Genomic DNA, 119,649 nt, shown 5'->3' with positions numbered 1-119,649 from the left:
TGCCACGTTGTTCCTCCTGATCTTGTCCCCATCCACAGCCTCGTCTGTGTCCAGGAGCCCCCGTGGCAGCTCCACTCTCTGCCCATTGAGCCACATTTTGGCTCCTGGCTGCAGCAGCTTCGCCTCCACCTCCCTGCAGGTGGGGGGCTGGAGGCCCTCCTTGGGGAGGGTCCCATCGCCGCCCGCTGTTGCGACCAGCCCCTGATTGTCCTCGGGGCACTCCGGGATGCAGAAGCAGCTGTCCCCTGATGAAATGGAGCCACTCGTCGAGGAGTGTATCCAATGCGGCTGATACAAGCGCTGCCTGGGCGGGTCACAGAAGAAGCTGTCCAAGGAAACGGAGCTGGACATCAAGGGGGGGCTTGAGGAGTACATCCTCCTGGGTAGCCGCTGCCACAGGTCGCCCGTGCTTGGCGCCTTCGCGATGGCACTGCAGAGGAGCAGAGGGGAGTGAACCTGCTGCACCGAGCCGGCCCCTCCGGCGGGACGGGCAGGGCACGGGCTGAGGGGCTGGGGCAGGATCTAGGGGTCTCCCCCGGCACTCACCATGTCTCCAGGGTCGGTGCGGGCTCCTTCATTCCTCTCTCTGTCGGTGGAGAAGCCGCCCAGGAAGGAGATGGAGTTTGCTCAGGCCTGCCGTGGGGTGTCGGCCGTTTGCAGGGTGCTCGGGACCGTGACCGCTCAGCACTTGGCTTCTGCATCTGGGCTTTCGCTCTCCTTCTGCAACGTTTCTCCTTTTTCCTCATCTCCTGCAGGACCCCAAGAGCTGGGTGAGATGGGAGCAGCTCTCAGGCCCACACCACAGCCCCCACCACCACCCAACAGCATCCCACCCCCCCGGCACAGCACGGTGCAGCGTCACCTACACAGAAGCTCTTGGCCCTCGACGTGGCATTGCTCAGGACGAGCAGCACGTTGAGCATCAGTAGCGGGAGCCTCTGGGCCAGGGTGGGCCCGTTGCCACGCGCCATGACTGTGGGCCCAGTGCGGCTGCGGCCTTTTATAGTGGGGCAGGCGGGCGGAGCCCCCTTTGTGACATCACAGGGTGGGCAGAGTGACACCCGGTGACACCCGGCAGCCCCCACTGCCACGCCCTTCCCCCTGCGAGGGGCTCAGGAGGGGCTGGGGTGTCCCCCTCGAAATCAGGGACCCCTGTGTCGGCACGGCACGGCACGGCACGCTTGTAGGCCCAGAGCCAAACCGCTCAGGTCCCCGGGGCCAACGTAGCTGAGAGACCCCGTAGCTGAGGCCAGGCCCCGGCGCGTTGGGACGTGGCGCTTTCTGCCTGCCTGCGTGTAACGCCCGAGATCCACGTAGGAACCTTCACGGGACCATCTTTGTGTCCCGTCCCAATGCGGGGGGAGCGAGTAGCGGGGCGTTGCCCGCCGATCCCTCTGTGCTTCCATACTTGCCATTTACTGATCAGCACTGGCCAAAGGAACGACCGCATCCGCTCCGGCTGAGGGACCTCTGACTCTTGTGCCACAGCGACGGCGGCTCTTTTTCTGCCGCAAACTGAGGTTTGGGTGTTGAGTGCTGAGAGCTTGGATTTGTGAGCCCAAAGTCTCAAGAAAAGGGGGGAGCGCATGCCTGCTAGCCGATGGCTGCCAGCAGTTGGTGCTCATTGCTGTGAGGGGCCTCGGACAGGATTGTGCCCAAGGACGTCGTTTTTGCAGCTCTGATGGGTCTTGATACTGGGACCGGTGTCCCGATACACAGAATGGGGTCCTGATACTGAGGCTGGGGTCTTGATACTGGGGCTGGGGGCCAGATACTCCATGGGGCCTCATCCTGCTGCCTGCCTCGGGGCTCAGCGCCAGGCTGGCCCAGGCTGTGGGAGCAGAGGGGTGCGAGTGAGCGAGGTGAGGCTCTGCCCAGGGGCTGGGGTTGCCCCTGGCCAGGCCAGGAGCTGGTTCCTCGCGGGGAAGCTGCGGGGGGGCTCCAGGGAGGCGTTTTTAACCCTGGTGCGGCACAGGGTTAGTTTTGGCGCAGAGCAGAAGTGCCTGATCCAGACCCCACGGGAGAGGACTCTGCTCAGGGCCCAGGGGGCCAGGTGGGGGAAAACTGGGGTGCTCTTCTGTCCCCCCTTCTCCGCCAGCCAGGCTAGCTACTGGGGTCCCCATGGAATCCCCAGTGCCCCGATCCCCCCACCCCCCCCACCCCGGAGATGGGACCCCAGCTCTGCGGCCTGGGGAGGGGCTGGAAGAAGAGAGCAGCAGGCACCGGCTCGTAAAATAGACTACATGCTTTATTGGATTTAAATTCTTATGAAATGACCAAAAAAAAAAAAAAAAAAAAAAATCAAAGAGTTGGCAGATGCGTCAACAGTTGCCGTTTGGTGGATCCCCAACCCCTTCTCCAGAAGCATCCACAGGTCTCTGCCACCACCAGCAGCACCACCGGGCCCCTGGCTCCAGCCTGGGTGCTCGTGGGGCGCCCACAGCCCACCCCCCCCCCACCCCCCCCCCGGCCACCAGCCCCGTTCCTGGGGTGCCCGCGGCGGCGGGGTGCAGCCCCGACCGTGGGGGCCAAGCGACGCGGCGTGTCCCCCCCCCATCCCCGCGCCTCGGGGAAATGCAGGCACTTAGTCATTTAGAGGCATTTTTCACTTATCTCAAAGCAACAGTGGAATCGTCTAACCACCTACGGAACAAAAAAACCACCTTTTATAGCCCTTCCTGTATTGTCAGTGTACACCTGGATAGATTACTCTGGCATAAAGCAAGGCCCCGGGGGGCTTTCAGCGTCCTGCCCTGCCTCCTTGTCCTCCCCTGCCCTCCTGCCTCCTCCTCTGCCCTCGCAGGCAGCACCCACCCCCGGGGATGGGGGACGGGGCGGGCAGGGACCCCCGGCCTGGCCAGGAGCTCGGGGGTGTGGGGGGGAAGTCGGGTCGTGCCGGCAGCAGCCTCGAGGGATGCGGGAGAACGGCCGGGGGCTCCTCCGCCAGCCCCGGCACTGGGTGCTGCGGGCAGGGGCTGCAGAGCTGAGCCTGGGGGAGCTGGGCTCGGCCCTCGACAGAGCAAAGCTCGGCCCTGGGATGGAGCAAAGCTCGGCCCTGGGACGGGCTTCAGCCTTTGGATAGAGCAGAGCTCAGCCCCGGGATGGAGCAAAGCTTGGCCCTAGGACAGGCTCAGCTCTGGGACAGAACAAAGCTTGGCCCTGGGATGGGCTCAGCTCTGGGACGGAACAAAGCTTGGCCCGGGGATGCTCAGCCCTGGGATGAAGCAAAGCTTGGCCCTGGGGATGGGCTTCAGCCTTGGGATAGAGCAGATCTCAGCCCTGGGATGGAGCAAAGCTCGGCCCTGGGATGGGCTCAGCCCTTGGACAGAGCAAAGCTCAGCTCTGGGACAGGCTCAACCCTGGGACGGAGCAACGCTGAGCCCCCAGTTCCTGCCCTGAACCGGGGAATCCCCACAGCGGCCAAGGCTGCGAGGGGGGGGGAATCGTGCCGAGATGAGGGCTCTGAGCCGCAGGACGGGACCCGCAGCCTGCGAGGGAGGATGGGAGAGCGGCTGAGCCCCGGGCAGCGCCTTGGGCCAGACTCAGCCCCCTCCATCCCCGCGGTCCTCGGGGGGGGGGGGGGGGGCATAGAACCCCCACACCCAGCCTCAGGGGGACGGAGTCAGGGGAGGGCAAGGACACTCTGAGGCTCCTGCGCCCCCACCCGGGAGCCCCCCTCTTTGTGTGGACATGGCGGCTGGACCCGGCCCCTTCCATCACCCTGGGGCCCCCCCGCTCCGCGCTGAGCCCCCCGGGTTTGGAAGGGCTGCTGGGGGCAGATGTACCGGGCTGCAGGCAGAGCCATCCCTGCCCAAGGGCGTTTGTCTTGCTCTTGCTTCTCAAGAGCGCACGAACCAGGGGTTCCCCCCCCCCCCCCCCCCCCCCCCAAACCGTCACAGCAATGGGGGCCCCCGGGGGCATAGAAAAGTGACACAGAAACAAGGAGAGAACTCACCCCAACGAGTGCTCCCCCACGGGGCTCCCATCACCCCGCCCTTCCCTACAGCCTGGGCAAAAGTTGGAAGAGGCAGAAGAATCGGGGGGGGGGGGGAAATTTAAAATTAATAATAATAAAAAATAAAATAAAAAAAACCACATTGAAACCAAACCCAAATGCCGTGTGGCTGAGCAGAGGCAGGAGTAACCGGAAGCCATGCACAGCAAAGCCAGGGACTGCAGCAGGCGAAGGGGAGAAAGGGCGGCTGTTCTCTTTAGGGGGGGGAGCGGTCCTCGTCTTTTTTTTTTTTTCCTTTTTTTCTTTTTTTTTTTTTTTTTCTTCTCAGAGATCAGGAAATAAATAAGTTTAAATAGCTCCTCCTGCTGCCGGTGTTGGGTGAGGTGACTCAGAAAGGGAGGGCGCGGGGGCCGGGCGGTTGCACGGCCGCCCCCCATCCCAGTGGGTCCCGCTCCTGAGGGGGGGGTTCCTCTTCCCCCCCCCTCCCTCTCCTCTCTCTACTTCTTGGGCTTCTTGAAGATCTTTAGGGGGAACTTTTTCTTGCTCTGGCCGAGGTCAACCTCGTCGCCCGTCAAGCTGCTGTCCTCGTCCCCCGGGCTCTTCTTGGCCGCCAGCTGCGGGATGCGGGTGCTCTTGGCGCCGCCGGGCCGGCAGTCAGAGATGGGGGACGGGGTGTCGGGGTCGGTGGAGCTGGGGCTGTGGGAGCGGGAGGAATCCGAGTGGCTGTGCTTGCCGGCTGTCGGGTGGCTGATCTCCCCCAGGCTGGAGGATTTCTCCATGCCGTGGTTCACCATCATCATCTTCTTCATCACCACGGGGCTCTCGGACAGTCGCTCCGGCAAAACCCCCAGGGCGGAGGCTTCGGCCTGGCGGCTGCCGCCGTTGGAGGTGGGCACGCCGATGGCGGGGTGGCCAGGGGCACCCTCCTCGATGGACCTGGTCAGCAGGTTGGGCCGGGCAGCCAGCAGCTTGGGCGCCGAGCTGGGGACGCGCTGGTGGTCGCTCAGGTGCGGGATGGAGGAGTCGGAGTCGCAGCGAGTTAAATCTCTGTGGTGGAGAAGGCGGAGGGGGAGAAGAGGGGTCGTTAGCTCTGGCGGCCCGGGGACGCGCGCCCGAGCCCGCGCGCGCGCGCACACACGGATGCAGCAGCGGGCAGGGCAGGGCAGGGCAGGGCAGGGCAGGGCAGGGCAGAAGCCCCCCCCAGGCAGCCCCATGCCTGGCAGCGAGCCCCCGGCGAGCAGGAGCCAGGCAGACACAACCTCACCCACTGATTCCACTCCTCCGTACGAGTGCCAGCACCACCCGGCCTGCAGCCAGCTGCCCCCCGCTGCAGGCAGGCAGGCAGGCAGGGCTGCCCGCTGCCTGCCCCTGCGAGCGCAGCCCCACAGCACGAGCAAAACGCTGCCGGGTTCGGGGAGGCAGCACCGTACGTGGGGGCAGAACTGGAGGCATCGAGGCCCTGACACTCGAGCGCGGGGGTCCGAAGGCACCGGAGGCCGTCGAGACCCTCGGCCAGGCCTGCCTGCCGCTGGGCTCTGCTTGGAGCTGGCAGCTCCCTCCCATTCCCTGAAAAACGACCCTGCCAGCCCCCCTCTTTTCCCCCGGATCCCAGCAGGAGCCGGGCAGGGAGCTCAGTGCATCGCCCTGGCCCTTGGAGAAGCGGCGCAGCTGTGAGAGCCGATGCCCTTCCCGCTGCAGGACGGGGGTAAGAACTTCATCGGCGGCTCCTCTGCGCCGGCTCAGCTGGCATCTGGGTGTGCGCGCGGGCGCTTCGCCCCCCCTCCCCCTTCTCCCGGGTCAGCCGGAGTGACCCTCTCATCCCCGAGGGAGGAATTCGAGGTTGAGCTTCCCCCCACGCGAAGCCATGCCCGAGCGCCCGCGGCCCCTCTGCTGCACAGCGGTTTGTGCCCCCAGCCTGGCGCCTACTCCGGATCGCAAACGGCATCGGAGCTCCCGGATCCTTCTAAAAAGCGGAGAGTGGGAGGTAGGAGGAAGGGAGAAATGGGAAGTCACAGCTTCCTCCTTCCAGCCGGGATTCTGTGAGCCAGACCAAGAGCTGCTCTCGCTACCACCTACATTGACTCGGACGCCGCACGGGCATCGCTCCTGCCTGAGAGGGTGGGCAGGGCAGGGGGGGGGCCGGGCCCTGCCCCATGCAGGGAGGGGGGACAGGATGGGAAAGGTGAATGGAGAGAAAAGGAGCAAAGAGAAGCGAAAGGGTGTGAGAAGAGACAGGAGGTGCTCACCAGTTCCTCAGCCCCTGACGCCACGTGCTCGTGGCTCCCGGCACAGACCCCCCCCACGCAGCTCAGCCCTGGGACAGGGTCCCTTGTACCCACCCAGCACGTGGAGGGCCCCTGGCTCCTCTTTTATGACACCAGCACAAATAAATCAGAGGTTGGAGTCAGCAAGAGAGGCAAGAGGAGAGAAGACGCCCTCGGCACAGCGCTGGTACGGGAGGTGGCTTCCAGGTGGTACCAGGGGGATGCAACTGGAACAGACCACAGAGTCACCCACAGGCCTGTACTAGTACAAGGGGCTTGTAAGAGGCCGTAGAGATTCTCCCATTGTCACCCTTTGTAATGGTAACGAGGGTATTTTTTAACAAACCCCCCTGAATAAAAACGGGCCCTCCTTTAACAGCTCCACAGGAACACAGGGAGGAAAGTGGTATGAAAGACCCTGGTGTGCGCTTGGGGTACAGCCCAAAATCCACCGTGAGAGCCCAACTGTGGAGGCTGTTTCACCTCTTCTTTGAAGAGGAAAATAGCCCCAGGCATTGCTGGCGTAGTCCTGGCCTCTGAGCCCACGCGACACGTGAGCAGCAGGGCTGGTGTGAAACCCCCGGCTATTCTGAGCCTTGGAGACCGTCCAAGGGAGACAACTGCGGCCAAAGGCACCGCACGCAGCCCCCGGAGCGCCCGATTCCCAGTGCCTCCAGCAGATCCCACGGCTCCGCAGAAGGTCAGTGTCACAGCTCGCGGCCCCCCAGGTCTCACTGGGGTAACTGGGGCTGTGTCAGGGGCAGCAGCATCAATAAAAGTGGATGGGGCTGAACACGGGAGTGTTTCAGAGCCATCTTAGAATCACAGAACCCCAGAATCCTTCAGGTTGGAAAAGCCCCTCGGGATCATCGAGTCCAACCCTCAGCCCGACTCTACAAAGTTCTCCCCTACCCCACATCCCCCCACAGCTCATCCAAACGGCCCTTAAACACACCCAGGGATGGGGACTCCACCCCCTCCCTGGGCAGCCTATTCCACTCTCTGACCACTCTTGCTGGGAAACATTTTTTCCTCATGCCCAGTCTGAACCTCCCCTGTTGCAGTTTAAAGCCGTTCCCTCTTGTTCTGTCACTAATTCCCTGGGAGAAGAGACCAGCACCAACCTCTCTACAACGTCCTTTCAGGGAGCTGTAGAGAGTGATGAGGTCTCCCCTCACCTTCTCCTCCTCACACTGAACAGTCCCAGCTCCTTCCATCGCTCCTCACAGGATTTATTCTCCAGGCCCTTCCCCAGCTCGTTGCCCTCCTCTGCCCTCACTCCAGCCCCTCGAGATCTCTCTCGGATTGAGGTGCCCAAAACTGGACACAACCCTCCAGGTGTGGCCTCACCAGTGCAGAGCACAGGGGGACTATCACCTCCCTGCTTCTGCTGGTCACACTATTGCTGATCCAAGCCAGGATGCCGTTGGCTTTCTTGGCCACCTGGGCACACTGCTGGCTCATGTTCAGCTGCTTGTCAATTAGAACCCCCAGATCCTTTTCTTCTTCTTCTATCACAAAGGTATCTGCGCGAGAATCAGTAAAAAAAAATCCTTTAAAAAAAAAAAAAAAGGGAAAGAGTAGCAAATACAGCAAAAAATAGATTTTCTTTAAACTGAGGCAACTTCAAAAATGCCTCATTCATGAAGAGGGCGAGTTTTCTCCCCACTGAGATCTGTGAACCCCCACCAGCCCCCCCTCCCCCCTCCCCCCAAGGCCCTGTGCAGTTTTTAAATCCCAAAGAGACAAAAGCAAACCCGCGGCTACGGCAGCATGGGGAGAAGATGGTGAGAGCAGATGCAGAAACATCCTGCGGTCCGGGAGGATCTTCCTCCCCCGAGCGCGGCCATGGGGAACCCGATCCCCGGACAGCTGGTCCCGCACCCCGGGGAGCAGCTCGGCGCAGGTTCCCCAGCGCGCGCCGCCACCACCGCGTCTCCTCTCACCGCGACTGGGGGGGGTCCCTGGGCATCGGGGTGGTCGGTTTTGGGGGTCACATCCCCATTGCGGACGTCGCTGTCGCTGCCATTCCCTGGGGACGCCCCGTCCCAGGGCCAATGGCCGACGCCACGATGGGTCCAAGGACCCTCATTTTTTCTCTCCAGGCTCGCCAGCTCACTGTCTGGCGCAGGACTGGAGGGGCTGACTGGGGGAGCAGCCAGCGAGCACACACTTTTCCACCATCCTGGCTGTGCTAAACCGACCCATTTTACTCACGATCTATCCAGCCAGGAGCCCACCCCGCCAGCCGACGGGCCGGGACACTTGGGCACCCACCGAGAGGCACCTCCCAGACTAGTTTTCAGAACCAGACACCAGCAGCCGGAAAGTTTTACTGGGACTTTCTACAGCCCCAAATGCTCCTTTCGAGTGGTTCCCGCAGGACAGTGGAGGCGTGTGTCCACGAGGACACGACTCCACGGGATGCATGTTGGCTTTGGCAGAGACAGCGAGGACAAGGGGACGCTCCCGAGCCCAGCGCCGGGGCAAGAGGGGAGGAAAGAACATTGCCAGGATATGGTCGGTCACCTGGGGCGAGGCTCAGCCCAAAAGGGCTGCTATATCCTGCTAATTTTCACGAGGCTCCTGCTCCTGAGTCGCTACGGCACATCCTCAAGAGGAAACTCTGGCTCAGGGCACAGCCGGCCTTGACAGCATCACGAGAAAGCGCTTCTGCGTGGCAGAGAGACCGACCGAGGGCTCAGCCCTCCCAGAAACCTCTGTGGAGATACCTGGGAGGTAGGGGAGGCCCTAAGCCACGTCCCTCAAGCGCTGCCGCAGCGTTCGCTGCCTTCTCCTCCACACAGCCAGGCACGCTCACGGGCTACGAAGGAGCGAAGGCGACGGTGTTCAGCCACGCGAAGGCGGGACACGCTGGTTTATCCACTTTCACCTGGGCTCCCCCCGTGAATGAGAGAGGGCGAGAAAATGGGAATGGACTGAGTTGGCAAACGAGAGAAGCAGAGAGCAAAGCATGGAGTAAAGAAAGCAGTGGTGGAGAAAGAGGGGAGAGGGCAGGAGGATGATATGGGATAAATACTTATTTTTCCTCAACTCTGCAGCCTGCTGAAGGGTTTCTCCTGGTGGGCTCCTGCTGTCTGCACAGCCCAGGACACTGGGAACACTGAGGGGTGGCTTGGGGGTGTCTGATGCTGGAGCAGAGCTCAGTCTGCCAGGCTCAGGCCGAGCCTCCACCTTTGCCAGCCCTGCCCTTGGCCCAGTGCACCCGCGACTGTCCACTAAATCCCGAGCTGGCGCGTGGCACTGGGGCAAGGGCTTCCCCTCAGGCAGAACCAAATCTGCCACAGGGCTTCGTTATTCTGCTGCGCTTGGCGTGGCACAGGCAGAGGCTTCGAAACAGCTGCTATGATACGAATCCAACAGCAAGTCCTTCCCTTCCACTCTACGAGCTGTGAATTGCTCTTTTTGCTGGATTACTGACTCTCGGCTCTTGCTTCGGCTGCCAAGTCCCTTCCCCGTTGGAAAAGGGTCACCAGGGCGGGGGTTTGGTCCTACGCTCCCATCTCCATTGGGTTTATCCACGGGTACCACCTGAAGCAGGCACTGGCAGCAGAAACCTCTGTGCACACAGCAGCCTCCAACCCCTCTCCCCGCCCAGGGCCAGCCCTTCGTTAACATCCACAAACACACAGCAGCCTTCATAAATCACAACAGCTCTGACCTTATTTGCACCGGATCCTCTGAAGCCAATTGCAAAAGAGAAGCAAACAGTGAGGAGTTCATGAAAGCGATTCACCGGCCACGCGCTGGCCTTGCCTGGAGAGAAGGTCCCTACCAGGTCAACCCCCAGCAGCCTTTACACCGCACGCAGCTCGCCGGGAGGGAAGCGATCCCCGAGCCCTTCTCGGGGCGAGGGGGAACAGCTTGTTTGAGACGATTTCTCTCGCGAGGTCTCGCCAGCATCGGCGTCTGCCGGATACGAGAGAGGCTACAGCGATCCGGCAGCCCAAAGCACTCAAGGTAGCGCTCGCCTCCCACCAAGGGAGCCAGGAATTTTTTGGGTTCCGTTTTCGTCCTTGGCAGTGACTCCCTGGAAGGCCTTTCTCAGCCTCAGCTTCCCCATCTGTTCCGTTTGCCTCTCTCAGAGGCTGTGGAGCACGAGGGATGTGTGTAAAGGCCTCCAAGGCTGGTTATATAAAAGAGAAAGAGCAATCCATTGGTGTGTGCTGCGGCCGTGCTTTTAGAGATGCATCGAAGCAGGATCTGCTCATGATGCAGTTTGACAAAAAAATTAAAAGCAACAGAATCAGAACACAGTTGGGCACCCGATTCTTCATTTCTGTTTTCTGAAATGAACAGAGAATGGATGAGCATGGATTTTGGAGTCGTCTGCTATTGTGTAGCTGAAGCAAATCTTAGGTGAAAAGTTCTTCCTCCACAAAACTCCGACGCTAAATCAATTTATCCTGTGTCAACAGGCAGCCCGTGCTACGGGAACAGAGAGAAAACGGTCCAAGCACCCGCGGGGAATAAGGGGAAGACCCTGGTTATTCTCTCCTAACGCAGCACTGTTGCCTTTCCTAACTGGGAGCCCCAAGTCACACCCCATTTCCCTCTGCCGCTTGTGGGGGTGTCTGCGGGATGGAGACTTAAACCTGGTCAGCAATTAAGTGTATCACAGGCCTCAGCTGAAAAGAAAAAATCACGTTTATACAGCGGTTTTAGAAAGAGTGCTCCAGCCTTCGAGCTCCCAGGACAAGCCCCCCTTTCTGCAGAGACAGGAAGGTCGATGGTGAACAGGGACTGCGCGATGTTACCAGAAGCATTCCCAGCTTTTATCAGTCACAGCGGGACAGCTGCAGCTGAACTCAGACTGGCACTAATTAATCTTAATTTTAATTATGCTGCTTCTCGTAATCCCCAAACAAATATTACTAAATGAACCCAGACGTTGCTCTTTCATTGCCCATTGTGGAGCAGGAGCAGTAACGTCCCCCCGCCCCGATACTCCGGGAGCCCCGACCTGCCCAGGGCTGCTTGGGCTCTACACACGCGGGCTCTCGCCGCCTGGGCACAGGGTGCTTGGGCACAGCAAAGCCCGGCTTTGAGACACAGGACAGAGACTGTGTAAATGCTGTCAGGAGAGAACCTACGCCCAAGGGCAGAGGTACCTGTCAGTAAAGGAGTAACGGTACAACATGCCGGGACCGGTGAAGATGTGGTGACCTAGAATGCTGTCCTGCCTCGGTAAATAAACGTGAAAGGACATTGCCCCTACCGACCTCCTCACTGAGAGACTTCCAGCCTTTTCCCAGAAATCTGTTCCCTAATGCCAAGGATAAGGAGACTGGTTTTAATTTTACCAAGGAGAAAGCGCAGAACAGAGAGATGAAATGACTTGGCTGCGCCAGGTGCAGCTCCCCGGCAGGGCAGGAGGATGGGACTCCCCGACAGTCTGTCACCAGCGCCGACAGCTCCGCACCCAGAGCCTGCAACGCCCCTCAACTACAGCCCACGCGAACCACCGCCCCCCCTCGCCCCTCAGCCGAGGGTTTTACTCGAGCATCATAAGAGGCTCGAGCCATAAGAAGGTCCAACTTCCTCCTCTTCTCATTCAGACGTTCCTTAGCCAAAACACAACCATGCCTCAGCCCCTACCAAAACAGAGGCAGAGTCACTCTGAAACACAAAAGCCCTGAACGCTGCTTTTTGCCACCTCTTAAAACTAGCACAAATCTCAACCCCTCCGGCAGCACCAACTGTCTCACAGCACCTCCTATCCCGTCGTGTTTCCTTTGCAATTCGCTTGTGAAGACCCCAACTAAGTCAAGGCTTCAAATAAGGTCAGTGTTTGTTTGATTAGTTGTTACCTTTGTTCTCACAGGTGCATCACCCAAGCGAAAGACTCTCATTTAGCGATAACCGAGGGCCCCGAACGCCCGTTTGCTTAGCTACAGTTAAACAGCAGCACCTCCATGGTTTATGCACCCACTGAGTTCACAGATATGGGAATGGACCGTGGAGCACTCCTTAGAGGGCCCACTGGCACGGGAGAGCGTTGAAGAAACAAACGTGTGGATAAATCATGAAATAAAGACCCAAAAGGAAAGGGCCCAAGGAATCTAGGAGAAAGAGCACCCCAGCAAGCATCAGCTCTGAGACACAGCAGGCAAGAGGGAGCTAGAAAAGAAACAGCGATATACCCAAAGCTCTCAGTGCGACAGCGAACTCCAGAGGTGACATCAGGAGGGGGTAGATCGGGGATGGAGTCCATCTGAAGGAAATAAGAGGAGGTGGTGTGATGGTAATAGATAGGGTGGACATGGCAAGCAGGAGCAGATGCAGTGGTGGAGGATGAGGAGCAAGAGGTGGAAGAGGCGGTGGTGGCAGCAGATGGTGGGTTGGTGCCGGGAAGGTCGGAACTGAAAGACTGTCCGGAGGAGAGGCTGAGCTTTCGACGGAGAGAGACTCTGCCTGCCCGGAAATGGGCAGCTTGGCCCGACTCATTCTGGCCTTGCACGTAACTCTCTACCAACCTCTGAGATCCGTGGCCGTGCTGGGGGTCCACCAGGCGCTGGCGAACTGTGCTGGGCAAGGCCGGAGCTGCAAGGAGAGAAAGGGGAGAAGGCTGAAGGCGGCACCACCGCACCACCGCCACCGCAGCCCCCCCGCCCGCTGCCAGAAGTTACGCTGGTTTAAATGCGGAAGAAGCGTTAAGCTGGCACTACTGCTTAACATGCTGGATTAAAGCCCAGCCCATGAAAAACTCTGATATAGGTGCTTTCTGAACACCTTATCGGATCATCTTGCTCGAAGCAGAAACGGGCTGCGTGATTCATCCCACCCAACCCTACAGCAGAGCTCCCACCCAGGCTCCCTTCAGAGTAAATGTGAAGAAGTCGGTATTTTCAGGGCATGATTCATTTCATCCTAACGCAGACATCGAATGGTTCAGACGCCTCATGCTGTGGCAGTATTATTTCTAGCCTAAAAAAAGGAGCCTCTGGTGGTCAGCTCAGCTGCGGGCACCTAGAGCCAGCGAGGCGAGCTCCGTGCCGGCGCTCAGCTCTGCCGCCTCTCCCCGTGGCGCCGTGCCGGAACGTACCGCTGTGCTCCGTGTCCGGGCACCGGAGAGCTGCTGTGGAGATGCAGAAACCTCCCAGCCCTGTACCCTCTGCCAGGCAGAAGGGCTGGGATGTGTGGTAGATGTACTGTAACTACGGTATGAATTGGGGCAGCACAGGCTTTTGTCATCAGTTCACTCCTGAATTACATCTCTGGTCCAAAAGGGGTATCACCTGCCCCCAGTCTGTTTGATAATTACCTTACTGATCACAGAGACCCTCAGCTTGAAAAATATTTATCTCTAACTGCAAATTCTCTCTTCTCTCTCACAGAATCACGGGAGGGTTTGGGTTGGGAGGGACCTTAAAGCCCATCCAGTGCCACCCCCCTGCCCCGGGCAGGGCCACCTTCCACCAGCCCAGGTTGCCCAAAGCCCCGTCCAACCTGGCCTTGAACCCTTCCAGGGAGGGGGCAGCCACAGCTTCTCTGGGCAACCTGTGCCAGGGCCTCACCACCCTTACAGGGAACAATTTCTGCCTTAGATCTCATCTAAATCTCCCCTCTGTCAGTTTAAACCTGTTACCCCTCAGTCCTGTTGCTACAATTCGTCTTGGTTTGGAGAAACAAACTCCTCCAGAGCACTGTCACCAGCTAATTAACAGCTTTTAAAGATCATAATGATCCTTCTGGCCACATAGTGGGGCAACAGAGGCCAGAGAGCTCAGCCATTTCCCTCTGTCCCAAGCCTGCACTACCTCTGGGCCAAGCCTAGGCGCTGAGCCCAAGCCAGGGGGTCACCTTCGGAGAGGCAGAGGGAGGCCCCTCTGCCTCCACGGAGGTTTCTGCGCGCGGGCTTCCATCACACAAGGGAAAGGAAGGACCCCCCTGCATCGCCAGCCTGCAGACAACCAGACTGGTTGTGCTTAATCCACTAACTGGAATTTCTGTACAAGATGTTCCTCCTTCTGCAGGAGATAAGGTGTTCAGGATTGTTCAGGATTTCTTATGTGCATAAGAAATAAATGTAAAAATGGGTTAAAAAGGTGAACAGACAGGAAAGCTAAGAAATGGAGAAAGAGCTCCTTCGGGAATCGAAGAACCAGCAAATCACTGCTATAAAAACATACAGCGAGGAAACACGAGTCTTCTGCAGCTCATCTGACAGCAACAGCTCAGGTACCACCACTGGGACATATTTCAAGTGGAAGAAGGAACAAGCGAGAATAACTCAGGCAACTTTGCTGTCTCCACATCCCCGAGGTCAATCACAGCTCCTCGCACAGGCTCCCACCGCTCAGGTTTGCTGTTTCTTGCTTCTCTACACTGCCCATCTACAAACCTTTCGCTGGAGCTCTTCGTACCATCCACTTACTATTTCAAGACTTTTTTTTCTCTTAATAGCTGCAGAGTTGAAATTAAGTGAAATCGAGTCACGCGGAGTCAAGGTGGCAAAACCCAAATCCCTTGCTCCTGTGGGGACTGCAAAACCCTGACGGGAGGAGGTGAGGGGGAGCGTGCGAGCAGGCAGAGCCGGGGGCTGCTCACTGCATCCGCGCCGCTGGCGGGGCCACGGCTCCGGCCTCGCAGCTGGGAGGGCTCACGGGGCTCCACATGCTGCAGAACAAATAACTGGGGGAATTCTGCGTTTCTGCTACAGGTTTCTTTTCCTCCTGGGCCACGCTTTTTACCCTAAGGGGTTTGTTGTTTTTTTTTCCTGGTGTTCCACTCCCCGTTTACCCACTTGACGCCCTACACCCTTGCGCTCTCCTTTTCCACAATTCACCCTGCGATGAGCACAGGCCCAAAGGCTGAGACCTGGCTTTGCGCAGCCACAGCAGCCCCTCGCTCCCCCTAGACCCTGCCCACATTTTATCAACGTTTGCCAAATAACCTGCTCGGCATCTCGAGGAAGACCACCACCGCGCACAGCCTGGCCGGCGTCCCCCTCGGTCCCATGACGGCCGGCGCTGGGCAGCGCTCACGAAGGGAAGGCTTCCAGCCCAAACCAGGAGGCTCAGGGGCTGAGCATGCTGGCCCCCAGCCCCGGTAGCAGGGCACTGGGGATGGATCAGCATCACAGGTGGCGTCGCTCAATTTATTTAGGGACGCCGAGGGAGGAAAGGCACAGCAATCGGCAGCAGCCCCCACCGGGAGGGATCGGGGTCGGCTGCGGCCAGCAGCGGAGGGGCTGTGAGCACCTGGGCGCAGGAGGGAGTGGGATGGGAATGTTACCACCTCCTCCCGGCCTAGCCTGAACCCTCCATTTCCACCTCAGGGGTAAAAGCGAGTAAAAACAACCCTCCAGATTTCATAACTGGATTTTTTTTAAAAAGCAAAATCCAAAGCATGTGAGAACTACAGCAAACCGTGATTCTTCTTCATCCCACCAGACTCTTCCCGGGGGTTAGTAAAGATGCTGATGACTCAGTGAAGAGAGGTACATTCATTAGTTTTCCGTGCCAGAAAGGTGGAAAATTTGTGTATGTATTTTAGTCCAGAAAAAGGGCAGAGGGTAAAACAAAAAAAATTAAATTATAATTGAAGAGAACCAAACCAGGGTATTTCCAGAGGGACTGATCCTCCGAGGACAGAGACGAGCGGTCACTGAACCTGCGCCCAAAAAGCCAGGCTGCGTCTGGGATGGGCCCACCGGGTGTGAACGGGAGAGAGAAAAATGTGATTTACTGGGAGAATCATCACGGGCAGCAACATCCCCAGTGCATCTGGGGAGAAAAACCTCTGTGCTTCTCTCCTGAAGCAGTTTTTGTACACCAAGAAAGGAAAAATCCTCTCGGGCAAGGCAAACGCTCCCTTGTTTTGGGAACTCGGGTGCCCAGCGCTCGCTACACGGAGTTAGCGCCCGCAGGGACGCTGCGGCACGCAGGCAGCAGGCAGCAGGCAGGCAGCAGGCAGGCTCGCTGCTCATCACCCGACTGACGGGAACTGCAAGTGCTCACTGCGGAAAATCTCCCTCGAGGTGTCTCAAGCAAGGCACGAAGAAGCTGAGGCTTAAAATCTCGGCTGAAGGTTCAGCCTTACAGAGCTCACGTCCCCGGAGAGTGTGCTTCAGGTGTTACTTAGGACTCTCCTGAGACACCCCTTGCGTTCATCGCTAGCTCACATCTTTGCAAGTGTTTTATTAGAGCTGCCTAGCTTGGTTTCTCATAGAATCACCAAATCACCAAATCATTCAGGTTGGAAAAGCCCCTCGGGATCATCGAGTCCAACCCTCAGCCCGACTCTACAAAGTTCTCCCCTACCCCACATCCCCCAACAGCTCATCCAAACGGCCCTTAAACACACCCAGGGATGGGGACTCCACCCCCTCCCTGGGCAGCCTATTCCACTCTCTGACCACTCTTGCTGGGAAACATTTTTCCCTCATGCCCAGTCTGAACCTCCCCTGTTGCAGTTTAAAGCCGTTCCCTCTTGTTCTGTCACTAATTCCCTGGGAGAAGAGACCAGCACCAACCTCTCTACAACGTCCTTTCAGGGAGCTGTAGAGAGTGATGAGGTCTGCCCTCACCTTCTCCTCCTCACACTGAACAGTCCCAGCTCCTTCAATCTCTCCTCACAGGATTTATTCTCCAGGCCCTTCCCCAGCCTCGTTGCCCTCCTCTGCCCTCGCTCCAGCCCCTCGAGCTCTCTCTCGTATTGAGGTGCCCAAAACTGGACACAACCCTCCAGGTGTGGCCTCACCAGTGGTGACATGGTAACTGCGAATCACAAAGTCTAGCAGGACACCACAATCTGCTTGAGGCTTTAAACTTTCCCTGGGCACACCCAACCCCACAAACCGCCAGCTCCTACCCCCATGTTCGCTGAGCCCCAGAATCCTGCAGCTCCCCTGTTCCTTAACATCCTGCCGGCCACCCAAATCCTCAGTGCCCTGCCACCCCCATCGCCCTGAGCTCTTGCCTCTGGACCTTCACAGGACCTAACCCCAGCCCGAAACCAGGAGGGGGGGATGGCGATGGCACGTACAGGCACCTCCTGCAGCACACACGGCCAGCACCAAGACTCTTCCGTTCCTCCCCCCACCTTCTACCCAGCTAAACAGATTTTTGGCGAAGTCACAGAATCCCAGAATCGTCTAGGTTGGAAAAGACCTTGAAGATCATCTAGTCCAACCATAAAAGTCCTCACTAGGTGACCCAAAGCAGATGTAACTGAAGACTGCTGCAGCTACCGCTGCCAATATGGGCTCCCTCTCCCAGCTGGAGCTCCGAAAGCTGTGGCAGAGCGGCTGGAACTGCTCCTCAGTCCCCCCATTCTCTCGTGCAACAGCTAGAGGTAGGAAACTGTATTTGGAAAATGTGTTCTTGAGAGAAGCAAGGCTGAATCTGGGTCAGTTTAACATGGGAATAGTAAGGACTGATTCACAAACCTTTTGCAGAGAAGGAGACAGCTTTCCCTTAATGCAAGAGCTCAGCGATTGTGAGTAACAGGTACAGGGTGACCCAAGTTCAGTCCCTTCCTCCCCCCCACAAGACCTGTGCTCACGAGAGCGGGATCATCCACCCTCCCTCTGCAGCAGCCCCGCTCCTCCCTCCAGGAGCTGGTGCACTTCCCACAGGAACAGTTGCCGATAGCGAGGGCGAGAACACCCATCCTGGGAGCTACAACCCTGCACAGGAGATGGGGCAGGAGATGGTTTCAGTTTCTGCTCCAGGAAGTGATGAGTAGGTTGTTACAAGTCCCAGGAAATGCTGAGCAGGTAGTTACAGGTCCCAGGAAATGCTGAATAAGTCATTACAGGCCCCAGGAAATGCTGAGAAGGTCGTTACAGGTCGGCAGCAGCACAGCAGACTGACTGCTCCTCCCCACAGGGAACTGGCAAGAGGTGCAAGTCCAAAGCCCTGCCTGAGGATGGGGTGTCTTCGGGTCCTTTTCTATCCTGAACAAGTGCTTTAGCCAAGGGGAGATCAGGACAATGCACCACATTTTCCTTTATCACTTTTGTGAGTCTAGCCTGTGCCTTTGTGGTTTTTGTAAATGCTTAAATTCAGTGAGTTGAGGAGAACAGCATATATATGGTTAACAGATGACAACTAACATCTACGAATTACTCGTTCTGCTGGAATTAACACGCTCCAAGCAGCCCCAGCAGCCGTGGTCTGGCACTTGGGGACATTCCCAACCCTTAATGACTAACAATTTGTCTTTGGTCATTTAAAAACCAGCTGAATTCCTGAATTCCTCCTGACACACCTGAACTACCATCCCAGGCCTGCCCCACGTCGCGGCACGCAGCGGCAAACGCGCGCTCTACCTACATTGTATGGACATGGGAGACACGATCTCTTCGTCCAAATCGTCCACGTCATCAGTCATGATGAAGTGCGAGGGGTTGGGCCGCGGGGTGCCCATCCAGCTGGGGTCGATGTTGAGGGCTGACGCCAGGGTGTGGATGCCCGGGTTGTTGACGATCTGGAAGCCGCAGAGCAGCTCGATCTGCTGCCAGCGATGCAGGCGCTCCCGCAGCGCGGCTGTCACTTCGCTCAGCGCTTGCCTGCAAGCGAGGTTAAACGAGGGAAAATGTAGGGAATGAAGGAAAAACACACCATCAGTTGTGTAAATTTAAATGGTCAGGGAGGCTACTGGTTCAGCTTTGTATCCTAATACTTGAGACATCTTTCTTTCCATTTTCAGGAATACGGGAATTAAAAAAACCCGACTGAAATATCCAGGAATAATCTCTTAAGAACACTGCAGCCTCCTGAATCCTCATTTTGACAGGATATTCAACTGCTCTGCATAACTGCAATTTCTTCTTTCACACAGATAAAATTAAAGTTATTGATTAAAAGGAGCAAGTCCAATCCCAGCTAAATGAAGCCAGCAGAACAAAAGTTCACCAAGGAGAGACCAAGAGCACCTTCAGAGGCTACAGTACTCTTGTGTCCACAACACGAGAAGGGTGAAAGAGGCAGGCAGAAATAAGGGAAGGTATGAAGTAGATACTCACTTTGCAGTTAAGATTTTATGATCAACATCATCTAGAGATGAGCTGTGAGCAACATGAAATGTTCCAAACAGGGTGTTTCGCTTCTTTTTAATTTTTTCAGCCTGGAACATCAACAGAAAAAGGTCACAGGAAGAAGACAACCTTGTGTTTCCTCCAGGACAAGAACATCCTGGATGGGCCGAGACAGAAACAGTCCCTGCAGCTGTTTGCACACGTGTAAATAGTGCGAATGGGGGTTTTGCTGAAGGGTGTTATTCTTCCTAACGCAGCGGGTAAGGAGTTTGCCAGCAGCGAGTAAGCAGGTTGGGGGTTTCATGCTCCTCCTTGGCCCTTCTCCTGATTTCCCAAGAGTGAAAGGGAACTGAACCAGCTACTTCATACAGTGAATGGCTCTTGTAAAGCCTTGTTTTGTCTTTCCCGTGAGTAAACTATCAGAGAAACACTGTTCATGCCTTAGGGTTGGTGGTTTGGGGAGGTTTTTTGTTGCCTTCCCTTTGTGGCACAGCATAGATTCAAAAGTAAAGTCTCCACACACAGCACTCGGGTTCACAGATCTAGTGGCATTCAGGTGGGATGTGGACATGAGAACTGACACAGCAGAAAAACCCACTGAAATGTTAAAATGTTCACAATAAAAACATATTAAGGCAGACAAATTTTTCTGCGCTGCCAGCTCTGACTGCTGTGGATGTCCACAGAGACAAGCACATGTTACAACAGCTTCCCTGCAGCTTTTTGGTTGGCACAGAAGATTTGAAACAACTGGGAATACAGAAATGATTCATCGCTACAGACCGCATGCACACGTTTGAAATTTTGTTGCCTGTGCACGTTCATCACCTAGAGCAGGGATGAGGCTTAGTAGGTGCAAAACCTTCTGCTCCCTGAGTGCCCACAGCGCTGTCACGCCGGCAGCAGTTCACACCCTGCACCTTCCCCGGGCTCCAGCCCAGACACATCCAGGAGGGGATCACTGATTATGATTTTCAGCCCCTACTCACACCTCTGTGAAGGTTTGTGCTGCGTTTTAAAAAAATGCAAATTTAAGGCACTCAAAAGGAAATAAAGAAGGTGCAGAGAAACCAACTCCGCAGGTTTCGCTCCCCAAACCTCTCCCCGCGGCTGCGAGGGGAAGACCCGGGACAAGACGCTGAAAACTCTCACCCCTTCCTTGGCCACCAGCAGCTGCTTCTCCGCGTTCTGCTTCTTGATGTTGTAGTACTGGACCTCCACCTCGTGGGTCAGCTGGAGCCATTTCTGCAGGGCCTCGGGCGCAGCCCAGCTGCAGTGGGACTCCAGCTCCTTCTCGGCGTTCTTGAGTGCCATCCGCACCTGGGGGAGAACCGGCCGGCGCTGCAGCGGCGCTGGGGACAACCCGCCCTCCCGCAAGGCCAGCCCAACTGCTGGCTGCCAACCCCCCCCAAAAATTAAAAAAAAAGGCTCCACGCAACTTAATCTTACTCGTGACAGAAGCGAAAGGCACGAGGAGGAGAGGTGGCACCCTGGTACTGCAGGGAAGTGGGGCAGCCGCCCGCCAGACAAGGCGGCTGCTGGGGTGACCAGAACCCCCCCAGGGCCCCCCCCTTTGCCCTCACACATTGCCAGCCACCGCCACACCATCCTGCCTCAGCACCTCAGCCCTCGGGGAGGAGAGGCAGAGCGTGTGCTCATCGCTGACCCGCTCAACCCTTTCACGTCTGCCCCTCTGCTCCACAACGGCACAAACTGCAGGTAAACCCTCCTGAGCTGGCACGCACAGGTTAGTTAAGAGAGAATTAAACTTCAGGTGAGGATATTCAGGGTGCTTATCGTAGCCTCTAGAAACCTCTGCAGAGCTTTCTGCCTGCCTGCAGGTCTGCAAAGCCCACAGATTCTCCTCCTGAGGCAGAATCGCTGACAGCTCTGAGCAGGCAAATCGCCTTTTCTCACTGCAGCTCCTGAGCCAAACAGAGGGAGCTTGTCAAGAGACAACTTTCACACTGGAGCAAGATGATAAAAATATTTAGACACAAAACATGTGCTGCTTGGTCAGGAAAAAAAATAACACGTCTGGAATCAGCAGTTTCTGTAGCTTTCTGGGGGACTCTCCTTCCATCCCAGCTCAGTCTCCTCCACACACCATCGGTCTGGTCTCCTCCACACACTTATCTTGCTGGAGAAGGGAGCGATTACAAAATTAGAAGAAAGTGGGTGACAAGCAAGTTGAAGATACCAAAACCTTACATAAAAGCACTTCTATGGATCATCAAGAATTAACACTTCTCTTCCATTACACATGACGTGGAGAGACATGAATACCACCTGCAGCCTGCCACAAGCCCTGCCACAAACTGACGTGTCCCACAGCGGAGAAGCCGAAGGACGGTGACTGCAGCCGGGGGGACCCTTCAGCCACAGCACCTCGCCGCTCTGGAGGGGTACACGTGGCTGTAGGCCGTACTACAGGCTTCCTCACTGGTAAAATAAAAGCCAGCCCTAAGCACCTTCAAGAGCTTTCTCTGCCCTAGCCAGCCTCGGCCCACCGACGCAGACCCTGTGCCAGCAGAGGCAGAGCTGGGAGTAAAGGTCCAGCTACAGCACAGCTGCATCTGGATGATGTCTGGCCCATTTTCTCTTTCTTTTTTCTCAAGGGCCCAGGTCTAAGGAAGGCAGAGGCAGTGGGAGCGTGTTCAGCGACCTGCCCGGGCCCTGCACAGACCCTTCCCAACGCCAGCGCACGCTTCCCACAACTGCGTTTACACCCGCCCTTGCCTGGTGCCGGTGCCTCTTCGTTTCCCACAGAGCAGAGCCGCAAGCGGACTCAAGATAAGCATTTTTTTTAAAAGATTGCTCAAACTTGGATCTTTTCCCTTAACGTGTTATTTAAGTCAGTCGTGTCTCACCAAGTCTGGCACAGGCGTTTTCTAGTGAGCCAAAAGCACCAGGTTACAGGCAGATGTTTTGAAATCCCGTATTTTATCCTGCAGGACGTTTGCACAGTCCATCTAGAAGTAGCCAGGAGACACCGCACAGAAGAGGTCAACTACTTTTATCACGTACGTGTCATACAGTCTTGTTGAGCACAGCATTGCCTAAATCATTCAAAAAGTTACAAATTCAGAATCACAGACCCCAGGAAGGTCTATTTTTTCCCCTCTTTCACCAGCAGCACCAGGCGCTGCTCCCACCACAGGCAGAACTTTGAGCACAATCTGCAAGTGTCTGGGATTTAGGAATACGGAGAATAAGCGGGCAGGAAATCTGCCACTAGGTATTTGGGGTAGAGGAGCACTCAACATGTTTACAGGAACAATGTTTTTATGGAATGGTGGAAAAGGGAAGCGGTGCAGAACAACAGCCAAGGACCAGTGGTTGAGATGAGCCATTATACAGCAGCGTCCAAAACACAAACTCTCTCAGGGGAATCAATAAAAACCAGAGTTACTTTGTGTGTCTCTACATTCTCCTGGGAAGATTTCTAAGATCCCATTTTGATCACTAAGAGCAACAATTCCTAAAGTGAGGAACGCCCTGTGGGTCTGCGGCCCCAGCGGGATCCGTGGGCTGGGGGAGGATGACGTAGTGAGGAGGGAGGATCTGTATGAACAGTCCAGTACGGGAGAGTCCCGTTCCCGAAATGTGCTGCTTCTCCATCTCAAAGGCCCAGTAGGAACTTCCAAACCCTCCAGTATTGTTTTAGTGATTAGAATCGACTGGTGCAAAAGGTTTTGTTTTAGTATTCCCTGGGACCCAAGAATATCTTGAAATCGGATGAGTTTTACAGTCAGTGGGAGTGACTGGTTAATGTTATCTGTGCCCTACAGCTCGCTGGGATGGTGATCGTGTTATATCACACAGTGTGGGTCAGGTGGGTAAAACCAATACTCACCCTGCCAACGCGTCCCTCCCGAAGGCCTCTAAGAAACAACAGAGCGGTTAAGTCACCTCTTTCTGGGCTTCTTACCAAGTGTAAAGTGAAGGGAAGTGGAATGGATGAGACTCTGCCTCCTCCAAACGCCAGGAGCAGGTCGGGGACGAGGGCTCGGGGTTACCAGAGGAAGGCTACACATCCTTATTTAATGGCCCACATGACAAAATGCCCCAATTTCCATCTGCGTGAGGACGGAGGCCCCAGCGTGTGTCCTGAAAGGCAGCTCAGTGACTCTGTGGAGAGGCTGCAGGACCCGTTGGGAGGGACGGGTCTGCATGAGGAGAGGGAAGCTCTACAGAGAGATTTGGATAGGTTGGATCGGTGGCCAACGTCAATGGGATGGGCTTCAACAAGGCCAAGTGCCAGGTCCTGCACTTGGGCCACAACAACCCCCTGCATGGCTACAGGCTTGGGGACGGGTGGCTGGAGCTGTCTGGAAGAGAAGGGTCTGGGGGTTCTCATTGACAAGCAGCTGAACAGGAGCCAGCAGTGTGCCCAGGTGGCCAAGAAAGCCAACGGCATCCTGGCTTGTATCAGCACTGGTGTGACCAGCAGAAGCAGGGAGGTGATAGTCCCCCTGTGCTCTGCACTGGTGAGGCCACACCTGGAGGGTTGTGTCCAGTTTTGGGCACCTCAATCCGAGAGAGATCTCGAGGGGCTGGAGCGAGTGCAGAGGAGGGCAACGAGCTGGGGAAGGGCCTGGAGAATAAATCCTGTGAGGAGAGATTGAAGGAGCTGGGACTGTTCAGTGTGAGGAGGAGAAGGTGAGGGGAGACCTCATCACTCTCTACAGCTCCCTGAAAGGACGTTGTGGAGAGGTTGGTGCTGGTCTCTTCTCCCAGGGAATTAGTGACAGAACAAGAGGGAACGGCTTTAAACTGCAACAGGGGAGGTTCAGACTGGGCATGAGGGAAAAATGTTTCCCAGCAAGAGTGGTCAGAGAGTGGAATAGGCTGCCCAGGGAGGGGGTGGAGTCCCCATCCCTGGGTGTGTTTAAGGGCCGTTTGGATGAGCTGTGGGGGGATGTGGGGTAGGGGAGAACTTTGTAGAGTCGGGCTGAGGGTTGGACTCGATGATCCTGAGGGGCTTTTCCAACCCGAAGGATTCGGTGATTCTATGAACGACACTGGCTCACGAGAGCAGAGCCAGCGACGGGCGCCTGTGGGTGCCGGGCTCTTGGTATTCCAAGCAGGAAGGAAATCTGCTCTTTGCTGACTATTTGCACACCAAGGCTGCACTGCCCCGCAGCTCCCTGGTTACCCGATGGCCCAGGACACTTGTTTCTCCCTTGTCAGTGGAAACCCTACGTTCTTGTCTCGTTTTCTTCCCCACCCTCCACAGCGGCATAAAAGATTGGACATGGTCAAGTTGGGAGGAAACGCCAATGGCTTGGAACAGGCATGGTGCTCGCTTGGCTCATGCGATTCTGGCTCACGCAATTTCAGTTTAACCTGATCTATAAATTAAAGTCAGGTAAGAATTGTATCAGTTGAAACGGGAAGCAGCAACTGGAGTCGTGGGTTTGGATCTCTCTTGTAGGTTTGGGCTAAAGGGCAGTTTTGAGGTAAAATTCCCAGATGCTCACTCTCTGCCCTCTGTTACTGCAGGCAGGTGCTGTGAGCAACGTCCCTGATTTCCATTATTTCCCCATAGCTTTTGTTATAGGCTCAGGGTTTTCAGACGTAGGATTGGGAGTGCTTTTTCTGACCTACAACAAATTATTTTACAAATGCTCTGTGTATCCTTCGGGACAAAGCACATCTCATTGTTGCCAGCAGCAGCGTTATACGCAATATTCTGTCTAGGCCTACGTTATGATATGTAACTTAGGGATGTATTTTAGACATATTAAGACATATTTAGACATATTAAGTCTAAAGTTAGAAGTAATGTTTTTGAGAATTGCATACGAAGTCTAACCTTGCTGTGCAGACTCTAATCTAGCGCTCAGTGTACTTGGAAGGCAGTTTCCTTCATACACCCCTCTGGTCCACAAGCAAACATGGCAAGCGCAACCAAACTCATTCCAAATCTCTCCAAAAACCATGAATAGACAGAAACGAGAAAAAAAGGAAAGAGCTTATGGTTTGGAATGGGAGTTAGAAGTCAAGAGAGGGGCGGAGCTACAGGTCAAGTTCATCGAAGGGCGAGCTGGGACGGCGCGTGACAGCAGCACAGTCCCACATAGAGCAGCGTGGAATGTGGAGTGCTGGGAGAAACCCTCGGATCTCTTCCACCAGGAAGAGCATCACAAGCAGAACATCGCTGGATTTCTCTGCCTCGCCCTTCCTGGCACGTCTCGTATGTGAGAGCACCCACCCGGCTGCCCCCTCACCTGCTCCAGCTCCTGCTCGGCATATTTCTGCCGGCTCAGCTCGTTCTCCGTGCCCTCCCGCAGCTCCCGGAGCCGGTGGGCCTCCTGCTTGGCGATGCTGATCTCGTCTTGCAGCTTTTTCTCCAGGTGCACCTTTTCCACCTCCACAGAGCGATGCTCCTCCTGAGCCTTCTGCAGCCTGTAACACAGAGAGAGCGAGCGGCTGGTGCGGTGCGTGCCGGGCCCTCCGCACGCCACCGAGGGAGCCCGCGGGCCCCAGGCGGCACCAACCCCGCTCTTAGCACCACCGCGTCGGTGGCAGCATCACAGATCTGCGTCGGGAAGGTCCAGGAGAGACTTCACCACGCCCGAGAAGGAATTAAATTGTCAACTCCACAGTTTCTTCTTGGGTGTTTATCAATATGGTGATAGGCGCTTTACAAATATAAATATAAATACAAATATAAATACAAATATAAATGCCAAGAAGAAATGAAATCGTCAGCTCCACAGTTTCTTCTCAGGCCTGTTTATCAATATGGTGATAGGTGCTTTACATATATAAATATAAATATAAATATAAATATAAATATAAATATAAATATAAATATAAATATAAATATAAATATAAATAATATAAATATAAATATAAACGCCCAAGAAGAAATGAAATCATCAACTTCACAGTCTCAACTATTTCATTTATTAAATACTCAGTACGTATTTTCTTAATTTTCCAAAGCGCATCAAGATTTCCTTTAATAAGCCTCAAATTAATTTGAATGTTCAGAATTTTTACAAAACTGAAGACCTTTGCCTTTAATTAAAAAAAAAAAAAGAAAGGAGGGGAAGATCTGCCTGAGCAGCAGGTATGACCCCCCAGATGGGATGTCTCCGTGTTCCCCTTGCAAAAGCCTCCAAATTTAGAGACGTCTCGATCTTGCCTGGAAGTTATTATGTTTCCTCAGGACAGAATTAAATCAGTGGGAATTCTGTATGACAACAAAAAGTAGTAACAGGTCCCAAACCCACGTGCTTCTGGAGATGCAGCGATCGCCAAGCAAAAGGGGAAAAAAAAAAAGATTTGGCAAATACTCAGTTGAAATGAAACGAAGAGGTTCACTTCATAATGAGAAATGGTGTTGAACAGCAACTACCAATGAAAGAAATGAGTATTAAAGTGCTTCTTGCAAGAACCAGCCTAATGATTCAAAGGAAAAATACCTTTTTTGTTTGGTTTTTTTTTGAAATGGTGGCAACAATTAAACCCTGGATGGAATTTCAGGGGGCTGTGGTCCATCCACCTTGGGATAACGTCAAATCACGACGCGATGAGTTTCCAGAACACGGTGAAGCGTCGTGGCTTACGCTGTCAGAAACCAGGTGCATCAAACCATCCCACCTTTTACAGATGAGCTTCTCTTTCAAAAGTCTCAGTTATTGCAGTATGAGATAAAGCAATGAAGTTGGACAAACCCGTACTGCAGGAGCAGCAGAGGCAACGCTATTTTTCACCCAGACCAAACTGAGAAAACTCCTGTTGAGCTCGGCTCCCACCCAAACCGGCCCCTTCTCCCTCCAGGTCCCTCCTGCCCTGCCCTGCCAGCTCCTCTATGGATCGGTGGGATCTTAAAGAAGGTGTTAACCCACCCCGAAGCTACCAGCAATGTTTGTGGGATTAGCAAGGCACCAGCTTAACCAGCAGCAGCTTACAGCAGATAGATTTTCACTGACCGAGTAGAACCATCCATAAAATGAAAACACAAAACCCCGCCCTAAACCCCCAAACGGGATCACCTTAGCCAGAGATAAGGATTTCAAGGTCATAAAACCTTCTTGCACTCAACATCCAACCTGGAGAGCAAACCCATACCTGGGCTGCGAATGGCAAAGAGCACGTCTCGGGGGGGCACCCCCGGGCTCCCCGAGCAGCTCCTGCACCACCCGGGCACCAAGACAGGGAAAAACCGACCCGCGCCCAGGCGTCCCTCTCCCAGCCACGCATCGAAAAATAAATTATGTTACAATATCATCTGCATTTTTCATTTACAATCCCAAAAATTAGGTCCACATCCTGCAGACTGTTGTTTATGGAGGGATTTTGTCTAATCATGCAGGTCCACAGATGGTATCTGAATCGCTGCCTTCTTACCTCTGTCTTCTGATACAACCAGCCACCTTCTAGCCACTTAAGGAGTCCCATTTTTCTGGCTTATCCTCCAGTTGCTAAAAGCTACCTGTATCCTTAGTCACCATCTATTTTTTTATAGATTGGTGGGGCCGGGGCAGAGCCCGCGCGTGGCACGGAGCCGGCGCTGCCCCGCGGGTCAGGAGCGAGGCCGCTCGCTGGCCCAGCCACGGGCTCCTCTCGGCGTGCGGATGGCAACGTGAAACGGGTTGGCTGGGCTGGGCTGGGCTCTCCTCTGCCCTGATGCTGGCTCTCTTCTTGGAAAAGGCTCATTTTCAATTTACAGCTCTGCTGAGAGCCTCAAGTGTTTTTCTTCCTAATTTAAAGAGACTCTTGCCAAGACATTCCAAGTTTTTAGATAAACCCACGCTCTCTGCCCTGTGCCTCAGTGCTAAAGCTCTTCCATACTAGGCCTGTAAGAATCCCAAACCACCAAAATATCTCTGTTTAAAGGAGAAATTTCCCTTTATTATGACACATAAGAGGGAAGGAATTTGATCCTTAAGATAATTCTCAAAGGCACTCCAACATTGTATTTTCCCTTACTACTGTTTTTTTTCCTGACAGCAGAGCCTGTATTTTTTTGATGTTTCAAACCCAGCTGATTCCCCGACACTGGTTTCACATGCACTGAGCTCCACGAGGTGACAAAGGGCCTTCAGAGCTACACTTGTAACGAGGGCAAGAAATCAAGGTCCACCAGGGGGCTTCACAGTGGAGGTGCAGATCTTCAAAACAATCAGCAGATCTTCAATACAGATCTTCAAACAATCTCCAGCCGTCCGTGGGATGTGCTATGAACTTTTTTATCTTGATGGGTCATTTAATTGACTGGAAAGTGCCGCTGTTGAAGGATGTTCTCCAAAGGTATTTTGAAGGCGAACAAAAACTGGCTTTTTGTAGCAATCTTCCTTTCTCAACTCCAAGCGTGTACCAGAGCTGTTCATCAGATCACGGTGCCAGCAGTTGGCAGGCAACTGGAGGGGCATCGCTCGCCTTCTGGAGGTGTGTTCAGCACCGAGGTTCAATGAGCCGGGACAGGAGGTTACTTCAAGCTCTAGAAAAGAAGTTTCCAAGCAGAACTTCAGCACAACTTCTACGCAGGTCCACAGGAACTGGTGCCGTTGATAAGTTTTTGCAGTTTCTGCAGTGGCTGAGGACCACAGCTGAACCTCGCTGGGGCGCAAGGATGAAGACGTGAAGGCGCGTTCCCCCTTCAGAGGAGAACTAGATCAATCCTCTGCCGAGAGGCCCCACAAGGTCCAGGAACTCACCTCCCCCTTCGGGAGCCACGGCTCAGTGCCCTCTGCAGAACACAAGCCCTCCCGGCTGCAAACCCTGCAGAAACATCACACGCTGCTCTGGCTTAAGACCCAAGCTATGCTTAGTATATGTGGTTTTGTGTTTCTTCCTCTCCGGCTTTCGAGCATTAGCTGAACTTCCCAGGCACATCATCTTTGTTTACACGGCTCTGCCCTCAGCAGCAGATCCCAAGGTCGTTCCCCACAGCCGGCGTTGGGACCTCTGGGGTGACCCCACTCCTCAGTGACACCCAGCAGACACCTCCCACCCCGGCCACAGCTCTGCTGCTCCAGGAGATGGACACCAAGAAGGAATTCCTGTGTCCTTCTGGCTGTAGAAAAAAAAACATTATCTTTTTCTTTGGGGTGTTTCTAACCTGTAACCTAAAATTACACAAAGCTCTGTGAAACCAGCTGTGGATTAGAGCCGGCTCCACGGTAGGCAGAGGGGAAATGCACTTTATCCTACCTCTATGCCAAAAAGAAAGCAGGTCAGGTATCTGCACCGCTGCCAGGGGACCGTGCCTGGTTTGGCACCAGCACCTGGGTACTCCCTCCAGTGTTTGCTCTCCGCGCAGCCGCCAACTGATGCGATTGCGCTCGAAGAAGAAAACCTTCCGAGCAACACCCACGTGCAGGACAATTCCCTGAAGACTGTCATAAGCACATAGGCAAGAAATCAGGCTGCAGTCTTGTGGGTACGTCGTACAGTTTCCAACGACTGGGCCGTTTGCAAAACACTTTCCACCGGGAATGCAGCTGTCAGCTTACATGGCGCCCAAATTAAGGTTTATCCTCCAAAATGACACTTTAAACTAATGAAAAGTACTTACAGCCCAAGACTATCATGCTATTTGCTAAATCTGCCCTTAAAAAAAAAATCTCATTGCCAAAAAACCCCACTGGTTTGTCATCAACAGTCTTGAATGCTCTTTTCTTTCCTAGAGGACTCCTGCGCCTACAGACGGCCTCTGGTGCAGCTCATTCTCCGGTCAGTCGTTTTACTGGAACCATTAGAAGCTTTTCTGTGAGTAGAGGTCACATTCCTGAGGCTACAGGATTTTGCCCAAGTGCTGAGAGTTCAGATATTCATATTTAACACTCCAAAATTATTACTTTTTCATTCTTCCCAGGCAACACTCCTGGATTTAGCTATCACCGTGCAGGCAGGGAAGCACGGACTTTTACGTACAGCTCAAAGAACTCCAGAGGGGATGTGTCATTCCTCTGATGGCTTCCACCCATAGCATGCTTTCTCCCTGTCAAAAGCCACGGTGAAAAACTTGATCAGCCTGGATGACAAATTCTGAGTGAGCTGGATTACCTTACACTCCTTTAAAAGGCTCTTCTTCCCCTCCAGGTACAGATTTACACTGCCCATTTCAGGGGGGTGGGGAGCCTGGTGTATTTTCAGGATGAGCCAAGCTGGGAGTAGAAACCACTGTACATTTCACTGCTCCTCCGTAATTCAATTTTAATTTAATTTTTCTATTCCCATAGAAAAACTGGCTGCTCATGGCCTGGATGAGCGTACGGTCTGCTGGGTCAAGCACTGGCTGGATGAACGGTCCCAGAGAGTGGTGGTCAGTGGAGCTAAATCCAGCTGGCGGCCGGTCACAAGTGGTGTTCCTCAGGGCTTGGTGCTGGGACCATTTCTGTTCAACATCTTTACTGATGATCTTGATAAGGACATAGAGTGTATCATCAGTAAATTCGCAGGTGACATCCAGTGAAGCGGGAGTGTCGATCTGCATGAGGATAGGGAGGCTCTACAGAGAGACTTGGATAGATTGGATCGGTGGCCAACGTCAATGGGATGAGCTTCAACAAGGCCAAGTGCCAGGTCCTGCACTTGGGACACAACAACCCCCTGCATGGCTACAGGCTTGGGGACGGGTGGCTGGAGCTGTCTGGAAGAGAAGGATCTGGGGGTTCTCATTGACAAGCAGCTGAACAGGAGCCAGCAGTGTGCCCAGGTGGCCAAGAAAGCCAACGGCATCCTGGCTTGGATCAGCAATAGTGTGACCAGCAGAAGCAGGGAGGTGACAGTCCCCCTGTGCTCTGCACTGGTGAGGCCACACCTGGAGGGTTGTGTCCAGTTTTGGGCACCTCAATACGAGAGAGATCTCGAGGGGCTGGAGCGAGGGCAGAGGAGGGCAACGAAGCTGGGGAAGGGCCTGGAGAATAAATCCTGTGAGGAGAGATTGAAGGAGCTGGGACTGTTCAGTGTGAGGAGGAGAAGGTGAGGGCAGACCTCATCACTCTCTACAGCTCCCTGAAAGGACGTTGTAGAGAGGTTGGTGCTGGTCTCTTCTCCCAGGGAATTAGTGACAGAACAAGAGGGAACGGCTTTAAACTGCAACAGGGGAGGTTCAGACTGGGCATGAGGGAAAAATGTTTCCCAGCAAGAGTGGTCAGAGAGTGGAATAGGCTGCCCAGGGAGGGGGTGGAGTCCCCATCCCTGGGTGTGTTTAAGGGCCGTTTGGATGAGCTGTTGGGGGATGTGGGGTAGGGGAGAACTTTGTAGAGTCGGGCTGAGGGTTGGACTCGATGATCCCGAGGGGCTTTTCCAACCTGAATGATTCTGTGATTCTGTAAATGTGGTAAATAAACAGGAAGTACCTATCTGAAATAAGACAACGCACTCAAAACAAAGAGTGACTGCTGTCGAGTACAGGAGCGCTCAGATCCGTTGCGCTCAGCTGGATGTTTTGCTCCTTCAAGCAGCGAAGTTCTGAGGGTAGGGAGGAGAGCTCTCACATGTCAACAGCAGCAAAACTAAACAGCCAAATCTTCCCCAAAATCCAGAAACTATTTTGTTGAACCAGGAATGACAACTAGAGCAGAACAGGAACTAAACAAAGAGACAAAACATGACATAAAAACAACGCGGAGAGGAAACAGAGCGGGAGGTCATATGGCCGCGCTGGACTACACATCAGAGAAAATCTTTCCTGAGATCTAAACGAGTAACAACCTCAGGAAAGCGACAGCTGAATGCCCCAACTGGGCGGACGCATAAAACCCACCTTTCTTGAAGGTCATGGAGAGACTGCTCAGCTCTGTGAAGTCCCTCGAGGTCTTTCATCATCTTCTTCATGTGCTCCTTCGAATAGCGATTCTGGATGTAGGCAAACCAGCAGCCGCCCACTCCGATGACGATGGACACCACCAGCATGAAGTCCTTCAGGTGGTTGTGACGTGTTACTGGAAGAGACCAGAGATGCTACTGAATTCAAAAGAACGTGACGATTAACTCCACAATGCTTCCCCCGCACTGGAGCTGGACACGAGAGCTTGAGACAGCATTAGAAGGAATTGTGACCCAGGATTCCCAAAAGGAAAAGATGAGCTACATCAGTAGTTAAGGGGAAAAAAAGAAGCTTGACAATATTTATTCAATGTGAATGGGGAAGCAGGGAAAAAAAAAAAAAGGAAGATTAAATTCAAAATCTTATAATTTGCCTGTCAGTACATGATGCAGGAGAGCCTCCAGAGCTCCCCAGAACAGCTGTGCTCTTTTAGGACAATGCAGATACCGTTGAGTACGAAGATGTAAGAGCTAAGAAGAAAAGAACTTTGTTGAAAAAAATACAGCTGTGATCACAGAGACAGGCCAGATCAAGTATCGAATTGTCAAGCTGCAAAACTTCCCATCAGAATTAGAGCTCAATGTGGAAACCCCCCTTTTCAGCAGTTAGCAAAACAGCTACTTAAAAAAAAGTGTGGATGCATGTGAGAGAGCGAAAGTAAATAAGTGGGGGTTTTAAGTGCTAAACAAAAACCGAAAACATGTGTCAAGCAGAATTTTTTACTGTTTACTATTTAGCAAAGCCCCCAACAAGTATGTACTGAGAAAGCTAAAAATGAGAAAGAGCAGCTTAGTCAAGCTAGCTGTGACTTCACGTTATCTACCGGTTTTCAACTAAAAGAAGGTAGATTTAGATTAGATCTAAGGAAGAAATTTTTTATGAGGGTGGTGAAACACTGGCACAGGTTGCTCAGAGAGGTGGTTGATGGCCCCTCCCTGGAAGGGTTCAAGGCCAGGTTGGACGGGGCTTTGGGCAACCTGGGCTAGTGGAAGGTGGCCCTGCCTGGGGCAGGGGGTGGAGCTGGATGGGCTTTATGGTCCCTCCCACCCCAAACCCTCCTGTGATTCCACCCCCAAGCACAACCTCCCACCTGCACTTCACACAGTACCGTTTCCTCTCACCACCAGTACCACGGTTTTACCCCAGACACGCCAATTTCCCGTCAAGGCCTACACCCAGCTGGGGGTAACCCGCCGTTCCCAGCAGCACGGGGCGTGCTCGGCCACTCCGCACGGCCGCGACACCACCCCCGACCCAGCCCCGCGTCCCAGCGCGGCTCCTCTAAGACGCACTGAAATCCCAGATGTAAAATCAGTGCAGGAAGAGCAACGTGAGCGTGCAAAGGGACGCTTCTCCGCGAGCAAGCGCTGTGCCAGCTCCAGCAGCCCCCGGCCATCCCCCAGGACTGGCTCCGCGTGATGGTGCTCGGGTGGACAAGACCGACGGGATAATTTAGGTTGGCAGCTGTGGGCGAAGCGAAAGAGCCATTACAGCACAACCAGAAAACCCCTTTGCTTCCCCTGAAGCAGGAGCAGGAGGGGTTTAAACACAGAAATGTATGTCTGCAACCTGCCCCATCCCCTTGCCGCCAGCCCTGAGAGCACAGAGCGGCTTTGGGGGGCTGGGGGCAGCCAGGTCACCTCTGGATTCTGAGAGCTGCCAACAGGCCCAGCCACGGGAGGGCCCTTTCTCAGAGGAATTGCCAACCACGTGCCAATCCCAGTTACTCTAAAAGGAGCCAGCAACGCTCTTTCCCCCAAATTGATGCGACATCCCTTCCTCTGCCCTACACCCGAGCTGGAGGACACCTCAACCCAGCACGCACGAGCTGGGCTGCACCCAAAGCAGCACCCATTTTCACAAGAAAAAACACTTCTGTGAGGCACGTCCTCGCTGCCAGCTCCTCGCAGCAATACCTGCCTGCCCGTGGGGCAAATGGGCTGTGGCGGCCTGGCAAGCAGGAGCAGGGCTCCCCAAAATGAGCTTCTTACATGTCAGGCTCAGGCCAAGCGCGGCACGGAGGGTCCTGGCACGGGGAAGTCACAGCGGTGAGGAGAGTTTGAAACGGATGGGAATCACTCCCTGTTGCTTTCCAGAACGAGCAGATGTGGAAAAGCCATTTTACAGATGAGCAAAGTGAATAGCCTTTTTCATCTAGGAATTTTAAAAAATACTGGATGTGTTTTGCAGTGGGGGTGAGCCGAAGCACAGAAGCAAGCGCTGCTGCGCAGGGTGAGCTGCGCTGGGCCCAGATCTCTCTGGGCTGACCCAGCGCTGAGGGATCTGGTGGAGCTGGGAACGGTCAGTGTGAGGTTCATGGTTGGACTGGAGGAGCTTCAAGGGCTTTTCCAACCGCGATCATTCTGGGATTCTCCGCTCCGCCGCAGGCACCCAGCAGCTTCGGTGCAGGGCTGGAAGCTCAATCACAGAATCATTTATGTTGGAGAAGACTGTTAAGATCGAGTCCAAGCTGCAGGAGAAGCTGTTGCTGACACCACTGTGGCTGTGGTTTCCAGCTCTTTCACACGCTCCTTGATTCACACACACGTTTGGTGGTTGGAGGCGGCAAGACAGAGCCCGGCATGGCTGGGCAACCGCCAGTCCCCACCGCTGGCCCCGCGGGGCAGGACCAGCCCCGGGCCTGGCGGGGCCACGGCGCAGCCGAGCGAGTCCCCAGCTGGGAAGAGCCCCCCTGCCACCTCCGCTCGGGTCCTTCCTCCCTCTGCACCGCAGGGGAGTTTATACAAATGGACTCCACATAAAATCCCACCTGGGCCGCGAGTTTCCCAACACCTTTTGTTTGGGGACTGTCGGGGGGTTTGGGAACATTTACGCAGGGCGCCACTCTGCCACACTTGCTGGAGGATTTCCTTGCCCAGTGATTTCCTTGCTGGATGATTTCTTTGCCAGATTATTTCCTTGCTGGATGATTTGCATCACGTCCCTGAGAAACCAGCTCCTTCACCTTACACAAAATCCCTCAGCTCTTTGTTTCCAGCTACAACGACGACGCACTGACTGCTGTCTCATGAACCAAGGAGCAGCAAGGGGTCTGTGGTGCTCACACTGCAAAGAGTTTCTCCAGAAAGCCTTTCCATCTTATTTGATATTTTAGAGACTTTAAAACCTTGTTGATCACACCAAATTGGAAATGGATCTCTACCAAAAAAATTCTGACATAATTATATTAATTTTAATAAGCACTTCCTTCACAACATTATAATGTAGATAAAAGAGTCCCCCAGGGCTTTAAATCCATCTTACAATTAACAAACATGAGTCCCCCCTCCCTGCCCCCCAAAAACCTTTTCTCAAAACGACACAATCCAAGCAAATGTAGGGCTTTCACTTCCCTTTCCTTGAACTTTTGCAAGTGTTTAAAGGCCTTTCCAACACATAAGTTACACACGTTTTGTAATGCTCAGGTCTGAGCATCAGCTTTGCACGAGACGAGAGAGAATTGCTCAACTGGCCTTTTCAGTCTGAAATCTGCATTTATGGCATCGCAGTGACAAAAAGCTCTGGAAGAGCACGTGGGAGGTCTCTGCCTGGGTGTGCTGAGCGACGGTAAAATCCCCAACAGGCAGTAAAGAGAGAAAGAACTCCACAAAGGCACAGGGCTTCTTTCAAGAGGAAAGGATTAAGATATGATTGGATCGGTGGCCAACGTCAACAGGATGAGCTTCAACAAGGCCAAGTGCCAGGTCCTGCACTTGGGACACAACAACCCCCTGCATGGCTACAGGCTTGGGGAGGGGTGGCTGGAGCTGTCTGGAAGAGAAGGATCTGGGGGTTCTCATTGACAAGCAGCTGGACAGGAGCCAGCAGTGTGCCCAGGGGGCCAAGAAAGCCAACGGCATCCTGGCTTGGATTAGAAATAGTGTGACCAGCAGAAGCAGGGAGGTGATAGTCCCCCTGTGCTCTGCACTGGTGAGGCCACACCTGGAGGGTTGTGTCCAGTTTTGGGCACCTCAATACGAGAGAGATCTCGAGGGGCTGGAGCGAGTGCAGAGGAGGGCAACGAGCTGGGGAAGGGCCTGGAGAATAAATCCTGTGAGGAGAGATTGAAGGAGCTGGGGCTGTTCAGTGTGAGGAGGAGAAGGTGAGGGGAGACCTCATCACTCTCTACAGCTCCCTGAAAGGACGTTGTAGAGAGGTTGGTGCTGGTCTCTTCTCCCAGGGAATTAGTGACAGAACAAGAGGGAACGGCTTTAAACTGCAACAGGGGAGGTTCAGACTGGGCATGAGGAAAAAATGTTTCCCAGCAAGAGTGGTCAGAGAGTGGAATAGGCTGCCCAGGGAGGGGGTGGAGTCCCCATCCCTGGGTGTGTTTAAGGGCCGTTTGGATGAGCTGTGGGGGGATGTGGGGTAGGGGAGAACTTTGTAGAGTTGGGCTGAGGGTTGGACTCGATGATCCCGAGGGGCTTTTCCAACCTGAACGATTCTGTGATTCTATGACCACTCTGTTCCCCAACAACAAATTAATACAGTCACTTCTAACATGGGTACGCACCCTGCTCCACTCAGCACTCATGTTCTCTCAGTTTTGTGAGAAACCCCCAGATGTAGAGCACAAGGGGTGCACAGAGCAGTGTGAGAATCCGATCTCTTTTCCCCAGGAAACTCAAGCACCAGGTAAATTTACAAGCGGAGCAGAGACTTCACCTTGTAAGAGGAGGTCTAAAGACATTTCTCAGGCTGTTGAGAAATAATTGGTGTCAGGTCTCTTGTCAAAACCTCTAATAAAAAGTAAAAAAAAAATTTACTTCCATCATTTAGAGGGATGAAGACTTTCACAGCTGAGGCAGGAACAACATTTATTGTACCCCAAATTTCTTGATGCCCTAATGAAATCAAGCACAGGACACAGGACATTTGCTTCAACTCATCCCCAAACCACCCACCAGGAATCTCTTTTTCAGGCAAGACATAAGACGCAGAAACTAAAGGTTATTGCCAGCATGCAAAATGTGATGAAGTGAAGATGAAAAAGTGGTAAAGGAAGATGCTGATGTGTTTTAAGTAGGAGAACAAGATTGCTGGATTTGGTACAATTCAGTATTCAGGGAAAGGTGAGCTGGAAATGTTTTTACATGCTCGTGCATCTCCAATAAATGATACACTTGGGATTTCCTAGCAAAGGGAGAATGACCGCAGGACTGTAAGAATATCTCCATCGAGCACAGACCATAGGGTAGATCAACATTTTCTTTTTCACACACTGAAGCTGCCACGGAAGCGATACAGGGACTTCTTAACACAAATACAAGCCCCAGACAGAATATTCTGGTACTATCAAGAATACAAATACACACACAAACATGAGGATCTGGCCAAAATGAATCATTCCTAGTCAAAGGCTTTAGAGGAAGCATCATGTAAAGGCGTGTGCAGCCTCAGTCTAAGGAATATATTGCCTCACACAGAGGGACAGACATGAACAGGAGCAGACATGAGCCTGCAAAGCGCGGCAGAGCAAAGCCAAGATCATGCTAAGCTAGACTCAAAATGTACCGATTTAAGAACAGACGTGTTACAACAGCAAGGGCATTAAACCTGTGAGAAGGAAACCGCCTTGTATTGGATCTTGGTTTGCTGATTTATTTCTTTTTAAGCAAAGAACAGCTGACATGTGCTGTAACTGGGAAAAAATGAGGCTTTTAAAGGTTGGTTCCCCCCGGCACAGATGACAGATGCACATGCTCTGACTCCTCTGCCTGCATCCCAAGGGATGCACTGCATGGAGCTCGTTACCAGCGACGCCCACAGCGATCTTGAGCTGTCAAAGTGCCCGAGTCTGACCCCGGTTATGGCACCAGACTCCGTCCTGTGACTCTTTCTGCTCACAGCCCATCTTTGGTTCCTCCCGTAGCTCTCACTCCGCTGGAGCACAGCCCGTCTGGAAGCGCGTTAGTCTAACGGGGCCACCCTCACTAGCAGAAAAATCATTTCTGGAGTGACTCAAGTGGGCTGCTGCCATCTGCGGCTGGCAAGAACTGCTCTTCTTGACTGCGAGCCAGAAACGAGGAATACACATAAGCCAGCCCAAGAAACAGATGTAAAGCAGCCCAGTATCCTGACTTTACGGAAACACTCTGACAACATGTGATGGATATTCTGCATTCAGGAATCTGCGATGTGGAGCAGACAGACTGCCCGGAGAACACAGGGAAAACCCCCAGACGTGGCACACACGTCGCCATGGGGTTGGCTTCCTCCCGTAGCTGTGCTTAGGCATGAGGAGGCCAGCACGGCACCCGGGGTGGTGGCCCCGCAGAGCTCTCGAGGGGCGCAGGCAGGGACCGGAGATGCCTGGTGTGTTCGCATCAGTCGGGGCATAAACCGACTCCTCCACAATGTCTAAGAAATGTTTTCCGGTTGATAAAAGACAAATAAAGTATATTTGTGACAGAACGGGCTTCCCTCTAGGTTTGCCTGTATGATCACACACACGACTCAGAGCTGGGCCCCCACCTCAGCGAATGGCAACTTACACCAGTCCCTGCTCCTCCTTCTGTTGGGATTCTAAACCATCACATCATGCAAAGTCCACCACAGTTTCCCTTGGTGTTTCAATTCTCTATTCTTTCAGTGATCAAAAATGCCCATAAATTTCCATCAGTCAGCAAGTCCTTTCTTGTCTTTGGCTCTGCTCCTGATCACACGGTCTGTTGGGCCGTTTCAGGGCCATCAAGTCATCCAGCTTCAAACAACCCCCTTTTCTTCGTCTGTCTTCCGCAACCTTTTCTCAATGTTCCATTTAACATTTATAATTTCTTGAGAAATTAATCTTAGAACCTTTAAAAACATTAAAACTAGATGCTTTGATTATCACCCATTTCTTATCTTATATCAGTTAAACTATTATGATCAGCTTAAGCATGCCTAAATGAAAGGTTTCAACCCATCTGTCTTTATCCAGGGATTCCCTAGGCTGGGTTTTGGCCAGCCATGCTGAGGGCTGGACATGGGACGAATGAGCAGCACAGCGTGGTTGTATGACTTCAGACCAGCTGAACACCTGCAGCCTCACAACAGTTTACTAATTTCTAGTCTCTTATTCGGAATCACAATGCCCATTGACTTCTTATTTCTACGATTTCATTTATTTATGAGTAATCATTAAAAAAAGAGAGATTTTCATCTATTTCTTTCAGGGTGGGGCTGCTGACTGGAAGCACTCACGTTGCCACCCACAAACCAGCAGCCGTGCTGCTCGTGGCACATAAAAACCTCCTGAATTTCCCGTGGAGGCAATTTCTCACTACTCAATGCTGTCTCTGCAACGGGCTGGGGGGTGAATGCGGCCGGTCGTCCCAGCTCGCTTGGCCCCAGCAGCAATAACTCGGGTCGTCTCTCCCCAGCCTCACGCTGTCTTGCTGCATTTTGTTCCTCCTGACCGATTTTTTAGGCTGCGTTAAACTTCAGACCGACGCCAGCAGCACATCAGCGTGAGGCCAGGCCACGGGCAACTGGGACAAACAGCAGCAGGTAACTGCTGGCCAGGCTACAGGGGCTGCTCCTGCTCTCCAGGCTGCCAGGAAACCCCCCTCAATTTAACCTGCAATTCCTGAAGCCAAGGAATAATCACCTCCCATTTGCCAGGAACAGATGAAGAGGGTTTCAGCAGAAATTTATTAAATAATAATCATAGCATAGCGATACTGCTATGGCAGGAAGTGTGTGATTTTTAGGACAATATTTTGTAAAGCCTGACATTTACCTCTGGAATTTTACAGAGTGAACATAATCTACCGCTGAAAAATAATCAATGCCATCTGTCACTTGAAGAGTTTAATCAATAAGCAGCGATGGATCTCAGCTCCCAGCCCACCAGTACTCGATTGCTGTATTAACAGCAGTTAAATAATAATTATTTAATGCAAACAAACACCGCAAAGGTAAAATCCCAACTCAGGGAGGAAATCCTGCGCTTGTGCCAGGGGTGGAACGGCTCTTTGCACTGCTGAAACACAAGCACTGCAGCAATCTCTGAGATGTACAAACATAAAAGAAGAGGAGAAATAGCGTCCTTGTCCAAGACAAGCTCTCCTGCACGCTCAGACCCCTTGCAGCCGCTGGTGCCAGCGAGCTTCTGCAGGAGCTAATTTTTTTCAGAAGCAGATAGAATAGCTTGGCACCATCTCGAAACCTGACCCTGAGCGCTTCTCCGTGAGGCAAGCTGCTCTGGCTGAAATCCAGGCAGCAGCTCTCCCCTCCATCGGCTGACCGTTCCCATCTCAGCCCTTTCGGGGAACATTTTTGCTGCGATTTGGCCGCGTTTTCCCAGCAGAGACAGGTCCTGCCGCCAGCCCGGACGCACAGCGTCCCCCTCCTGCGGCACCCCGAGCCCAGGGGCGCAAGGGAAACCCAGCCTGAGCCAAACTGGCAAAGCCGGTACTGGGAGGCACCACTGGACAGACAGACAGTACATACAGGTGACCAAAGGGGTGACCTACTGGTGGGAGGCTCACCAGTGGCACCGATCATGATAGGATGGGGGGCAACAGTTTTAAGCTGAAAGAAGGCAGATTTAGGTGAGATCTATGGCAGAAATTCTTCCCTGTGAGGGTGGGGAGGCCCTGGCACAGGTTGCCCAGAGAAGCTGTGGCTACGCCTCCCTGGAAGGGTTCAAGGCCAGGCTGGACGGGGCTTTGGGCAACCTGGGCTAGTGGAAGGTGGCCCTGCCCGGGGCAGGGGGTGGGACTTGATGGGCTTTAAGGTCCCTTCCAGCCCAAACCGTTCCATGATTCGGTGATGACAGCCAAAGCACGAGCCGGGCCAAGGCAGGGGGGCCTGGGGCAGGCTGCTCGCCTGGGAGGTGGGAACCTACAGAGGAAAGGTAAAGCACAAAAGCACACTGTGGGATGGGGGGGCTCGGAGGGGGGCTGCCCACAGCCCTGCACCGGATCTGCACAGGGCAGGGACAGCGACGCTCTTCCCCTGACTGCAACGGAGGGGCTTCCCCTGGCGGGAGGGAGAGGGACAGGACCTTTCTCCAGAGGTCCAGCAGACATCCAAGCCCCGTCTCCCCTTACCCTCACGAACCGCGTGATCCCTCCTCTAATGGGCCACAGAAGAGTTCAAGCGTTCTTTGAAAACATTCACGTGTAAATTCAACACGAAAGAAGTAAACAAGATTACTGGCCCCGTTTCCATTCCGGATGGATTATCACAACATCCTCTTCTAAGGAGCAGATTCTGGCAAGTTGCTGCAGATACGTAATTTTGAATCCCTTTTATTTCACGGTTTGAGAAGGCTGCTCGGCTGACTTGTTCAGATGGTTTGTTTTCCACCCACCCACAGCTCTTACAGCCTTTCCCTCCTCTCCCGTTTCCTCCACCGCTGCCACTGCCCGCTTTGCCCAGCTCGCTGCCAGCACCGCTGCCTCACGCCCTGAGCTAAGGCAAGTTGAGGTGTTGCACGGAAATACCTGCCAGCCCCACCTCGAGCTGAGTCACCTCCTGCCCCACTCCCAGTGCCTCCCAGTGCCAACCATTCTCAGCTCCACCACACAAGCGCTTGACAAACACCCTTCCCCTTCAGCAGCGTGCGCTCATGACAAGCAGGTAACTCATGAAAACTCAGCTTGGGTGCAAATGTTGCCTTTTTGCTCCCAGAACTTTTCTTTGGAAGATACAGGTTGACCAGAATTATTCAAATCTCCCTTCCTGGGATGGAATGTATGGGTAGCAAAAACTAAATTCAGCCAAGGCGGTTTTTCTCTGCAGGGTTTCTCCAAAGAGAAGCGAAGGGCTCCCCAGAGCACAGCGGGGCTCCCACCTCTAACATACCCCTTGGTCACTACCTCTGAGTGATTCAAAGAAGGGTAAATAAAAATCCAGTTAATCTGAAAGCTGTTCTACCCGCTGTCTGCATCCTTTCCTATGCTGTGAGAGGTCTCTGGATATTTCAGATTCGGCACGCAGTGCCAAGCACGTCGCCTCGCAGAGCTGACCGGCTGCAGGATATCTACACTTTCCAAATAGACTTTGGGAAGATAAAGAGGAGGGGGAAAAAAAAGGACAAAAAAAAGCACAGCTGTTACATTTTACACTAAAATTCACAAAAAACAGTACTTGCCACAAACTACTGATTTGTTTTTCTAGAAATGTAGCTCTCGGTACTGTTAACCCACTCAAAAATAAAGAGCATAAAGCACGCTCGGCAGCAAGGAAGCGAAGTTTCCCCGAGAGGCATTTCACAAAGTGCCTTTCAAGAACACGCACTGCTTCACTGCCACCCCCACGCACGCCACGGCACCCCAACCCAACCCAACCCACCCTGAAATGGCTAACAGAAGGGCCTGGAATCTGGCAAACGAATGACTGCCGTTTCAAAACAGCTTAAATTGTGTTTTAGTGAAAACCTCGGGGGGGGCCCTGTCAGAGTCTGCTGGGAGAGGCACCGGAACATGCCGAGGAGCGTGCAAGGCCAGCCGTTAGCTTTGCACCGGCTGTTTTACACACTAACACTGCCCTGACACAAGCACTGGATGCAATGTGTCTCCTGGGTGCAACTAATATCTCTTATTTCCTTCCAAGTGCCACAACACAACCAAAAGGATTCACTCAGAGACCTGGCCAGGCTGAAGCGATGGGCTGAGGCCAACTGGGGGAGTTTCACTAAGGCCAAATGCCGGGTGCTGCGCTTGGGCCACAACAACCCCCAGCAGGGCTACAGGCTTGGGGAGGAGTGGCTGGAGAGCTGCCAGTCAGAGAGGGACCTGGGGGGGATGGATTGATAATGAGCCAGCAGTGTGCCCAGGTGGCCAAGAAGGCCAATGGCATCCTGGCTTGTGTCAGCACTAGCGTGGCCAGCAGGGACAGGGAAGGGATCTGACCCCTGGACTCGGCACTGGTGAGGCCGCCCCTCGATTCCTGGGTTCAGTTTTGGGCCCCTCACTCCAAAAGGGCCCTTGAATGACTCGAGCGTGTCCAGAGAAGGGCAACGGAGCTGGTGCAGGGTCTGGAGCACAGGTGTGATGGGGAGCGGCTGAGGGAACTGGGGGGGTTTAGTGTGGAGAAGAGGAGGCTGAGGGGAGACCTCCTGGCCCTCTCCAACTCCCTGAAAGGAGGGTGCAGAGAGGGGGGATGAGTCTCTTGAGCCAAGGAACCAGCGGCAGGCCAAGAGGGAATGGCCTCAAGCTGCGCCAGGGCAGGGTCAGACTGGCTCTTAGGAAGGATTTCTTTGCAGAAGGGGCTGTTGGGCGTTGGAATGGGCTGCCCAGGGCAGGGGGGGAGTCCCCATCCCTGGAGGGGTTGAAGAGTCGGGCTGACCCAGCGCTGAGGGATCTGGTGGAGTTGGGAATGGTCAGGGTGAGGTTCATGGTTGGACTGGAGGAGCTTCAAGGGCTTTTCCAACCTGGATGATTCTGGGATTCTGTGAAAATCCTGGTTACTCCGTCTACTGCTTGGACTGGGAAATGAGGCCGCAGCAGAGCGACGCAGCTACAGTCACAGGCATGAGCCTGCCCCACGCAATCCACGCCCCCAGCCTGATATATCCAAACGCCAAAATTATCTTTCTGATACTCTGCACACGCCGCGTCCCACCTGTACGGCTCCACCAACCCCCCTGGGTGCAGGAGTCGCACTCGGCTTGATCCACATGGCGCAGAGCACCGCCAGGCACAGCCGTGACTGTCAGACAGGCCCCACCACCGTTCCAGTCTAGAAAAGACACGGAAACTCTGTAAATCCCGGTAAATCACTCTGGATTTGTCAGCGTGAAGAAGCGACTGATTCTGTGTTCAGCCTCTGTATCTAACGCCCCGGACAGAGGCCAACTGTGCAGCAAGGCACCGGAGCAGAGGTTTTACAGGTGACGCTCGCATGGTTTGTGTCCAGTTTATGGTAACTTGAATCACACCACACTTCTCCCCGGCTGCAGAGGGCACAGCCTGTTCTCCCTGCTCGCGTGGGGCCTCTCCTGCTCTGCCGCTCCCGCGCCGCTTCACCCCTTCGCTCCCGGCACCAGCGACCGCGACCAGGCAAACCCGCAAGCATGCAAAAGCTGCAGGAAAAAGCAACATACCCCGAGGAAACCCGACTCTATACTTTTTCTCTTTTCTTTTCTGGGGAAAGAAGGAAGAATGGACACAATTTTACCAAAGACTGTAGTTGTTAACACACTGATTACAAGACTGTTCATGTCACGTCAGGTTTGCAGCACTGCCTTTGCTTCATGTTGGAAGGAAGGAAGGTAAAAAAAAGCCCTACAATAGTCAAAACTTAACAGTAACCTCAGGTGTCTTAAGTAAAAGAGTCCCACCGTGAAAGATACAAATTTGAAGCCTCAACTTTTAAACAAAATCTTTCACAAAGTTTTACTTTAGGAACAGGATGGATTATTAGAAAATCAGCAGTTTTACAGCAACTTATCAATAAGCACTGATAAAACAGAAAAATCTACATACTCAAATGACTAACTTTTTCATTTCCCTATGTTAATTAATCAGACCAGTTTAGCAGCAGACATTTTCAGATAGGAGAGGGAAAGAAGAACCCACCCGAGGATACAGACGGGCAACGCTCCCTCTGAAGCCAGCCTGGTGGCAGCTGCTCTAAGTGTCACAGCATAAAAAAAAGTACAAAAATGCCCCTGATTTAAAAAACCCAAACAAAGCCAACAGCTCAATAAATTCCCCTGATGGCACCTATAGTTCTTCTCTCTGTTGATAAAGCCCCGGTCCCTTCTCGAGTCTTTTTTACTTGCTAGTGGAACCACAAGATAATTATGGAACGATGCTTTTATAAATGCGCCGATTTTCAGTGGCAATAGGATGCCCTAAAACCAGCCAGATTTCCTGTTGCCCCACTCCTTGGCTGTTCAGGTTCAGAGCTTTAGAGTACCCCAGCCTAAAGCCCAGCCCATCGGCCAGGTGCTGCTGGCACACGGACTGAGAAAACAATACGGTGACGCTAACGGACCCTGTGAAGTCCATTAATGGGACAAAGCTGATTTTCTATCTAGGTGCAGGTAATCTAAACACAATCCAGTTAACTGTAAATATTTAGAGTGGATAGTAAATCTCACAGTGATAAATTAATCTGGTATTTGGTTAAGAAATTCTATTGCATTAAACAAATAATGATTCAACTGATCTAGAAATACTTGTCAAATACGCTTTTAATTACTATAAAGGGAAACAAATCGTTATATTGGTAGCTATACCCAAGGAAGTGTGGCTTCATCCACCCCAGGGAGAGGGCACCAAGGAACAAACGCTTCATGAAAAGCGAAAAAAGGTCAATTTGTTCAGAAACCTCCAACAGGTGCCACCTCCTGCCTGGGAAATGTCTCCTTTGCCAGGCACCCGGTCCTTGCGCTGCTCTTCACCCACAGAGCCCAGGGCAGGTCCTGCTCGGGCAGCAGCTTGGCAAACCACTGTGGCTTGTGCTCAGCTGTGAAAAATTAGGTCTGGTGGATGGCTGTCCTGGAAGTGGAGCTGCAGAAACCTCTCCCGAAATCCCCCTGGCAACACACAGGTCCCACTCTGACACCCTTTGGGATGGATAACTCCGGGCACAGCTTTTTCTCTGTCTTTTAACCCCAAATGGTACCACAGTGGTGCCTTGAACCACCTGTGAGGAGACGTTATGTCTCAGTCTTCATCACTCAAGCGCTATAAAGAATAAAAATTTCAATTCACTTTTCACCAAAAATACCTATTGTTTTGAATTTGAATTGAGAACGGTCAGTGTGAGGTTAATGGTTGGACTAGATGATCTTCAAGGTCTTTTCCAACCAAGATGATTCTGTGAATTTTACTGCTTGTTTTCTTGAATTCCCCTCTCCCGTCTCACCTGAAGTTGTGGCATTTTGTGCTGGATAAATTCCTGAACCCCAGGAACAGGACACCAAAGGGACACAGCCACGGAAGAAGCAATCGCTTCATCTTGCTTAGATTATAATTTTACCACACTCCTTCGCACTTGGATTAATTACAGAGCTGCAACCCTGCAAGTGGGCAGACCTGTTTGAAGGAGGAAATGGCATGTCTGGAGCCTGGCATAGGAAATCAGACCTCGTGGGATTACAGGAGCCTACTGATCAGCACGGAAACTGGCCGGGTGCCCCACTCAACTACCCGACGCTCACTGAAGCCTCCGCAAGGAATTACAGGAGACATCAGAGAATGAGCTCTCTAGCCCCAGGATGGGAAAAGGCTTCTCCCAGCTTCTTGTGTCAGAGCGAGGACCCATGCCTCAGTACGTGTGCTGTAATCCCCTCTGACAAGGAGATGTCTGTGGCTTTATGAGGCTGCAGGAAGCAATCGCGGTGCTCCAGTCTAGGCTGACTTTATTTGAATGCTTTTATCCCTGCACTGAACAGAAAGTAGCTTCAAGAGAGAAGAAAAACCCTCATCAAGAGAGAAGACAAACCCTGGAAATCCTGCACATCTCACTGCCAGCAGCTTCCCTCTCCAACAGCAAAGGCCACATCAGCCCCACTGAAAAGAACCGTCACAGGAACAGATCTGAAACCACTAAATCTATCGCTGTGCCAAAGCTGCTTCTGCGGCTTAAGAGGTCACCCAGTACTTCCCGAAACTGCTGATTGCTAATGGCTGCTGAAAACTGCTGTTTCACAGGCCGTTCCTCAAGGAATCAGTTTTTGATAAACAACTTCTCACCACACACTGCAGTATGAACGGGAGACAAATCCGTTCAGCTGACTGGAAAATAGAAAATATCACCTGAAAAGCGTTAAATCTCTACTTCAGCTAAAAACTTAAAGCGTGTTTCCTCTAGTCACGTACCCGATACGTACACAGATCGCAAAACTCTGTCACAAACCTGTAGGGATCTGACATCAACCCCATCGGGACGGCTGACCGCGCGCTTTTATCTGTGTGACCGGAGGAGGCTCATGTTGCAGTGCCACGACAGCCGCGTGGCAAAACGGAGTACCTCGACCATTAATCTCAAAGCATTACAAGTGATTTACTTTGCTGTTTACAGAGCACCCAAGAACTGCCTGGAAAATTCCCTCCCCCAAGCACAGGAGCTCCTGGGCTCGAGCCTTTGTCGGGTGAGCCATGACAGCAGGCTCTCACCCATGTCTGCGCCACCGCCGTGCAATGCCACCGACCCACCAAAGAGCTTCGCCTTGTAGCACAGGCCAAATATAAATAAAAAAAGCAAACTGTGCCTGAATGAATATAAGCTTTTTAGTAACTGGAAGCAGAAATGGCTGATTGTATAGCCTAGGCTTCTGGTTCACTCAGCTTAAATCTCTGCCAAGCCTCATAAATTTCACTTTGCTTAATCTGCACAGCCAGTTTTCCCAGGATTTGTCTCGCTGCCCTTTCTCTCAGGAATGTGGACACAGACTGAAAACAAGAAAAGACTGCGCTAACAGTTGGACTTAAAAAAAAGAATGAATTGAAGAAATAATGGAAGCACTTTATCACCTCCCACTGGCCAAGTGCTGGGCAGTCCGGAGAGGGCAGGCTGGGAAAAAAGCCAAAAACCCCAAACTTCTCTATTAGATTGTCAGCAGATCCTTGTCCCGCAGGGTAAGGGTACATCCTATCTGCTATTCCAGCAGCCGACAGTAGCAGATGCTTAAAAACCCCACATAGATTATAGAGGAAGCACAAAGTGGAATTTTTGACAGTGTCACCCTCCAGCTGTCAGAGTTCCCAGGCCAGAATTTGCGCCCAGACTGTTGCATTTGCACCATGATAAGAAAGTGCCACTTTGGATCCAGGCAAACCCCCCGCACAGGGGACACGCGACAACTGAAAGGGAAAAGGGGTGTAAAGGGGCTCAAACTGCATACAGGCAACACGGCCTGCCCTAAAAACCCATCTCGTGGGCACGATGCCAAGCAGAAACAGGCCCTGATCAAGGAAGGCTTCTGCTCACCTCCCAAAAGCACCTAACGCTCACGAGAAAGACGTTGAGTAAGAAGGAGAGAGACAAAAGCACCTTTAACAGAGAGCAGACGTGAGTGAGCCAGATGGAACGAACGCAAGAGGAGCACCCCGAGCAGTGCCAGAGAACACCTGGCGCCTGCAATCAGCATCAAAGGAACCCAGTTCCTCCTTCTCATCCATCCTAAACGCCCTCCCGCCCACCCTACAGCCCTTCCCCTCATCCTGAGGTGGGTTAATCTGCAGTCTGAGTCACCGAGGGAGCCCCAGGGCCCAGCAGCAGCTTCTGCCTGCAGAGCCCCTTTGGGCAGCCGCAGACCTCACCGCAGGCAGGAAAGACGGGCAGGTTTCACCCGACGGCAGCCCAGCAGGCAGGACACCTCTGGGCTAGAGACCTGCTCCAAAAAATCCAGAGGCAACCCACTCCTGTTTCAGAGGAGCTGTAGCAGGGATGATTTACCTAGGTGAGGCTGTGCAGGGCACAGTTTGGTTCACACAGATTTATCTTTGCTCTTCAATACCGAGCAGACGCAGATCCTCTTGATCAACAGCCAAAGGACTTTGAATTTTGGTACTTACAGAGAGGAGGCCCAAACAGCACCGTGTCCAGAGCTTTCAGCTGCAGCTTCTGCCTGTGGCTTCGATCTGTCATTTTCAGAACACTTCCCATCATGGTGGCGTTGTTCACTGCTAGCCTGGAAAAAAAAAAAAAAAGATAAAAAAAGAAGTAGGCACGGTCATATCCATCTGGATTAATAACTGACCAAAAATTAGTAAAGTGGAGACTACAGGAGGAGAAATGCAATGAGCAGGACCTGGAAGATCCCTGCTTGGGCTATCAGGACAAGAGAAATCCCTCAGATATTGTCATTTCCCCCAAGCAGCGCTACAGGCTTGGGGAGGAGTGGCTGGAGAGCTGCCAGTCAGAGAGGGACCTGGGGGGGATGGATTGATAATGAGCCAGCAGTGTGCCCAGGTGGCCAAGAAGGCCAATAGCATCCTGGCTTGTATCAGCACTAGCGTGGCCAGCAGGGACAGGGAAGGGATCTTACCCCTGTGCTCGGCACTGGTGAGGCCACACCTCGATTACCGTGTTCAGTTTTGGGCCCCTCACTCCAAAAAGGCCATTGAATGACTCGAGCGTGTCCAGAGAAGGGCAACGGAGCTGGTGCAGGGTCTGGAGCACAGGTGTGATGGGGAGCGGCTGAGGGAACTGGGGGGGTTTAGTGTGGAGAAGAGGAGGCTGAGGGGAGACCTCCTGGCCCTCTCCAACTCCCTGAGAGGAGGGTGCAGAGAGGGGGGATGAGTCTCTTGAGCCAAGGAACCAGCGGCAGGCCAAGAGGGAATGGCCTCAAGCTGCGCCAGGGCAGGGTCAGACTGGCTCTTAGGAAGGATTTCTTTGCAGAAGGGGTTGTTGGGCGTTGGAATGGGCTGCCCAGGGCAGGGGGGGAGTCCCCATCCCTGGAGGGGTTGAAGAGTCAGGCTGACCCAGCGCTGAGGGATCTGGTGGAGTTGGGAACGGTCAGGGTGAGGTTCATGGTTGGACTGGAGGAGCTTCAAGGGCTTTTCCAACCTCGATGACTCTGGGATTCTGTGATCTCTGATACCGCCTATCTCTGGGAAAGAGTTACACAGCAGTGTCTGGCTTTACTTGGACAAAGAAGGAAAAACCACAGCCACACCTATTTCATTAATCTCAACAACCTAAATTACTGATTTCCCATCAAAACTGATCTTTTGGTGTCCTACCAGTCACTAATATTATTTTTTTTTAATCAAGCCTATACTGCTAGCCTTTTGACATCTTATTTCACAGATCACAAGGAAGAAACATGGGCACACCATGTACTGCCTCGAAAACCTTAATTTGTTCCCAGTTAATCCCTCCTTCTCAGTTCACAAGCCCCTTTTCAGCAGCAATAACCTTTACCCAGAAAGCCGCGCTGAGTGTTTTCAAACCTGTTATGAGTTTAGGCCAACTCACAGCCAGCATTTCTCTTGAGGAACATGAGGCTTAGAAGCCTCCTTTGCTGGAGCACCGAGGGGAACAAATTAGCACCAGCACATACCAGTGCTGGGTGGTGCAGAGATACAGAACTAGTAGCCCTTGAACTGGGGACTTAAACACTACTTAGATGCAACCCAGAGAGCGGAGATGCTCCTTTGCTGAGGATGAACAAAGCCAGAGAAGCTCCACGACTGGGCTGGCGTTATGAAGACAGGCTGCGGCAGGGCCAGGACGTAGCCTAAGTCTGCTCTGCTCCAGGTCAGGGTTTTAGCTCTAAATATGTAGCTTCAGGCACACGCAGGTGAAGTCTCACACCCAGACCAGCAAGGACAGTGCTCACGACTACATGAGTCAGACTGCAGCCTCTCCTTGCACACACATCAGCTACACGCTCGCTTACAGCTAAATCCCTCCCTGCAGAGTGAAGCCGAAGCCTCTGGACAGAACCGAAGCGGAACAGGGATCAGACTTGGCTCTGCGCATGCCAACGGATGGCACATGATGTTATGAGCCACCCCAGACCTGGTTTTCTTCCTGGCACACAGAGTCACAGAATCCCAGAATCCTTCAGGTTGGAAAAGCCCCTCGGGATCATCGAGTCCAACCCTCAGCCCGATTCTGCAAAGTTCTCCCCTACCCCACATCCCCCCACAGCTCATCCAAACGGCCCTTAAACACACCCAGGGATGGGGACTCCACCCCCTCCCTGGGCAGCCTATTCCACTCTCTGACCACTCTTGCTGGGAAACATTTTTTCCTCATGCCCAGTCTGAACCTCCCCTGTTGCAGTTTAAAGCCGTTCCCTCTTGTTCTGTCACTAATTCCCTGGGAGAAGAGACCAGCACCAACCTCTCTACAACGTCCTTTCAGGGAGCTGCAGAGAGTGATGAGGTCTGCCCTCACCTTCTCCTCCTCACACTGAACAGTCCCAGCTCCTTCAATCTCTCCTCACAGGATTTATTCTCCAGGCCCTTCCCCAGCCTCGTTGCCCTCCTCTGCACTCGCCCCAGCCCCTCGAGATCTCTCTTGGATTGAGGTGCCCAAAACTGGACACAACCCTCCAGGTGTGGCCTCACCAGTGCAGAGCACAGGGGGACTATCACCTCCCTGCTTCTGCTGGTCACATTATTTCTCATCCAAGCCAGGATGCCGTTGGCTTTCTTGGCCACCTGGGCACACTGCTGGCTCCTGTTCAGCTGCTTGTCAATGAGAACCCCCAGATCCTTCTCTTCCAGACAGTTCCAGCCACCCCTCCCCAAGCCTGTAGCCATGCAGGGGGTTGTTGTGGCCCAAGTGCAGGACCTGGCACTTGGCCTTGTTGAAGCCCATCCCGCTGACGTTGGCCACCGATCCAATCTATCCAAGTCTCTCTGTAGAGCCTCCCTCTCCTCATGCAGATCGACACTCCTGCTTCACTGGGTGTCATCTGTGAATTTACTGATGATACACTCTATGTCCTTATCAAGATCATCAATAAAGATGTTGAACAGAAATGGTTCCAACATTGAGCCCGAGGAACACCACTTGTGACCGGCTGCCACGTCCCAGAGGAACCCAAGACAATGCAGTGAGCACTGACCTGGGCATGGCGTGTCCACTCAGCTGCAACTTTCTGAAGGTCTCTTCATATTGTGGCAGCTCTACGTAGGTGATGAGCCACTGAACCACCTCGTCTACTGTCCAGTTATACACTGTAGGAGAGGCAGAAAACAAGCAAGCAGCTTAATATTTTTACTAAGCAACTAAACTCATCAAGCCAGCAACAACAGCATAACTTCACCAGACACACCTCAGCCTACCACCTTCAGCAGAGAAAAGACACCTGCGGAGTTTAAACACATTCCTATTAAGTGAGCCGGGGTGGAGATATTAAATCCCGTGGATTATTAGACAAGACATAATCCCCCTGGGATACTCCAGGCGATCCTGCAGGTCCTCAGCCTCTACCTGGTGTGATTATTTTTGCTACACACGATGGGCTAACACAGCTTCAGCGCAGCCATGAGGGGCTGCTACACCTTTAGCTGTAACAGACACCACCACGTCGTGCGTAAGGGCTGGTGCTTTCCCAAGGGCAGCCTCTGACAACAAACGTTTCATGGTGGTTGATTTGACACTGGGCTTCTGAGCTCACGAAAGAAAAACATGCAATGAGGCCATCAGATAAAGGAGCCTCAGACAGTGCTGGCGTGGGCAACGTCACCAGAAGGGCCCGAGGCCGAGATCCTCGGAGAGGCAACACCCGAAGTGCCGGTAAATGATAAGTGAAATCTCTTCGTTTTCTATCAGCCAAGTGACTTTGCTGTCTCCAAACTCCCAACAAAGTACACTCATCCTCACCACAAGCCCACACCCCTGGAATACTGAATCCAGCCAACGTATCTGGCAACACGCTGGGGAAGCCTCGCCCGCTCCTCCAGACCCCTGGACCACGCGAGCATCAATTTTTAAAAAGTGCATATGGAGAAATGCTGTAAGAAAACGGCTGTAAACAGTGATTTGCAGGAGGAGGTGGAGCGGGTGCAGCAGCTGAACCAGGTGAACTTTTCCCCTAAACTGCCTCAACCTGTGGATTTGTGTGTTATTTTTGGAGCCAACACCCAGCCACAGATAAGGAAACTTTTGGAAAAGAAGCTTCTGCCTTTGCCACTTCGTTTTGTTGCACTTCTAGCAATGGTTATGAAGGCAAAGAACATCACGCAACAGATTTTTTTTTCACAGGACAGGAGGGGTTTGCTCTGCTTTAATTTACCAACTTGTGTCTTTGCTTAGCACCAGCTGAGCTCTTGCAGCACTCACCCAGCAACCCAGAGTGCTGAGCTGGATGTGACCCACTGCCGACCATCACCACCCTGCACGCTTCTGGCCCGGCATCCGCCAGTCCCTCTCTCACATGCCCTTTCCAACAGCCAAGTGGAGAAAAGGCCCATTTACTGCTGGCTCCGAGGGCTGCAGCGCTGCCGAGCTCTTAAATGTCAACAATGAGTTGTCGCACAAATATGAGAAACATCTGCCAGCTCACTCCGGGGAGCTGAACGCCTTCGATGGGACGATGACAGGGCAGAGCAAGAGCCAAGTGCCGGGCGAAGGAGAGGAAGACTCGAGAAGAAGGTGTCACCTCAATGTACACAGGGTGGCAAACGTGAAGTCACAGAATCACCAAATCCTTCAGGTTGGAAAAGCCCCTCGGGATCATTGAGTCCAACCCTCAGCCCAACTCTACAAAGTTCTCCCCTACCCCACATCCCCCCACAGCTCATCCAAACGGCCCTTAAACACACCCAGGGGTGGGGACTCCACCCCCTCCCTGGGCAGCCTATTCCACTCTCTGACCACTCTTGCTGGGAAACATTTTATCCTAATGTAAGTCAGCAAACTGCCCTCACTTCAGGAAACTCCCCACAGCTAATTCTCCTCCCAGGCCTGGCAAAGCTCCCCCCTCCCCCCCAGCAATGCCAGGCTTGTCCCACGCAGCCCCTCCATGTCCCCACGGCAATGGCCACCTCTCGGCCTCGCACAGCAGCCCCCGGCTTCTTCTGAAACCCCCCCGGCCTCTCTCTGTTTGGCCTTCCATACTCAAAGGTCTTTATTTTGGGAGGAAAGCACGCTCACACGCAGAGGTTTTGAGCAGCCTGGGCTAGTGGAAGGTGTCCCTGGCCATGGCAGGGGGGCGGCACTGGATGAGCTTTAGGGTCCCTCCCAACCCAAACCAGTCCACGACTCTGTGAAGAACGAGCAGCTCTCCCACCATGATCTGATCTGATCTGATCTGCTGCTTCAGCGGCTTTGGTAGAGCCTGGCTTACCAAGGGCTTTACCTGTCAAATCCAACACCTTGTAAGAGCAGCACAACCTTTGTATTTTGGGATAATGAGGGAGCAGAAACAACTTTTTAGTTTACATGGGTGACCAGGAACAACAGCAACAGCAGGCAGGAAAAGCACTCAGCTTGAAATCAGATAGAATGGGTATAACTGCCCCGGCACCTGTCAGGAAGGGGTTTAACTGCCCTGGCACCTGTCAGGAAGGGGTTTAACTGCCCTGGCACCCATCAGGAAGGGGTTTAACTGCCCCAGCACCCGTCAGGAAGGGGTTTAACTGCCCCGGCGCCCATCCCTGTCAGATCAGTGCCCTTCCAAAGCCGCTTTTCACACCCACATGAAGGAGCAGACCTTTTCCACAAGCCTGATTCTACTAGTTTCACGACTTGAGTTCAAACGCCAAGATTAGGCTCCATATGACACCATCCTTTAGAAACGAATTATTTTCTCAGCTAGCTATACAGAACGATGAGAAGGGAAAACAAGAGTGGCAGCTAAATCCAACCCAAGGAAAACCGTTATGCCACAGCAGCTCCACCCAAAGACATGGCAGGTCCCGTGTGTGTCAGAAGCAGCGAGCGAGCAAAAGCAGCTCAGCAATTAAGGGACCTGGGGAGTATCATGGGACGTTCTCCTCCATCTCTTAATGATTTCTACCCTTTCCCAGCCGACACTAAAATATCCTTCAGGCAAAGCCATCTGTAAACAGCCATACAACAGAATAAATATTTCTTACATGAGGTTTTCCTTGAACACAGGAGACAAAGCGACTCCTCAGCATCATCCTGACTTGTAAGTGGTTTGGATGAGAATTTTCAACCCGTGGCTGCCCATCCCCACAGGACGGAGAGTCTGGTCCTGGATAAACAACTCCAGGATCGTGCACAGAACTGCTGTGTTTTCAACCTGCCTTTCAAACACTGTACCTGAGTATTCGTTTAGTCCTCCTGGGAGTGTGAGGGACTGTAACACTCCTTACAGCTGTATCTACACAGCGCCTTGGAAACACCGAGCACATCCCACCCCCAGGTAATTTAAAGGCTAAGACAGAAAAATCAAAAAGGAGAAAGTAGAAGTGAAACCCATGCCTTTTCCTGATAACCTCAGACACCCTCTGATGCCCAGAAACAGCCAGTGCTGCAAAAGCCCAGGGTGTGGGCAGCCCGCACGCAGCAGCCAGGGAAGCACTAGTGAACTGTAAAGTTTCTTCCCAAATTCAGAGTTTCAGGAAGTTTCCCACCAGTGACTGAACTTCCACCACCTCCCTGGGCTAACTTGCTGGGATGAGTAATACCATTCCTTAACAGCTTGCAGCTTATTTCTACACCAAGTGTATTTATGTAGACTTCCAGTTTTAGGACTTTACCTTCTTTTCACTAGATTAAGGAGCTTTTCAGGTTCAGCAAATTTCTTCTACGGAAAACACACTATGTAGGAAAACTCCCACACAGCCCTGTTGAATATTTAGGATGCTGTTACCCCATAAAAATACCATCTGAAACCGGGTATTTGAAGGAGAACCTGGAATACGATGGTATTTGTCTCTATTTTAATACACATTTATAGGGGCAGAGAAACAAAATAACAATTTATAGTTTTAAGGCCATACTCAGATGCCAGCATTAACAGTTGGGAAGTACTGAGACCAACAAAATCTTGAACCCCCCCTGCTAAAAGGAAGCTGGAAGAATACTTGTACAAGGCAGCCAAAGCAGCAGCAGCAGCTCTCTCCTGGGAGGTACACACACTGCTGCCACGGTTATATGAAATCCAAAGTGTCTATGACTTTTAAGGCAAGGGGGTGGAGCGGGCTGTTTCAGTTTGCTTGTTTGTCTTTTTTACCTTCAGATGTCTTCCAGGCCTTCCAGAGATCTTCCACGCTAATGAGCTTGTCTTCTCCATGGAAGGTGCTGTGCTTGACTGTTGGGTCATGATAATTCAAGTCCTCCCTCAAGAACTAGGAGAAGAATAAACAGGGGGATTATGCTTTGATTCATCTTTTAGAGAGATGGGGAGCATTTAAAAAAAAAAAAAAATCTTTCACCTGTCTTCCTTATTATCACATTCACAGGTTGTCACGTAATAATTTCTATGGCAAAGTTCTCAAGTTCTCCTAAGTCTGAGATGCAGCAGCTCAGGTCTTCTAACCTTTGATCAAAACTACATCATCTCCCAGTTCATAGAATCACAGGAGGGTCTGGGTTAGGAAGGATGTTAAATATCAGCCAGTGCCACCCCTTGCCCCGGGCAGGGCCACCTTCCACTAGCCCAGGTTGCCCAAAGCCCCGTCCAACCTGGCCTTGAACCCTTCCAGGGAGGGGGCAGCCACAGCTTCTCTGGGCAACCTGTGCCAGGGCCTCACCACCCTCACAGGGAACAATTTCTGCCTTACATCTCATCTAAATCTCCCCTGTTTCAGCTTAAAACCATTCCCCCTCATCCTATCCCTCCCCCCCACCCCGATGACGAGTCCCTCCCCCCTTTCCTGTAGCCCCCTTCAGTCCTGGGAGGCCGCTCTAAGGTCTCCCCGGAGCCTTCTCTTCTCCAGCTGAACCCCCCAACTCTCTCAGCCTGTCCTCACAGGGGGGTGCTCCAGCCCCCCGAGCATCTTGGTGGCCTCCTCTGGCCCCGCTCGAGCAGGTCCATGCACACTCTATGCTGGAGCGCCCAGAGCTGGACGAAGTGCTCTGGGGGCGGGTGGCTCAGGCGAGCGGTTGATAACACCATCAATTACAGACCTGCACTTCCAACTCAACGCATTTTTCTCTTTCAGTTTCAGGATTTTATTCTGCCGCCTTTTTGCCAAGTAGCCCTCTGCCAGCAGATTTCTGCCTGGGGCCGTGCTGACAATAAGCAAGTCAGCTTAGGAGCTTCAGCCTCTCATTAAGAAAAGCAAACTTTCCAGACATCAAACCATTCTGCTTGTTCTTTTCCAATCAGCTGCTTTCCGAGTCCTCCACTGACACATCAGCGTAAGACGAGGTCACAGCATTCACAGAAGGCACAGACGCGTGGCAGCAGTAATCCTTCTCTCCTGCTGCTCCCTCTCTCTTGGCACAGAAACCCCAAATCTTCTTATGCTGCCTGTGCCCTCCCCGTGGAGAGACCCCACAAGCCCAAGAGCATCTATCGAAGGGACGAGGGAGCATTTCTGCAATCCAGCATTTCATTAGGAATTGCCCCATCTCCGATTCATCTGATCGCTGTGGAATAACACAAGCTGTAACACCAGAAATAAGAGGACACAGCCCCTTATGAGAAACAGTAAATGCTCAAAGGTTTACCCCAAGATCGTGACAGATGCTGCCTGCAGGCAGGGTGGAGCAAGATGTGCAAAGCATTAACCCAAAACCGCAGGAAAGAGAGAAAAAAACCCAAGTGATGGGGTCCTTGCTGCCCCAGTGCTCGGGGGAGAGAGGAGGCACAGGAGCAGCCACATGGAAATATGGAAAAAAGCTTTTTCTAAGGAGGAATCGAGCAAGACAGGTGATGCAAAGCAGCAAGGTCTTGGTATTTACAGAGGGGTCTTCAGGGAGGGCGGGGGGCTGGGCTGGGGAGGACAGGACAGCGCCCACCTTCCGCATGGGAATGTCACCCCGCAGTCCTAAGAATTAAAGATGAATCTGCACAATCAGATAAACAACACAAGCTACTCCTCGCTCAAAGACGAGGCAAAGCTTAAAGCCAGGTTTTCTGGGCTTCAGCAAATCCTCAACTTCAAGGCTATCCAGGAAGCAGGGGGGAGTTTGCCAGCTGAAAAGCACTTTTTTTGGTTAAGACCTTGTATTTGATTGCATCCAAATGTAGGTCATCAAAATCACCCAATGCTGCCAAGTAACAGGCTCCGTTATTTTGTAGGAGTTTCTGTGTCAATGAGAATTCTACCCGGGATTACTTCACACAGTCCACACACCACGCTGGGCGGTGGCAGCTTGGCTGCTGCAACATCTAGAATCGACTGAAAGCCCGGCCACAAAAGAAAGGATCTGCCCTGCCCACGCCACATTCTTCCAGCAACCCAGCAGGAATCTGAGAAATGAACTTTAGGGAACTGAGAATAACAATATATATAACTAGAGGTGACTATAGATATGTATTAGAAGATACATAGAATATATGTGCTTTTATTTTATATTTATATATAAAATTAGTGTACATGTAAAATACATTATTATTATATATTTAGGCTTGTTAAATATATATTTAGGGTTGTTTAGATGAGCTGTTGGGGGATGTGGTGTAGGGGAGAACTTTGTAGAGTCAGGCTGAGGGTTGGACTCGATGATCCCAAGGGGCTTTTCCAACCTGAATGATTCTGGGATTCTATATCTGTAATAATATATAAATATATATATATATAAAAAATAAAATCATTATTTAACTATTTTTGGTTGCTGCACAAAACTGACAGATCAAACTGAATATGAACATTCTCTGCAGTACATCTGAAGGTTTCTGTCCTGGTAAGAGAAGCCAGAAAATATTCAGCAAGCGTATATGTTAAATTGATTTTAATACAGATAGACAGAGTATAACAAATTAATATAACTTAGGCTTTGGGGATTCCAGGATTTTGGGATTCCAGACTTTGAATTATAGTATCACCAAAAATTCAACGAAGTGGCACAATGGAACCAACTTTATGTCAATGGAGTAAGAATCCAAGAAATTATTTTTAGATCTGACCTGTACCTCCAAAGCAAAGCTGAAACATCGACAGGAGGGGAGGCATTTTCACCGTGGGCTGAGCCGCTAACGAAACCCACACCTATTGTCAGTACGGTCTGCGGAGCTAAATCCACTCAGGGAACACTTGTGTCACAGTAACGAGCTCTGGTGTGTTCCCACCCCCCTCCCAGCTCAGAAGATGGGCCAGAAACAGGGACACCAACGAAAAGTGAAGAAAGTTGTATTAACAACAAACTATGAGAGTGTAAGAAAGACTGACAGGATTTGAGACCACCCTGCACGCAGGAGGGATTCATGAGATGCAAGGGAAGCAAAGTATGTGGCAATCAAACAAGGAAGAGGATCATGCACATTCCTGTATCTAGCAGATGCAACAAAACCGAAAAATAATTTCACATTTACATCCCTGCATGCACCACCCAGTGCATGACTGCCACGCAGCCTCCTTTTATTACAGGTCTTCCAAGGGTGTAACAGAATTACCGAAGAAAAGAGTAATCACTAGAGACAGAGATAGTATTTTAATATCAGACAGGGCATGAAAAATATCTGTGCGATTTTAACTTTCCAGGCCCTCTAGAGATGGCACCGAGGCTACCTGCAGCTCGTGCCTGGTTCCTCTCTGCTCTCTTGCTCTCCAGCCCGTGAAAGCTTCGGCTGCTCTGCCTGTCTTGCAGACAAACACGGAAAATGGGAGAATTCAGGCAGGCGGTTGCCGATCGACTCCGCCGCAGGCCAACGCATGGCCCGGAGAGGCGAAGCCGTCGGCCTCCTGGCTCGGTAACCCGTGACCAAGGGAAGGTGGCAATGTCACCTGGCGGGCTGCCAGCTCCCACCAGGCCCGAGGGATCAGCTGCCGCTCTGTATATTTAGCTCGGGGAGCACAAAAAAGAAAAATGATCTCTTGCAGCTTTCCTCCAGCCCACCATCACCAAAACAAACCCCCAAGGACTCTACGGAGGGGACGGAGCTGCTCAGAGTATCTCGATAAACAAGCAGGAGGAGGATGGAGGACGGGGCTGTGTCTTCATGCATGGTGCAGTCCCAGAGGCTGCAGGAGCTAGGCTGCATGCACCAAAGCCCAGGGAAGCCTTAAAACCATATTTTTTTTTTCCCTTAGTCTCTTCTGGGGAACAGAAAAGAAGAATAGTGCAAATACAGCAAATAAGCCAAACTGCCTGGCACGGTCATTGGGGGTGAGGGCTGCTGTGCCGTGAGGGGGTGTCAGCTCTGCTCTGAGCTGGGGAATGGAGGTGTTTCACAGAATCCCAGAATCATCTGGTTGGAAAAGCCCTTGAAGCTCCTCCAGTCCAACCATGAACCTCACCCTGACCGTTCCCAACTCCACCAGATCCCTCAGCGCTGGGTCAGCCCGACTCTTCAACCCCTCCAGGGATGGGGACTCCCCCCCTGCCCTGGGCAGCCCATTCCAACGCCCAACAGCCCCTTCTGCAAAGAAATCCTTCCTAAGAGCCAGTCTGACCCTGCCCTGGCGCAGCTTGAGGCCATTCCCTCTTGGCCTGCCGCTGGTTCCTTGGCTCAAGAGACTCATCCCCCCTCTCTGCACCCTCCTCTCAGGGAGTTGGAGAGGGCCAGGAGGTCTCCCCTCAGCCTCCTCTTCTCCACACTAAACCCCCCCAGTTCCCTCAGCCGCTCCCCATCACACCTGTGCTCCAGACCCTGCACCAGCTCCGTTGCCCTTCTCTGGACACGCTCGAGTCATTCAATGGCCTTTTTGGAGTGAGGGGCCCAAAACTGAACCCAGGAATCGAGGGGCGGCCTCACCAGTGCCGAGCACAGGGGTAAGATCCCTTCCCTGTCCCTGCTGGCCACGCTAGTGCTGATACAAGCCAGGATGCCACTGGCCTTCTTGGCCACCTGGGCACACTGCTGGCTCATTATCAATCAATCCCCCCCAGGTCCCTCTCTGACTGGCAGCTCTCCAGCCACTCCTCCCCAAGCCTGTAGCGCTGTTGGGGGTTGTTGTGACCCAAGTGCAGCACCCGGCATTTGGCCTTAGTGAAACTCCCCCAGTTGGCCTCAGCCCATCACTCCAGCCTGGCCAGATCTCTCTGCAGAGCCTCCCTACCCTCAAGCAGATCAACACTCCCACCCAACTCCGTGTCATCTGCAAACTGACTGAGGGTGCACTCGATCCCCTCGTCTAGATCATCAATAAAGATGTTAAACAGGAGTGGCCCCAAAACCCAGCCCTGGGGGACACCACTCGTGACCGGCTGCCAACCGGATTTAACTCCGTTCACCACAACTCTTTGGGCCCGGCCATCCAGCCAGTTTTTTACCCAGTTTCCTGCTGATGCTGACCCATTAGCTCCTCAGCTGGGATTGTCAGACACCCACTACTGCTCCACACACCTTCCCCAACCGCCCCATGCTGCCAACCAGCACAAATCTGTGGGAATTCCCGTTGCACCAGGCTGGGACACACCAGCAGTACTTGGGGCACTTCTCAGAGGCCACATTTGTGCATCTACCGCAGGAACGGAGCTCGCAGTTTTTCCCCGTTGGAGGGGCTCCCCACAGATTTCAGGTGCGCAGGTAACTACCGAGCACACACATTATCACAGAATCACAGGATGGTTTGGGTTGGAAGGGACCTTAAAGCCCATCCAGTCCCACCCCCTGCCACGGGCAGGGACACCTTCCACTAGCCCAGGTGGCTCAATATGTGTATATATATAAAGTAGCCACGGGGCTCCCAGATCTTCAACATACCAGGCGTAAGAACCACTGCACAAAACATTGAGCTACTCACAAACCATCAAAAAGCAGCACTTTCAAAGTGCTACAGACCCTGCTGACCCCATCCCTGGAGATACCCTGAACTCAGAGTCCTGGGCAACTGGCTCTGGGTGGCCCTGCCTGGGCAGGGGCTGGGGCAGCTCCAGAGGTGCCACCCAGACCAGGTCCAGAGGTGCCACCCAGACCAGCTCCAGAGGTGCCACAAGAACAGCTCCAGAGGTGTTACCCAGACCCCCTCCAGAGGTGTCACCAGACCAGTTCCAGAGGTGCCACAAGACCAGTTCCAGAGGTGTCACCCGGACCAGCTCGAGATACCACACAGACCAGTTCCAGAGGTGCTACCCAGACTCCCTCCAGAGGTGCCACCTTGACCCCCTCCAGCTGCAGCCAGTCTGCAAATCCGCAAGAACAACAGAAGGAAATGTAGTTAACCAAGAATCTCAGCACGAAGTTCAGAGAAAGACAAACCACGATCACACCTTCCAAAAGCAACAGGAACGGAACCACCACTACAGGCAACAACCAACGTGAGCGGAGATCGCTGCGGGAAGAGACAGCCTGTACTGCAGTACTTTGGGGAGGGAACACATCCCATCCCTGCTGAAGGCACCCACAGTTCTGACCTCCACAGCAGCCTGTGGCAGAGAATTACCTGTTTTAGGAGGAAAACACTTTTCCTTGGTGCCCTCTGCTCACAGCTGCTCTGGCCCCAGGTTTCCAGCAAGTGCTGGAGGCACTGGCAGAGGTATGCACCCCCTCCAGAAAAACAATTACAGAACCGTTTCGCTTTCACCTTGTTAAACACAGGGACCTGTATTTTAATTCTCCATCTGCCAGATCCTGTGACCCATATGCTTTTCTCCACTCTGAGGGGTGAGGAGTTTGAGTTGCACGGGTTCCTTGGTTAAGGCAAACCTGTCGTCTCGGTGGCTGAAAGCACGCTCAGAAACGAGCAGTTCCACAAAGTGTGATTTTTTGGAGGTTTTTTCCTTGTGTTTTTTAATCTGCAGAAACTCCAACTACTTGCACAATCTCTGCACTTCCCCTCAAACCTTTATCTCTGCTCCCCAAATGCCATCACCCATCCCAAGCACCAACTACCACCTCACCGCTGCGAGGCAAAAAAAAAAGACCAAGAGACTGCAGTGCTCACCACGCATCCCTTCCCTCAGTCAGCTCACCGTTTTGAACATCTTTTCTGAGCTACCAATTTTCAGAAAATGTTTGTCTTCAAGCCCTCTTTCCTGCTAATGTGCCTGACCCCAGGCAGCGGGGTCAGAGGTTGAGAGGAGCCAGGAACTGACCCAGCAGTAAGACAAACTTTGTTTCCTTGGGAAACCAGGCTAACAGCGTCTGTCGTGTGAACCTCCATCAGAGCTGCCCCCAAACAGCTGGAGCTGCCTTTGGAGTGAGCGCGAGGAGCAGAAATAGCTCCCTAATTAGACAGTTTCCCCATGAGGGACAGCTCTTTCATTTTAATCGAGGTCACTTGATGTCATCTTAAACTTCATTGAAAATTCACTTCCAGAAAAAAAAAAATAAATGCAATGATGATTTAAGGACAGCCTAAAGTTGTTGCACAAGATTTCACCTATAATTAGAATGTTTAAAAGACACAGTTATCTGTCTGTCCCTCTCTGTCTGCCCAGTCAGGTCTTTTAACCCAAACAAAATGGACCCATAACTCACCCCCCCCCAGAGACAGGGCCAAAACAGTAACTGCAAATACAAAGTTCTCAACCAACAAGGGAAACGCAGCTACGGGAGGGCAGAGCTTGCTCTCCGCAGCCCCCGCGCAGGTGTCCCCATGGGCCTCCACAACCAACGTCTGCGAGACCCGCGGGCTGCCGAAGCTTGCACACGCTTCTGGAGAACAGGTGATTAAATCTCTTAGCTCAGCCTGATCCTCAGCAGAGGAACGTTTTGGGTTTTTTTTTTAATTAAAGGAATTAATATAAGATGAACAGAAAGGCAAAAGCAGAGAACTGTGGTTTTCCAGGCAACTCATCCAACTCAGCTCAATCTCTGTGCAAGGCTGACCAGTCACCAACACGTTCTGTTCTGAAACGACGTTAAGACGTCCGTCAGCTCGCTTTGTTCAGTGGCCAATCCACTTATTAAAAAAACAAAACCCAAGTATATAAACCTACACTTAAGGGAGACTCCTCAGAGCAACTGTTTGCAGCATGGCACTGCAGGTACCCAGGTACCCTCCCAACGGAGACCTCCCGAGGTCCCGTCCCCCCCGTCCTGTGACCCTGGAGAGGCTCCCCAGCACACGCCCCCCCGAGCCCCCCCACAGGGCTGCTGGTGGGTCCCAATTGGGTACCCAAGCACGTTGCCATCTCACACTCCTGCCTGGGTCCTTAGCTCCATCATTTTCTAAAAAGTCTGTGGAAATGGAGCCATGCCACCCTCCACGTCCACTCCCAGGGCAGGAGCCTCACACACTGAAAGAGTGTACGAAGATTAAACGTAAAAGGGTTAAATTTGAGCCTCCTGCATTATTTCAAATAATACCTCCAGCAGCTGTCCCACCACCACAGACAGGGAGTTAAAGCATGGTTACAGGGTACACAGGGGGGGTTAGAGCTGATAACCACGAAAGCAGAGAAACCGAGCACTTGGGCAGTGGCTGGCTCACCAAGGGAAATTCTTGAAATACCTTTTTCAGTGGCTTCAAAGCCTTTATTGAAAGTTTCATTTAATGCAACTTTAATAAAATTTTCAAGCCTAGAAAAGGTAAAGCTTGTGCCTGTATTTATAAAATCACAGAATCATTTCGGTTGGAAAAAGACCTTTAAGATGCATCAAGTTCAACTGCAAACCAAGTCCTCTGACAATGCCAAGTCCACTGGATATAACTTGGGGTCACCACGATGCCTCATTTTGTCAATAAGTAAACAGATATAAATCCTAACTCACTGCCGGCTGCAGAGACCTGCATGTGCACCCAAGCCTTCTCCACAGAGCCCAATATCTGCACATAAAACGCACAGCGCGCTCGTTGAGTATAAAAGGGAAAGCAGGGAGAAACGATCTTCAATCCTCACAAAAGATGTATATTTAAAATATTGACTAAGTTATGCTGTGCACTGTCGTTTATATTTTATTTTGCTTATTTTCTTCCACCTTGAACCCAAAGACGGTTGTCAGGGGGGATGTTCTTGTTCTCATTCCCACGCCGTGCATGCACCACCTCGCCGCGGTGCCCCCAGCGAGCCCCCACGAGCTCCTGCCCTGGGCCGGCGGCAGCCGCGGGGTGTCCGTGTGCCGTCCGGCCGATCACTCACTGGCACCGCCGCTCCTCGGGATTTTGGCATCCGCCGGGCTCGGTTTAACACCCGGCTGCCTTCGCCAGGCTCTGGGCTTCCTCCTCCCCCCAGCAAAATCCCGGCACGTGTTTCTCGTGGCAGAGCCCGGCGCTGGGCAGCACTTGGGGTTGGGGGGAGAAGGGTGGGCTTGTCTCACCCTTAAGCAGCGTTTGAATGCACAGGTAAATAAATGAAATACAGGCTGTCTCAATGAGCCAAAACAAACTTTTACAAAACCCAGACTTTCTTATATGAAAAACTTCACCTTTATCTACTTCTTTAAACTACCCATATCTAACCATTAACAGCAGAAATAACAGAAAAAAAGCTTTTTCCATTAAACAACATCTATACTGTAAAGTGAACTGATGGTACGAAGGCTTTGACAGATAATACCGTTAGTGCTCGTACAACAAGCTCTCAACTAGTCCACCGAGACACAGGGCAAGATTTGCTCAGAAACACAAAAATTGCCACTTAATGCCCAACTAACAACATGAGCTTCTCCTCAATTTAATAACAGGCGAGCAGGACGCACCGATGAATTGATTTGCCGGAGGGACCCTGGGAGAGGCAGAGCACCTCCAAAGCACTGCAGAGCAGAGAACTGCCTCCAGGGAAAACAGCACATTTGAGCAAATGCAATTGAATGCTTTTCATCTGTTTTAATTACTCTGTGAAGTGGGATTTAGGCAGAGGGAACAGCACTGCAAGCCGGGAGCAGCCAACCAACACCACAGGCTCCTCATGAACAGGGTGCTCAGCTCCAGGCACCCTGGAGACGGTTCTTGGGAGGTGACAGAAGAGCCCTTGAGATGGCTGGATTTGCCCAATAAACTGAGCTGCTGCGTCAGCTGGGGTGGGAGATTTAAGCGCCCTGGACTGCAGCTTCTTTATCTGAGAAATGGGAATAAAGCACCTGGGAGAAGGGCTCCTGAAGGACTGGTTGGTGTGTCCTTCTCCGAGGACAGCGCTGTGCAGGCTGCCACATCCCTTTAGTTTGTCACCGGCATCAGAATGGGGATAAAAAAATAAAAGAGATGCCTTTTTGTCCAGAAGCAGCGGGTCACAATTTTGTAAACTCCCAACCCTGCACAGAGATTATATCCAGTTCTCCCACAAACTGTCTGGACAGGCTGAGAAAGTTGGGGGGTTCAGCTGGAGAAGAGAAGGCCTCCCAGGACTGAAAGGGGCTACAGGAAAGGGGGGAGGGACTTGTCATCAGGAGGGGAGGGATAGGATGAAAGGAGAACAATTTTAAGCTGAAACAGGGGAGATTTAGATGAGATCTAAGGCAGAAATTGTTCCCTGTGAGGGTGGTGAGGCCCTGGCACAGGTTGCCCAGAGAAGCTGTGGCTGCCCCCTCCCGGGAAGGGTTCAAGGCCAGGTTGGACAGGGCTTTGGGCAACCTGGGCTAGTGGAAGGTGGCCCTGCCCAGGGCAGGGGGGTGGCACTGGATGGGCTTTAAGGTCCCTCCTAACCCAAACCCTCCCGTGATTCTATGAATTGGGACTGGAGAGCTGCCCATGACTGGCAGCAGATTCCTTCACCAGTCTGTTTTCTTTTAGCTTCCAACACTTTCTTATCCAGATGCCAGTCTCCTTACAAGACAGAATTCCCCACCTTGAACAGAGCCTTGTAATGAGCATCCACTGCAACTGAGGCAACATTGTAAATGAACAGCTCTCCCTTTTCTAGTAGTCACTTATTTCTACAACAATTTTATTTCTCTTCAGTAAAGTTATCTGCTAAAATCTCCAACACCAAGACAACAAAAAATTGTTCCTTTTTTCAGCAGTCTGCACACAGGTACTGTAACTGTTTCAGCAGGGTTGGTGGAAGAACGCAATAAACCGGAATGTGAAGGAGGCAGCAGCCAGTGGATTTGCTCAACAGTGACAGAGAGGCTCCATCAGAATCCAGAGGTGTTTCCCCACCCCACAGTTAAAAAAAGAATGAAATAATAACAGTCATGTAGACAAAACTCCTTGTCTTTCAGGGCTGGAATAAATTGGTAATACATTGTGTGTAGAAAAAAAGTGGCTGGGAACTGCCAGAAGAGAGGAAAAGCTGTAAACACTAAAGATTACAGTACTGAAATACACTGGATCAGAAATTTGGCTCAAGGTGGCACTTTGCTTCCACTGCCAGACGAAGAGGCAGCCAGCAGCCTCAGAGTCTGCCCACCTGGATTTCAGGCGCCCGCCACATCAGCATCACCCGGACCAGAAGAGCCCCCCCCAGCGCAGGAGGAGGACAGCAAAGCAGCCAAGCACTGACCTCGTCGCTCTCCTCTACGTCCACGTTGCCATTGGCATCATCATCCATCTGCTTGTGGATGTTGCGGACGGCTTCGAAGCTGAGCTGCTCGTCTTCATCGTGGCACAAGGGCTTGTCGATGCGGCAGAATTCTGCTGAGGGAAGAGAACACCAGCGTTAGGCAGCCCGTACCAAAAATCACAGAATCACAGAATCATTCAGGTTGGAAAAGCCCCTCGGGATCATCGAGTCCAACCCTCAGCCCAACTCTACAAAGTTCTCCCCTACCCCACATCCCCCCACAGCTCATCCAAACGGCCCTTAAACACACCCAGGGATGGGGACTCCACCCCCTCCCTGGGCAGCCTATTCCACTCTCTGACCACTCTTGCTGGGAAACATTTTTTCCTCATGCCCAGTCTGAACCTCCCCTGTTGCAGTTTAAAGCCGTTCCCTCTTGTTCTGTCACTAATTCCCTGGGAGAAGAGACCAGCACCAACCTCTCTACAACGTCCTTTCAGGGAGCTGTAGAGAGTGATGAGGTCTCCCCTCACCTTCTCCTCCTCACACTGAACAGTCCCAGCTCCTTCAATCTCTCCTCACAGGATTTATTCTCCAGGCCCTTCCCCAGCTCGTTGCCCTCCTCTGCACTCGCTCCAGCCCCTCGAGATCTCTCTCGGATTGAGGTGCCCAAAACTGGACACAACCCTCCAGGTGTGGCCTCACCAGTGCAGAGCACAGGGGGACTATCACCTCCCTGCTTCTGCTGGTCACACTATTTCTAATCCAAGCCAGGATGCCGTTGGCTTTCTTGGCCACCTGGGCACACTGCTGGCTCATGTCCAGCTGCTTGTCAATGAGAACCCCCAGATCCTTCTCTCCCAGACAGCTCCAGCCACCCCTCCCCAAGCCTGTAGCCATGCAGGGGGGGGTTGTGGCCCAAGTGCAGGACCTGGCACTTGGCCTTGTTGAAGCTCATCCCATTGACGTTGGCCACCGATCCAACCTATCCAAGTCTCTAAATACCGCCATTGTGTTTTGTATCTAAGCTGCTTCTGTTTGAAAAGCTCTTGCTGAGCTCTAGAGAAAGCATCCCGGCGCCGTCGCTGACAGCAGGGCTACGGGTGACGGCCAGAGTCCAGCGAAACCCCTAAGAGCGAGGGCTGGGTCACGGCCTCAGCGAGGCTGCTCTTCTCCAGGTCACCTTCTACAGCATCTCCACCCCCCCAGGCCCGCCCTGGTCTCACTGCTGTGCTTTCTGCTGCCTACGTGGTGGCCACCGATGCCCCGCGGGCAGGGGAAGGGGAGGACAGCAGCATATTTCACCTCCTATTTCATGAGCTTCATTTCTCACTTGGGGATTGTTAGTGTTGGCACGGCGTCTAGCTAGGACAGTAAGAGGTGTAGGTTTATATAACACGTCAATTAAACGAACTAGCCTTCTTCCTGATTATGAAATGGATTTTTCTGGCTTGTTTTCCACATATTTTTCTATGTTTCAAGACTAACACTTTTAAATTCTGCTGCATGCCCGAGTCCACGTAAGCACCAAATGTGGCCCATCCATCCCTTCTACGGCACTGCGGCGCAGCGACGCCTGACTCGCTGCAGCGCCGAGACAAAAACACAGATGCCAGGCACAAAACACATCCCCCAAAGGTGAGCTCTTTGCATGACACACATTAAAGCCCTTTTGTTTGACAGAGGCTGTATCAGATTCACCGTAAGCAGATAACGATTAAGAATTATCCAGGGGTGACTGCCCTGAGATCACTGGGAAACCAGCCCAATAGCTCCTGGCCCAGTTCCCATTAGAAATGAGAAAGGTCTCATGTTCAAAAAATCAAAGAGAGTTCAGACTGAACTCCAAGGAATTTAAGCGGAACAGTCCAAATTACGTATGAGCTCAAATCAAACTCTAAGATGATCTTCGCAAGATAAGACAAGTTTATTTACAGGAAAAGTAGACGGGTTTTCTCCTGCTGCTGTCACACATGCGCTCGCCTTGCTACCCAGAGATGATCGTCTGTCACATCTCCATACAACTAGCAAGTTCTTGGATTCGCTGTCAATGCAAAAGACTTTTTGAACTTCAAATCCACACAAGATTTTAAAAATTATTTTAGCACATACTACACAATCCCTGTGAGAAAAAAAATTCCTACAGGAAGCCCAAGAGCTTCTTAAACAGAGGTTCTGACAGAATATATGTTACCTGCGACATTTAAAAGTCCATTCAGTCAATTTGCTTGTGAAACTGAGGCTTGCACTACCAGACCCACTGGCCAATAGCCCTGCTTTGGTCCTGCCCCTGGGGAGGAACAAGCCCAGGCACCAGCACCTGCTGGGGGCCAATGGGCTGGAAAACAGCAGCCAGAGACGGGCCTGGGGGGCACCGAGGTGGCCACGAGCAAAGGTGGCCAAGGGTGTCCTGGGCTGCAGCAGGAGATGGCTCAGGGGGTCCCACCCATGTACTGCAGGGAGGGTGCCAAGAGGACAGAGCCAGGCCCTTCCCAGTGGTGCCCAGTGCCAGCAGCAGAGGCCGTGGGCGGACGCTGGAACACGGGAGGGTCCCTCTGAACATCAGGAAACACTTTTCAGTGAGGCTGCCCCAGCCCTGGTGCAGGTGGCCCAGGGAGGTGGTGGAGGCCCCAACCTTGAAGATATTCAACAGCCATCTAGACACGGTCCTGGGCAACCGGCTCCAAGGGGCCCTGCTTGAGCTGGGGGTTGGGACCAGATGGACCCCAGAGATCCCTTCACACCTCAGCCAGCGATTCTGTTAACAGCACCAACCTCCTTATGCCTGTCACTGGTTAAGAGGCACTTGGACAACGCCCTTAATAAACTGCTTTAACTTCTGGTCAGCCCTGGAGTGGCCTGGCGGTTGGACTAGATGATCGCTGTAGGTCCCTTCCAAGTGGAATAGTCTCTTCTGTTCCGAGTGTCAGCACACAACCTTCCACCTGGAGGAAACCGGCCTGACGCCCGCAGATGCCATGCGCATTCCTAGATGTCACAGCGGAAGCCCAGCCCTCAGTCCTTCGAGACTGGTTAAAAAACCCCTAAACCAAACAAACAACCCCACCCCAAAACCAACAACAAAACCCAAAAAACCCAAACCAAAACACCCCACAAACCTAAGCTAAGCTGCTTACACAAACACCTGGCCACACTTTGGACAGCTGTTCAGGAGCAGGTTTTGCTCCTGCGAGTAGGTTCATGTTAGAGAACCCGCTGGCACTGTGGAATGGAAAAGAGCAGCAAAGGCAGTGAGTGTACACTGACAGAGACAGAAGAGTACAAATACAAGTATTGTTGTTTTGCCACTGACTTACTAGAACTCTAAAGTGTCCACGAGAGACCAGATGATCAAGCCGAGATACCTTGAATGGATGTTTGTGGTTTATGCTGAAGCCAGCTACCAGAGTCCCCGAACTCAGCGCAGCTTCAGCCATAAGCCTGCTTATTCTTAAATATTGTGAGAACTCAGTAAAAAACCACACTAGAATGCCATGGAAATGTAAGGCTGGTTTCCTACCTTTAACTGTTGCTTTTCTCATGTCCCCACACTAAATAGGTGGCTCAGAACCAGCTTTGTTACGTATGTATCCCTAATCAGGAGACTGAATAAAACAGCGGGGTTTTCATTTTGAGGAACATCAGCCAAGGATCAGGAGTTTAATTTTAACTGCACTTATCTGCAGCAGAACTTTAAATGTTCTTTAAAGTCATATTCTGCTTAAAACAAAGTCACCTCAAAAACCACTTAGATGGAAGTCAGAGCGTTATTCAAATCAGACCAAGCTCTTCTATTATGCTTGTAAGGGTTATTTTTGGTGTTTATACACACACATATACACAAATGCATTCAAGACCTGAAGCTATAGATTTTGCACTAGCATCTTTCAAACCCCAAATTAATTTTATATGCTAATGCATAACATCATATACTATAAACTGAAAGGGGGTTTTGTGGGATTTTGGTTTGTTTTTCAAGTAAAGCACCCTGCTCAGATTCCCGAGCTGGTGTGTTATGTTCAGGAGATCCTAACGGCCGATCAGCCTTCAGTGCTCCAGGAACCGTGGTGTCCTCGAGGTGCTGGATGAACCATCGCAAGAAAATTTATCTGTACCTTAGGAAACAACCACACTTCATGCATGCACGCTGAAAACTGCCATCATTAAATATCCAAATCCATTCACCTTTGCTAATAACAATAATTAACTATGGATAACTGTCACTGTCACATCCCCACGCACCCCCTGGGACCTGCCACCCCCCGAGGTTGGGAGTCTAGAGCCCTCATCCCCCTCCAGGAAAGAGCAAGAGCCCTCGAAACCACAAACCAAAAAAATCTTAAAAACTAGAATTGCCCTAAAATTCCAGGTCTGGTTTACCCTTTAGAGCTTTTTAAGAAGAACGTACTTCTAAATCTCCAACACTGGGGTCAAAATTGGTAGCCAAGCCCTTAAAACCTCTGCCATAGGCACAGCAGGCACCTATACTGGCGCAGCCCTCAAGAGTTCCTGGCATGGCTTCAGTGCAAGCACCCTGATTGCGTGCAGAACGGCCCAGAGCAGGTTTTGTTTGTACCTAAAAGTCTCTCTTTTTCAAACCTGGTGAGCAAACCGTCCCAATGGGTTCTTCAGCTCCGGCTGCGTGACTCCGTGCCCCAGGACGTGCAGCCTCAGCCCTGCCACTCGTTGGTGAGAGCACCATGGCCCTTCAGACACACCTACAGACAAACCCCAATGATCAAGAGGAGGTACCCAAAAGCAGGTTTTTAAAAATGGGCTCTCTGACATGAAAACCCGATGATCCTTCAGAGACAGGTGGAGGCAAACGGACCGACCGCACGATGCGACACTGGGAGAAGACGTGCTGTACAAAACCCACTGCCACAAAACAGCGCCGGCGAGCCATCGGTGTGTACCTTGGGGAATGCGCATTGCGTAGGTAACGCCACCACAGCAGCTCTGGGCCCAGCACTGCCAACAACTATCGATGCTTTAACGCAGGTGCACCCCTCACAGCCCCCCCTCGCCGTGCTCTGCACCCTTGGGATGGATGTAACACCCCCCCAGCACCCTGCTCTTCCACCCACCCCCAGAATCCAGCCACTCAGGGCCAGGTTTTCTTTGGTGACGTCTTTCTCAGATGTCGTGACCAACGACAAAACATTTTCATAGAGCACTTCTGCAAGTTGCAAGTATTGCCAGGCCTGGAACTGGCATAATTTGGACTGAATTTGTAAGTTTAGTTTCATTATCTAGAAAGATAATGATGACAATTATTAGGCACAATCTCCTCCTCCTACCTTGTTTAGTTGTGGGGAAAAAAAAAAAAAAACAAAACAAAACCAGGAGAAAAACAGTTTATCTTTGAAAAAATAGACCCACTGTGCCTCTCTGCAGCAGGGTGCTCTACGAGGCCACGAGCTGCTTCATCTCCAAATGCAAAGATTCAACCATCTCTCCCAAATTACTTTACATTAACAGCCATATTCCCTCTCTCCAGTCCAAATTACCTCACACACCTACTGCTGTCCATTCATCCTTTACTGGCTTCAGTTGCAAAAAGTAAAATATCATCTAGAACTGAGTAAATCAGATTTTTCAATTTTGCCTATGAGAGCACCACACCTAAAATATTTGTAAGAAATGGAAAAATTCATAAAAGGTCATGAAAGGAGCAATTCCTCCCTCTGCTGACAAGTCACCAAGCCCCAGTTGTTGGACACGGAGCTGCATCCTCACAGCAACTCCCACAACTGAACCAGAGTCTAAATAAGACCCTTCCCCTTAGGTCCAGCTTGGGGCACTAGTGAGTAGGCTCCGTCTAAAATTCTGGTTTTCTGCATTCATTAGCTGGAAGAAGAAAATCAGGGGTGGAACATGCTGCTCCTCCTGATAGAGATGGCAAGATGACTCAGACAATGATGGAGGCTACTTGTGTGTTCCTGAAGAGGCAGGGCTGATGTCCCGCTGCTTCACAAACCTCAGAAGTTTATTCTGCACTAACTCATGCTGTCTGTATGGCCAGGAGAGCCCAGCAGCCCTAGAAACCGGGTGTTCACTCACTGGTTTTGGTCCTGCTGTGAAAGCTCTCCCCTCCCTGGCACAGCGGGGCTGTCCTCTCCCTCTCCCGGTGCCCATGGCCAGCTGCCGTAGGAAGCCGGTGGAGATAAGAGTCACCGGACTCATGGAGCCTGCGGTTGGACCTGGGAAAAGATCTGGTACAGCACCACACAGCATCCGAAGCAGCAGCCAGGGACAACGCCGTGGCGGGCAGGGCGTGAGAATCGGCGGCAGGTCAGGAGGCCAGGGCAGCGTTTCCCGCCCCCCCCCCGGCCGGGGGTGCCAGGAAGCCTCCACTCTTCCCTTACACCTTCAGGGGCAGCAGGAGGTGGAAGAGTGACAAACAGCACAGCACAGCACGGCCGCAATATTGTCCAAGCACTTCACAGGGTGCCCAAGCAACCAGGGTGAAGCAATTTTTCATCTGTGTAACTTTTTATTTTAATTGGCAAGGGAGAGGAACTTGGCAGAATTACTTTAAATATTATCAGATGCCCTACCATTGATTTGCACAGATTGGGCTTTCCTCTCCTACCCTGCAAGAGGTTTCTTCATAGTTATTGCAAAATTAGCTCAGGACTTTGGGCTGGGCCTTTTCTGCAATGATTTGTCATGCTCATCTCAATGACAAAGAGCAAGAACAGGGGATGGTCATTGTATTTATACTGCCTTTGGACTTGACTTCAGAAGGAAAAATTAAATCAGGCTGAAAGATATCTCCCAAAATATTACGTGATCATCTTGTTCTGAGCCTGTGCTTATTATTATAGCAATGAACGTAGCAACACTCTGGCAAAGTTCAAATTATAGGAAGGAAAGGTCGTGTTTTTATAAAACAAGAGTGGTTTTACTCCTATTAACACTCTCACAGCCACATAACTCTTGAGCCCCAAACCGTCTCTGTCCCAAGTGGTCCGTCCAGCATTCAGGCAAGACACATAATTGAAGTGATCTTGCCCAGATTTCTTGCAACCACCAGGCCAACCCCTGGGTACTTTTAACACAAATGCTACCAGAGAAGCTCCACTGCGAAAGCAGCAGAAAGGGCAATAAAGCAAGAACTGGCATGTGCTGATAAGCAAGTACACAATCAACAGCAATCAAGCTAGTAAATAGCGAGGAATTTGCTGTTTGCATCAAGGCCAGAAAAAGCCTGAATAAGGGCAGAAGTGATTTAATCAGCAGAAGACCCTGCACTGACAACAGAATGGTCACCAGGTTTTGCCAGAGGGCATGGGGCGTCCCCCCACCCCCTCCTTATCTCAAGGGGAAGACAGGCTGCAGCTGTAAAAATGCCCACAACAAAGAAATAAAGATCAGGGCCAGCAACCTTGCCTAAGATTTATGCAAGATTCAGCAAAAAGATCATAGCATAACAACCCTTGTCTCCTAAAGGGAGACAAAATAAGACCAATCCAAAAGCCAGGTGCTCTCTTGGTCGATGAGGGAATGGGGGTTTAAGCACAGCACATCTTGCCCTCGTGTCCCACGCAGTGACACTGTCTCAGGCCAGTCCCACACAACGCCTGGCACCTTCAGTGAGGGAAAGCCTTGAAATCAGTGTGAAATGGGTTTCCTTTAAGTAACATCCTCCTCTTCCAGAGGGCCTAGCATGGATTTTTGCTACAGTAGTTTTTACAGAGACACTTGCTCTCTGGCCCTCAGCCCCTGTCCCAGGCTGTTCTTAGGTGACAGACCAGGATTTAAGGGTGCGTCTCCTGGACCCTTAGGAGCTGACAGCATCATCTTAACCCGACCCTCCCACCCCACCCCTCTGAGTCATCACGAGCCTTTTGTCTCTCCATCCTGCCGTTTTGTGCCTCCAGTCCTGTTCTTTATCTCCCCACCATCACCTCTTAAGAGCTACAGTCTGTCCTTCCTTTCAGAACAAAAAGCCCCTTTTCCCTGCCATGGGGTGTCCTGATGGCCCTTCTAAGCAGGGCACTATCAGCACATGCCATCTGTACATCCCCTCTCCTGCCATTGTTCAGCACTCACACCCACCCACCCTCACCCCTGGGGCTCCCTCTCCCCCACCAAAGGTATTTTGCAATCCCCAACGCAATCTCCTACAAGGGGGCCCTGCACCCACCCCACTGGGTGCCACCACCCAGGAGATCCCCAACAGACACTGTGGGCTAAGTGTAGACTAGGCTGAGCTGGAAAGCCCTTTGGGTTGGCTTTATCAGTCTTACAAAACGTTTTAGGAGAAATGAGAGTTCCCAGGCCTACCCCTTCTGCTGCGGCTGCCTCGTCAGCCCCAGCCCGCTCCGAGCAGACAAGAGGCAGCAACACCACAATATGGGAAATCCAGCTTAAATATTTTCTGGCCCAGATGGGCACAGGTTGCCCAGAGAGGGTGTGAAGTCTCCACCCATGGAGACACTCAAATTCAACTGGCCCCGGCGCTGGACAAGCAGCTCTGGGTGACTCTGCTTGAGCAGGGTTGGAGAGGACGATCTCCAGAGGCCCCTGCCCACCTCAGTGCCTCTGTAGCATCAAAGTATTTTATTCCAGATCCTTCCTTTCTCGTGGGTGATTCTCTCTAATGACAATTCTGTTTGTTTAATTTCAGGTTCTCTCAATTTCCTTCTACGAGGTCCCATTATCTTTAATAATGTTGAAGAGTTGTGTTAATGCCAGCGCAGCCGATTGCCCCCAGTAGCACTGAGCGTTAGAGCAAGAACAGCCATTGGGATAGGATTAGATAGCAGTTTAATTATAAGAACTGTCATTTACATAACTCGCTTTTATAAACACTGGAATGGCAGCCAAAAAAAAATAAGGTCTTATATTTAGGGAAGAGGAATTGTTTACATATTTTACTAATGTAAACAAGGACTCAGTTTAACTTCCTTGCTCAGGGCTCCTCCCCTAAAACTCTGGTTTTCAATTTAAAAAAATGTCAAGAACAACTTCATAAATTTTAACAAAGGCACTAAACGGTTTTGTAAGGATTGTATCCAGAGATGACCATTCCCCTGGAGGGGTAGGGAAATCAAAGGGCACCTTGCAAGGCTACAGGGATACCTTGCAAGGCCACAGAGCAGCAGCACGGCGAGCAAGGCAAAAAAGGGCACAGTAATCACAGTTTTCCAGCTCCAAATACCAAATAACAGACCCTGACAAAGTTACGGGAGTATACAACCATTTGCACTGTCATAAAGTACTCAAAGTATTTCTATACTACAATTTTACACTGTGCAGCTGGATATTATTTACTATATAGAGACCTGTCAGCCACTACTCCATGTTTAAGGTGTGATACTTGTCCACAAATGCATGTGAAAACTCACACATAAAACATTTTTTTTTTAAAGATGAATTTGTCAAACAGAATTGGGATTTTAACCCATGCCCATTTCCCTATTCCATTTGAACTATTTTCCCTGGCAATAAGAGAATTCCTTCCCTGGGAGGTGCAGAGGCAGGGGATGGCTTGCTCTGGAAGGCAGCAATGTGTGACTTGTCACACCAAGGAGTCACACACAACCCCCTGGCATTGCAAACAGGCACCTCATCCATCTTCCCACCTCCCTCACAGCCTAAAAACTCCAACCGGTTATTTTCCTAGCGGTTTTTGTAGGTGGAAGATTTCAGCTGAAGGGAGTTTCCTCAGAAGCATTAGGTGAAGCATTCAAACAAGCTCAACACCACTGAATTATTCACGTCCTCTTGCTGCTGTGTCAGATTATCATCACCTCTGAAAGTGGGGCCTGCAGCAGAGTTACATCGAAATTCACTGAAGCCATCCAGTTTTCCCCTTCACGCAAAGTGCTGCAAACTGCTTCTGCAGCACAGACCCCGCTTCCTCACCTGAGCACAAGTAACCCAACCCACACTCTTACTGTAAAACCTTCAACTATTAAGTACGTGTTAGCAGGAGTTCAAAGATACACTTTTTCCTTTAATGAAACAGCTTGCATGATGCAAAAAAACCCCCTGTACCTAACTCAAATTAAGCAGTCTAGAAAAAATGCAAATACAGCCAGAGATCAGACCATCTGATCTGTGAAATACTCAAAGTAACAACGCCCTTGGGTGCCTCTGCTGGGAAGTCCAACTAAAAGTGTTCGCAAACCACCTAATAACAGCGTTCAGAGAAACAGGCCGTGCAGAATTCACCGGGCCAAATCAGTCTCCCCTACTCTGAGGGCAGCGATGGGTTCCTGGAAAATCCACGGATCTCTCAGGATCAACTTGACAAAGCTACGGAAGGTAAAACAGCTGCAGGAGGAAGCCCGCGGTGATCCATCGAGGCTCCTGGCACTACAGACACTCGCCACTTCATGCCACCGCCATCAGCTTTCGACAGCTACAGGAAGGAATTCAGCAGCAAAGTGACACTGTTGTACAGCTGCTAGCTCTTACTCAATTAAAAATTCAAAATTTCCTCCACAAATGGGCTGCTCTCCTTGGCACAAGCTCAGCATTTATTTACTACAATTAATTCCCTCAACGCTGATTGCAATTAGCTGCCTGCATCTTCTCCATGCAACAATTTACTGATTTAATATCAGCAAAGCTTCATTCCATTTCTTCCAAACATGCTGAAACCAGCAGCAAAGCCCTTTTTAACCCTTTCCTTCCACCCAATCCCCTCCACCACAACCCTTTGCTGTCCCACCCTTCCTCTTCAAATCTTTTGCTCTTTCCAGCCCATTAGAAAACACACACCACCACCCCCCAACCAAACTTCTTTCCCCCACCTCGTTGGGGTGGGAAGTACACGCCACCAGCCCCATCCCACAGCCCGGGCCTGTACCTGCCCACACCTCCTCCCGCCCATGCCCTCTCACACAGCCCACTCCATTTACAAAAAACCATTATAAACCATCCCATCTCCGGCCCTCACCACCCACGGAGAGTCTGGGTGTGACTCTGCCCTTCCCGTTGCTCTCAAACCTCTCCAGACCAGATCTCAGCATCCTCGGGTGCTCTGGCCTCAAAGTGCCAATTGCACGTATTTCCTTCCTGAGAAATTTTTGTTTGCTTTCTTCAGGCCTGAGGATGGCATAATATTTCTGTTGGGCTGTCTAAATAAGATAGCAAAAGTTGTTTTAGTACCACCCTGCAAGGCAAAGTGGTTTTGCCTAGAGACAGCTAAAAAATACCACATCAAGTCCTTCAGCAAGACGAGCAGCACAAGCCAAAATATCCCATGGGCAGGAAAAAGTTCTAATGAGCTTGAATAACTAGAGATTGTGTTACCTCATAATAATAAACTAAGTAATCTAACTGCTTACACGTCCTTCTCTTTTGTGCTGAACAAAATGGAATAATTAAAACTGTACCAAACAGTGAAGGCCATCCAGATTTGACTTTAAGGACGTCCTTCACACAATACAACTGTCCCTTCACAGTTGTTCTTTAGAAGCAAGTTCACTGGAGACAGGTGAAGTTTCACTAATTAATTTAAATCTGCTAATATTGTGGGTTATTTGAAAACTGCAACAATTCACCTAACTGCAGACAGACGGATCTGATACCTACTGGCATTGCAAATCCCAACACCAGAAAACACCAGTCACTGGCTAAATCAAAACCTCTCCTTCCTCCACTTTTGTAAACCTCTCAGCTAAGCGGCCTCAGGGGGCTCCTGCAGTACCAGCGTCTGACGTTCATCCAGGTAAGAGCAGCAGCAATTTTTCTTATGCCCCGATTTTGTGATAATTTCCACAAGCAACCGCTATCCATATTCCTGAAGAGGTACCAAGTGCAAGCAATTATTCCCCTGAGAGTGAATCCTCGGAGGAAGGAAAGGATCTGGGGGTTCTCACTGACAAGCAGCTGAACATGAGCCAGCAGTGTGCCCGGGTGGCCAAGAAAGCCAACGGCATCCTGGCTTGGATGAGAAATAGTGTGACCAGCAGAAGCAGGGAGGTGATAGTCCCCCTGTGCTCTGCACTGGTGAGGCCACACCTGGAGGGTTGTGTCCAGTTTTGGGCACCTCAATACGAGAGAGATCTCGAGGGGCTGGAGCGAGTGCAGAGGAGGGCAACGAGCTGGGGAAGGGCCTGGAGAATAAATCCTGTGAGGAGAGATTGAAGGAGCTGGGGCTGTTCAGTGTGAGGAGGAGAAGGTGAGGGGAGACCTCATCACTCTCTACAGCTCCCTGAAAGGACGTTGTAGAGAGGTTGGTGCTGGTCTCTTCTCCCAGGGAATTAGTGACAGAACAAGAGGGAACGGCTTTAAACTGCAACAGGGGAGGTTCAGACTGGACATGAGGAGAAAAACTTTCCCAGCAAGAGTGGTCAGAGAGTGGAATAGGCTGCCCAGGGAGGGGGTGGAGTCCCCATCCCTGGGTGTGTTTAAGGGCCGTTTGGATGAGCTGTGGGGGGATGTGGGGTAGGGGAGAACTTTGTAGAGTCGGGCTGAGGGTTGGACTCGATGAGCCCAAGGGGCTTTTCCAACCCGAATGATTCGGTGACTCTGTGAAAGCTCGCCCGGCTCCCCAGACTGGCTCCGAGTCGGGAACTGGGAATGGCGGGAGCCCAGCCCAGTCTCGGGCAGGAGCCCTCCCTGGGAAGCATTGCTGCCCATGTATTCACCGGGAATGTCCATCTCAAAGTTGACATCCCTTCAAGCTCTCCCCACTCCATACCCCTTGTGTGACCCAAACACTCCCTGTCCAGCTCCCGCCCCCAGCCAGTAGCAAACCTCTCCTCCGGGAAGGACCCGGTGCGTGGAATGAGCCAGCCCTTAACCTTCCAGCCCAGCATCACCTGGGGCCAGCCCGCTCCCAGCCCCGGCAGTCCTGCTCCCTGCGCTTCACCCTCCGGCCTCACAGAAACAGCTTCTGGGGTCCGCAGCTGGGCGGAGAGCGGGGCGGCCCATCGCCGCACGGAAAGCGGATTTCATTGAGGAAGCGATCAGAGGTTTTCTCTGAGAGCTGCAAATTATGAAAGAATTATACTAAAAAAATTATACTCTGAAAGAAAAATACTACCAGACACAATTCTGGTGGGTTTTTCTCTAGCCTCTGCTTTATGGCATGAATACAAGATGATGGTTTTTCAAAACTGCAAGCATTTTTCTTAATATCGCTGGCATTCTCCCCAAGCCTTCATGTACAGAGGGCCTGAAGGCAGTTGCAACGGGGAAGGGTCCCCCCCAAACCCTCCATTTTCCAGCAGCCATAACCAGGAAATTCAGTTAACGTTTTCAGGTAAAAGTGACCTTCTTCACTTTACATTCACTATAGGTTACGTATTTTCAGATATAACGCGTTTATTAATGTTGAAGTATAAATATTTCTCAGCATGAAAATATTTTAGAATTTCCTCAGATTTCTCAAGAGCAATTCTCCACCAGTGCTTTGAAGCGGTCCCTTTTTTGAAGTCACTCCCCAGCCTCACAGCATCAGCCACGCACCCAGAGACCAAACCAAGCTCTTCCCCTGCCCATCGTGCCCCCACCCCCTTCCCCAGACCAGGGAGGCTCCAACCCTTTTCCACGCCAGATCCAACCACCTCCCCATCTCTGGCAGCGCAGATGGAGCCGCACCGGGACCTGGGACCGCGACCCACCACGTCGGATGCTCTTGGCCGCTGAGCACCAGCTCTCCCCTCCGAAATCACAGTGGGACAGGAACAATGGGGGACAAAGCCCATGGCCAGCTGCTGATGCATCCAAGCACCAGGGATTATTTTAGAAATATAGCCTGAAAGTCTAGAAACCCTTTTTTATTCCCAGCTGAAAACCCTCCGGCGGAGCAGTTCTGTGCTCGTGTCGAGCCAGGCACCGCTCCACACCCGCACACAACCTGCTGTGCCCAGTGCTGTTTAAGGTACACAGAGTATTTTAGTGGTAAATACTCCTTCTGAGATCTCTATCTCTCAAATGCCTTATCAGTGCGCCGTGAACAACAAAGCTTTAAGGGTTTAGGAAACTTGCTTCTTTCCACTGGGGTCAGAGGCAGTGGGACACTCCACACCTTCACCAGCAAAGCCAGGAATGGAGCCGGGTTCTACCAGCTGAAAAACCACCACTGGCTGCAGCAAAATCCAGGGGTTAACCCTTAACATGCACAGCGATTTGTAGCACCTTCCATTCACGTGAGGTGATGTTTGGGGGAATGGACTTGGGGGGGTTGGGGGGTGCAAAACTGCCTGTGAGCCAGCAACGTGCGCTGGCAGCCCAGAAAGCCACCCGTGTGCTGGGCTGCACCCAGAGCAGTGTGGGCAGCAGGGCGAGGGGGGGATTCTCCCCCTCTGCTCCGCTCTCAGGAGACCCCCCTGCAGTGCTGGGTCCAGCTCTGGGGGCACCAACAGCAGAAGGACACGGACCTGCTCAAGAGGGGCCAGAGGAGGCCACCAAGATGCTCGGGGGGCTGGAGCACCCCCCTGTGAGGACAGGCTGAGAGAGTTGGGGGGTTCAGCTGGAGAAGAGAAGGCTCCGGGGAGACCTTAGAGCGGCCTCCCAGGACTGAAAGGGGCTACAGGAAAGGGGGGAGGGACTCGTCATCAGGGGGGAGGGATAGGATGAGGGGAAATGGTGTTAAACTGACAGAGGGGAGATTTAGATGAGATCTAAGGCAGAAATTGTTCCCTGTGAGGGTGGTGAGGCCCTGGCACAGGTTGCCCAGAGAAGCTGTGGCTGCCCCCTCCCGGGAAGGGTTCAAGGCCAGGCTGGACGGGGCTTTGGGCAACCTGGGCTAGTGGAAGGTGGCCCTTCCCGGGGCAGGGGGGTGGGACTGGATGGGCTTTAAGGTTCCTTCCAGCCCAAACCGTTCTGTTCTATTCTGTGCAGGAACCTACTGTGCCTGCCACCAAACCGCAGTGCCCAGGCACAGCTGGGGGGCTGTGCAGGACCGTGGTCCCAGCACCACAGGGAATCGAGGGGGCTGGCTAACCCTGCAGCACTTGCTCCCCGTCTCCAGGACCCAGGATCAACACTCCTGCTCTGTAAAGAGACAAGGAGATCATTACATGGCCAAAACTAGCCTTACAGATATTCTGAAAGAGAAACCCAGTAAGGGGTGGGAAGAAATCAATGTCAATCTGAAACCCTGTCACAGACATGAGTCAGCCGCTCCAGTCAGCCACAGCCCACGGTACGTGGCTTTGAATGCTGGCTGCCGAGCACCGTGATGCAAAGCTAATAATTATTATTTTTTAAGTGAAGGAAAAATTGCTAAAAGTCAGGAAACCACATAATGGATGAGTGAGTCATTCCTGCCTGAAAAATTTTGAGACACCAAAGAAAGCTAAGAAGAAATCAAGGAAAAAACCCACAATATTTCTGCCATTCCATCTCACCATCCTTGACCCACACGAGCCATTTTTGCAGCAGTGCTTGCCCAAAGCCAGGGATTTCCAGTCCCCAGCTCTTGGCGCTCCAGTACGGGATACACGCTGCAAAAAGATAACGGGAGCAAGAAGAGCTCAAGGTACATAATTTCATGTTGCAATAGTAGCAAAAATTTTGGTAGCTTTCACAAGGTGACAGAGAAATATATAACTCCCCTCTTGTTCTCAGAGTATTTATTGATAAATGCCTAACAGCTAATACAAACATATTTCTAATTTTATTGTTCAGGCAAGACCGGAATAGAACATTATTTACCTCAAGGCTAGTCAAAGTTACCCCCAAAGCAATGCGTTATACGATAAAGATGTCAAGTAAAATTACAGAATCATAAAATCACAATCGTGGAGTAACGTAGGTCAGAATAGAGCTCTGGAGCTGCCCCCGGTTCAGCTGCCCAAAGCAGCTCTAAATCAGGGCAGGTTGCTCAGGGTGGAGACCCCACAGCCTCTCTGGGCCCCTCTGGTATTTGACTGCTCTTACACCAGTTTTCCCCCTCCACTCGGCCGGGGTTCCCCAGGTCGCAGCTCGTGGGGGGCCGCAGGGAAGGGGCTGGCTCCAGCCCCGGGCACTGCCACGGGGAGGGGCTTCGAGGTCTCCCCGTGTCCCCCTCTGCCCCGGGCTCAACACCCCGGCCCCCCACCACCGCGGTGGCTCTGCTAAGCTCACCTGAGCACAGCTGCACCTCTTCTGTACCGGGGAGCTCCAAAGCACCCCAGGCGCAGCATCACAACTGCCTGACGAAGGGCAGGACCTGCTCCTCGGAGCAGATGGACCCCCCTCCTGCCTCCCTCTGCCCACGGGCAACTTCTTCACCGGCATCCCCAGAGCCTCTCTGCAAAGCTGCTTCCCAGCGTCAGCACCCAGCCCGGATCGCTGAGCATGGTTATTCTGTCCCAGGTGCGAGACCTGGCATTTGCTTTTGTTAAACTTCAGGTTTAACAAAGGTTCCTGCCAGTCCCTCCAAGGGACACCTCTGCCCTCCAACGCTCCCCAGGATTCGATGGGACCCACACAGGATACAGCCACTTGCATTGGGCTGTTTTCCGAAAGCACGGGGTAACAGCGGGGGCACGGGGGGAAGGGGGGGGACAGCACCCTACACCCGTGAGCCTCAACCAAAGCTGGGAGAGGCTCCGGCTCCATCCACCCTGACCACGGGGCTCTGCTGGAGGCCAGCCCCAGGATCAAAGGAGATACAACACTTCAAAGGACCTACAAAATTACGGAGAGATTAAATAAGCCTGAAGCATTCTGCAGGCTAGGGAGGAACACGTCAGTGCTGTGGTTGTCTCCAGAAGCAGAGAATATTCCAGACCAGCTCGAGGCTGAGTCGTTCTGCTTCTGAGGAGCACCGAGGTGGTTTACGCTCAGTTGGAACGAACTGGTACCACCGGTATCCACCCAGACACAAGTCAGCACTACTCCAGCTACCTCCAAAGAGGCACATAACAGCGTGACAGAACTTGCAGAATTACAGCGACCAAACAGGCTCTCAGCGGGGAGACCGTGGGGGTACCTGGAGAGGGTCTCCTGCAGGCGTCACCCAGCCCTTCTATCCTTTGAAAAGCTACAACCCAAGCGTGAAGCAGAGCATCACCTGACACAGGCGCTTCCGTAACCCCCTGCAGCACAGCAATCCTACAACACACACGGTCTCTCCTTCCTCACCATCACCCTTTTTCTTCCAGGGAAAGGCTCCGGGACACGCGGTGAAGAGCATCGAAGGGGCTGAGACAGGCGGTAGCTCACATCACACAGGACCCCACACGTTCCTGCAGCCAGCCCACTCCCAACACAGATTTCTTCCAAAGGAAACACCTTCCCCTATCACTCACGCTCCTAACTCATTTCCTTCTCCTTCAAACGGACTATTTCAGGGCTGATCGTTGTCTCCTGCATTATGTCACCCCCATGGTGATGCAATTGGACTGATTACATCAGCTGACGAAGTACAAAAATGTACACATAAGTAAATCAGGTCAAAAATGCATTTTACCCCATGATAAATGCATTTTACCCCATGATTTTTGGCTTTAGCTAGAATAGTGGTGTTTTGGCTTTCTTGTTTGGTTGGTTGTTGGGGTTTAGTTTTGGTTTTTTTTAAAAATGTGATCCTCATTACTAACATTAAGACTGCTTCAAAAAGTTACCAGCAAAATTTGGAGGCTCTTTATTCACAGAATGACAGAATCATCATGGTTGGAAAAGCCCTTGAAGCTCCTCCAGTCCAACCATGAACCTCACCCTGACCGTTCCCAACTCCACCAGATCCCTCAGCGCTGGGTCAGCCCGACTCTTCAACCCCTCCAGGGATGGGGACTCCCCCCCTGCCCTGGGCAGCCCATTCCAATGCCCAACAACCCCTTCTGCAAAGAAATCCTTCCGAAGAGCCAGTCTGACCCTGCCCTGGCGCAGCTTGAGGCCATTCCCTCTTGGCCTGCCGCTGGGTCCTTGGCTCAAGAGACTCATCCCCCCTCTCTGCACCCTCCTTTCAGGGAGTTGCAGAGGGCCATGAGGTCTCCCCTCAACCTCCTCTTCTCCAGACTAAACCCCCCCAGTTCCCTCAGCCGCTCCCCATCACACCTGTGCTCCAGACCCTGCACCAGCTCCGTTGCCCTTCTCTGGACACGCTCATTCATCCCGGCCCCCTGGCTCCAGCCTTTTCTCTCTCTTGGGGAAGGAACAGCGTTGCCTCTCCTGCCCCGTCCCTGTGCCCATCCCTGTGCCCATCCCTGTGCCCAGCGCAGACGTCTGCACTGCTGGCTCATAGAATCACAGAACCCCAGAATCCTTCAGGCTGCAAAAGCCCCTCGGGATCATCGAGTCCAACCCTCAGCCTGACTCTACAAAGTTCTCCCCTACCCCACATCCCCCAACAGCTCATCCAAACGGCCCTTAAACACACCCAGGGATGGGGACTCCACCCCCTCCCTGGGCAGCCTATTCCACTCTCTGACCACTCTTGCTGGGAAACATTTTTTCCTTATGTCCAGTCTGAACCTCCCCTGCTGGAGTCTTGTCCCATCTTCTTTCTATCCTCCCATTGCATTAATTAGGGACCAGTTTTTTATGATTTAAAAAATTTCATCCTAACTCGTCAAAATTAAAATCACTTCTCACAGGAAAAAGATCATCCTTTTGAGCACGAGCTTTCTATAAAGGAGTTGCATTTCAGGGCTGAACTGGTTTCTTGCTTATTGGTATTTAATTCAGCCTGGGCAGTCAGTGGGACCAGGCAGCTCCCAGGCCAGCGCAGAGGAGCCGTAACTTGTGTTCATAATGCGGGAAGGAAGTAGTTAAATCACCCACTCCATAGAAACTATCTATTCTTCCTGTCTTATCTCTTGCTTAATTTTTTACAGGATGTGACGAGAGATAAGAGAAACAGCATCTTAGGTTTGTGCACCTGCAAGCGGATGCCCACTTTCCCAGCTACCACCGGCAGCCTGTAAAGCTGAGGAGTTTTCCTGCGCAGCTGGACGCACATAAGCCATAAAACCAACAACTCTGGGAAAAGAAAACAGCCACAGATGGCCAGGCCCATGCAGGTACCACAAACCAAAGGTGCCAAGGAAGATTTAAAGCAACTTTAAGTAAAACGTGTTTGCTTCAGGGATGAACTAACCCCTCGCTGGATTAAACCTGATCGCGTGCAGCCCCCAGCGGGTGCGCACACACCGTACAGCGACAGAGTGCTGCCAGTCCTGAGCGCTGCTGCCTTCCCCTTCCCGCTGAAGAGAAGGGAGGGACAGGAAAAGGTGAGCCTGCTTATTGTAACTGGAGAACTAAACCCTTTACTCTGGGTCACTCTTAGTTAGGCTAGCCCGCAGAACTGCAGGCAGCAGCTCTAATGCTCCAACCAAGCCTTCCTTTCAAGGCTTGATTTCTGCACAGATTCAACATCTCGATGGCGAAGCATTTCAGGCCCAAACAGCTCCTCCGCGCTAATATATTTCCATTCCATTTTACTGAATTTTCAATTCATTACTTTGGGAAGTTTCTTTAAGAATGTAAAAAGAGATTTCCAAAAAGAGTAGTTTGGGGGTGGAGGGTTTCTGAAATTACTGTCATACACTGACGAGGTGGGTAGCACAGGACTGACCCAAAGGCCAGGCTTACGCCTCAAGTCTTGCGCTCAGCTACATCTCAACAATACTCAATATCTGGACCACAGCAAAGTTTCCAGAACCGTTGCTTTATTGTTTTTTTTTCAGCAGTGTCCTTTCCCCCTGCTCTTCCTTCCAGAACCCCCCGTCCCCGTGCCAAAATCCCGCCTGTCTCGCCCTCCCAGCCGCAGGGCACAGCTGACGGAGCCCCTGCCCCAGGAGCAAATGGTGCACGCGTGGACAAGCCAGAGGACCTCTCGCAAGCATTGCCTGTCCCCTCCTCTCGCAACAGCCCAGGAATCGGGGGCTCCCCACAGTCAAGTTTCTGCATAATTAATTCAAGCAAAGCAGCACCATTCCCATGCTGCCATACAAGGGCAGCTTCTCCCAGTTTTAACCTTATTTATCCCTTCTGTGTCTTACCAAGAACCGATGATTTAAATTTTCACAGAAGCTCTGGAGAGCAGAAAACACGGAGACACCAGCTCAGCGCCTTTTCAAGAGGTGGCACCCACCCTGCTCCGTGCCTTTCCTCCGGCCAGGAGGAATCAGCTGCCGCTCGCAAATAAACCATCACGTGGGTAACTGCGCTGCTGCATCCAGCAAGCTCATTGGAAACACGTTCCTGTAGTTTAAAACATTCTCATTTACAAGATTTTTTTTTTTTTCCTGAAACCAGCAAAGTCCTTCTCTCCCATTTAAGAACACAAGTCTTTAACAGAGCAAGGCCACGCTAAGGCGACATGCTGCCCGCCATCGCAGCGCAGCCCTAGCAGGAAAACACTGTTCTGCAAAAACACACATTAATTATTGGACCTCAGAAACAGTATGCAACTCTCGGCTTGACTTCTCCAGGAAAAAAAAAAACCTCTTCCTGGTCATCCTGTTACCCTCCTACTTCCCCAACCTCAACATCTTATTTATAGTTCCCTAACGCTTTCCACAAGGATCAGGACACCGGTGAAGGGGGGACCCGAGGCCAGTGGGCACACATGGGCCACCCACAGTTCCAAGCTGATGGTGGAGGAGAAAGGTGATGGCACAGGGTGGGAAGGGGAAGAGGGTGGGGGGAGGAAAGCAGGAGGAGGAGGAGGAGGAGACTGCCTGTGAACAAAGGACACAAATCTGCAGAAAACCCCAGTTTTGTTATTCTTTGTGCTCACAGAGCTGTTTGGTTCTACACACCTGACGGTAACAGTTGGGAACCCCAGTACAAGAACGAGATCCTGGATGTGTCAGGGACTACAGAGAAGTCCTCTTAGCAACGGAATTCTACTAGATTTCACATTTAACACACTAAATGGGAATGATAGGAAGAAGGGATGAGGGCAAATGAAGAAGGAAGTGACACCACTCTGCACAAAGAGCTGCAGGATAGCATTCACAAAGCTCCCTTCCCACGCGAGGGAGGATCCCGACCTCCCCACGACAGCCCGGCAGGATCGAGGAAAGGCTCTTCCCAAACAACTCAGCACATCTTTTTTCCACTAGTTGTAACTATAAAAGATTAATCTAATCCCCATGTACTTTACTTGCCCTGTGACTAGTTACTACCAGGTGACAATGCTCTGTACACAGTGCAATGGAACATAAAAAAAGCAATTAGGAGGAGCAACGGTGGCAAAAGTTAAAATAAATCTCTTTATTAGGTGCAGATTATTCACATCAGGGACATAAGTTTGGTTTGGGGTTTTTTTTTTTCTTTTCCCTCCTTGTCAACCAAACACGTTGCTCAAGCAAAGAAGGAGCACTTTGGGTTATGTCAGCTCCGAGGCCGGCTTCCCCGAAAACCCGACAGCGATCCACCGCTGGAAAACACCGCACTGGCGACCAGCAGGAAACACGGACGGCTGGGGAGGGGGCAGAGCCGTGCCCCCCTGTCCCTGGGGGTACTCTCCCCCTTAAACCCAGTCACAGGTGGCAAAAATACACCCAGTGATGCCAACGGGCAAGCAACCCCGACACAGCGCGCTGCAAGGAGATCCAGGAGAAAAGCATTTGTCGGACGGGACCTGCAAACAAGGTGTTCCTAAATTATAATTCTTCTGCCCCAAAGTAAGAGCTTTGAATACAAAGGCAAAATAAAAAAACAAGCCACCACTTTGAGCAGAACTGCAGCATAGGTGTGGGCTGGCACGTGGCCGCTGAGCGCGGCCACCACGCTGTCAGGAAATCTGGCCTGCCCGGCTGGAAGCAGAGCCAGTGCTGCCTCACTAATAAAGGTTGTTACTAAAAAAACAAACAAACAAACAAAAAAAGAGGCCATCCCAGTTCAAGCCAAAACAAAACGTCTTGAAATGAGTCATTGTGGAATGCGGCTGAATTGGGTGTTTTCTGCCCCGTTTTGCTACGTTGGAAAATGGAAATGCTCTTCTTGGAGGAGAGAGCGGGGAGATTCACACCAGCAAATCATTTGGACAAATAATACATTTAATAAAGTGACTTCTTCCTGCAGGTGACCAGTGAAAGAGGTCCTTTATAGAATAAGGTGCTGACTAAGCGTGGAGACCTCCCCTGGCCCCGGGGCCGTGCAGGACCGACCGTTTCTGCTGAGCACCAAACTGCCGGGGTGCAGGATGGGCGCTGCCGAAACGGAGAGGGAAGGAGGAAACGCTTTTCAGTGACGGCAAGCTGTTCTTCAGTCAGCTCAGCATCTTTTGAAACCTCGCCCTCAGCTCAAAAAAACGCCACTGAAGCTCCAAGGGGCAGAGCCGGGGACGGCTCAGCCATTAGTGCTTTCCGGAACAGCAGCAATTTCAGAGCGATCACAAACCACTTCTGCTCCTTCCCCCATGACGGTCTTTCAAAAAATCTTCAAGGCTATTTGCAGTAATAAAATGGCTTTAAAAGGCAAGCTGACAACTCATTGGACAACGTGGTCCTCATCTTCTACACACGGGGAAGAGTTTCAGCGGGAGGAGATCTGTGTTAATGTTCAGCATTTTAAAGCAACATTGTTGTGTAAGTAAAAAACACAGGGAAGAGACCAGAAAATGCCAAATTCTTCCTTAGCACCGCTCTGTTACTAACACAGCTGTTGTTCCACTGACTTACACCGTTTAATCCTCCCTGAGACTACCCAAAGCCTGCCCCGCATGTGTTTTCCCTGTGTCCTGGCAGCGGAGAAGCCGCTGAAAATACGACCCATCCTTGTGCGTTTGGGCAGATATTCAGGTTCAGCGTGGCAGCTCACCTGTTTCCCCACCATTTTTAAGCCATCATTTAGCTGCTGCCTGCACTAAGCAGACTGGAGAGGCAACATATCAGGTTTTACAAACACGCTGTTGTCCAAAGCACAGCCACGCTCCTGCAGAGGCGTGAGGACAGGACACAGTTTTAAGGTAAATTAAAGCAGGAGAGAGTAAGTTTTCTAACACCAGTCAGCTGGGGTGTCAGCAACAGCCCAGCAACCACAGGGCAGCACTTTAAGGCAGCACTTGGGGGTTTTTAATCCAGAGCAAGGCTCTGCTCTGCTTACCCAGCACAGCCCAAAAGCCACTTACTGCCACACTGGACCACGGATCACCACGTCTGATCCACCAGCAGCAATCTGGGGAGGATGCGTGAATTAAGGAAATGCAAGGAAATGCAAGCCAGGGCTTTCATGAAGTTGGCTCGAAACCCCCCCGGACAGAGAGCATCCCACCCCCCCTCAGACCATCTCCATCCTTCCGGGGCCCGGCGACTCAAACCACACAAACCCACGCAGCAATCATCATCTATCTTTACCTTCTGGTTTCTCCACAAGCCGCAGGGCCCCCGGGTAACGCTGGCTGCCAGGACAAACGCTGCGTATTGCAGGGAAATCCTCTTTCCACCTTCCCAAGAGACTGAGCATCGCTAATAGGTTTTCTCCACGTTGCAGCTTTGCACTACAGGCGCGTACATGTTCTACTGCACCTTGGCAAAGTGAACTCACTACACATGTGCTGTATGGTACGTTAGATGTGCTATTCAAACCTGCACAATGGTGGAGTTAATTACTAGCTCCTGAACTCCCAGCTAGCTTTCCCAACAGAAACTACGTGATCAATCTCTCTTCGTTTTTCTAAGTGCCAAGGATGGAAAGCACCATTCAGAGCCATGCCAGGCACAAAGCCAGACGACTGGAGTTGAGTTTGACCCCATTCGTCATTATTTCAGCTGAACAAACAGTATCTTTTCCATAACTGTTTCTTCGGTAAGAAACTCACCCCACAGAGTTTCAGTGAGGAGGATAAATCACGTACGACTTGGGAAGGCAACAAGAGACTCTGATTTGAGAAAAGCCCGAGCTCTGGTCCCTGAAGCGAGCGGCCCAGGCGTGCTTCCACGGCACAGCGGGTGCTTGGGCATGCAGAGCAGCACAAGGAGGGCAAAACCATAAATTAAGCAGACTTGTTCTCTGGCACTCCCTAAATCCTCCACACAGACAGGTTTACAATCCAGGTACAAAGGGACGAGACCCTTGCATCGCTAAGCGCTAGCCAGCCTCTGGTTAAGGAACGATTCCCAGCAGGACTTTATATTTGGTTTGGGATTACAGAAATTATTTTCCCTCCCCCTCACATACCTTCCCACACGTGTGGGTGCCTGCAGCGCAGCTTACAGCTGGCAGGCCACTGCTGCAGAAATTAGAATTGGAAGGGACGTGTGTGGCCATCGAGGCCGGCTCACTGCCACGGCGAGATGCTCTCGGCAGCGTGACCCTGCTCCTCACCAGCGCCCGTGCGCCGCGTCCTCCCGACCACGCCGGCAGCAGCTGCAACACGTACCCAGGGCTGGCTACGCTCTGACGGATATATCATGGATTAGAACAGTCTCCTCAGAATAACAATACTCTTACCAAGGAGATTTCTTTGAGCTTTAAAGCCCCTACAGCAAAGCACTTCAAGTGTTGAAAAGACAGACGTCAGAATACAAATTTCAAGTTGAATCAAACAGCAGCTTATAATAGTTTATGACCAACATGAGTAATCAACTTAAGTGTCCATTAACTGCGTTCAGAAACAGAACACTTAATTTATGTTTAAGTTAATTATAGACTACCATGGCTTCCAACAATAGAAGAGGCTATTTAAGCTATGCACTTCTAAATAAGAAAAAATAGTCTTGACTTATTTTAAAAAATTATTATTCCATATAGGAGGGACCATGACTTTCTGCACAACATAAACCACCAAACTCAAGAAAGACAGCAGCTTTCTGTATCCACATCAGTATTCAAATTAAAAATAAAAATACTGTGATTACTACACAAACATGAAGAGACCAGAAGAACAATATTATTGCCACAGACAGCTTAAAAAGTTAAATCCTAACAGAAACATGCATCTGGTCTCTTTTTGAAAGAGACATGAAGAAGGTAATTATAATGCCATGGCCCATAAAGCCAGTGACTGCCCTGCTCTTGTCCATAAAGAATGAAAATTTTATGGATGTGGGGCTGGACGATTCAGTGGAAAATATACCCACTCTGTTTGAAGAGTTATGGGGGAGCTGCAGCAAAACTGGCTTCTGGTCCTATTAAAACAAAGATTTCAGCCTTTGCAGGGCCTGTGCTCCAGGCAGCACGTAAAAAGAAGAAACGCGTGGAATCTTAACCCCAGCTTTGGTGACGGCCCTGCCGCGGCAGCTGGCTTGGCTCAGCACGGCCACGGCTCTGGAAAACCTCTGCGCAAACTTCTTTAGTCTCCCCACAGCTCGAGCGGCTGGCAAACCCCCCCGCCACACTGACAGTGGGTGCCCACCGAGGGGAAGCTCACGACCCTCATTTGCCTTCCGAAGGTCACTGCAAGAATGAATAACCGAGAAGGGCACCTGAGCAGACACCCATCTGCCTCTCCTTTGGGGAAAACTGCCAGGATTTGTGCTTGAACGAGAGCAGAGTCCCTCCGACCCATCCCGGCCGCTCCCGCTCCCCAGCTCACCCGGCCATGGGGCTGTCCGGGCTGGTGCTGTAAGAGGAAACTCAGTTTACCAAGTTTTTGGCAACTTCACTTGGGGAAAAAAACCCCACATTTGTGCTGCAAAGGCTTGTCTTATTTTTTCAGGCTACATCAGCTGATCTGCAAAAAAATAAAAATAAAATATTGTGTTTCTCCCTATAAACTCTGTCCTGCCAAAGCCTTTCGACCAGTACGAGCGCAGGACCATTGCCACTGGACGTGCTGGTAATATTTATTTCCTAAGAGCAGAACTATCACCTCTACAGCATTTCCGCACACCCCGAGCCAGGAAACAAGTGACTAAGTTTAGCAACCGTTAGGCTACTGATAAATCTCTTTAAGTCCCTTTCATCTTCTAGGGCCATACCTCAAAGGCAGCAGATCATTAAGCATCTGAGTTAGGAGCACCAGCAAAGCCAAACCATCACAGTTTTAGCAGCTTTTACCCTCTAGGCTTTTTACCAGCTCTTATGGCATCCACAGAAGCGGAAAAGACTGCTCACATTCAGGCCACTGCCTCGCACACACAACTCGTTTGCCTCGTTACACCAACGCACTGAGGGAGGGGGAGTGTCATCGGCTTGGCCGTGCTCCAGCCTGAAACAGTCTCTGGCGGGGCGACGTCCTGCTCACAGCCCACCGAGCCTGCAGTTCCCTTTGGCTGATGAAAAGAGAGTTTCTTTATTTATTAAGTGGTTGTATTTGATGATAGGAGCTCTGGAAAAAGTCTGCTTGCTTTAAGATGACCTACAAAGAACTATACATTTACCCCATATCTGATTTTTTTCACGTCACCATCAGCGAGCGGTAACTCCTTGCAGCGCTCCCAGGCAGACACCGTCTCTGTGGGGACCGGAGGAGCAGCAGCACCAGGATCTGAGCAGCAACACTTGGGTACGTTAAGAATGAAAAAAAAAAACCTCTCAGTGCTTAAAACTCTGGGTTATTTCTATTCTGCTGTACTGGATCGGGGTTACGTTGATTCATTATTCAGCATCAGCTACATTCAAGTCAAAGGATTGTGTTTACTAAAGGTGTAATTTTGGCTACCAGTAACATCCTCTGCCAAATCCTAACACAAATATATAGGTGTTACAGGAATACAAGCCTGGACTCCTCTGAATCTTTTTTAGCTCCTCATTAAATAGGAAAAGAGATACTCTAGTCCCTAACTCTTCAGGCAGAAAACATTACTTCCAGCATCAGCATAAAGGTGAAAAGGTGCCGCGAGCTTTCCTCCTCCGCTTCAAACTGGGCGACTTTCCTGCAGTTCCCTGATCCTGTATCAACACTCCCCTCCACTAAAAAGTCTCCTTCCTCACCCTGAAGCCTTCACGTGCACTTCTACCAATACTTATATGAAGACTGATGAACAATAAAACCTTTTTCTTCTTTCTTTCTGATGCAGTTTTTCTCTTTTTATTCAGACAGCTGTCTTCCGGCGCAATGTCCGAGAAACCACGTAACTGTATTTGCAGTCTACGCCTGGTTTGCCAGAAGTCAGCAAACCTTCATTGGGAGCTTGGGAATTTCAGAAGAATTTAGCCAATATCCAAAGAAGGAGACCTCACGTCAACCCCACATATCGTTCCCGTGCAAACGCTACGCGGAGACAAGGCGGCTGGAAAATGAGTTTATAACGGCAGCAACTGTTGTTCATTTACATTCTGAATAAATAATGGCAAGCTACTGGAAAACAACTGCAATTAAAAGTAACACAATGGAAGAGAATGCACTCTCTGGCATTCAATTCTTTGGAATTTCTTTGTTTTTTAATCTTTATTGGGACTGGTATTATCACCAGCCAGCTCTCAAGCCTTCCCAGAGGGATTTGCTGGACTATCACAGACAAGAACAGGATGAGCTTCAACAAGGCCAAGTGCCAGGTCCTGCACTTGGGCCACAACAACCCCCTGCATGGCTACAGGCTTGGGGAGGGGTGGCTGGAGCTGTCTGGAAGAGAAGGATCTGGGGGTTCTCACTGACAAGCAGCTGGACATGAGCCAGCAGTGTGCCCAGGTGGCCAAGAAAGCCAACGGCATCCTGGCTTGTATGAGAAATAGTGTGACCAGCAGAAGCAGGGAGGTGATAGTCCCCCTGTGCTCTGCACTGGTGAGGCCACACCTGGAGGGTTGTGTCCAGTTTTGGGCACCTCAATACCAGAGAGATCTCGAGGGGCTGGAGCGAGTGCAGAGGAGGGCAACGAGCTGGGGAAGGGCCTGGAGAATAAATCCTGTGAGGAGCGATGGAAGGAGCTGGGACTGTTCAGTGTGAGGAGGAGAAGGTGAGGGCAGACCTCACCACTCTACAGCTCCCTGAAAGGACGTTGTAGAGAGGTTGGTGCTGGTCTCTTCTCCCAGGGAATTAGTGACAGAACAAGAGGGAACGGCTTTAAACTGCAACAGGGGAGGTTCAGACTGGGCATGAGGAAAAAATGTTTCCCAGCAAGAGTGGTCAGAGAGTGGAATAGGCTGCCCAGGGAGGGGTGGAGTCCCCATCCCTGGGTGTGTTTAAGGGCCGTTTGGATGAGCTGTGGGGGGATGTGGGGTAGGGGAGAACTTTGTAGAGTCGGGCTGAGGGTTGGACTCGATGATCCCGAGGGGCTTTTCCAACCTGAATGATTCCGTGATCCTGTGATTCCATGAAGAAGCCTACTTTTGGCTGTTAAGGTTCAAATACTGGATTTCTATACTGTTGCTGGATTAACATAACTACAGCGGGTCTGTGATGCCCAGTGCCACTAGCGACAGCTTCCAGAAAGAGACGCAGCGTGTCGCCGGGTCCCACCGTGAAATTGGAGTGCAGGGTGATGAGCAGAGCACTGCGTGTCGCTCCCCGCCACCAGCACAGCCTGGGAAAAGCGGTTTATTCCCAAGCACTTGCTGCTTCTCCATCTGGAGGTGTGGGAGACTCTGTGAAGGTAGCGGGCCCAGCAGATGAACTGATTCACATCAAGGTGCTAAATTTACTTTACAAGCCAAGCCAGGTTTCAGCAAACTCCCCCATTACGTATCACTCCGTAGCTGTGCCCGGGAAATGATGGATGTCCACAGGCCGGGCCACCAAGCTGACATTTGTGAGAGGGTTCAAGGCCCTGCTCTGCCAGATGACTTCCTGCATGACAATGATCTCTCTGCACTTTAATCCTTCATTTGAAATAGGAAGACGAGAGCTTCCACATCCTACAGTATGATGAGGTTAAATATCCCAGAGCCCGTGAGGAACTCTGAGGAGTTGGAAGTGACGTTCCCAGGGCCGTTGCTTGGCAGATACTGGAGAGAAACCACCTTTGCTCACAGGTCCTCTCTGGACTTTAACCAAGGAGCAAATGAATTTAAAAATAATCTTAACTTGAGTGAACAGCAGTTTGAGAGTTTCTCCCAACCCCAAAGGAATACAAGTGCAATTGCAAGAGTGAACAAATTACACATGGACAACTGGAATAAGGAGGAGGTGGGGTGAAACGTCCCCCTCCTCTCGCATCTTGGGCACCCTCCACCCCAGTGCAGATGCTCTCAGCATCACCCAACAGCCCACATCCCCACAGTCACAGCCGCCAGCTTTCTGGCTGCTTCTCTTATGCAGAGCCCAGCTAAGTCGGGTCTAGGTGAGGTGTCGGATCCTGCCCAGGCTCCCAGCCTCAGCCACTCAGGAGGCAACAGGGTGACCATAACGCTAAGATTTGGGGTGCTCTGTGCTCAGGATATCTGTGCACAGACTAACTGTTGTTCTTATAAAAGACCTGACTTTCGTCAGGCCAGACTTTTTGGCCAAAAAATAGCCAAAGGCTACCAAAAGGAGGGAAGGCTGGGGTGAGGCACTCCCCACCGGGGAGGCTGCCGGGGTAAGCAGCACACCTCCTTATAGCACAGTCACAGGGAACAGAAAAGCATCTCAGACATTTCACCTTGTTAGGCTGAGTGGCTGAAAATAGCCACCAGATGAAAAACAAACCAGTTGGACAACTTATCCAAACCCTAACGCTAAAGCAAACAGCGAGCAGCAAGCTGGAGGCAGGGTGCGGGGCGAAGACTGAGCTGTGGAGCTCTGGCGGCGTCAGAAGACGATGCCACTTGTCACTGCAAAAGGGACACTGCATCTAGCGCCGGCTGCTTGAGCTCCTCTACAGCCCGCGGAGGGACACAGGTACCTCTGGAGAGCAATTCCTCCGCCTAACACAGGTAGATGAAACAACCACTTGCAGTTACCCATCTCTGCAGCGATGGCACAGGAATACTGGACATTTAGATTAAGATACAGCTTCTAAATGACACTCAAAAGGTTGAGCTTAAGTCACATAAGCATGAAACATCTTTTCTCCTTTCCCAAGAGGAAAAAGGAAAAAAAATAGGGGTGAGAGGAAAAAAATAACAAGAGATCCCACCTCCTGCTTTTCATACCACCAGCTGTAAGCAAAACTTCTGCAGAATTCACCCTGCTGTCTGCAGCACGGGAGAGGTGCACTGAGTGCCCCCAAATATCCCTTTCTATCTCTTTTTTTTTTTTTTCAATGATACAACAAATTAAAACAAATGAGAAACAGGAAAACCTGTTTATCTGCAAAACACAGAGAGCAAATCTTCAGGAAACGGCGTGGCCCACCAGAAACAACCAAGAGCAGCACCATCCTGGGCATGTCGTGCCAGGGGATGCTCGGCAGCCACGGTGCTGCCTGCGCCCGAGCCGGCCCTGCCCTGAGCCCAGGGCTCCGGTCAGGGCACCCACTGCCCTCTCAGCAGCTGCTGAGAGCTTTTTGGATGGCTGAGCGATTTCCAAAGGTTTGCATGATGCTAATGAACGAATCGATCCACTCCAGCATGGAGACAAGCCTCCTGGTGCTCCCATGGCTCTGAAAGCATTCCTCTGGCTTCCAGCGCTCGTGGCCACGGCCAGGTGACCTGGCACCTCTGTGCTCTGCCAGGGCCAGGAGGACAGCACCCATCACTGCCCCACTGAGAGGTCCCTCTGCTCTCACCATTCCCAAAAATGCGTCAGCATCTCCTAAGTTAGTTTTCACACCTCCCTGAGCATCTCCTCCTTGATTCAGAGGGCCTCCAGGACACAGCTTAATGAAACGACCGCTCCTAAAGCAAGCCAAGCTGCAGGAGTGCCATTTCAAGCTGCCACTCCTGATGAAGGCTGAGGAACCTCTTCATCTTCCCAGCACAGTGGCAGAGGGTTGCAGCTCACACCTCTTGGGACACCCGCAACCAAAGCCAGCCCGGGGGCTCCGCTGCCAGAAACGGTTTCCAACGCCTTTTGCCATCAGGCTGGCGATTGCTGCCGGGGGCATCCTGCTGGGGGTCACCTTCAGGGGGGAGCCGGGAACCTAAAAAGCCATGCTCGCCCCCCGAGAGCCAGAGCAGAGATGGGGGCTGCCCTGGCAGAGCCCAGCACCATCCTACAGCACCAAATCCCCCCGGAGTTCCACCAAGCTGCAATATTTTTATGCCTCAGCCGCAGTCTAAGCTGGTAGGGCTTGTCCCGGGGAGGAACCAGCCCATGCCCTCCTGTGCAGAGAGGCATTCCCAAATCATGCAGCCAAAGGCACAGGCATAGACAAGTCGCTCTTTTCTGATCCTTTCCACAGCTTTTAAAAGAAAAAAAAAAAAAGATTTCTACTCCTCATTTTGTAGTTTGAAGAACAGATACACCGTGAAATAACAGGGAACACCGAATCGCTAACTCCCTTCTGAAATGCTCAGCGATGATCTTTAATCAACCATTGCCATGCTTTATTCCCGATTTATATATTTTTATTTCCTACAAGCTTAATGCCACTGGTGACGGGTCAGATTCTGATCCGGCTGTAGAAATATCAAAAAAGAGGAGAATGCTTAAAGGCTCCGCGAGGACATGCCCAGCCCGGTAACCCCATTGCTTTTTTCCTTCAGCAATAAGCTGTAAGAACCACCACCACTCCTCAGTGCTCGCCGACCTCCTCGGCAGGTGGGAAGAGCCATCGCGTGCAGGATTAAGAAGGAGTAACACTTGGAACAGGCCGACTGTTCCGGAGGCTGTCCTCACTGTACTTGAAATCCAGGAGCTTTTTAATAATAAGCACAAGTCCTCCAGGCCAGCACAAGATGACACACTTTGATTTTTGCCTTAAAACTGCAAAGCAGCTAGAACAAAAAACACTCAGGCAGCATCAATAATAGCAGCTACTTGGAAAATAGTATTTTCAGAAATTATTTCTCCCCCCTCCCCCAGTCAGGTTTTATCCTGCATCTGTCTATCTATATCAGGGAAAAAAACCAACTTTTTTTCTTTGGCTTACACATTAATTACGTACTGGCACTCTTACAAATCTAAACATACGCATTGCTTAGCAGCTTTAATCCTGAATTATTTCTCCCTTTCCCGCAACACAAAGCTTAACTTGACTAGCAAAGGGGCAGACTGTTCAAACAAGCAAGCTGTTCATTTGTAACCCAGACGAGGAACATTCTTAAAGTTCTCATGTTTATTATGTTTCTATCCTCCGAGAATCGCAGAATTTCAGGCATCAGAGCTCAAAACCTGAAGGAAGGAATTAAACAGATCTTAAAACTCAGCCCTTCAGGGAAAAATGGTGTTCTCAGCTAGAAAAATAGCCTCTTTTCCTGCAAAACGTGCGGTGTGAGTGTGTGGTTGTTAACAAACATCACCTTTTCCTATCAGATCGCTGCTGCTTCCACTTCCTGAGGCTGGCTGGGATGGGCAGAGCCGCCCGCGATTTCCAAGCCCTGGAGGTGGTGAAGGGACAGCGCAATTAAGGCGAGGTAGAGCTCCTGGGGAGGACGAAGGCGCTGCGCTTGCCTCTGCGGGTGCCGCAGGCGTCTCTTACAGCAAAGGTGGGCGACAGACACACTGCAGAGGCAACAACTCGCACCAGGGAGCAGCTTGGCGGTTCCCAAAGTCAGCCTGCACAGATGTCCGCGGTCCACAGCGGGCTAATGCATTTTCCAAAGTGGAAAAAACGGGTTACTTAAAAATAGGTCCCTAATCCAAACAAACAAGCATCCTGATACTATTTCATAAAGATAAAACAAACAAGCACAGACAATTCACGTACAAAAACACACGCGGTTATCTTAATGACTTCCTTATGTTCCTCTGACGATTTTCATATCGATTGTTGAGGTAGGTACTTCGTCCTGTAACTGCCAGTACAAATAAATATTTCAGCTGGGCACAGTGCTGCCGTCGCTCGTCATCACCCAGCCCTGCAGCAGGGACGGCACAGAAAAGCTCACCTCAACACCCAACTGCACCCTCCCCACTCTGGCAGCTAAAGGGTTGATGTTTATTTAGTTTTAGTAAGTTAAAAGAATAATTCACTGCTGACACTTTCAGCCTGGCACCCAGGTGAGCCACGCTGGCACAATGCTGGTTTTTAACACACGGGCTCACAGTTTGAGGCAGAAGCTTCTCAGGGCTCAGTGTGCTGCAGGAGTAACGGGGCAATGGCTTAATTAAAAGAGTCCATTGTCTACAGCTGCCTGAGGACCAGCATCAACTGCTGAAAAACAAACTGGAGTCATGGAGGTGCCAGAAAATTAATCACGCAGGGCTGCCGGGGCTGATTAAAATGAAGGAAAAATTAAAGTCTGCCAGAGAGACCCACTTGGATCAGATCAGACGGGTCAGCACGACGGCCGTTGCTTGCACACGCATCAAACACCTCAAATGCCAGAAACAAAGTCCTCGGGGCAGGAGGTGGGGAAACAGAAGGTCCCAAAGGCTGTACTCTGAAACAGGGAGTTAAGAAGAGGCCAAAAAGCCACGTTATTAATAGCTCTTGACTATGATATAACGAAGAGTGATCAAATCTCCTCCTCCAGCCGCGGAGCAGAGGGATTCCCGGCTCGCGCTGCAGACCTTCACCCGAACAGCAGCTAAACAAAACAGTTTCCCATCCCCAGCACGCAGTCCTGCTGCAGGTACCCGCAGCGCGGCTCCACACAGCCGCACCGCCCCGGGAAAACGCACCCCACCAGGTAGAGAAGGGCTCAGGCCAGCGGGAACCCCAGCAAGAACCACGAGGCCCCAGCCTCCAGCTTGTTCTGCCTGCTTAGGAGTTTATCTCTGTTTTTAAAGTAAGGCTAATTAAGGAAGCAAACAGTTTTTTCAACACTAATAGGTTGTGCAATTAGGACTTTCAAAAACAAAATACAAGGCCAGTTACTTTCAAGCAGCTGAAGGCAGCAAAAGGGTAGCGAAGCTCAGCACTGAAGCTGGGCTTGGAGAACCGCAGGGGGACCAGGGCCACCGCCGGTGCCTTTTTTTAATCAGCGCAGCTTCCAAGTTGAATAAGCAGAATTTTTAGAAGCAGAGGGATAACCTCATGGAAAACTGTTGCTTTTTCATCACCTGCTCATATACCCTCCTTTTAACAAACAGATCCACCTGGAATTACACCACGATGCCCTTTTATTTCCTTTCCCTCACCAAAAACCAGACAGGTCTTGAAATAAAACTCACGGCACGGTAACACAGTTCCCCTGCAGTGTTGGTGTAAAGCACAGCATGCACCGGACAGACATCTGTCCCCTGCCCGGAGGAGGAGAGGTGAGAGCACTCAGCCAGGAGAGAATTATGATGTACCAATATACACCAAGTAGCCCACGAGCCAAACACAAACCAAGCAGGCAATAGAAAAACAGGTTTTTTTCCTTTCTTACTCCTTTTCAGATGAGGCACACTCCGTTTGACCCCAACCATCAATCAAAGCACCACAGACCCTGCCGGCTGCACCAGAAGGGCTCTCAGGAGGCTTCATCACACATTTTATTGCTTCGTTCCCTCCTGAGAGGAAAGGACGGAGAGGAGGATGGCTGCTTTGGACTTCCTGCTGTGTGCACCTATCCCTGCCTCACCTCAGGAGAGGTCAAACCAAAAAGTACAGTGCAAAGCAGGATATAAAGAAAGTCTGCCACAGTAATTTTTTTTTTTTTCCTGTGGGAGTTCATTCCAGGACTGCACATTTAGGGAGGAACCTGAGTTACACCTTGCTCCAGGCTGCCACGGACCACAGGGGACAGAGACGGGGGCGGTTTGTAACATGCAGTCGTGAGAAAAGAGGATTTGGTGATGAAGACATTGAGCCACATTCAGCCTCTGTCTCCAGTCACTTGCCAGGTCTGTTTTCCCCCCCCCAGGTATCTCCGGGTGCCCAGGGTTACCCAGGCCCCTGCTCTGAGCTCAGGTCCCTGCTCCAGCCTCCCCCGCCTACGCTTTCCAGGCAGTCAAAGTTAAAGTCAGGCTTTTCTCTCCCACTGGGATGCAGTGAGGGCAAAGGCCATAAGTAGCCTGGAAAGTCTGAACACGAGTTTTACGTGTCCTTGCGCCAGCAGAACTCTGGAGAAAACAAATACCCCAGAGGGCTCATTTCTGCTGCTTCTTCACCCCCACCCCATGACAGCACGCAGCGTCCCCGCGAGCAACGTTGCCTGTTTGAAAGTACTACCTGGGAGGCACGTGAGGTGTGAAGAAAGTTGCTTTTCAAAGTAATAAATAAATATACTTTTAAAGAAATACATCTCTGATCCAGCTGAGCGTCGCTCCAAGTTCCTGGGCCAACACAGGGCACAGAAGGAGCAGGCAGAAGCCAGGAGCTGCCGGCAGCGCTGCCAGCCCCAACACACACCCGTCCAGCCCCGCTCCGCTTCTACACGAGGCTGCACTGTGGTGCCAAAAGGCGACGGTGCCTCCAGCTCTCAGAGCAGCCATTCCTCGAGATGAGTTTGTTCCTAAACGAAGCAAAGGCTGTGCAATCCACTGAGGTTCCCCATCAAGCTGGTAAAGAATGCTGACCGTTTCCTGGCAGAGTTTTCCAAGTGTTCTCCAAAACTACTTCTTCTCCCTTGCCCAGCCCGAAGCTGCTACTCAGTGTGCAACTTCTACTCAGCGAAAGCGTATACCTAGAAAGAATTAGCTGCAGGTACAGCAAAAGGTACAGTAGCAAAATCCTTCTAGTTCTGGAGAGAAAGACTCCTTTAAAAAGCATTTCCCTGTAAAGCAAGAAGAGCACATCAGGTCATGGCATTTCACAAACTCCTCCACGCCCGGGGAAAGACGGAGATTACTGCAGGGAAGGGGGTTGGGACAAGCCGTGTCAGGCCAGGCCACAGGAGGATTTGGAGGTTTCCAGCACACTAGTACAGGGGCTGCAATCCTGCAGTGGTTCTGTTTACACAGCACCAGGAGGTTAATTAATATCAGAAAGCAGCCAGATCAATGGTATCTCAATCAGCTGTCTGTACTTTAACACCACCGATTTGATGCTGACCTCCTGACTTCAACTGATAAGACTTTTTTCTAAAGGCAACTCCTAAAAGCATCCTACTTGCTGCGGTGGATGAAATCAGAGGCTCTGGCAAAGGAATAAAGGACAAATGTAGATTTTGGCATCACGGTGGGTGACGTAAACTTCAGCACCATGAAATAAATGCACTAACATAATGTTTCGTTAACGAAGCAACTAGCAGTGATAATATTTAAATTGGAAGATACAGAAGGAACCATCCGTTTGCGTTCCCACCTTGCAAGATTACTGCATCAGGCTTTTGAAAGACATCAAGTCCACGTTCTGTTCATATGTCAAAAGATTTCACTGCAAGTTCAAAGTCCAAAAACGATCACTGTCCAAGATAAGAGATTTAGAAAGAAGATTAACTTGTGGTAAACCCCTGCATCTTCGAATGACAAGCACAGGGGCTCTCAACTGCAGTGCTTGGACACACCATCCTCATCCAGAAACTAATTTCTTCTCCCCTATCAAATTAATCCCTAGTTAAAAGCTTGCGGTTGCAGCCCCCCTTCACCACACTTACTTTGTTAAACACTGGTGTCGCTTGGGTTTATGTGCAGCTTAGGCTTAAAGTGCTACAGGCAAACATAACTCTGAGGATACGCAGATTTCGTTTTGATACCATCTTACTATTTTTATAACTCATGTTCTGGTAACACACTAAACCTCCCCCCAGCTGGGGTAAGAGTCCCGCGTGTTAAACACCACTTGAACAAGAGCAAAGACGACTGCAGAAATCTTGTGATGGAGGAATCAAGAGAGGGAAGCAGGAGACAGGCGCAGGGAGAGTGAGGAAGGAAGGGAAAGGAGCTGTTGTGCCCCGGCATAAGTAAATGCTGAACACTGCCCTGTGCCACCACCACACCAGAGGGTCCTCAGCGGCCCCCCAGGCTCAGCACTGCAGGGGCACACGAGGTTCACGTCGCCCAGAAAATGGGTCAACCCCACCACGCTGCCCAGAGCCCATCTTTTGACTCCTGCAGGAAAGAGAGACAGGGAAAATCCACACCAGGATCCCTCGTCTGTCTCAACGATGCCGGAACGGGGACCCAAACGAGACCCCGGACCTCCTCCTGCACAGGCAGAGGGTGGCAGATACGGTCCCACATCCCTGCAGCTGTAGGATCACGGAAAGCAATCTCAGTGTAAAATGAAATAAGGCTGAGGAGAATGCAGGCTTCACTATTCCTGTGTTATCGTAGGGAGATGGAGCAGGTATGAATCTAGCAAAGCAGGCAGGTGGAGGTGAGAGATCACCACTAAGGGAACCTGGGATGAATCCCAGTCACCCAAAGCCCAGCCCCTTCATAGACCATTTTCCTTGGATCTCCTACAAACACACCTGGAGCCCAACCTGAAGGTCCCCAGCAGTAACATTTCCCTGTCCACCCGCACCACCCTGCGCCGAAGGCACTCAAGTGAAAAATTAAGAGCAACCTCATTGCTACCAGTTAACGGGATTTAATGAAAAACAGGCTATCAAGCAAGCTCGCTATTTTTAATTTGACCAAAACAGCCAGTGGTACACAGAACACTTTTGTAAAACATTTGACATAACGCCAGACGATGCTCTGAGTTTTGCCAACAGAAAAATGAACAAAACCTGAATTTAATAGGTTCAACTCGGGCAACTGACAGATTACAAGTAACTAGAAAGAGAAGAACACCTACCACCTGAAAGTGCTAGTTGTAATAACATCCAGGAGGAGCCTCTCTTGCCCCTTTTAGAGGGGGGGTGTACGAAAGCTCCCAGGGCTGGAAGCTGCATCGAGACAAATTCATGCTAAAAATAACCACCAGCGGGTGAAAACAATAACGGCAGGGTGACTGTCAGCACATCCTGCACGGCAGCGGGGGGACCGGCCGCCTTCTCCATGACACAGTGTTTGTCTGAAACGTGTGCTCCAGCGTAAAAAGAAGCTGCCGGGAGATTCGGGAGGTTGATTTTGGGGTCTGCGCTTGGCCAGGGCTCGGACTGTGGACTGGCTGTCCTTCCTGGCTCTAAAATACACAGCACCTCCGTCTCTACGCCTTGCGAAATGGCTCCTGTGCTTTTGAGTGTAACCAAAGTTAAATCTGATATAGGCAGGAAAAGATTAAAGATTAAAGCACTCCCTAGAAGCGCTTGCCTTTGAACGAGTCAAAGCCAGGAGAAAACCTGATTTTCCCTGGAGCTCAGTCACCAACTCTTATTTTCCTCCGTGGATAAAACTACCCATTTCAAACTCTTACTTAAAAAAAAAAAATCATCTTAGGAATCAGAAACATATACTGGATAAAGCATGCCAATGCATCTCTTGAGCGTGCACAGGATTCTCAGCAACGGAGCCAAATGAGCAAACACTGCTGAAAACTCACGCTTCTGCTCTCTAGAAACAACACTTCCCTGCACCTCCTGAAAAATGTCACTGCTCCAGGGAAAAGTGACCAGTGCTGTCAATTTTATCATTAAAATCATGCCATGTTAAAAAAAAAAAAAAAAAAAAAGAACCCTTTCTCTTCCAAAAATCCATCAAAAATGAACCCTTTCACTTTCAAAAATCCATCAAACACCTACCTCTGCTCCACAGTGAGAGCCTGTGCTACCGCAGACACGCGTGCAGCTGACACAACCCTCATTTTCTGCTTCCAGGGAAGACATAAGGAAAGTGTCACGTGCTATCTGAGGATATTCACCACACCGAACTGCGAGCAACAGCTCTAGAAGCTAAAAAGGCCAAGTGATCTCAGAGGACACATTAACTTTAAGCAGCATCAGCAGAGTGCAACGAGCACCCCCAAACTTCCCAGACACCCCAGCAAGGTCCGAGGTGCAGTTATGCTGTGAGTTACCCACGTTCAGAGTGAACAAACCCCTTCCTGACTGCCTTCATCTGCACGTTTTGGGTAGCAGCCTGCAACCAGCTATTCCCCTGCAAGGTGCCACGTGCTGCTCTGCAGGTTTTTAAACCCAGAAGTAACATACCAGTTGTGAAAAACCAAGAGTAATGAAAAGTACCTCTTCTGCAGGAAAAGCCCACCTGGAGGTGATTTTATTAAAGAGACCAGGTCTCTGGACTGCTCCCTGCCTGCCCTGCCCTGCTCTGCCTCTGCTCAGAGAGAAGAGCAAGTCAGCAGCTGAATCACCAGGGCTGCCACACTTCTGCAGGGCCTCCAAAAATAACTCATCTGGAAATTCCTTGGAGGCACAAACCTTGCTTCATCAGAAGGACTGCAGAGATCCAGTTTCCTTAATGGAGCAGACTGGATGTGAACTGGCCTAAGGATTTAGGATCACATAAAAAGAATTATAAAAAGAAACTTCTTACAGAACAGCTCGCATGGGGTCAGTATTAAGGGAAAAAATAAAAGTCACATAAATCATCACGTCGCCGAGATGAAACAATCTGCCTGCCCAGGAACCAGACGCCGAGTTCCCGATCCTTCGCCTGATACTGCGGCTCCAGGGACTTGCCCTGTTCTCACCAACTGGCTCCGTACACAAAGCAAAATGCCTTCTTGGCAACGCCGCTGCGGCAACTTTCATCTCCATTAACACAAACGCCCACACCTGCACCTTCCACTGTAACCAAAAACCCTCCGTAAGCTCCAGTCCCCCGGCCCTTGCTAAGGCATCAGCCCAAAAGGCTCGGTGGGGGAGCAGCCTCGCGCCCACACAGCACCAAAGGCAGCACCTCCTGGTCACAGTCAGGGTCCGGAGGTGCTCACGGCCTTTTTTACCACCCTGAACCGACGAGTTATCCCTCGGGGAAGCCTGCGCCAGGAGGGACCCTCCGGAGCGGATCCAGGTGATGGCGGTGGACGTGCGGAGCCACCCAGATGCCGAGAGATCCGCGCACTGCCGAGCAGAACGTCGTGCTCGGACGGGCTGGCCCGCGCCCAGCTTCGGGGCGAGTTTTCCCCTTCAGAAACAAATTTATTTCTCCACCTGCTCACAGGACACAACTCACCGGGGTTGGGTTTTTTTGTTAGCGTGCAAGAACTTGGTGCTGCTGCAACGAAAAGGCGCAGACCTGAGGATTTCTGTTTCACCACCGACAATTAAAAGCATGTTTTATCGAGCAGGCTCCCAGCTCTGACCTCAGGGACTGTCACAAGGACACACAGCAGACACCAGTGCCCACGGGGGTGACACCAACCCCCAGCCCTCCGCCGAGGCTGGCTCCGGCAGCAGTGTGCCACTAAAGCCTGGCTCCCGGGGGGAAAATCCACCCAAGTCCAGAAGGGCTTGGGCTTCTCTTTTCATTTTTTTGTTGGGCTGCTGGCTTTTGGGGCAGGGGGGTGGGAAATGAGGAGGAAAGCGAAAGAGCTGGCTTTTAGGTCTTTGCTACCTCTCCTCTTATCAGGGGGGAGAGGTGGGAGAGGCTCAGACCCGGAGCAGGCGAGGGCAGGAGGCAAGCCATGCTTACACAACCCTGGGGACCCCTCGTCCCTGGCCTGCTGCCTCCCCAGCCACTGGCATTTTCTGAACACACCGAGCCACGATCCAAAACTCACTGCGAAAACACTCTCATTAGCAAATAGCTGGAGTCCATTGCAAAAATAAACACGGATTATTTTTGGTCCTTCAACCCTTGCCCTGAGCGCCGCGGGTTTCCGAACCAGGGCCGGGACACGGTTAGCAGCAGCTTTTATCCAAGAAACCGAGCAATAAGCCTCAAAACGAAGCTGGGGCCGGCTCGCAGCCCCTTCGCCGAGGAACCGGCCTGAAGCCACCGGGGCTGGAGGCTCCAACGCCGGGAACCGCCGCTGGCCCGGATCCACCGGGGGGGATCGAGTGATCCCCGCAGCTCGGGGCGGTGTGGGAAGCCGGCGGGAAGGCGGGCTGTGGGGAAGGGGGAGAGGGCTTAGGGCGAGGGGGGGGGGTCTCACCTGCGATGGCCGTCTCGTCCAGGTGGGAGCCGGGGGGCCGCTCCCCCCGGCCCTGCTGCAGGAGGAAGCCGCACAGGACCCACACGGCCACTCCCGACCGTAAATCCATTTCCGCGTCTGCCTCGCCGCTTCCCCCGCCGCTGTCAGCTCCTCCTCGGCATCGACCCCCGGCGCTGGGCCCGGCCGCTCACCTCAGCTCGGCTCCGCCGGACCCCACAGGCGGGCGGGAACGGGCTGCGCGCTGCGGGGCTGCGGCCGTCACCCACCTGAGGGACCGACGGTTATTTTCCGGGATTCCCGCCCAGGCCGGGCCGGGCAACTACCACCAGCCCTCTGCTCGCCCCCGGAACCAGCCCCGGGGTCTGCCCCCACTAGCCCCCCACCCCGCGCAGTGGTCTCTCCCGGGACAGCCTCCCCCCCCTCGCAGCAGTGGTCTCTCCCGGGAGCGCCCTGCCCGCCCCCCCCTTTCCTCAGCAGTGGGCTCTTCCCGGGACAACCCTGCCCCCCCCCGCCGCCCCCCAGCAATGGGCTCTGCTGGGACAACCCGGTCCGCCTCGACCCCCTCCAGCCTCAAACCTCTCCCCGGTCCGCTCCTTCCCCCCTCCCCGCCTCAGCAGAGCTCAATCCCGGGAAGCGCCCCCCCAACCCCACCGCGGTCTCTCCGGGACAACCCCACACCCCCCCCCCCCCCCCCCCGGGTGGTCTCTCCCAGCACGCGCCCCGCTGCGCACCGGGCCCTGGCGCCGCCGCCGCACGCTTAGTGACAGGGGGCGGAGCCAATCGCCGCCGTGCGAGACCCTCCGTGGGGCGGGGCCGCCCCGCGCCGCCGCCCGGCCAATCAGAGGCGGGCATCTGGCCCCGCCCCGCCCCCCGCTTGCTGACCCCGCCCCTCCCGCCTCCGCCGGGCTCCGCGCGCGCGCCGCTGAGCCGCAGCGGCCCCTGGCGGGCGAGGCAGGGAGTGCCCGGGCTCGGCGCGGGCCGCTGGCGCTGTGCGGAAGCTAAGCAGGGGCGGCTGCGTGTGGTGCTTGGATGGGTGACCTCAGCGGCGGGAGCCCGCCTCCAGCCCCGGGGAGGGCTTGTCAGAGAACAGAACGGTTTGGGTGGGAAGGGAACTTAAAGGTCATATAGCCCCATCCCCCTGCCCCGGGCAGGGCCACCTTCCACTAGCCCAGGTTGCCCAAAGCCCCGTCCAGCCTGGCCTTGAACCCTTCCAGGGAGGGGGCAGCCACAGCTTCTCTGGGCAACCTGTGCCAGGGCCTCACCACCCTCACAGGGAACAATTTCTGCCTTAGATCTCATCTAAATCTCACCTTTTTTAGTTTAAAACCGTTCCCCCTCATCCTATCTCTCCCCCCTGATGACAAGTCCCTCCCCCCTTTCCTGTAGCCCCTTTCAGTCCTGGGAGGCCGCTCTAAGGTCTCCCCGGAGCCTTCTCTTCTCCAGCTGAACCCCCCAACTCTCTCAGCCTGTTCTCACAGGGGGGTGCTCCAGCCCCCCGAGCATCTTCGTGGCCTCTTCTGGCCCCGCTCGAGCAGGTCCGTGTCCTTCTGCTGTTGGTGCCCCCAGAGCTGGACCCAGCACTGCAGGGGGGTCTCACCAGAGCGGAGCAGAGGGGAGAATCCCCCCCTCGCCCTGCTGCCCACACTGCTCTGGGTGCAGCCCAGCACACGGGTGGCTTTCTGGGCTGCCAGCGCACGTTGCTGGCTCACAGGCAGTTTTCCAACCCCCCCAAGTCCTTCTCCTTGGGGCTGCTCTCCAGCCACTCCTCGCCCAGCCTGGATTTGTGCCTGGGATTGCCCCGACCCATGGGCAGGACCTTGCCCTTGGCCTTGTTGACCTCCATGAGGTTCAGAGGGTCCCCCCTCTCCAGCCTGCCCAGGTCCCTTGGGATGGATCCCTTCCCTCCAGAGTGTCACCACACACCTCGGTGTCGGCGCTTCGACAGCCCCTGAGAGCTGCAACACCCTGACGGAGCCACGTGCTCCCGGCGGCATCGCCGCTCGCCAGCGCTGGACCGGTGCCATCAGCACCGTTGGGACCCACGGCCACCAGTGCCCGGAGCCCGCCAGCCCGCAGCGGGGGACACAAGCTCAGGGATTGAGGTTTCACGTGTCCTTTTCCCTGGGCACCGGAGCTGAGAGCGAAGCTCCCTGCAGGGGTCGGATCTGGCCCCAGAACAGCTCCACGGCCGACGGCCTGGAAGCAAAATCCCGACCCGCCCCAGCCCCGTTGCCACTGGAACAGGCGCCTGTCAGCTGGGCAGTGTCCCAGTGTCCCGGTGTCCCAGTGTCCTGGTTTCCCAATGTCCCAGTGCCCCTGTGTCCCGGTGTCCCGGTGTCCCAGTGTCCTGGTGTCCCCGTGTCCTGGTGTCCCGCTGTCCCGTGCCACCTCCCCGGGATGCAGATGGGGGGCACCAGGCTCCAGGGCCAGCACCCCGTGGGGACCCCCAGCTGCAGCGGGTGCCCGGGATGGCCACGGGGGTGCGCGGGCAGCGCCCCGAGGTGCCGGCAGCTGCCAGACCGACTTCCAGGCAGAAGGTTCCCGGTCACATCCCAGCCCCGATCCTCCGTGGTGACTAGGGGGAGGGGGGGGAGGTAGCGATCCGGGGTCCCGTGCCCGCAGACCCCCCGCGGCTCCGAGATGCCCCGGGGCCGGCAGCCGGGGACCCCCCCGGGCTGTGGGTGCTGCTGGGAGGCACCCGGCCCTTGCGAGGACCCCCCCAGCTTGGGGGCCGCGGCCCTCGGGGGGCACCGGGGGCTCCTCCGGCCCTGAGCCAGCAGGACAAGGCCGAGCTGGGGGGCGCTGCCCCGGGGGGGGAGACTGGGCGGCTCCGGTGCCCCCCAGCCGGTCCCCGCTCCCCCCCGGGAGCCCCCCCCGGCGCCGGCCCGACGGAAGGCCGCGGCCCCCCGGCACGGACGAGGAAGGAAGCGGCGGGGCGGGGGCCGGGGCGGCGGAGGGAAGTTTCTCCGCGGGACCGCCCGGGGCGGCGAGAGGAGGCGGCCGCAGACTTCCTCCTCCTCCTCCTCCTCCTCCTCCTCCTCCTGCTGCCGCTCCGGCCCCGCTCCCACCGCCCGGAGCCGCCGCGCCATGTCCCGGGGTGAGTGCGGGACGCGGGGGGGGGGTCGGGGGCACCGGGGAGGGTCCCGCTGTCGGGGGGTCCCGGCCGGTACCGGGGCCGGGTGGGGGCGGTGGGAACGGGACCCGCCCGGGGCGGGGCGGGGGATAACGGGGGTGGGGGGTAACGGGGAGCCGGGGCGCTGCCCCAGCCCCGGAGCGGAGCCCGGGAACGGGACCGGCAGCTGCCGGGACAGCGGGGACAGAACCGGGCCGGGGGGCTGCTGCACCCCCCGGCACTGCACCCCCCGGCACTGCACCCCCCGCACTGCACCCCCCGGCACTGCACCCCACGGCACTGCACCCCCCCCCCTGCACCCCCCCTGCACCCCCCAGCCTGGCAGCGCCCACCCTGACCCTGCCCCGCGCACTGCACGGCCGGGCGGGCGCTGCACCCCCCGGCACTGCACCCCCGGCACTGCACCCCCCGGCACTGCACCCCCCAGCACTGCACCCCCCAGCACTGCACCCCTGGCACTGCACCCCCCAGCACTGCACCCCCGGCACTGCACCCCCCCGCACTGCACCCCCCGACCCGCCACGCCTGGCGCTGCACGGGCTGCACTGCATGAACTGCACTGCACGGGCTGCACTGCAGGCCAGAGGGCACCACACTGCCCACTGCACCCACTGGACTGCACCCACTGCCCCCGCTGCATCCAGTGCCCCCACGACACTGCCCGTTGCAGTGCACCCTGTGCGCACTGCACTTGTGGCACGTCCCACTGCAACACCCAGCACGTGCGCTGCAGGGCTCTGCACCACACACTGCACCCACTGACACTGCACACACACTGCACGCACACACTGCACACACACACTGCACACTCACTGCACGCGCACTGCACACTCACTGCACACACACACTGCGCACACACTGCAGACTCACTACACTCACTGCACACACACACACTGCACACACTCACTGCACACACTACACACACCGCACACACAGGCACACTGCACCCACCGCACCCCCCCGTGCCCGGCACCGCACACACCCCGCTACGCGCCCATTACGAGGTGCCCCGCACCCCCCTCACCCCCTGCAACCCCCGCACCCCCGGCGACCCACACCCAGCACCACCCGTCACCACCCCACGCGTGTTGCTGCCACACGCCGCAACACGTGTCGGGCCCCGCGGTGTGCGCACACGCAGCCCCGTCACACGCTGCAGCGCTGGGAGGTGCGGGGGGACGGGGTGGGGGGGGACAGGGTGCAGCGCTGCTGTGGGACGGGGCCGGTCTCTGGCTGCGACGGGCGCGTGCTGCTGGGCGGCCCCCCCGGGCCCCCCCCGGCGGGCGGAAGGTGAGTCTGTGCCACAAACCCCGACTCTGCTTTTGGGAAACCCGCCTGGGCTTGGGGTCACCTCTGGAGAGGCTGTGGGGAGCCCCCCCCCCAACCCCATCTTGGCGTGGGGCCCTGGGGGGTGCTGGGGTGCCGCGGGGGGATGTGCTGTGCCGTCGGTCAAACGCCAGCTCCTGACTTGGCTTGTGCCACCTCTCGGTGCAGAGCGGGGACCCCCGGGGGTCCCTGAGTGCCTGGGTGGGGGGAGAAATCCCCCTGCGGGAGGGACACGGTGTGGCCGCGGCTCCGGGGGTGGGTGCGCGGGCTGGGGTCCCTCTGGGCGGCCCCTCTTTCCTTGGTGGAAGGAGAAGCTGCCGAAGCGCCGGCAGTGGCACGTGGGGACATCGGGCGGCCACACCCGGGACTTTGGTTTGACCGTAGCGTCGAGAGGTGCCAAACTGGCCCAAACTGGGCCGGCGCTGGTGTGCTTGACACTGTGCCTCGTCCGCCGTGAGCCGTGCCGGGCTGTGTGGTCACCCGAGGCCCTGGAGCGCGACCTGGCCCCGTCCGTCCGTCCGTCTGTCCATCCACCATCCCTCTGTCCGGCCCAGGACCCCCCCGCTGCGGGCAGCTGGGCCTGACCAGGAGTAGCCTTGGCCAGTGCTGGCCCCGGCCCACCACAGCGGGACCCGGCGGCGGAGCTCACCGGCCCGGGGGGGAAATAAAATGAGGAAATTAGTCACGACGAGGAGCCTGCAGCTGGAAAATGAGGAAAATCGAAATCCTGCGACTCAGCGTGGAAGTTATTTTAGCTGCAGCAGCAGGGTCCCAGGGCAGAGCTGGGGGTCCCGGTGGCAGCGCACCCCGGGACTCGTCCCGCCGAGCAGGGACCCCGGTTCGGCCGCGCCAGGGCAGAAACCGCCCCCACGCCGCTCCCACGGGGTCCCTGCTCGGTATTTATAGATTTTATTAGTTTCCTCTTTCTGCTGAGCCGGCGGCAGCGCCGGGGGGGCCGCACTGGGCCGCCCTCCCCCCAAAGCCGGAGCGACCCCAGCGATGATGGCGGCTGAACCCAGCCCCCGCACCCCACAGCCCCACGTCGGTCTGGGCTCATCCGTCTGTCCGGGACAGACACACTGCCTGGCCCACGAGTGTGGGGTTCAGGGTGTTGGGGTGCAGGATGTGGGGTTCAGGGTGCGACGCTGGGGTGTCGCACGCCCCACGCCGTGCACGGTTTGGGGTGCAGGATGTGCCGCACACAGCTTACACCCCCACGCTTGGGTTTGCTTTGGTCAGGTTTGGGGGGCGGGCAGGCCGGCAGTGCGGGGGGGGGACACCCCGTGGTGGTGAGGGGGTGCTGCTCCGCTCCCCCCCACCCCCCCGATGGAAAAACCCGGCGGGGGGATGCCCCGGCTGTGAGATGGCGAGCGGGTTTTGCTTCCCTTTTCTGCTGAAGAAGAGATGAGTCGCTTTTCCCGTCCCGGGGGGTGGCAATGGCGGGCGGGGGGGGGGGAGGTCACGGTGCGTCACCCACAGCCCCGCTCGCCCTCCCGCGCCCGCTCCCCAGCACCCCAAATCCCGGCTGAGCGTGGGGTCCCGCTGGCGTGGGGGTGCTGAGCCCCAGGGCCAGGCTCTGTGGGGTCCCCCCCCTGTGCCCCGACTCTTCCTCTTCCTCCTCCAGTTCCCCTCCTGGGGGGCTGGGGGGCACCAGAGGCCCACGCCCAAGGGTGCCCGCGCCCCAACATCTCTGGAGGGCCCAGGAGGGGTTAAGGGTGCTGCTGGTCGCTGACTTCCTGGGAGAACAGAGCCGGCCTTGTGCAGGCAGCGGTGCAGGCAGCAGGCAGGCAGCAGGCGCTGCGGGGATGCCACCGTGCAACCCCCATCCCCGTCGTGGCTGGGGGGGCCCTGGCCCCCACTCACCCGGCTCCCACCTCCCCAGGGCGCAGGGAGGGCACAGGGGAGCTGGAGCCCCCCCGGCTGCGGGTCAGGGCCGCGGGTGGCCCCCGCAGCACCCCCCACCCTCCTCCTTTCCTCAGTTTCCCCGTAGCAGCGACGCTCCCGTGGGCACCCCAGGCCCGTCCCTGCTGACTCAGCCCAGGGGTGGGGGGGGGTGCCCGCTGGGTGCCAGCTCACCCCGGGGTGCTCGTGGCCCCATGGCCGGTTTGGGGGTTGCGGGGTTTGAGCTCGGTGTGACCGCTGCCCATCGTGTCCCACGGCGGGATGGTCGCAGGGCCGCGGCTCAGGGGCCACCCCGCTCCCCGAGGGATGGGGATCGTCATCCCTGCACCCCATTTCTGCTCACGGTGGCTTCCCTGTGTCCCCCCTTGGGGCTGACTCCTCCCCACCCTGTGGCCGACAGTGTCCTGAGGCTCCTCCTGCCCGTGTCCTTCCCCCCCCCCCCCCCCCCCCGATATTTGCAGACAGCGATGGGCTCTGCCCACGGGGTGTCCCCGGCACCCCCTGGGGTGTCCCCGTCAGCCTCTCGGGGCAGCAAAGTGCCCCCACACCTCTCTGACCTGGAGCCCGGGGATGCGGTGGGACCCCTCTCACCCCCACCTCAGCCGGGTGACCCTGGCTGGCACCCGGGACCCCCTGCCTGGAGGGATCCCCCAGTGTCACATCACCAGCCAGCCTGGGGGACCCCAGCCTGGGGGGCAGCGGGGACCCTCGGCTGAGCCCCACTGTGTGCTGCAGGGTGACTGCCCAGCATGCAAATAGCTACGGGGACCTTGGGGTGTCCGTGGGGGCACCAGTGACCTTGGGGTGCTCGTAGGGACAGCGGGGACCTTGGGGTGCCTGTGGGGACAGCGGGGACCTTGGGGTGTCCATGGGGACAGCAGGGACCTTGGGGTGCCTGTGGGGACACCAGTGACCTTGGGGTGCCTGTGGGCCATGAGGATAGCAGGAGCCTGGGGGTGCCAGGGGGGGCTGCGTGCCTTGTTGGGGGCCCCTCCATCTCCCTGCCCTCACCATCTGTCACATCCTGCACCCCCTTGCACCCCCCAGCCGGGTCGTCCCCCCCCAGTGCTGCTCAGTGCCCATCCTGCCCGGCCCTACGGGGTCCCCCGGGGACACGGCCACTCCCCAGGGATTTAGAAATAACCTTTAGAAAAAGCCAAAGGCTGGGATTTAGAAATAACTTTTTGGGGTTTTTTTCTCACAAAGCAAAGCCCAGTTGGGGTTTATTTCGGCCGGGGAGCAGCTGGCTCCGGCGACCCAGCACCTGCCGGCCGTTGGCTTGGGAGGAGAAGAGAATTTAAAACAGGAACCAAAATGGCTTTCCAGGAAAATTCTTATTTTTGCCATCTCTTCTTCAACCTGATCTCATCAGAAAAGGAGAAAAAAAATCTTCAGCAGAGATGCCAACTGCCCCGGAGAGGCTGAGGGAGAGCGGTGTGAGCGGGGTGCCCGTCCCCCCCCCAAGCCTCACTGACAGCAGCGGGGTGGAAACGGGTTGAAATCAGGTCAGATTGGGCCAAACGGGGTCAGCCGGCCCCAGCCAGGTCCCTGCCGCGGCGCGATGGGGGCGGCTGGTCCTGTGCCGGGGGCTGCCATGGGGTACACCCCCCCCCCCCAAGGTCCTGGGCGAAGAGACACCCCGGCTGCGGGACAGAGGGGACACGGGGATTGTGGGGTGCCACCTCCTGTGGCCACACTTCGTCTGTGTGGTCCTGGTGGCTGGGGGCGAGCAGGGTGGCCAGGGCTGGCCCCAGGTTTTGGGCACGATGCAGCTGGGCTGGTGGGACCCCTGGGTGGGGACTGAGGCGCTGGGGTCTCCCCGGGGGTTCCCTCCCTGGTGCTGCCGGGTCCCTGTGGCCCCTCCCCAGCGCTGTACGGTGGGCACAGGGCAGCGGGGTGGCAGTTGCCCATCCCCTGGAGATGGCCCCGCTCAGCCACGGAGGGAGCTCGATCCATCGCCCTGATCCTGCTCCTTCTCCCCCCGATCCTGCTCCCCCCATCTTGATCCTGTTCCTGCACCCATCACCCCGCTCCATCTCCCCCCACCCCAGCCTCGTGCCGCTGCTCTGAGCCCCCCAGACCCCAGCGGGGATCCCGCTGCCTGCTGCTGCCTGCTGCTGCCAGCCCCATCACTGACCCCCCCCAGGCACCCCGGACCCGCCTGGTGCGATGAAACCCTCCGGGCTGCGTTTGCGACCAAAACTGGGAGAAAATCGAGGCCGAAGCCGGGTGTTTATTTGTGACCCCGCGCTGTGCGAGCAGCCCCGGTGGCTTCCTGCCGCGGGCAGGCGCTGCCTGTGGGGGGGGGCTGCCTGCGATGGCCCCGCTGCGACACGGGGATCCCCCCCCGCCCCACGCCCCTGAAACACTTTTGCGATGGGGAAACTGAGGCACCGCGGGGCGGCTTCAGCAGAGTTCAGGCCAGGGCCCCCCTGCCCCACCCCGGCTTGTCCTGCCTGTACCCGGGGGTGCAGGCAGGGAGCCAGGCAGGGCGGGGGTCACGGCGCAGCCGGCCCCGCCATGGGCAGGAAGCCGGGTGTCAGGGCGGGAAGAGGAAGAGCGACTTCCCCATCCGAGGGGGCAGGGGCCGGCAGGGGGGGGGCTCAGGGTGGGGGCCGTGGCCCCTTCGCCCTCCCCCCAACTGTGAGGGGCTCTGGGAAGAGTGTCCCCCCCCCAAACCCGGGCTGATGTGGCACCCCCGGGCTCCCCACTGTCTCCCCATCACTGCGGCACGTGAGCTGCTGCCCCACCGTGATAAATCTCAGCCGACGGCCGGGTCAAGGGGTGCCGGCCCCAATCCAGCCCCAATCCGGCCCCACGGGTGGGCACCCTCCCGCCCTGGCACCGTGGGGTGCCCCCGTACCTCGGCGGAGCTCGGCCCCGGCCTGCGGCAGGAAGGGGAGCAGGATGCGGCCCTTAATGGCAATCGCAGAGGGACCTGCGGAAGGCAAACAGGGAAACGCGCGCCGGCTGCGGGGTTAAACACGGCTGCCGGAGCGACGTCAGCCCTGAGCAGCCGCGGCACCAGCCCTGCTCGGTGTGTGCGGCACCGGGCACCAGGGATGGGGTGTAGGGGGGCAACCCCCACGCTCCCACAGCCCAGATCTGCCCCTGGCTGCGTGCCCGGCTGCCCTCGATCCTGTACCAGGCTGGTGGTATGGAATGGCACGGCATGGTGCAGCATGACATGGTACAACATGGCATGGCACAGCACAACATTGCATGGCACGGCATGACATGGTACAACATGACATGGCACGGCATGGCGTGGCACAGCATGACATGGTGCAACATGGCATGGCACGGCATGACAGGGGATGGCATGGCATGACATGGTACAGCACGGCACAACATGGCATGGCACAGCATGGCACGACATGGCATGGCATGGCGCGACATGGCACAACGTGGCATGGCACAGCATGACATAGCATGGCATGACAGGACATGCCACAGCATGGCACAGCATGGCATGGCATGGCATGACATGGCACAGCATAGCACGACATGGCATGACAGAGCATGACACGACATGACATGACATGACATGACATGACATGACATGACATGGCACAGCACGACATGGCCTGGCACAGGGCGCTGCAGCAGCCTGGCTGTCCTGGGGACGACGCGGTCCCCGTGCACGCCAGCCACGGTGGCACAGCTGGGTCAGGGGATGTGTTTCCCCTCGGGGGGGGTCTGTGTGCTGGGGGCGGGGGGGGGGGGGGGGGGGGGGGGGAGCTGCACCTGGCCGGGAAGCCCCCCCTGGGCCATGGGGTGGAGGGTGAACCGAGCGTGACCTGCCCCTCTGCACCCCCCGGCCTCGGGGTGTCCGAGCGTTGCGGCGGGGGGGGGGGGGGGAACAACGGTGACCCCAGCCCCGGCGCATTGTCCCCCTGCGCTGAGCCTGTCCCCTTCCTCCCCGCAGGCTGCTGAAGGGACCCGCACGGGGCCGTCGAGCCGATCCGAGCCGAGCTGAGCTGAGCTGCGGGGATGCAGAGCATCAAGTGCGTGGTGGTGGGCGACGGGGCGGTGGGGAAGACCTGCCTGCTCATCTGCTACACCACCAATGCCTTCCCCAAGGAGTACATCCCCACCGTCTTCGACAACTACAGCGCCCAGAACACGGTGGACGGCAGGACTATTAACTTAAACCTGTGGGACACGGCCGGCCAGGAGGAATACGACCGCCTGCGGACGCTTTCCTACCCCCAGACCAACGTCTTCATCATCTGCTTCTCCATCGCCAGCCCGCCCTCCTATGAGAACGTCAAGCACAAGTGGTACCCGGAGGTCTGCCACCACTGCCCCAGCGTGCCCATCCTCCTCGTCGGCACCAAGAAGGATCTGAGAAACAACCCCGAGACCATGAAGCGGCTCAAGGAGCAGAACCAGGCGCCCATCACCACCCAGCAAGGCGTCAGCCTCTCCAAGCAGATCCGCGCCGTCAAGTACCTGGAGTGCTCGGCGCTCAACCAGGAGGGCATCAAGGATGTCTTCACCGAGGCCGTCAGGGCTGTGCTCAACCCCGTCCCGGCCAAGCCCAAGAAGCCCTGCGTCCTCTTGTGACGGGGCTGCTGGCCACCGGCCAGAGACGATCCTGCCCGCGCCCCCTGGTGCCGCCAGAACCCCCCCAACCTGCCTTGGCGCTCCCCAAACCTCGCTGCCCCCCGCCCCGGGCCGGGCCGCCAGCCCGAAGCCGCCAGCTTTAATAATACAGACCTCGTTTGCACTAACTGGCCGTCCACCCCGGGTGTAGCGGGGCTCCCCCGGCCCCACGGGGACCCCCCCCCTCCCCGAGCCCTGCAGGACCCCCACCCCGGTCCTGGCTGTCAGCGTTTTGCTTTTGGGGTGATGCCCCTCCAGTCCCGGCGCAGGGCGACGCTTCCTGAGAAGGGGATCCTGGGGGGGGCCGAACCCCCGCTCCTGCCCCGAGCCCCCCACGGGGACCTGGCACCCCCACCCCGAGCCCCCCCACGGGTCCCCCTGCACGGGGGGGGTCCCTCAGCCCCTCTGTGCCAGCCCCGGCACTTGGCCACCTCCGAGCATCCCTCTGGCACGGCCCCGACCTGCCGTGGGGCGCCGGCGGCTGCGCCGGGGGGTGTCCTGGGGGGGTGTTTGGGGTGACCCCAGCCCTGCGCAGCAGCTCCCCGAGGCCAGTGAGCGGAGCCGGGGCTGCGCAGGGCGGTGGGAGTCGCCTGTAACCACCCGCCCCCCCCCCCGAGTTGCTTCTTAAATAAATAAAGAGACTAGCCCAGGCTCCCGTCTCCTGTGCTCTGCCACGCACACCCCGCTTCCGCGGGCACGGGGACACCCCGCAGCCACCCTGGGGGGGACACGGGTGCCCCTCGCCCCGCCAGGGCTGAGCTGAGGGTGCTCGTGGCAGCGCCGCTGCCTGTGGGGGGGACCCAGGGTGCCGCTGCTATGTCCAGCCCCAACCCCTGGCCACCCCGGGGCCAGCGCTGGGGCCTTGGGGCCATCTCCAGAGGTGGCCGTGGGGACATGGGGATGTGGCAGGGGTGGGCACAGGGGGCTGCCAGAGTGAGGGACCCTCCCTGGGAGCCCCCTGGCCACCCCGGATCTGGCTCTGCCCTGCTCCCGAGCTGCAGGAAGCGGCCAGAGCCCCGGTGTCCCCATGGCCAGGGGCTGCGGTGGCCCAGGGGGCTGTGGTGGCCAGGGGGCTGCCATGGCCCAGCGGCTTCAGTGACCCAGGGGACGCTGGGCCCTGTGGCCGAGTGCCGAGGCAGGCGATGGCAACAGCAGCAGCCCCGACTGCTCGGCCACCCCCTCACCAGCCCCCGTGGCTACTGGCCCGTACTGCCCGGCGGCCGGATCCGGTGAGACCTGGCAGGGTCCCCGCTGCCACCGCGGACACGGCCCCCTTGTCCAGCCCCGGGGCCCTTCCTGCGGGAGGGGCACAGACCCGGCGCCCGCCACAAGC

The 119,649-nt window shown here is 53.7% G+C and overlaps 2 protein-coding genes and 1 long non-coding RNA gene across 19 annotated transcripts; 1 reads left to right on the top strand and 2 right to left on the bottom strand.

The window, feature by feature from the left end:
• Positions 1 to 2,230: 2,230 nt before the first annotated feature.
• Positions 2,231 to 108,134, bottom strand: STIM1 (stromal interaction molecule 1). 15 transcript variants are annotated; one of them, XM_074816649.1, is made up of 14 exons: positions 108,079 to 108,134; positions 107,348 to 107,613; positions 66,777 to 66,910; positions 55,573 to 55,687; positions 51,490 to 51,601; positions 48,482 to 48,597; positions 31,956 to 32,133; positions 25,459 to 25,636; positions 20,378 to 20,545; positions 19,214 to 19,314; positions 18,522 to 18,757; positions 15,800 to 15,880; positions 12,384 to 12,783; positions 2,231 to 5,002 (listed from the first exon to the last, which is right to left on the bottom strand). In XM_074816649.1, exons 2-14 carry the CDS (start codon positions 107,454 to 107,456, stop codon positions 4,453 to 4,455), a joined length of 2,478 nt encoding a protein of 825 aa, XP_074672750.1. In that variant the 5' UTR covers positions 107,457 to 107,613; positions 108,079 to 108,134; the 3' UTR covers positions 2,231 to 4,452. The 15 variants fall into 15 exon arrangements, 11 of the variants coding, with proteins under 11 accessions (XP_074672750.1, XP_074672754.1, XP_074672751.1 ...); XM_074816653.1 differs by having other exon boundaries at positions 12,717 to 12,783; XM_074816650.1 differs by lacking the exon at positions 15,800 to 15,880.
• LOC141919973 (uncharacterized) lies at positions 26,113 to 30,943 on the bottom strand. Its single transcript, XR_012622195.1, has 2 exons — positions 29,396 to 30,943; positions 26,113 to 29,258 (listed from the first exon to the last, which is right to left on the bottom strand). It is a non-coding gene; the product is annotated as an uncharacterized LOC141919973 (long non-coding RNA).
• Positions 108,135 to 110,395: 2,261 nt separating the features above from the next.
• On the top strand, positions 110,396 to 118,966 carry RHOG (ras homolog family member G). Of its 3 annotated transcripts, XM_074816626.1 has the most exons (3): positions 115,183 to 117,376; positions 117,637 to 117,715; positions 117,792 to 118,966. In XM_074816626.1, exons 1-3 carry the CDS (start codon positions 117,276 to 117,278, stop codon positions 118,275 to 118,277), a joined length of 666 nt encoding a protein of 221 aa, XP_074672727.1. In that variant the 5' UTR covers positions 115,183 to 117,275; the 3' UTR covers positions 118,278 to 118,966. The 3 variants fall into 3 exon arrangements, with proteins under 3 accessions (XP_074672728.1, XP_074672729.1, XP_074672727.1); XM_074816627.1 differs by lacking the exon at positions 115,183 to 117,376 and adding an exon at positions 110,396 to 110,444 and having other exon boundaries at positions 117,637 to 118,966; XM_074816628.1 differs by lacking the exon at positions 115,183 to 117,376 and adding an exon at positions 114,403 to 115,144 and having other exon boundaries at positions 117,637 to 118,966.
• Positions 118,967 to 119,649: the final 683 nt, after the last annotated feature.

The sequence above is a fragment of the Strix aluco genome, chromosome 2 (genome assembly GCF_031877795.1).
Source record: "Strix aluco isolate bStrAlu1 chromosome 2, bStrAlu1.hap1, whole genome shotgun sequence".
NCBI lineage: Eukaryota > Metazoa > Chordata > Aves > Strigiformes > Strigidae > Strix > Strix aluco.
The sequence above is the reverse complement of the archived record's forward strand: the minus strand, read 5'-3'. Positions and strand labels throughout refer to the sequence as shown.

Coding starts and splice junctions, on each gene's coding strand:
- STIM1 (XM_074816649.1), bottom strand. CDS start 107,456: ATGGATTTACGGTCGGGAGTGGCCGTGTGGGTCCTGTGCGGCTTCCTC. Junction 51,602..55,572: donor GGCCTGGAAGACATCTGAAG/GTAAAAAAGACA, acceptor CCTCTCCTACAG/TGTATAACTGGACAGTAGAC. Junction 48,598..51,489: donor AGTGGACACGCCATGCCCAG/GTCAGTGCTCAC, acceptor TTTTTTTTCCAG/GCTAGCAGTGAACAACGCCA.
- RHOG (XM_074816626.1), top strand. CDS start 117,276: ATGGCACAGCACGACATGGCCTGGCACAGGGCGCTGCAGCAGCCTGGC. Junction 117,377..117,636: donor AGCCACGGTGGCACAGCTGG/GTCAGGGGATGT, acceptor TCCTCCCCGCAG/GCTGCTGAAGGGACCCGCAC. Junction 117,716..117,791: donor GCGGGGATGCAGAGCATCAA/GTGCGTGGTGGT, acceptor GCCTTCCCCAAG/GAGTACATCCCCACCGTCTT.